Here is a 144,179-nt window from a genome sequence, read left to right as displayed (position 1 = left end):
AAATATTTCATAAAATGACATTATTTTATTTTATTTTTTTAAATTTCTTACTGTATCTAGCAAGGCAGCATCCAAAGTGTCGAACTCTTGAGAAAAATATCACAAATGGGATTATCAACTGTTCAACACAGTGATAAAAATTACATGGAACTTTATTAAGTTAGATGTCGGAACATTGACTGGTATTGAGAAAATAGCCTGTTTTTGATCAGTCTTTAAAGGATTAATGGATTAAACTATTCTAAACTTTTAGGAGCAACAATGATATGGAGTCAACAAGAACCCCTGTCATTATGAAACATTATAATCAAATCATGATACAAAATCAGAAGGAACGATATTTGTTTGGTGTGGGTTTTAGAAATATATAAAAAAATGTAAACAAAACACAATAGTTAAATATAAAACAAAAGACCGGGAGATGTGAGAGAGTTCAAACCACTAGGTATAGCGTTGAGATATCAATACTTCACCCCTAACTCACAACAACAGAAGAAATCAATAACCTTAACATCCCTTATAAAACTTATTAATGTACTTGTTGATGTTTCAGTAAAAAAGATATTTCGATATGTTATATCTGCTCTCTTTTTTAGCTTCGACTTTTAATGATTCACAGTTCAATTTATTCTTCGTTTATACAGGAGTGAGTTTTATAAAGTTATATCTGTGTTAACATGTTATTTTCACACAGCATGCACAGTATTCCGCGGAAAAATACGTTTACATTCACTGTGAATGTGTGAAATCAGAGATAAATGCAAACGAGTGACATTTAATAAACTAGATATCTTTACTTAAATAACAATTCTTAAAGTGTTCGTTCGTAAAAGTATAGCATGAGTAAGTCATGCTTACTCATTTCACAAAATGTAAAATGCTGTTTCACGTTGAAAACTACTGTAATAAAGCAGACAGGTAGAAAAACCGGCAAGCTTGCAAATAACTAGATTTACAGATTATAAACATACAATAGTATATTCTCATCACTTTGATACATTAACATTCCGTTGACAAATAATAAAAAAAAACTAGCATCAGATATATTTTCTGTTGTTATGGGCCAAGTAGAAGGACAAACCACTGTTGAAATAATAAAAAGACAATATATGATTTTTTACAGATATGTTTTATTTCATAATTTCTGTAGCAACTGCATCTACGAAAGAAAAACACAAACGAATCTTATTTTTGGTTTTTCTTGTTACTGTACTGAAAAGAATAGAAAACGTGCAGTTCTTGTTTGAATATTACTATGTATCAAAGTGCCTAAAATGGCATCAGGTCCCACTTTATTATTTAACTTGTACGATAAATGTGCTTTTTTCTAACTCTAACTGCATTTAACAAAACAATCTAATACTAAACTAGGTTTAATTTTGTTTTTCAAAGGATATTTTGTGCCATAACGTTACTTGGGAATTAATTACATTACTTACATACTTACTATTAAAGCCAAATGCAACATGTTTTTCTATATAAGAGTCTGTTTTGCACGCCATGCTCCTATAAAAAAAAACTAGCATAAGCAAACAGCCTCACCGTTAAATTCAGCTGATAAAACATCACAGAACCTTTCTTGTTTCTTACCATGTATAACAAACAGCTCTTAAAAACTTTTACTTTTGTGTAAGAGAACAAAATTCATACATGAGAACATACTTACATATTTACTCATATATTATCCACACTTGGTCAGTGATATTGTGATACTTTCAGATATATCCTTTTATAACACATACCACAGAATGCACTTTTCAGTTTTACTTGTTTCTTAAATTGAATAGGTTCCAAAGATGCCCCTTATTTCCCACACGTAAAAGTAAACTTAGGTATGTTACATCTCCAATTAATGATGGTGTTGGCTGCTCTTGTCTTGTATTTTGTATATGTGGGTCTTGGTGACCATTAAGTCGGCCTTACTTACCAGCTGACCTGACTAGAAAAATAGATATGCCGTTATGAATTCACCTGTCATTCAACTGATTGGCAGCATGCTAGCTTTAAACCTTAGAGAATTTAACCATACGGTAGGGCTCTCTGTAAACATGTTGTACTGATATGGTGAATAGGGTTGTTGTATCTAACCTGTATTTAGACAAAACCAAAAATTTGAGCTGTATGTGTATAACTGTGTTGGATATTATTATGTGTGTAAATGTGTTTTTATCTGTTATTTAATTTCTGTTTTATTAAAATTTAGTCTTCATAAAGATTTAATTTGAGTACCTTTGTGATTGTGTGTCTGTGTAGCATCTAATTTGTGTTCAACAACTTAATAGCTCACTAACCAATTATAGCGGATATCCTGTTATTATGGAACCTATCTTGAAAATATGTTGGTCTAATACTGTACCGTTACGTCTATCAAAACATAATGGATGTTACTAGCAAGATAAGTTATCTCTACCAGCTATATGCTATATAGAGAGAGAATGTACTTACATAGTGTGTATCATAACGACTACTGATATACAGTAAGACACACAAGTAATATCACTCATTCGTAGTAAATAATATATCATTGCTATGCATACACAGCACGTGCTATTTGCAGTGCAAAAATACTGAAATGCTTGATCGAGGTCCAGGAAAATGATTTAAAAATTGTCTGTGTAAACGAATACGGATAATTTACTGTATTAAAAACATTTCAGATTATCTAACTAAAACAATGCACAACTGTATCTGTATATATGTATCTTTCTTTAGAAATATTATCTGTTTCTAACATAATATATCTAACCAAATATTTAGCATAGTTACATACATTTTTATTATATTACAATGAAGACAAATTTTACTAAAATTCATAAAGAATCCCTAAATTCAACACATGAATTAACATCCACCAGAGGCACATTGAGAATCGGAAGATATATTTAAGATATTTTGTACAGAGGGTCACAAAAGACACTGGATATGCTCTCTTCTCAGCATGTCGAGTTTATCCTTAAACGATGCAACTTCAAGAACACATTCTGTACAGTGTTCTATAAAATACACAAGTGTTTGCATGTTGACATTTAAAGACATCGTAATTTGTAAAGAGAGAGAAAGAAGGGAAATAAAAACCATGCTATATGTGTTTTAATATAAGTTGGGAACACTTTGAGCCAAGTCGAAACTTTCCTCAGTAAAGCTTATGATCCTCAGTGGGCCTCTCTACAGTTTTAACGATACAATCGTTTTAAATATGAGGATTTATTTATAATCGCTCTGTACTAGCAAAGCAGTTATGCTACAAAAATCTTAATATTCCTTAACTTTCTAGGATATAATCTCATTCGTATTCACAGTGTGTTACTGACAGATTACCAAAGTAACAGCACCAGTACGTGTAGTCTGACAAAGATTCTAGCTGTAAGTTACTCTATACTACATCGTATAATGCAAACAAATACAAGATGTCGCAGATTTTCAAAAGCAGCTGCAGTAATCCACCAAGACCTCTACTCATGAAGCTGTATCAAGACCTTTATTCCAAACATAATTTATTTGTGAGCCGTAAACCGATATTAACTTTGAAACACACCAGACCAATGATGAAGGTCTGGTACGTGACACTTATTACAACTAATATCGTCTAATTAATCTTTCTCTAGAAGCCTACTGTTTCCACTTAGCGAAAGCTGAAATTCTCTCCTGATTCTGATAATTAATGATTTTCTCAGGTCCCACTAACTATTCTCTTCCACTCTAATATATTTTTCTTCCACCACGAACGCTTTATTACAGTAGCTCATGCACACATATTGAAACGGAAAATAACATCAGCACGTCTATTGACGAAATGAAACGTAATAAAATGTAATTGTGTCCTGTCTCATGCGTCGCACCTTCACCATTTTAATTTGATTAACTTTAAATCACTCTTCAACCTATGTGCACTGTACGAATCATTAAATAGACTGCTTCAGATGTTAAAAGGAAGAACATGATATACATGAATATATATGTATAGTAAATATTTAAAGTAATTTGGTGCTGTTGTTAGATTCTATTAACCAACCAGTAAAAACCATCCCTGATGAGACCCTGCTATTATTCTTCAGGATAAGGAAAACATTAACTAGATTTATTTTACTCTTTTTAGTCGCGTCTACAGATTGTGCTAAGAACTTGATTAATTATATAGATATGTTATTTATACATATATATCTTTTAAGCATCTTTCATGATTATTTGCAGATAATATATTCATATGCTTACTACTATTAACTCGCTACCAAGCTAGGCACAGCATGGGCAGGTGGGTTAAGGCGTTCGACTCGTAATCTGAGGGTCGCGAGTTCGAATTCCCGTCACACCAAACATGCTCGCCATTTCAGCCGTGGAGGCGTTATAATGTTATGGTCAATCTCATTATTCGTTGGTAAAAGAGTAGCCTAAAAGTTGGTGGTGATGACTAGCTGCCTTCCTTCTAATCTTACATTGCAAAATTAGTTACGGCTGGCGCAGATAGCCCTCGTGTGGCTTTGGGCGAAATTCAAAGCAAACAAAACGCTACCAAGCTAATTTAAATACGTCTCCCGTCTTGTCTGTATTGCAGCTTGTTTTTAGTTATCACTTTTCAATAAAATATTCTGAACTTTTTACTTGTCTCATAATGAAAAAGATGTTCCTTATTGTACGTTAATAAAAAATGTAATGGGGAAAAAATAACTGATAAATTATGAATCGTTATAGAATGGTTACAACAAATCTGTATGGATAAAATGTTCATTTTATGTTACATACAGTACAACTCAAAACGTATGGGTAAGTTAACTAATGATATGCGTATTTCTTTATCATATTACAGTCCACAGCGTATCAGAATGTTTAAACTGAACCTGAAGTGTTTCACGTATCTCACGACTTTTTACACCTCATTGAGATTAAACATTGGATAATATCGCCTTCATGTCTTTTTTTTAGAAAGAAAAAATTCCACTTCCTATTTACTGTTACTTCTATGATAAAAAATACAGCCAGTTTTTTACTGACAAATACACTTCTAGGTCATCAGAGATAGAAAATAACAACACTTTAGCAGCAATGTGTACGTGTTCTAGCAAATCTTCTTCGTATCTCGAGTTTTTCTACGTTTATATACGTCACCATTTTAACAGTTTTATTCACAACTTATCGTAAAATACGATGGACATTTTTTATATTCTTAGAGTAAATTGACATTAGGATAATGTTGGGATATTCAGTAAAATAGGTTTATAATAGAATTTGTACTACATTGAGTTTCAATAAAGTATAATTAAACCTATTACACGTACGTCCAACTTAGTATTCGAAAACCGGTATTGGTTCAGTAACGTATAAAAGATCTAAACCATTATAAATTTTACACACACTTTAAACACATCAATAATTCTATTTTAACAAACATACCACGTTAAACCTGATATTATAAACCAAGCAGCAATGAATAATGTTATCCATTTTATGTAATATATATATACATGTAATATGCATTTTATGTATATACACTCTTAAGTATATACCTTGTTACTTGATACGAGATCGCACAACAGATTAAATTTGGCCTCTGAAGTATGTACCTTTTTACTTGTTTTGAAATCGAACAATTGTAGAGGAACCTGGTTTCTAGGCTCCCTAGTAGCACAGCGGTATGTTCGCGAACTCACACCGGTATAAACCGGGTTTCGACACCCGTGGTGAGCAGAGCGCAGATGGCCCATTGTGTAGTTTTGTAATTAATTCCAAACAAGCAGTTCCCCCGCTGGTACAGCAGTAAGTCTAAGGATTTACAACGCTAAAATCAGGGGTTCGATTCCCGTCGGTAGACTCTCCAGACAGTCTGATGTGGATTTGCTGTAAGAAAACACACACAACCAGTCAACCTAGTTTATGCAGTTGACTTCGAGGAGTGCACGCACGTAAAAACCTTGTTTGTACCGTATTAATATAGATGTCACTACCATGTTTCATGTTTATTAATACGATTTACCTTAAAATGCATCTGTTTTTATCTGATGATATATTGATGCTCAAATTGATATATACAAATACATCGATAAATCACTAAGAGCTGTCATTTTATTTATATGTTACACTACTGTTTCATCGCATTCTGCTCAGACTATTCTAAAATAACGTTACACAGTAAAACCTTTGACAGGCTGCTTTCTTCGAGACTTGCCTGACAGTTAAATATTATTTCAACAAAGGAGGAACCCGATTACAATCACCCCTAACTCTGTGTTATATGACGACAGGTTAAGATTCAAGCCATGATAGATTTGCTCCATAAATTCAAACCGTATTCTACAGATCCATCTGTCACGTCAGAGAACGCACACCCTTTCATAATCTGAAATCATAACAAATGGGAATTGGCTAGTTTCAAATAAAAAGCACGAAGACTTAAGTAATCTAGCTATCACAAACATAGATATAACAAATATCAACTGTCTGAATAGACAATGAAGGATGGAAAACTTTCCAACTCTTTTTGTTGTTTTTTTCTTTACAAGTGAGCTTAAGCCTGACCAATGTTTGGATTTCCCATACTGGCCATTATAATTGCACCAGCTTTTAAATTGTGATGTTAGAGTTAGTCGCTTTCCTATAAACAATGTGGAATTTTGGCAACCTATATTTATATTACAATGACGTCTTAATGCTTAAATCAATACAGATTTTAAACAAACAGATCAACTTATATTAATTTGAATTACGTTGTTACATTTATTTGTAAGATTTGAAACAATAAGATTCCTGATTACGATTAGCGTTAAAGTTAGATCTTGTAGATTCTTATAAACATAAAAATATAAACACTTTCTAAATCCCAAAACTTTAGACATTCGCAGATCAAAACGTAAAACAAATTTTAAGATATTCCAAATGTGTTATGTGATATAAGAGGAATATTTACATTTTCACACAGCAAAGTATAAGCAACGATTACGACTTGTATTAAGATATTATTCTTAAAACTGTGTGAGACCATGCAAATTGCTTTTTAAATCCGAAAAGATAAAATTTACATGAGCTTTGCGCAAAATCTCCAAAGTGTATATCCATTTGTTTTTCTCTACATAAGGGCCCTGCATGGTCAAGTGTGTTTTGACTCGTAATCCGAGGGTCACGGGTTGGAATCTCGGTTGCACCAAACATGCTCGCCCTTTCAGCCGTGGGGACGTTATAAATGTTACGCTCAATCCCACTTTTCGTTGGTAAAAGAGTATCCCAAGAGTTGGCGGTTGACGGTGATTACTAGCTGCCTTCCCTCTAGTCTTACACTGCTAAATTAGGGAAGGCTAGCGTAGATAGCCCTCGAGTAGCTTTGCGTGAAATTCAACAAAACAAACAATCAATCCTTCACGTAAATGCATGTCATTGTTTCGCTGCAGAGAATAAAATCTCTTTGCTACGAATATGGTATTTGTTTCGTGTTCTTTCGGAAAATACAAAATTTGCAGAGGGCGTTTTTGTTTAATTCATCCAATAATATTATAAGACTTTTAATACGGTCTATTCGTTGTTGTGATTGTGTTTATCCTAAAGGTACTCAATAATATACCTGCAATCAATCCACCACGAGGAATCGAATTCTGATTTTGATGTTCTAAGTTCTAGGTTACTGGTAACCCGACTAGAAAAAAATCTGAGGTCATTAACAAGTTGCTGGTTTTCGTTGTTATTGTTGCTTTTGAAGTTGTCGGTACTAGAACACTCTATGTGAAATTATTTTGCATCAAATCTCATTTGATATTAATTTAAAAGCAATTTCATTTAAATTGCTCAAGTCATGCCTAAAAATTAAAAACATTAGCTAGGACAATTTTACACAGGATCCTCACAGACGAAATTACCTTTTTCTTCAAGTTCTGCGTATTTTTCTTCAGTTATTTTCTTTCTTTCGCACCATGTTAAAAAGAATTTCTTTTGTATCCTACGGGAAAATACGAACATCAATATCTTCACCTCTTGTCTCAAGAAGAAAATTCTGCACAACTTGAGTGGCGTCTGTGGATGCACAGCTTTGAGCTGCTCGTTCTTCAACCATTTTTTAAATAATTTTGAATCACCATAGCCACGACTCTATCGTATAATGAAGATAATTCTTGTGTCTCGGTAGATATTCACAAAATATGTTACCACTTTTTATCTAATTGTGTACAAGAACTGGAAAAAAAGTGGAAGCGTGGTGGTTTTCATCACTTGAGCATGCAGTGTCTGGAAGCTAATAAAAGTTTCACTCAAGCACGATCGACTACTAGAGAAGTCCGTGAGGTTCGTTTCAAGAGCGATGTTCATTACTTCAAATGGAAAGTATGGTACTTTTAAAGTTTCTGGGTTTTTTTAACACGCCATGCAGACAAACTGAATTTTCTTCGGGATAAGACATTAATACAACACACCATACTGAATTTTCTTCGGGATAAGACATTAATAAAACACACCATACTGAATTTTCTTCGGGATAAGACATTAATAAAACACACCATACTGAATTTTCTTCGGGATAAGACATTAATAAAACACACCATACTGAATTTTCTTCGGGATAAGACATTAATAAAACACACCATACTGAATTTTCTTCGGGATAAGACATTAATACAACACACCATACTGAATTTTCTTCGGAATAAGACATTAATAAAACACACCATACTGAATTTTCTTCGGGATAAGACATTAATAAAACACACCATACTGAATTTTCTTCGGGATAAGACATTAATAAAACACACCATACTGAATTTTCTTCGGGATAAGACATTAATACAACACACCATACTGAATTTTCTTCGGAATAAGACATTAATAAAACACACCATACTGAATTTTCTTCGGAATAAGACATTAATAAAACACACCATACTGAATTTTCTTCGGGATAAGACATTAATAAAACACACCATACTGAATTTTCTTCGGAATAAGACATTAATAAAACACACCATACTGAATTTTCTTCGGGATAAGACATTAATAAAACACACCATGCTGAATTTTCTTCGGGATAAGACATTAATAAAACACACCATACTGAATTTTCTTCGGGATAAGACATTAATAAAACACACCATACTGAATTTTCTTCGGGATAAGACATTAATAAAACACACCATACTGAATTTTCTTCGGGATAAGACATTAATAAAACACACCATACTGAATTTTCTTCGGGATAAGACATTAATAAAACACACCATACTGAATTTTCTTCGGGATAAGACATTAATAAAACACACCATACTGAATTTTCTTCAGGATAAGACATTAATAAAACACACCATACTGAATTTTCTTCGGGAAAAGACATTAATAAAACACACCATACTGAATTTTCTTCGGGAAAAGACATTAATAAAACACACCTCATAATATTGTGCTTCTTATTCGGGTTTTTCTGTATTATTACCAGTAAATATATACTCCATTAAATAAAATAAAAAAAACTGCAATAATCATAATAGCCACATATATTTTTGTTGCTAAGCGCAAAGCTACAAAATGGACTTTCTGTACGAGGTTATCACTAATCGAATCTCTGATTCTAGCGTTCGAAGCCATGGAGCTTACCTGTAAGTCAATTAATATTAAGTAAAGTAGGGCATGATAAGTGTGTGAAAATATTTCATATCATTGTTTACAAGAATTGTGGTTATTTAATCATATTCTTAAATTGAAGAAATAAAAATTTATAGGTATATAACATTGCTATTAAATGTGAGATATTTTAACAAGTTTAAACAACAATGGAAGAAGTGTTTGTTTTGTTTTTGAATTTCGTGCAAAGCTACTCGAGGGCTATCTGCACTAGCGGTCCCTAATTTAGCAGTGTAAGACTGAGGAAAGGCAGCTAGTCATCACCACCCACCGCCAACTCTTGGGCTACTCTTTTACCAACAAATTGTGGGATTGACCATCACATTATACACATTATAATGCTCCCACGGCTGAAAGGGCGAGCATGTTTGGTGTGACGGGGATTCAAACCCGCGACCCTCAGATTACGAGTCGAACGCTTTAACCCACCTGGCCATGCTGTGCCTAGAAGAAGCGATACTCTTGTTTTTCCTATTTGAAAATACAGTAATCGTTCTTAGAACCAGTATGAAACAAAAAAAATATATGAAAATGCTATAAATTGTTGATCGAAATAACTTAAAAACTACATCAGTAGTAAAACTTTGGCTATTCGCGAAATTTCTCCCTTGAAAAATAAAAAAGTTACTAAATCAGTCTAGGGAGAATTCAAAATCCAGTTTAACACAAGACAATAAACTGTGTCGAGATAAAAGCTGCATGAAATAGTATCATTAGAGTGGTTATTTGAAAAAAAAAATGTCTTCATTCAAGAGCAGACGTTAAATTTATGATAATTTTACAGCCCAAAGTAACGCTTGTGTTAAACAAAAATACCTATAATCATAATTATTAAACAGCTTCATAATACTAAAATGAATAATAAATATTTGCTTGTTATCAATGGTTTTAAAACTATTATAGACAAAGATAGGCTCGTGGATGGGTAACCTCCTATCTACATTTAAAATACTGCTCTCGTTCGTGAGACCTGAGACCTATTCACTAGAGATTCCATTACCTAAGGAGAGAAAGTCCTGATGAAAGCATTCATTAATGACTAGGCTTTGGAGTTACTAGCATGTATAGGAACGTCATCTATATTTACACATTCCAGTGTTATCAGGGCGACTTAAACCATGCGCAGAGAAACTGGTTCGGTTTACAGCTAGGATGTGACAGTCGACTTAATTAAGAGTCAGTGAATAGGAGCCAGGTTTGCCACCACTATCGTCCAAATTCATTTTCTAGTCGTGTAAACGCAAAATATCTCTCATTAGACACGTTGAACGCACAGCAGATGCTTTCAACTGAAGAGACGAGCACATTAATTTTCATATCCTTTTGTTGATTTCCATACTTAGCGGGTAATTATTGCAGTAGTAATTTTGACGCCTTTAGTCAACCAACTAGCTTTTGTTCAACACATCTTTAGCCTGGTTGAGTCAGACTCATGAAACGAAACTAAACGTTCGTCTATGTAAAACAGGCTTGATTGAAATTGACGTGAATAGATCTAATGAACGGGTGCTCCTAAACTCAGTTCCTACACGAAAAGTAATGCCGTGAGATTTCTTTTCATTTTTTATAGAAGACTATATAGATTTTTTTATGAATTGAAACACCAGCAATTAAGTTTTAAACAAAATGGCTCCATTTATTAGAATTGTGTGTAATGCCAAATATTGCTTTTTTTGTAGCACATACATTTTGTGCTATCTGTTTAAAACAACAATGACAACGCTAAGTTGTTCAGTTTCACAAGAGAAAATTTAGACTGTTTAACTATCCCAACCTTTACTAATATGTTTATAGACTATTGATCAGTTTCAATCTCAAATAACATGCTTTAAGTTTTAGACTATCTACCAATCTCAATCTCTAATAACGTGCTTATAATTTTAAATCCGTATAACTACGATATAGAAGATTAGTAAATTACGTTTCAAAAATTCAAGTTTAATATTCAGAAAATATTTTTTTATTCTGTTTTGATTAAACTTTATTTCAACTTTACACTGAGTTATTATAATAGATGATATACAATCAATTTACATATCAATTAGTATGACGCTTATTCTCAGTTGACACCTGAGGCGTAATTTTAATGAAATATGTTATATGTTTCGAAATAACTCCGAGGCAAACAAACGCAGAAATTGCGTGATGATGAAGACAAAAGTTATACACACAGCAAAGTGTTTAATTAACTTTTTAATCTAGAGCACAAGATGTTTATATGAACTCTATCCAGCAGAAGTTTAATATTTTTGTGTACAACTCGTTGTACACGAAGTGGAAAAATAACCAAATTTTAATAATGGCAGATTTTGATAACACAGGAATTTTTTTCTATGTAATATATAAATATATATATAATTTCTTGATGGTGCAAGTTTATTTTATTCACTGTTAATGTTTGAAATTCAAGGAGCATTCCTAGAGGGTAGAGAATTATATAAACACTTTAAAAAAACAACCTTCTTAAATATATTTTAATTAGATTAGATAACTAAATATTAAACTACTTGAGTTTCGACTAAGAATTAGATGCTTAAAACTTAAAACTGTTTTGGTTATTCTGTTACATATTATATACATATATACAAAACTTCGCAGTGTCTCAAAAATCACAAAACGAGGTACAGCAGCCACTGAAAATATGCAAATGTCAAAACATCAAATGTTATCTATTAATACAGCTGCAATATATCCACCAGCATCTTCAGTCATTAAAAATTATATTTGATGTTTTAATCTCGTTCTAATCGTGAGACGATTATATTCATAGACACTGACACCCAGCTAATCATACAATGAACCTTCTCGTTTAATAATGACTCTTATGATTTAGCTAAATTATGGATGCCTTGGTGCTAAAACGTGATAGAGTGTTAAATAAGCCACTCTCTATAGAAGACTGTTTGCTTAGATTGAGCCAATTCATCGTTGTCTTTGAATATAACATCAACCATTATAACAAAACACAAAATTACTCAGGAATCTTTGCTACAGTTATTTACAATTTAGAAATGTTATTCAGAATTAAAACTTCTACATCGCTTTCAGTTTTAATACCATACAAAGTTATGTTATTTGAAACTTAGCTTGGCCGTAAATCAAACCTAGGGATTAAGTTTACCTCTAAATGTCTTGGTTATTCTTCTTTTGACAATGATTTAATTTACACCTCAAAATTTTAGTTATTCTTCTTTCCTCGGCGACTCAGTTTACCTCATATCTTTAATGATTTTTTTTACATTTTTGTTAGAGACTCAAACTACGAAAGTAAGCCTTTTCAAAACTCATTGAATCCCTATTTCAAAATAAAAATTCACAAATTAACAATTTCAATAGCATGCAAAAACTATGACTTATTGGTGGCACAAACTTTCTTCAGGTTCTTACACTAAACTAGCTGACGAGATAACCACTTACAAGTACACGTGTTAAATATATATAACAAAAATATTTAAGTACAATTATTCAACTAAACATAAATGAAATAAATTAAATACATATATTTTACGTATAAACACATAATACACTACTTGAAAATTGAATGCATTGATAATGTTTAAAAATAAGTTAATTTGGTCAGAGTTCATCCGATGTACTTTATTTTTTATAGTAAAATCTTAATTTAATTGTACTTTTTCTTATTATTATAGAAATATAATTAGGTATTAAAAATTATATATCAATACGCATATTTGTACTGAGAATCACTAAAATAATGTATAATATTCTATTTATGTCACTAATCTTTCTGTTCAAATGTTTTTTTTTTATTTAAAAAGTTATCTTAGAAATGTAAAAACCTCCTAACAAAATATTTTCGGATAGTTTCTTTCGGTTTCTAATACAGAAACGAGTGTTAATAGATTATTAGAATTAGAAAAATTCCTAGTTCGGTGTCACAAAATATACATTTGTTGTACAAATATAGATATTAGTATTTCATTTGTTAATACCCTACTGTATTTCTATAATAATAATAAAAAGAGAAAATATAATTAAAATAACATTTTAATTCAAAAAAGAAAGGAAATCGGATAAACTTTGAATAATTTCATTTATTTTTTAACATATTTACCGGACACAGAATGTATTATATGATTGTAAAGTTGGAAAATATATGTATTTAATTTAGGTTATTTTATGTTTCGTTGAATATTTTGAATATTATAGTTATTTAATCTCAGTAAAAGTTATGTCTTGAAGTCACGACACCTGGTGAAGATATTAATAAAGAGAAAATAGACTGATATTCCACTGTTTTGTTATTTTCATAAACAGATCAATCCTACTGGTGTTTAGGATACACATAGAAATATGTATATAGGAAAAAAATGTAACAGAAAAAGCATAGGTCATCATAGAAACTTTAACAGAAGCTGTCTTGGAAACATGCCGAACCATCGTTGAAAACTTTGTTGCGTGAATGAAGTTCTTTATACTAACCTATGCCAAATCAGAGTATATCAAACTGTTTTGTTCTTTTCATGTTTAAAATGATATATATATATATATATACTTATCGTCGGTTATGTTTTGGTTAGTTCTGTATAATAGAATAATGCTCGAGATCCGAAATTTGTGTTACTAATGAATGATTGTTTTTGCTGTTTTGTTGAGAATGTGGATATCTGAGTCTTGATTTTGAAATAGGGGAAGACACTACGTTATTTGAATTGTACTATCAGATCAGGAATCTCCTTCGCTATTTATGATACGAGCATTTAATGTCACGTATTCCCTGAAGAACTTGAAATATCAGCGTGGAGTTAGTTCATGAGATGACCATTAAGAGTTGTTTTGAAGCTCAGAGTTATCTGTAGGTCTTGACACTTATATATAAATATACACATATATACCATATAAATATTAAAGTATGCATAGCTGCGTAAAAATCAACCATCACATGCATTGATACATCGTTTTTCGTTCTATTATAGTTCAGCATGTAGTTTTGTATGTATGTATAAGTAACGTCTCCTGCAATTTTGATTCGGGGTTATCCGGTGGATGTTCTTATCTATATGGCATTCTTAGCGAACCTCAATTCCATACAGGTGTATGAGTGATTGACACGCAGATAAAAGGAGACCCAAACAGGAATTTTGAATTTCTAAATGAAACAATCTGACGAAGTTTCCTTCTTAAATATGGAATGAAAAAGCCTATAGACTTTGCTGATTTTGTTTTGAATTTCGCGCAAAGCTTCACAAGGGCTATCTGCGCTAGCCGTCCCTAATTTAGCAGTGAAAGACTAGAGGGAAGGCAGCTTGTCACCATCACCTATCGCCCACTCTTGGGATACTCTTTTACCAACGAATAGTGGGATTTATCATCATGTTATAACGCCCCCACAGCTGAAAGAGCGAGTATGTTTGGTGTAACAAAAATTCGAACCCGCAATTCTCAAATTGCGAGTCGAGCGCCTTTATTACCTGACCATACCGAGCCAGCCTTTGTGAAAATATACAAAATATTTATTACACAAAGGATAAGAAAACTCAGGGCGCGTACCGCTATGAATAGTACACTATTATATCTTCATAGTGAATAATAGACTACTGTTTCTCCCCTAAATTACGTTTAGTCTTGACGTCTTCTTTCCAGAAACGGTTAAAGCCGAGCTAAAACAGGTCAGACAGGTATATCTTCTCCTCAGATGATCAAGAAGTTAAACTCTCTTTATCTGGTGATCTCTTTACCCTGACCGCATTGGTCAGCTGTGACTTTCAGTCAACGTCAAAGTCGGCTAGCAAGAGCACTCCAGTGCTAACACGTTCATCCTGGATATTTCATTCAGTACTAAGTTATACTTGTTGGCAGTGAAGACGCCACCATCTAAAATGAACAAAGAAACAGGTACTACACCATGATAGACTGAAAAGTAAGTAATAAAAAATATTGAATATTTAAATATACTATAGAAGGTAAATAACGCATAAAATGTTTACATCTCACGGTAGCACCAACCACGCAGCCAACAACCAAGGCGAAGCAAAACATCCGGAATTACACCCAGGCATGATGAGCTCCTAATAGTATTTTTTTTAACATAGCTGAACCCAAATCTGGCATAGCAATTTGTTTCCAAATCCTCCTGAGGATCTCGAGGTCGCCATGTTTGAAACTAAATACCTTCTACTGCTCACAACTTATCAGAACCAAACTTTGTCGTGTGTTCAGGTATCAGGGATGAGTATCCTAATGGTTTTTGGTTTTTCCGGATACAGGCACCCCTTGGGATAGTAATAGCAGTAATTGGGGGCAGTAGAGGAACTTGATCGGCCCACCGGTATTTTGTACTTCTTATGCTAAAAACTCTTCAAATGTTTATATTTGTAATGAGTTTGATCGTACTGTTGGCGTGTTAAACTGTTTTCAAACCTACACGAGGGCTATCTGCGCTAGTCGTTCCTAACTTAACAGTGCAACAATAGAGGAAAAGTTGCTAGTCATCACAATCCACCGCCAACTCTTGGGCTACTTTTTTACTAACGAATAGTGGGGTTGACCGTCACATTACAACGCCACTCGGCAGAAAGAGCGAGCATGTTTTGTGTGACGGGGATTCGAACCCGTGATCCTCGTATTACGAGTCGAGTGTTTTAACCATCTGGCCATGCTGGGCCTCAAAGGAAAGAGAGAGAAGAAAAAAGTTAAAAATTATTTTCAGGGGCCCTAAGAAGTGTTACCCCCCGCTAGCACAGTGATAAGTCTACGGATTTAAGGCTAAAATCGGGGGTTCAGTTCCCCTCGGTGGGCTCGGCAGAGAGCCCGATGTGGCTTTGTTATAAAAAAACACACATACTCCTTATTAAAACTCTAAGAAGTGTTTTGAAAGACAACATAAAGCAATTAAATCACTGAACTATTGACAAAAAAAACACTCACTGAGCTCACGACTAGAAAACCGAAGAAATTCGTAGTAGCTTAACCTTGGAATAAGAGGCACAAAACATTTAAAAGAAAAAAATCACATCGAAATGACAAAAGAACTTCTTAAAACTATGTGATGCTGATGTTTCTCGAGATATAGATGTTGCATCAACCTTTTTTGTTGGAAATCATTTTGTTCTCAAAAATATAAATGTGTCTTAGAATACAGTTCTTTTCCATTTTCTTCTCATATTTATTCGAGACGTGAAAGAGGGGGGGGTTAAATTGACTTAAATTATGTTACTATTATTAACTTAAATTAATCATCTTTACATAAAAGAATATCAACCTTTTGTTTTTATCCTTTAACAAATAAATGTGAATAAAGGCACCTTTTAAAAAAAAAACAATAGGTTTGAAACTAATTTATTTTCAATAGTAAAACGATTTTGATAATTATAAGAGACTAGAAAAATTTGATGTCGGCTTTCTTAACACAATGCGATTACAAAGAAAACTCCACATTTAAAATTATTATATCCTAAAACTATCTGTCTGAGAATAACTGAATTTCAACAAATTCACGCTACGAACTACAAGTTTTATTCAAAAACGTTATATCTAGTCTGAATATTTTCTTCACACGTTTGTTTATTTGAATTAGGGCACGGCTATTTGCTGAGGATATAAACCCGTATTTTAACATTTTAAGCCTTTAGATTAACCGCAGTCTCACCGGAGGATTTTTTTTATCTGTGATTAATAAATGTTCTATTAAACTTCTCATAAAATAATAGGTACATAAGTCTTTCCCACTTATGCTAATGCAGTCTTGGCCAAAGTGTTTACATATATTTGTAACACATAAAATTTTTATTAAAATGGAATACAGATACACTTAACGCCGTCAAATTGAGAAATTAATGTTATATTAAACATCTAACACATGTAAACTGTAAAACGGGACAGTTTCTATAGATATCGCGAATTATTTATTAGAATAACAAACAATTTTATCAGAACCTGTAGAAAGATATGTAATTCATCATTTCATCTATCACAACAAAGCGTACATTATGACATCAAATTATCACAAATAGTGTCTGTAACTTTACATAAGTTCATATTAAACATTCAGTACTTGCTCAGTCCTACCTCACTTTAATAACCTTCGCAAGATGATGTGGCATGCTGTTGGTTAGGTTATTGATGTTGTCGATCATTGTTTAATCACAAATTGTCACTAAAAGGCGCTGAAATCCAGCTACAGCAGCTTGTATAGGATCTTGGTTATCAATTTTCTGTCTCAGTTTTATCCAGCAGCTATAGATGATATTACAATTTTGAACCTTTACTGTCCATGGTAATCTTGTAACATTCTCCTGGTTATGATAATGGAGGGCCCGGCATGGCCAAGCGCGTTAAGGCGTGTGACTCGTAATCTGAGGGTCGCGGGTTCGCATTCCAGTCGCGCCAAACATGCTCGCCCTTTCAGCCGTGGGGGCGTTATAATGTGACGGTCAATCCCATTATTCGTTGGTAAAAGAGTAGCCCGAGAGTTGGCGGTGGGTGGTGATGTAATTTTTCAGCGTCTACCATTAGACTTTCCTGGAACTATGTTTCAGTATTCTGGATACAGTATACTCGTAGTACCCTAGAGTTCTGGCAATATCTATTTGGTTCATGCCACTTCTGGACAGTCGAACAATTTAACGCCCTATGACTTCTGGCACGTACGTAGGCATGATTTTATAACAAATACAGATAAACTTTCTGAACAAAGCTTTGATCTGTTTCTAAAAGGATTATACCAGAAACACATCCTTTTTTTTTTGTAAAACAGGTGTGTGCATGTTTATTAGAATAAATTGTAAAACAACTTATACAGATCGGAACAACAACTCGTGCATGTTTGTCAGATCATACGTAACTTTTCCTATTATTGTTTGAGAATTTACTCAATAGCTACTCCAAGCATGTAGACAATAAGATGCACATACAACATTATCCAAAACTCATGATGACGAGAAACCCACTTGAAGTAAAAATGTATTCTAAATACGGCTGGTATGGGTATTAAAACTTTATTTTAACTGAAGTTTTAACACCCACACTTGCCGTCTTTAGAATACATTATGGGAAAAACTCTTGGCCAAGAATACATATATAACAGTTTTCTTCTCTTATGACAACTGCATAAAAAGTAACAATGAAAACGGAGTATGAAAGTGAACAAACTTTATTATTCTGGTTCTCCACCAATAGAAACACTCGTTATTTGAAAGAAACACAATATTCTCTATTATTTTATTGTAATGTCTCTGTCTACAATTACGTTACTTCTGATGTGTGCATGGCCGCACTGTTCAGCGGATAAAGAGTATTCAACCGTGGTGATAATGTAGTTTCTGTCTCATTAGCCTCCATTAGAATCATTTTTACCTCTACTGTCTTTTCTGAATCGTGAACACTTATAGATTCTACTTATTTTTAACAGATTATGTATTTCCGTTGAAAAACAAAATATTGATCTGATGCATTAACACATTAACCACACATTACGTAGATGAGTAGTTTAAGTCTGCATTCTCATAATTCAAATATTAATAGATTGCATTGTTAACAGTCCGAAGATTCATGTAGTAAGTTAACACCGTTTTAAACTACAGAAATGCTTAAATAAACAGTACCGTTCCGTATTATTAATATAGACCCTGTGTTCATACACTTGACTGAACGTTTATTAAACTAAACGAATCGCAGATTGAAATCCACTCAGGCCTCTATTTTCACATCTTCAGTTTGTTTTCTATATTAAAGAATGTTTTCATTGTTTGGGACGGAATTCAATGTCGTAGTTAAATGGTAACCGTAAAAACTCTCTGTCTTAAACTACAAATTAGATAACTTCATTTAGTCAGAAATAACCATTATGGAACTCTTAGGCTTACTTTTTTATTTGATAAGTTTAAATCGTGAATTAACATCTTAAAATTCTTAATGAGTTTCAAACTACACCTGGATTATAAGTTAATATTCTACATCATTGGGCCGAAACATCCTTGTAATCAACTGCTAACATTCAATACTTCAGTGAATCAAGTTAACAATATATTAAGACATCAAAGCGAAAACATTATAGACATTTGTGGTTGAACTAAACAGTGTACGCGGCTGTGTCTTAAATAAGTATTCTAGAAACTTGTAACTGAAGTTAACAGTTTAGACATCTAGGTTTTATATCGTTATTCCAGACATCTGTCTGAAAGTTAACAATGTAGCCATCCAGGTTTAAATTAAGTACAATTAAGTGTTTCAAAATATCTATCTAAATTTATCTTTATGATCTGAGTGTACAAATATCTTACGTTATTTTAAACCTAGTTCAGATACATGCCGCTCCACCGCAAATTCATATTCACTGTGGCTGTTTTATATCTTGTATATTCTAAACAGTTGTAATAGAACATAACTAGCCTCATGCATTAGACCAGTAGTTCTTGCGGTTATGTTCTGGGATGTGGATTTCACTTTCACAGAGCTGAACACTCTAACGTCTTTCAACTTTCAGCTTACGAGTTAACTGGTAGTCATTGTTGATCAACTCTAATTAATACTACATGTTCTTGCACTCAACTTTACAAACATATTTCGCTAATACATACCCTTCTCTTTTATTTGATATTAAGATTTAAAAAGACTTCTTAATTTCTACGTGAAAAAAATAGTTGCTTTCTAACTACTAACCACAGGGAAAGTAAACAGACACATAAATATTACAATATTTTACAATGCTATTACAAGATATTTTAAACAACAAATCGTAAAAATTATATCAATAAAAACAAGAACATCGTTCACCAAGATTGGACAACAGGTTTGCTAAAACTATGTGTAAATATATTAGAATCTGAGCAGTTCGATACACTAACTGATTGGTTTAAAATTACGTTAAACTGCATAGGCTCTCGCTATAATCTGATATAACTGTATATAACATGCACAAACGATTTTCATTTTAGATATAACTATAGACAAAACAGCAGATTTTGAACATTAAGATAACTTGCTTCTTTATTTTTTCTTTGCAAATGAATGTTTTTCTTTAGTTATATGCAACTTTCATTTTCATATCCAAATACAACTTGTTTTTTTTTTCTGATATGTTAATAGTAAACTTAAACATGTTATATTATTTTGGCACATGTTATGATTTCTAGTATTAAACAGAAACGAAATAAGGAAAGACTAAACCAGCGAGTATGCAACATTTGACACAACGGAAGTTACAACGTTAAAATCAGGGGTTCGATTCCCCTCGGTGGGCTGAGCAGATAGCCCGATGTGGCTTTGCTCTAAGAAAAACACAAAAACACACACACACAACGGAAGAATTTTGTCGTACAGCATCTCATGCCAGGCCTAGCAAAAAAGAAAGAAAACAAGTGGAGGAAAATTAAAACACATTCACTAGCCCTTTAGCCTAAATCTACTGTGTCGAGCAAGGAAGAAACGAGAAAAGAGATGGAGAAAAGTTTGAATACATTCATTAGCCCTGAAGCCTAATTCTACTGTGTCGAGTAAGGAAGAAACGAGAAAAGAGATGGAGAAAAGTTTGAATACATTCATTAGCCCTGAAGCCTAATTCTACTGTGTCGAGTAAGGAAGAAACGAGAAAAGAGATGGAGAAAAGTTTGAATACATTCATTAGCCCTGAAGCCTAATTCTACTGTGTCGAGTAAGGAAGAAACGAGAAAAGAGATGAAGAAAAGTTTGAATACATTCATTAGCCCTGAAGCCTAATTCTACTGTGTCGAGTACGGAAGAAACGAGAAAAGAGATGAAGAAAAGTTTGAATACATTCATTAGCCCTGAAGAAACGAGAAAAGAGATGAAGAAAAGTTTGAATACATTCATTAGCCCTGAAGCCTAATTCTACTCTGTCAAGCATCGAAGAAACGAGAAAAGAGGTGAAGAAAAGTTTAAATACATTCACTAGCCTTTAAGCCTATATCTATTGTGTCAAACAAAGAAGAAACTAGAGAAAAAGTAGAAAGAAGTTTGAATACATTCACCATTCTTCGAGACTAAATGTACTGTGTCAAACAAAGAGAAATCTGAAAAACAGGTGGAGAGAAATTTGAACACTATGTAGTTACTAGGCGCACAACTACTACTACTACCAAGTTATCAGGATTATAAAGTCCTACCATCTAATGACATTAATTGTTAATACTACTCCAAAATATTATGCATCGATAGTGTGAAAAATACATATAAAATTACGCTAAATAATTAAAAAAATAGATGGATAGTCAGCGATTTATATACATTGGTTGAAGAAAACAAGGTATAATCTAGATTTCAAACTTTATTATCGCACTCGGATTAAATACTTTAAGTAGTATCTCTTATTAGAAATGTTTTCTTCATTTAGTAAAACTGTATTAACAACTTTAGGATTAATTAAACAAAGCATCATACATGTTTCTGTTCACCAAAATGGGTTTGTGTTATATTTATCAACTCTTCCACCATATCACAATTTCATAGAAATATAAAGTGAACTATGCCGCGTGCTACCATCTAGCGACAAAATATTTATATAAGCAATTGGTTATTGTAAACAATATAAATCAAATCACTCATTTCGGTATAAAATAAACGACATAGGAAAAATTTAAGTAGTGTGAAAGAGATTTATATGAAGTCTGAACACTAAAAAATTAAGTTATACAAAAATAATTGCATAAATTGAAAAATAAAAATCTGTTAATCGAAGTGTTTTCAGAAAGTAAACGTTCCTTCTTTTAAGAAAAATTCGATCTTATGAAGGTTATTATTTTATGACTTAAGTACAACAGTAGTAATTCGTAACTTTTATTCAAGAATATTATAAGTTGTTAATAGAATTAAAATATTTAAATACTAATAATGGATGAAATTTGTGTAACAGTTTTAAAATTGTAACAATAAATACAGAATAGTTTTTGAAGTAAAAATTTATAAAGATAGTTTTATAACAGATTAATCGGCCAAAATAAACTACCGTAATAGTCTTATCTAAACAATATAAATATTAAAAATATTTAGGATTCAAAGAAAAATGGTAAAAACTAAGTTCAATTTTAATTAATTGGTTTATTTTAATACATCATTGAGAAAACCTCGAACTCTCGTTTATTAAAGATAACTTAATCTTGATAAATTATATTTATATCTTATATCTAAGACGATAGTTTTGGTTTAAGGTTTTTTGCCTCCACTTTTTTTAAAGAAACAATTCGCTAAAAGGATAAAGTTTATGATCAAATCTTTTTTCTGTGCTGTTTGCTGTCAAGCTGACAACAGATGGCAGTAACATGCTCTTTTCAAACATTTTCTGATGCAAAACTTGATGCGTGATTGTGACCAAATATATTTTCAAAATATAGCTAGCTAGACAGCGTATTTGCTTCAGTATATAAGAATCAGATAGACATATAAATACTTAATGAAGTAAACAAGCTACATTTTACTCTAACATTTTCAACAGAGTTCAGCATCATTGAACTTATATTTAATGTACATATATATAACTTTTTCTTGATCAATGGATTTTTACTATATATATACTTATTTACTTAATATATAATTTACTATATATATACTTATTTACTTAATATATAATTCAATTCCGAGTTTCTTTATAAATAATATACTATATCATGCACGACATCAAAACGTAAATCTAAAAATCATGAACACACAATAAAATATAACTTTATTCAATTTTTTATATAACTATCATTGGTTATCTTTGTGTTTTATTTCATTTCGACCAAACAGATCTATAGTGCTCTTCATAAAAAAAAAAAAAAACTGTAATTTAAAAGTCAATAATTATGGAAGGAAACGCTTTTAGTTGTTAGTTTGGTGTTTTACCGTACAAAGCAACCAGGCTATCTGCGTCAAATAGCCGGTAAAAGATTAAAATTAAAGTACAATTATTAAAATTCATAAAAGAAAATTAAGGTAAAACAAAACAAAGTTTAATTTGTAATTAAAACCACAAATAGCATTAAAACCAATGTTTATATTTAGTCTACAGCAGTAAAAGAAAAACTACAGTAATATAGGTTGTAAAGGACTTTTTGTAGCATAATTGTACTTATCATATCTCGCCAGGATGACTAACGGGTAAGTTTAAAAATCAGCGTTAGTCACCTGAAGTTGGCCTTTCCAGCCCTGGTTTTGAGTTATTTGACAGCTGTTTTCTAATTTCAAATCGAACTATATGTACTTTGATTCTTAAAAGAGAATCACATTAAAAAAAAAGGTCTAATTTATAAATTAAAAAACTTAAAATGGCATTAAAAAGATTAATGACCTTTACAAAACTAAAAACATTACCAAGGTGGACAGTGTTACCATTACTAATAACACTGTCTAACGTTATGGACAAACCTTGGGACAGAACATGTTTAAAATGGTGCCGTCATTGAGAGTCATAACGACGGCAAGACAGTAAAATGTGGCTTATTGTGACCTGAGTGTTACACAGACTACACACTGGTGCATCAGTTCTAGATAAAAGAAAACGATGAGATAAAAAACTGTGACCAATGCGTAGTCTAGTTAGAACAACTTCCTTTTCCGATTCTTATGAAAGCAAGACTGCCAAAGTCCAATAGAGGGTTTTATTTGGAAACAATTTGTTTTTACGTTGCTCACATCAGGGTTTAGTTGTTTGTTGGTTTTATATATACTTTCATCAACTGTGTAACTGTTTAAAACTGATAAAAAATTGTATCTTTCCAAAAACGTTTGTGATGAACATTATAACAAACACGAATCGTTAACGATTTCATTTCGCCAAAGGACCGATACCATGAGTTAGAGATGAAAGTTTATGGTGTATTTCAAGAACTCAGGACAAGTTGTTTTACGTTGGTCACAATATGTATAATGTACTTCATGGTTTACAGATATAAATATGTATGACATATCTCATGGTTTACAGATGTGGATATGTATGACATACTTCATAGTTTAGAGATATTGATATGTGTGACGTACTTCATGGTTTACAGATATGGATATTATTAAGTACTTCATGGTTTACAGATGTAGATTTATATGACGTACCTCATGATTTATAGATATGAATATGTATGACGTACTTCATGGTTTACAGATACGAATATGCATGATGTACTTCATAGTTTACAGATATGGGTATGTATATATGACGTGCTTCAGGGTTTACAGATATGAATATGTATGACGTACCTCATGGTTTATAGATATGGATATGTATGACGTACTTAATGGTTTACAGATATAGATATGTATGACGTACTTCATGGTTTACAAATATTGATATGTGTGATGTACTTTTTCTCATGTTAATATAAAGCATTCAAAACTACTTTTCCTGAAAGGCAACCGAAGACTACTTAGAGGGGTCACCTGTTTAATCACTTGCATCACTTTACAGTAGTATGTTGTCTGCCATCCAGTCAGTTGACACTGAAATAACGTCACATGAGGGACACTTAACATTGCAATTTGTACTATCGTGATGTTTGTATAACATGCGCATATCATGAATCACAAGAAGAATTACGCATTCTGTATACTACAACACAACACGAAATATGAACTTCAAAAGCAATAAATATAAATTTTGTTACTCTTAATTTCGGTTTTATTTATTCTTGAAATAGAACTCTAGTGAACCCTGCTCAAGTGCATCTAGTTATATATCATATTACGAGATAAAAACTACTATATCATTCTATGTGATTCTTAATATGGTTTTATTTTCTGCATTATCGTTAGGGTCAAATTGCAACAAAACATTTGAGTGGTTAAAGTTATGGATTATAATTTTGATTATTGATACATTCAGTGCATCCTGCGACGTGTATATGTTCCAACTTGACATCAGTCTCCAGCACATGCCTAAAGTTCAAAGGTCAGTTCAAATGATGGTCAAGTATAACCTTTTAAGGTAAGCTTGGGAAACGGGGAAACGAAAAACATTGCCAAAGACAAAATAGATGGACAGTCTTATAATCAATTACTTTGGAACACAGATGAATAACGATGATTCTGTAAGACGTTAAGTCAAACAAGTTTTCTAACCCAAAGTTGAAAACAGCAACTGTACTATAGACTCAGGTGATCTTCCTATGGGATTTACAATTTAATCTGACTGTACAAGGAAATATATCTCAATAATTCAGCGTGCATCTTAGGTTATACAATAATATACATTAACGTGGATTATCAGAAAGCGAACTTAGTAGGGAACAAGGACAAGAAACTCTTAGATATCAAAGTGCCGTTAATTGAGAATAGAAATTTAACGTAATAGAAATAATTAATGTTGATTTACAGTATTTCATGTCAGGGTGCAATGTAATTCCTCGTCTTGATGTCAGTAATGGTTTCTAAGGTTATGCTGACAGATTCCTATACGATATATATATATGTGTGTGTGTGTGTGTGTGTTGGTCAAGTATAATATTTTAAGGTAAGGAAAAATTCATTAATTAAATACCCTGACTTCACATCACACTATCCTTGAACTAATAAGTAGTGCGAATACCCATCTGTTCATCCTATTATAATGACAACTAATGTTTCTTACTTAAATGTTTATTTAGAATTTGTGAAATGGAAAGTATTACCCCACCCCATCAAAGGAAACACTAGCTTTACTTATATAAAAATATAACGTTGACTAGGATAAGATGATTAAGAACAACTTTCATATTACACGTACATTATGATGAAAATAAATTAAAATGAAGCACGTGAGAATATTGTTCCGAAAATGTGTTATATGATTTATCACATGTTTTTAGTTTTTACATTATATACAGTTTATTATATTTTCTACAATTAATCCACTTCTTCAATTGTTGGACCAGATCGTGAACTTCTAGAAGTATTTCGAGAATTCCTTAGAGATTTCATGAAAAATTAATTTTTTGTCTCTGAAAAACCTGGGCTGAACAAGCGTCATCACTCTATCTGTAGTCGGATGAAAAACAAGGTTTTATTGAAACCAGGATGACAAAAGAAGTCAAGAAAACTCTTGAATGTGGATATCATACATTCAATATTTACAAAGTGGATCACTTCCCTTGTAAGCCTACTAATGTTTTCATTTGATACACTGATAGATATCTTTATAAACCTTAAACAAGAAAATTCAGAATGGTTTTCAAAATACGACACAACAGAGTCACAACAAAAACTTACGCCCAGCAGTATAACAAAGCCACATTCAGCTGTATAACAAACGTACGTTCAGCTGTATATAAAACTAAATGGCGTTCGTTTGAGTCCAGAGCATGTCCACCGAGCTCTAGATGAAGATCTGTTTCCAAACTTATGCCTATGTTCAATTGAGGGACGTTGAGGTACGTCTGAATACATAAGTGAACTGGTTACATATCATCTATAAAAGTGCATTATAAATCAATGTCTACTGCTTCTAAACTTGTTACAAACGTTACTTACCATACGACAAAGTCAGTGTTCTCTTCTGGAATCTCCATTATGATTTTTTTTTTTTTTTGATGAAACTAGAAGAACATCTTTTTGGCTATTTTTACCAACTTTCCCGCCCGCCCGAATGCGATTAGTTTTAATTCGATTATTTTGGGAGTTTTATAAAGCACCAGTCAGATTTAGAAATATTAAACAAAACAAAGCAAATCCTACGTATAGATTTTAGAGTTATTATCTATTTGTTGGACTCTCGTATGTAAACAGTTTCTTGAGTTATGAGAATGAATGAACATAACTGACAACAGAAGATAGAAAAGAAAACGACGATTCAGTTCACATTTCATACTTTCGATTTTCTCGATTATTCTTGCAATAAATATAACTAGGTCAACATTAGGCCTAATAATACAAAGATATGATTCCACATTTCATAACTAAGCTTTCCTATACAAACGTTACTTTAATAATGGATTTACTATGTCAATGTATAGGAAAAATCTTATTAGTTATTATAATATGTAAAGGATTTAATATTATGTATTTATTTTACTATCTGTGTTTGTTTCACTTCAATATATATTTAGAAATGCATATGTGTGTTGCGACAGTCCCATTTGTTACCTAAACCTGTAGGAGATTCTCCATTATAAAAGTCAACAAAGTATATATCTACGTAAATAACAGTATTGTGTTGAAATTTACACGAAACCTCCACTCAAGCTTATAAAAGATAACCAATGAAGCACACGGGGAGACAATTTCATATTGTCGGTTCGCTACATTCAGTGTACTATAAACCTTAGAAACTATAATTAATCAGAAAACTATAGATATTTGACCAGGAACGTTTATGGATTTCGAACACTACAAACCGTTCAACTTGGAGAATTAACTTCAGAGTTCTATTTCTACGAAGACATTATATAACTAGAGATGTGAAAAACTCATGTGGAATAGTCAGGAATAGAACTAATTAGCATCCCCGTTAAGTGTATGAATTCTGTGTATCAACATAGAATTAATTCGCTTGTCGTGAACCATTAATAAAATACTTAGTTCCAAATAGAAGAATCAATATATGTTTTTAAGTTTGTAAAACGTTTGTATGTAAATCATTTTTTGTAATAACTGTTATTATAAACTGTATTGTTGTTTCTACGTTAAAATATATTTGTGTTAAGAAAGCAAGGCGTGTGTATCACTCTTGTTGGCAAATATCATCAGTCTGATACATACTGACATTCAATTAACTTCTAAATTAAAATTTCCGAATATTTGAACTTGTAATACGTAACATTGTAGACGTGACATTATAAATCGGAGATTAGTCCGGAATAAATTATATTACATAACAGTTCTTATGATAGCAAATGAATTAGAAAGATAGATGTTTAGGCTTTGTCTTTTAAAATCCAACAATCAGATAATACTAAAATAAATTGATTGGATATTATTAATGGAAGAAGTTTGAGAAGATTATCAGAGTGAGAAACATCTGTGCCAAGGCCGTTTCAAAATCCTCAAAAAAAAGTAGTACTTATTAGCAGAAATCACAGTATTAAAGACATATTATGTATATATGTGTAGTACATGGGATTAACTAATGCATAATATATAAGAACAAGTATCACATAATAATAAAGTTAAAGCTGCTTCATCCCTGTGAACATTGGCTCAGAATAAGAGATGGCGCCACACTACCTTGTCAGCGCACTGACAAATGAATTACAAGACTGCATTATTCGAGAGAGGTAATTCTGTACTTTATGTGAATCAATGAGGCTAATTCAGATATATATATTTTAAAATGACCTAAAAGCTGTTGTAAGGAAGTTTATTTAGCTCCATTACTGAGTGCCTATTTATCATTTCAGTAGATATACATTTGTTCCCTTGTGAATAATTTTACGAATTTAAAACCCTAAATTAGCAGATTCGGTTCCCCGTGGTAGACATAAGGCTTATAACTCATTGTTTAGCTTTGCGCAAGAATAACAAAAAAAATATAGAGATAATTATACGGTTGCTAAATGCCAAGTTAAGGTGAAGTACAATGTGTCACTTGTTTAACCATATTGCAATTATCTACTGTTTGTTTTAATAGAGTATATTGTTTTTAGTTCCAAGAACACAATTGGTTTGTGTGCTACTGTAATACATAAAATGTCATCTTATATTAGCTTTAGACATAGTGGTGTGTTAATAGTACTGGTTATATCTCTAGTGTTGAGTTTTCGTTCCATTAAAGTTGCAATGAGTTGAATGTCAAGTATAATTATAGAATTGTCACCAGTGTTAGAGTTAGTTTAGTCTAAGGCAGACAATAATCTGTAAGATCAGTTCCAGTGTTCAATCACCTGGAGCCTTTTTGTGTGCAGCGTCAAAGCGGCCGAATCTCTGAAATATACAATTATCGGCAACTCGAAATATAAAAGCTGTACCAGGTATTGCCGCATATACAGGATTAATTGACATTTCCCCTCAATCTGTTATAAGGGGTTAAAAAACTCAGATATTTTATTTTGTTTGTTTGTTGTTAGATATAAAGCTACCTAATAGTAGTTAGCCTAACACTTCGATCTCCAGAAGTTGCCATCTCAATGAGGGTCACCAGACAATAGAGAAGGGGTAATAATGCCATCAAAAACGATAGTGTCATATTCTTCGATAGATTGTTTAGGCAGAGTATTCATGATGAAACTTTGTAGAATGGACGGCAACTGCCTGTTGTGGAGACACAAGTGTAGAGGACGACGTTTCGACTTGAAGACGACAGACGGAAGACTTTCGAAACGACATCCTCTACACTTGTGTCTCCAATACAGGCAGTTGCCGTCCATTCTACAAAGTTTCATCGATTGTGTCATAGTTAAATATATTGTCACTAGAGGGCGCGTTCTTAGGGGCGCGTTTGATAGGCCGTCATGGTGTCGTAGTTCCTCGAAGTGAAACCAGCATAAAATGTCTCAACTTAAGAATAATTAATACAGTCGGTATAAAACATTAAATCATTAGTTAATTATATTTCATATTCATTTATATTGTCCTAAAAGGATCCTTATCATTAAATTATTAATTTTAGTTTTTGAACACTTGAATCACCTTAAAAGGACAATGCCATGAAATAATTAAAACTTACTGTTTGATGTTTCAACGTGACTATATTTAACACAATCAGCTTCAAAAGCTAAAGTATTAATTAATTTCATTTTCTTATAGCCCTCCAGTGGCACATTGGTATGTTTGTGGACTAATAATGCTATAAACCTGGTTTCGATACTCGTGGTGTGCAGACCATAGATAGCTTATTGTGTAGCTTTGTGCTTAACTACAAACGAACGAATTCCTTACTATCTATATGTAACAAAGACTAGGATACCATTAAATGTTACGCATTAATTACACTTTCGCGAGTTTCATTTTATGCTTTCAATATAATTAAATGCTTCACACCAAAAACATGACCATAATAAATAAATGATTCTGGTTCAAATCTTCGTAACCAATACATAAAAAAAATGCATGCAAGAACAAAAAATTACCATATATCATCTATACATTCCATATTATTATTTTTACCAATTACCGCGTTATGTCTCTCCAATTAAAACTAAAAAAAAATCCAATTTTATCATACGATCAAGATAAAAATTTAAGAAAGAAGTAAACATGCAAGCCAAACAATGATTAATAGCTTACATTCAGTAATGTAGAATGTGTATTTTCTTATAGTAAAGCCACACCGGTATATCTGCTGAGTCCACCGAGGAGAATCAAACCCTAATTTTAGCGTTGTAAATCCGTAGACTTACCGCTGTACCAGCGGAGGACCACTAACGAAGCCAAAATACCTTGAGTAAATTGTTTTTCAATGTGTCTCAACACACGTCATTAATAAAACGTTTATTAACTATTATACAATAATCAAACTTATATTTTTACTAATTTGACTTAATGCTATAACTTGATAAGATATTTTTTTTTCTTTTACACATGATACTTAGACAAGTTTTACAGAGGCGGGCACTATACTTCCGCATATGATGAAATGTCAGTGTTAAAATCATTATTTTGATGACTATTCATAAAATTTTGTCCGGCATGGCCAGGAAGCTAAGGTACTCGACTTTTAGTTTGAGGGTTGTGAGTTCGAATCCTCGTCACAACAAACATGCTCGTCCTTTCAGCCACGGGTGACCGTTACAATGTAATTACATTCTTGGATGTGACGTCACTCAAGGTATATAAAGTTTGATCTGAAATATTACGGTATCACGAATAAAACAATTTGACAAGCAATACGAACAATGATGAGAAACGGGGTTTTCCTCAGTTGTTTTAAAATAGCAAAAAAAAATACATATAACAATTTTTTTATATATAAATATGGTTTTGGTTAGCTATAGAGATTTTTCTTGGAGAGCTGGAATGGTCTATAATATATATGTTTGAACTCCGGTAGTAATTTGTTGAGTTGCTTTTATGTGCCCCCGCTAGTACAGCGGTATGCCTACGGATCTGTAGCGCTAAAATCATGGGTTCGATTCCCTTTCGATGGGCTCAGCAGATAGCTCGATATGGCTTTACTATAAGAAAAACACAAATACACACACACGCTTTTATGTAATTCAGCAGTATAATTTCTGTATTTTAGTGTAATCCAGATCTATCAAATGTTCCTGTTTTTATAGCCTAATCTTTTCATTACAACAGTCTTATTTTCTTCATCTGTTGGGTCAGTCACGAACTAAATGAAAACAAATGGCTTCTTTCACTTCAGTTGTAAAATTATTCATCAGTTTCTGGTTGTGATTTCTTATGCATCCATGAGCTAATGGCACAGTTGGTTATCACTGTAGTAATATAGTTTATTGGTTACTATTCATGTAGAAGCAATGATTTCTAGAACAGCAATCTTATCTGGAGATGGGCTAAAGTTTCAGCCTAATGACAAAATAAGTTATTCGCACCTTGACGATTTGTTAAAGGTTTATCGCTTATGTTGACAACATTAATTGGTTTTTAATGTGATTATTGCTAATTACAAATATTTCATTCATTAAGCATATAGCTCAGTTAATGTTTTATATTAACTCGTTTTTGTGTGATTCAAATTCTATACATGCATTTATATTTTATATTTTGGTAACAACCAGAAATAGTGACTTTTTTTTATTTCAGGGCTCGAATCATACATAATTTGCACTCAATTCGTAATCCGAGGTTCGCGGGTTCGAATCCTCGTCACAGCAAATATGCTCGCCCTTTCAGCCGTGGGGGTGTTAATATGTCACGGTCAATCCCATTCTTCGTTGGTAAAAGAGTAGCCCAACAGTTGACAGTGGGTGGTGGTGACTAGCTACCTTCCCTGTAATCTTATAGTATTAAATCAGGAATGGCTAGCGCAGATAGCCCTCGTGTAGCCTTGCGCGAAATTCAAAAACAAAACAACTCTCTTGTCTTACACTGATAAATTAGAGACAGCTAGACAGATAGACACCCTCGTGTTGCTTTGCACGGAATTTTAAAAAAAAACAACAACAAAGAAACAGTCTTGAGACTTGCTTTTCAGAAAAGATATAAATGTCTGTAATGTTTCACTTTTATGTACTGATTGTTTCGTTAACTGTCCTTTTCTTTCTTCACTCTTTCTAAACATTTCGATTACATCGATATCAAAAAAATGAAATAATTAACAGAATGCCTCGTTTTGAAAAAAATTTTGTATCTGTACGTAAAATTAAATGTATTTTTTTCATATATATGTATATATATGTGTGTACTGCGTGTAAGATTTGTTTACTGAAAAGTTCTTGCTAGAGAGGTAAGACGAAAAGCACAGACCATTAACTTATGTTAGCTTATGAAATATTCTAAAGACACATTTTTATAAACTGCTTTTTTCTTTAGACTAAGAGTAAACTCGTTAAATAAGTTTGTAGTTATTACATTTCCTTTCAGAATAGCTACAAACAGATTCATTACTTTTCTACTATGAAATCTGTGACGCATTTCACCATTTATAAACAACAATTTGTTTTTTAGTTTTCTCTTCAGTTTTTTATTTACACCAACAACAACAACTAGGGAATACATAATCGTATGCTTACATTTTTTTTTATTCAGAAAAAAACAATCAAGCAGTTAAATACAACAAATATGGCTTCCACATGTTTGGTTTATGTCCCTCCTAGTGTCGCAAATACTTAAAAATTAATATCAGAACTGTATAAAGAAGAATAAAAGTTATTTTTACAGAAAGATAATAATTACGTTATAACAAATGTTTTATTATAAGTTGATTTAATTAATGTTACTGTTGATGTTTCTTAGCTGAAAACTGCACTTCAAACAGTATGTTAGACTAGTATTTAATATAGCATCCTGGCTTCGGTTTCCTATTATGTCAGATTTCGTTATGAGGTATCTGTTCTTCAGGTTTTCAATGTATTATAAAGATTAATGAACCTTTTTTCAAATTGCAAATAGATATTTTTATCTTATGTTTTATTTTATCTACTTATAAAATGAAACGTTTAATAAATCATATCTTCAGAAGGTTTTAAGAGGAGAATGAACCACTTCTACAAAACAACCGCAGCAAGGCTATACAGCAGATAGTTGATGTATTGACTTAGCTAAATTCAGTTTAAAGCATGGCACCTTTACGTGTTGTATCCATGTCTACGCTAATTTAGCTCATATATATACACAATGATGTGTTATTTGTTGAGAACACGTAATAATTTCTTAACACTTGAAAAATCAGAGTTTCGTCCACAAATATTACAGTATTTAAACCTTTCAATAAAAATGTTAAATAACATGTTAAATCTGTTTAACATTTCTACCGAAAAGGAACAAAAAATCCATAAATAATATTTATTTATTTCTCCAGTCCGTCTTTTCTCTGCACTCTTCTAGCTTACTTACTCTTAAGTTTCAAGATCAAGTATAATAGGGAATCTACAACATTCGAAACACGTGCAAACCAATGAATTTGTTTTACTGTAACTTGTTCGTAGCGTGCTAATTAATGTATGTCTTGATAACTTAGTAATTGATACAGACAAAAGACTTTTCGTGAGTACTTGGAATTTGGGAACATTTCAATAACATCACAGTTGGATGACGCGTGCTCGGGTGTTAACTTTGCATGGTTGTTTTAACACGAGTTTCTTTAAGTGTTGTATATGATTTCCTGCCACGCATGGTTAGCTTCGACAATTCCTCTTCAGAGTTTCTTTCTTTTGGTCCTGAGTGTACATTCTCAAAAAATGCAGCAACATTGTGATGGAAACAATAGTGTTTTAACTATAACTATTGGATAATTAAGAACACTACTAAAACCTTCAATATTGTTTTTCTTTAGGAATTATCACGAAAAATTTGCGATTCATAAATTTTCACACGAATGCTCTTTGACAAGTGAACACAAGTTACAGAAGTATAAAGCCATCGGTATTTATTACGCAGAAAGCTGTTACTAAGAAGATGAACGGTAAAAATATCATTTCTGTTGTATTGTTAAATAATATTGTACTATCTTGTTCAAGACCCATTAAATGCACCACACTGACATATTCTAAGAATTCACAATTTTCTACGATTGGTCAAATCGCTATACAAAAAAGAATGAAATTCTGATCTGCATGCAAGGTGTATCACATCTCGTCTTTATCAGGTAATATACTTAACAGAACCTATGACGTATGCCCTATGACGTATGCCCTATGACGTATGCCCTAACGCTAACTCTATACGCTTATCTTTCCTTCATATTTTGAGAACTGGTAAACTCAACCTATCGTTACGAGTTTCAGGTTATGAGACTTATGTTGACAGATACTCCTTTGCCCCAAAGTCCTTCTTGCGGTGTGGATGGACTAGTATTGTAGACTAGGGCACTTTAAAAGTCCTACATCAGGTGCATCTAGCCTTTCAGTTTAGTTGGTGTTCCTCAGAAGAATATCTTTCTTGGAACCCTACTCGTCCATAATCAAAACAGTGTTGCTTCTCTTGTAGCATAAATTCCTTTTCTGATTATGTATACATATTGTATTTACTGAAAAAAATGAAATATTCACACACAGCACCACTAATGGCAGAAAATAATTACAAAAGAAATTTTTAATTGCTCCTTGTTTTCAACAGTATGTGCTACGTTTATGAAGAGATTGCCTCCGTGCGTCTTCCACGGATCCCATGTCCACCTGAAGACGATTAACCACCTTTTCTCCATCCAAAACCGCCATGACTACGTTGTCTGGAGGAGATCGGAGAAGATCTGGAAGAACTGGTGACCAGTCCTCTGGATCAATATCTGTGGTCAACTGATGTTGGTTTCCATATGGTTCTATACAAAACTCCTGGTTCAGTTTTGGTGAAGCTGTGTTAAACATGTGAACACTTGGAATCCTATCACAGTTCGAGCTTCTTTGGGAAATACCGGGTATCTTGTCCACATTTGACTGCCGTGACAACTCAGGAGTAGAAGCTAATGAATAATTATCATGAGTAAGATTAAATCCGTACGCTAATTGGTTGGATGTTGTTGGATGAGGTTTATCTGATGTTGATGTTACCAGTAGAGGTCGCTGGTCATATCCACTTGATGAGGAATGCTGGCTGAGATCAGAATGGTCACCGTAATAATTTTCTGCTGGAGGAGACTGATTGGTCAAGGACTGCCGACGGCCGTACTCATTGTTGGTACAACGTCCTCTCACGTCATCTTCAATAGATTCGTAAATATGATCAGCAAAAACACTGTATACACCTGACGAATCAGAGTAAGGACCGTAGGCAGGACTTCTGCTACAAGGAGCAACTTGAAATAGCTGATGACCATTACCACTTTGATGGTGGTTAGTTTCAAACCCATAATGACCAGGGGAGCTAGCTCTTGACACGCTTGATAAAATTCCAGTATGAGATGCTCTACTATTGTCTCTATGTCCTTTCCTCCTCAAGGACCCTATAACTGGTACAGGAGCCTGGAGGGTGTCATCTTGGTTGGCCACTGTTGATGTAGATAGGTGATCTGTTCGAAGAGCAAGAAATGTCACATTAACATTAACAAACGTTTAACCCTTAATTTTGTGACAATGTGATTTTTAATGGCTTCTTTTCTATTATTCAAATAATATTTTTCAACTGAAACGCTTCATACGTTATATATTTTATACGACTATGTTTTTATATATGCCGACAATATATGTAACTAGAGATACTACAAATTTCATTTAAAGCAAATTTATCACAACGTTAAAACCTAGCGCCATCTAATAAGTATTTAAAACAATTTAATTTTGATATTTGGATATTTAACTATAATTTTCTTTTTACCTTGTGTGGTGAATTTTTGGGAAATAAAACAGTTCTGTACTTGAGTATTCCTGAGATGTTGTGGGACCTGCAAATAACAATTTTATTTTTATATTCTGTACAATTTGTTTTAAATAAGTTTGCAATTATGACAACACGTGTTTTAGCTCAGAGAGTCTTTGTTATGGTAACTTTTATTGACACTAATTTCTGAAAACCAATAACCTAGTTCGGTAGCTTTAAAAGAACATTTGAATACATTACCTTTATCTACCTTGTTACAATAAATAATATCCAAATAATGATTGCTGGTCTGCTTATATGGACATTAAAGTTTGGTAAAATGGTTCAAAATAATTTAATTCGCTTCACCTTCAAATATGATTTTTAATCTAGTAATTTTAATGTTACCTTCGAAACGTATCATTATGAAAAAAAAAAAAGTTTTAACTTGTAAAGAATACAATTATGTTTGCATTGCAAGAAACGATGCCGGTCTTTTACACCCAGTTATCTCTTTAAGTCTTTACATGGTTAATATAACCTTATTTAGCGACAAAACGAATTTGAAGATAAAACAAACATATTTCACTGATTATGCATAAATGCAACAAACGATTGTTGCCTGAAATCACAAATCCATAATTACCTTATTTTGCCCTATTCCTCACCCGCTTCTGTTTTGAGCTTTACTACACTCTAATTAATTAACGCTGTTATATAGTATCTTTAACCAACATCCTCGGGCCTACATTTAAGACAAAGTTTAACATTTTATTGAAAATGTTGATCTCATTTTAAGAACCGATATCAAATCAAAAACATTTTAAAGTTCTTTAATTTTCAAAACACATGAGCAACTTATGATGTGATAAACAAACGTATATAGTAGGCATCTGTTTAATTTCAATACAATTACGTGTAGAATACTAACAAAACTTCTGACGTTTTTTGTGCTGTAAACCAAATGTCGTCTGTTAAGTTTTGCTGTCTAAACAACTCCACAGCTCTTTATTTCTAAATAAATGAAGTCTTACGCAAGAAATATGTCCATGTTCATTTTACAAATTTCAACAAATTCTTTACATTAAAGCCTAAATAGATCAGAATTTGCTCACTGTGATGCAGAAACTATCGTATGCAAAATCCAGCTCCGTCGTCACAGATACGTAAGTGTTGGCTGGTGCTCAAGGCAACAGTGAATTGTGTTTTATGCCATGTGACTCGTGCTCGGCCACTTACGGCAAGTAATTTATGCCAGTGGGTAGAATATCAGCATTTGTGATAGACTACTCTTAAGTAACTAAAATAAACCAACTTAACTTTCACAACGCTGAAAACGTTTGAGTAAAGCCACTGTTATGATTTTTAAAGCAACCTTTTGCACCCTTAGGAATGACAGAAAGTGGTATAGGTGTTTCGGAAGGATCATTTAAGCGAAAGAAAAAGAAGAAAACTGTAACATCTGTTTAAATGGTTAAGCCAGAAGAAATATCAAATGTCATGCAGAAGAATGCCAGGGTGGTTAACTTGTGGATTAGTAAAACAAAGCAAGTGCAGCAGTGTAAAAAACAAAATGTGATTCTATTGTTCGTGCAGTCAGATAGAACATTGCATGAGTGAAAAGAAATCGTTTCATGCGAAATGTATAACAATACATACTTGGGATATGAACAAGCTGAGAGCTACATAAGAAAAGACTGGAAGTTTCTTAAAACATAAAAAGGCACGGAAAACATGCTGTTAAAGTGTAGGCGTTGTCTTAAGGGGGGAAGAATCACAATCGAGAACAGGCAAATAAATGGGTGCAAAAGAGCAGGTGCAATACCTGATGATAAAGAACAAACAGAAGGGGTAGTCAGAGGTACAGAGGTACCCACACTGTGTTGGTTTGGTGGTAAGTTGGTTGCCATGCTAACTCTCCCTGGAACTTCGTTCCTCGACTGTTCATTTGGAGCTGAGGGAAGAAAGCATTTGGGTAGCCAATCATATCGCTCCATGAATTTCGACAGATCTTCTTTCACCTGAAATATTATTTAAGAAAATGTATATGGCATAGTGGTATTATTGTTCAGAAGTATCAAATAAATGTTGTTGTTTTTAATACACTGATTTAATATCATAAGCTCAGTTAGGTAGAAACGTAAAAGCAAAATTTTCTCTTGCTTGGTTTGTTTTTAATTTCGCGCAAAGCTACTCGAGGGCTATTTGCGCTAGCCGCCCCTAATTTAGCAGTGTAAGACAAGAGGAAATGCAGCTAGTCATCACTACCCACCGCCAACTCTTGGGCTACTCTTTTACCAAGGAATAGTGGGATTGACCGTCACATTATAGCGCCCCCACAGCTGAAAGGGCAAGTATTTTTGGTGTGACGGGGATTCGAACCCGCGACCCTCAGATTCTGAGTCGAACGCCTTAACTCGACTGGCCATGCCGGGCCATTTTTCTTGCTGGAACTTCAGTTGTATTATTTATTAATTTACTTTTATGGATTTCCTAATCAAAAATAATTTTACTGTAATATGACTTCATTGATTGTTTTTGCCAAATAAATTATATTCTAACAACCCTACCTAAAAAGCCACTACTTATATTATGTTGATAAGCTTTATTTCATAAATATTTAATATTTACCTTCAACACTAGTTGTATTTCTATGATTATATTATTTTAATCTAATTTTAGTTGTTTTTATTTTTGATAAATATAATGGGGTAAGAAAGTTTACTTACATGTTCATTCTGCAGACAGTAAAATACAAAAACAAACAGGCCTAGGATGCAATTTAAGACTGTGAAAATATAAGCCAGAAAATCTGTTCCTTGATTGACGTAGAGAAGACCCGCCGTCCATGTTAAGCCTAACAAACATAGCATAACAATAGCCCATCGTATCCACACCCTGAAAATTAAAATATATAAATATTATGGAGAATATATTATCTTATTAATTCAAATAAACGAAAGAGCTGAAAGATTTTGATATATTTTATAAATGTTTGTCATTTATTCATACGTGCTTAGTAAAAATGAAACGAGATTCCTTATTCCTAACTCTTGTAGAGGATCTATATATTTTACAATTTTAAATAAACAAACATTGTGGGATAATATCAGCTATTCAATTTTATCTTATATGCGGAACTGTTCCAAAATACTTAATGGTTCAGTTCGTTTGTGCGTGTTTATTAAATCCTCTGTATACTTAATAGATTTACGTAAATTGCTCAAGCTGTAAGAAAGAGTTTATTGATTGAGCTGTAACAAAATCCAATAATATGCTTGCCTATTGTGAAATTAAATAACAAATGTTTGTCATAATTGAGAAATATTTTATTGGATATTATCAACACACTTGTCTTTTTAAAATAGAGTGAAAGATAAAAAATGTGGGTCGGATGTTGTGTTAACGTTACTTGTAGGTAACCATTAGCACGAAATTCTAAAACCAATACTTACTTTATATTGGTCAACTTTGATTCTTCTTTGCCTTTGACGACCGTAGAAATGGTGGTTTGATGACACATAATGCAAGTTGCTATACACAGGAACACAGTTGAACCCTAGCAAAATAGCCCAATGTACATGTACTTAACGTGCTGAGAACAGATAAACAGTTTATGTAGATATTTCTGTAATTACATACATTATTAACGCTACCTCGTATAGACAGTAAAATGAATTCACAGTGGAACTTAACGCATTATCCATTCTCTTTCAAAAATCAACCATTACATTTATTTAGGGCACTTGTTCAGAATAAAATCAGTTTTGTTATTCACTATTAATTACTGACTTACCTATTCTCCGTCATTCAGAAGAACAAAATTAATAGCCGAACATATAACCAGTGTTAGGTGTTAAGTCATATAGAATGAAAAAAGAGCAAACTTAATTCAACAGTACAATTTTATTTATGTACTTCCGTAATATTAACATTTATGATTATGGCTTCGAAAAAAATATTGGCTATAGCATAAACAAAACAGTTAAGGAAGAACTGGCTTTTCATTGCATTTTCGTGACATAAGATGCTTATTATTATTATTATTATATATGGATAAATACTACAATATCAGCAACTCTACAGAAACACACAGAACTGTTCTGGTTAAATGTTTATTAAGTATTCATTTAAATAACACTGTGTTTCTATTCAATTTAATTCAATAATTATATTATAATATCCATACGGCTCTTATGAAGAAACAAATATAAAATAAATATGGAATCTATACTTTTTTCTATTTAACTATATATATTTATCTGTATTTTAAACTGTATTATTCAAAATCTTTTTCCTTAAAGAAGTGAAAAACAAAGCTTTTGATGTCCACTATATCTCTGTTTTTTAATGTAATTATTTCCTTTCCCAAGGTATTTTAACAGTAAGCTGATGGTTTGTTTATAACGATGAAATTAGTTCGATCCCTGCGGTGGGCACTGCACTTATAGCAATTGTACAACTTTGCTCTTAACAACAAACCACAGTATTTTTCTAAAGCAAAATTTCAAACGCATTTGTTTGCTGTTAAGCTCAAACCTACACAAATGGCCATCCGCGTTCTGCTCACCACAGGTATCGAAACCCAGTTTCTAGCATTGTAAGTCCATAGACATACAGCTGTGCCACTGGGGAGACGTAAAATCAAGTCCTGTAGTTCATTTCTGATTGTGGAAACTCTAATCAATGACAGAACTATTCCAAAGAATTAGATACTCATTACTTACAAAAAGAATGCCTACTGCTGGCCCAACAAAGCTGAAGATGAAGTAATTATCAGATCGTAACCAACAATACTCGCTGGTCCCGTAGCTCTGAGGATCAATTATTGCCGAGACAGCAACAATAACTATTGGTACACTATAGGCCATAGCGTAATACCAGCGAGCCCGGGTTTTTTTTCGGAGTCATAAACTTCCACTAATAAAACGTACAGGTGAAATCCGTCTAAAAACATCCAAACAAATACGACCAAAAAGAAATAATGAAGCAACCCGGCAACCAGGCCACATAAAGTGTGAAGATGGGTCTGATTAATGCCTGCTGCAAAGACTAGCTCCGCCACCAGGAGGCACAAGCAAAGGTTTTTGTGGATGGTAGTTCGGTCAGTTTGGGGTCCCCTGAAAATTAAAATAAATAAATATTTTCTAAAGAAATAAAATAAAGAGGAGATTATCTTTCAGAGAAAAACTCAGGCGCAAAAAAGTTTTGTCACACTTACACATTGGCTGAAAACTGTGAGCAATTTACTTAGAAGTATGAAAAATACGGACAGCTTTATTCAACATAACACCAACAACTGTGAAATTAGGCTGAAAACTACGTTCAGGTAATACGATTCATACAGATATGATAGTGAAAAGCTTATTTTAGTTACATTAAAACATGTACAGGTCAACTCTACTGACCCTACCACACACAAGAGTAACTAATATTAACAGATAAAAGCGGCGATGAATTCAAGTAAAATCATCTCATATACTCAGCTTTATTTTGTATTTGTTTGTAACATTATTAGCTGAATATACTTACCGTAACACATACAAGGACACGGCCGTTAACAGAAGAAATATTACGCATATAGCACAGCCTAATGACGTTACCAGTTGAAGAGTCAATGTTTTGGCTGCTGGAGACTAGATAATATAAAAATCAAACAGTATAATATTTGTTTATTGACTTTTATTAACGTAAATTGAAGTAAGCTTAAAAGCATTTTTGAACTTGTATATGAATAATATTTTCTAATAATAATTCTAATTTTAATACATTTCCAAATCAGGTACGAACAGTTTTTTTTACCGAATTAATTTTTGGATTTTTCTTTGCTGAGATAAAGCGGTGCTACAACACAACAAAAGCCTTTCATTTTATCTTTATCTGCGATTTAAAGGGTTTTTAATAATCTGAACACGTGTTAAGAATTTTGTCTAAGCCTTACTAATAAAGTATGAAGATTGGTTTACCTGTATATGCTTTACTTCCATTATTAAAGCAAAGTTCGTGAAGTGGTTACATGCACATGTTGTGTGAGAACTATTCGACGCAACTGTCCAGCACCCTTCTGGAGACCATTCTCTATGCAGATTGATTTATAAATGTGAGATGTAATACGAATCACATTATTACACTTCAACCGACCAGACTTATGAACACTAGTTACAACAACCTATAGAAATCAATCACTCTACTACTTACAAAGTTGAGTTGTATGTTAGAAAATTGTGCATCAGTGTATTCTAAACAAAAAAATAATATTTATTTACTGAAAAAGACACAATCCCAGTATTGGATTATTATAAAATAATGCTGTAAATATTATTTTAGATTTTAAACTATTTTGCAATACCCATAGTTTCTAGGTTATTATAAAGCAATCGTGATCGTAAATTATTATAAAAGCAATACTGGTTTCTAGATTATTACAAAAACGGGCTGATTTCTAGATTATTGTCAAAACAACCTGGTTTACAGCTTATTATAAAAACAAACCTAGTTTCTGAATCGTATATCGATTTCCAAACTAAAATAAAATAAGATTTATCATAAAGCTTGGCTGCTGCCTCCTGTACGAAAGATTCTCGTAAAAACAAGAGTAACCTATTTACGTTACTTTTCATGGAAAATATTTTGTTATTGGTTTTGTATTAAATTATTGTATCATTTTTTGGAAATGTTCCCAGAATCGTCAAACCTATTTCAGAAAGTATAAAGTAGTATCTCACAGAAATGGTTCTTCTAATGTTTTATTATACTTTTATTTAAAATAATGATGGTTGGATAACATCACGGGCTGTAAAATTGAATGTTATATATTACGTTATTATGATGACATAAAAGTTTTTTTTACAGAAAAGAAAATCAATCGATGTTTTCCACTTACCTTAATGTAATGTCCCAAAACACACAATGTGGGTTAGTAACATTTTCCTCCTACAGGGCAAAGAAGTTCTGATTAGAACAAATTTTGTATATGTTTTTTTATTAAATTAACAGGCTAGAGATAAGGCAGCTAGTTAATTATACTTACCGTCGACTCTCGAGCTACTTTTGACTGACGTACGAGTAGAATTTACCATTACTCTTAAAGTTTACAGTACATGACAAAAATGTGCACTCTTAAAACATACTAAGTACATTTTGAACATGGAACATGTCCCCAAGTTATAAGCTATGAAGCTAAACCGAGTATATTTAACATATGATAATATAATCCATAGGAGCCCACTAATCTCTGTATTAAAGAGAATTACGAAGTAAAAGTACAGATCCTTAGACTTCCATTTTAAACATATACAAATATGTATTTGAAGAATGAAGTGTACGTTATCATCAATAATTTGTTTTTCACCTGAACACAATGAGGTTATCGGTCATCCCTAACTGTACATACAGTGGACTAAAATGCCAGACCCAATACTCTTATAATATTATGCATAGTCAACCCTTATTTTGAACTGCATACCAGAAGGAAAGTAACCAACTGGTAGCACTTGCCACCTGATACAAAACAACTGATTCTCACTTATAGTGCGTCCAAGGTTTGAATCCCCATTCTACACTAGCCTATCATGAACAGAAAGATGCCCATGAAGATTGCAGCATGATGCATTACTCACCACTTCCGTGGACTAATAAAGAATGGAGGAACATATGACATGAATTAAATTTCTAGAAAGTTAATGTACTGTATCAGGTTATGAATATTCAAGTAACCACGTCGTAGCTCTACACAAGTTAACGTATGTTAAGTTTTCATAGCATTCTGAGGTGATGACTTAATTGAAAAAAAAACCTAATATTTGTTTGAACAAATTTCACGTTATACAATTTTAATTAGAAGTGGAAAAGGAAAACTCTTCTACATTAATTTATTTATCCATTGACAGGCAAGACAAACATTATTGTTTCACACAACAAGGTGTTTTGTTTTTTTCAATACGTATAACTTTAATATTACACTGAGATAGAAAATAAATTTCACGCCACCTGGAGATGTTTGAAGGTGATCTGCACTGGTTCCAACAAACGCACCATCCTTCTTCTTCCCACGGACGCGGCAACAACTCGAGAATTGATGACCCATGTACCATTAGTAATATCCTGCCCTCGAGTCACGTGAGAATGGAAATTGGCATGAGGCCTTAGTAGTTCATCAACTTTATTGTAAAGACGAAGGACTACACGGGCTAGTCCTGCAAACAATAAAGCACGTCGCCACTCGGTTATTAAGGCGAAAGGTTGCATAAGCTAGTCTTACAAAAAAAATGAATCCTCACTTTATTGTAATGCTGAAGAAATACACGGATTTTATAATACATTCTCATTTTACACATAATTACTCGCAAATAGAGGACTCGTACTCTTACATGGATACTCTTATATTTTTCTCACTTAATGCATATAAATTCTTACCGTGGTTAGAATACTCCAACAGAGACTGAGTTGGAAGAAGCAGAGAATCCGCGACCCTAACCCAGCTCGAACCCGGAACTTGGGTTGGTAAAGGAAACACTAGGTTTTGTGTTTTCCTGACATCTACAGCTTCGACTAGCATTACTAGAAACATAAACATGTCACATTTATTCAATAAAAACACGTTTAATATATTTATAATCCTGATTATTGACACTATTAGTAAGAAACATTTGTGAATATTTCAGTATTATGAAGAAATTTTGCTTGTGTTTAATTATATTGAAACAAAAACCAGACTGATATAGAAAATTATAGCAAAAGTAATGCACATGTTTCAGGGTTCTGTTTAAAAATAAATACAAAACTACACAATGGGCTATCTATGTTCTACCCACTAAGGGTATCGAAACCCGGTTTCTATCCTTACAAGCCCGCAAACATACCACTGAACTACAAGGGGGCTGTTTCCGGTCTACCTCCTTGCAGTTTTCTGGTAACCCCCCAGTGGCACAGCGGAATTTCTGCGGGCCTATAACGCTAGAAACCTTGTTTCGATAGCTGTAATTGGCACATCACAGGCAGCCCATTGTGTAGCTTTGCGCCTAGCAACAAAGAAATGATTCTTGTAAAACAAAGAATGAATGTTCTTATCGTTCTTCTGTTTCTCAGGTACAATAAACAGAAACAGAATATGATCTTTTTCTTTGTAAGCACATTTTATAACAATACAAACATGTATTCTTATTTATTTTCAATATTCTAGTTTTACTTTTTGCAGGAACGAATCATCAAGTGTATTTGAATTTGCAAATCATATCTATAACAATAATCAATGTTTGTGCACGTGTCTTGTAACTCCTCTTACACTCATGGATACGCCGAGTTCTAAATAGTAGCAAACTGAATCACCTCGGTCTCGAGGTGTGCACAAAGGTAAAAAAATTATCTCAGCCCCTTAAGGAACCTGAGTATTTTGCGGTAACAACACTTTTACAGAGTTTCCCCCAAAGCGGACCCCAAATGTAGGATTGATTTACATTAGAGCACGTGAATAAGTGAGCCTACTAATTATAGTTCGTAACTTGTTAAAGAAATTAAATTTGCATTATAGCGGTATTGTAAACGTGGCCACAGGTCTACAGGTTCGCTAGTGGCGTTATAATTTTCGTAATTAAGACGCTTCCTCTTATTTATCTAGCAGATTGTTAACATTTTGAAGCTTATTTTAATAGACATAGACAAAACTTAACAGTATGTAATCTTACAAGTATGATGCACATATACTGTATATAAATACAAAAACAGTATGTATGAAAACAATGACTCAGCAGAAACCCCTTGTGGCTTTGCTATACGAAAACACAAACACACAAAAACAATGCACTCGTTTTGAATTATATTTTTATCGATACAGTTTTCACGGTTAATAAGACTGTTAATAGTCGATGAAATAAGATAAAATTAACAAAACGAATTCATTCTTTTCAGTAAGTGTTCACTTTAGGTGCTATAAAGACGGCGTGTTCCAAATATTTCGTTTTTTACAGCAATGAAAACAGTCTTGCTCAGGTATTCAGCGATATCTGTCAATTTCTTTATTAATTCACAGAGTTTGGTAGAGAACACGTACATATAACAATACAAGGAAGTTTGTGACGTTAGTACAGCCGAAACTATTCAAGTTTCCTTGAAAATCGCAACATTCATTGCAAAGCACATAATCAATAACCCGAGACAAAAAATATAGGAGTTAAAATTGCTATCGATACCAATGATTCTTTTACGTAACGTTTGAAATACGTACTACGTTGGTAAACTTACGGACATTTGTCTTGGCCATTATGAAGCTACTTTCTTGTGTTAACGACTCTGACAACAATAGAGCTCCCTCTTCTAATCCTTGAAGTAGGTCTGACGTCACTTGTCTACATTCTGATGATGTCAAATCCTTCCATGCCTCGTTCTGTTTGTCACCCAGAAGATTACTGACCGTTTCTACAATTGACTGTAAGGGAAAAAAATATGAGTTACAATATTTAAAAAACAACAACTCCATTCCTAAATAATACAATATAAAATTTTCAAACTCACATTTTAATAATACAGATGATTAAAAGACAATTGTATTAATGTGGTTTTAAATTAAGTGTACTTGTAACATACAGAGAAGACTGATAAACATAAATACAGGATTTACACGTAATTTCTGTATCGAGATAGATCTGTGAATATGAATAAAAATAGATTAAATGAAGCCAAACATATTTTTTTCATAAGTGCAAAATGAATTTATATGTCCAATTTCATAAAATAGCAGTATCTGTAATTCTAATGCAGCAGTTATTTTTTATTTGCTTTATCTTAAAAAATAAAAAAAAACATTTTCTATATTTACCTAGATATATATGAAAAACCAGAGAATATTAAAATAAGATGTATAGATATTAGTTTACTCTGTCTAACGATCACGAATCGAAATGTAGTAAGAAGTGGTCCTATCTGGTTAGCTACTCTATTTCAGTTTAAATCATGGAAATGGATAAATACATCACATTCTTTTATATTATACATCAGAAAAAGTAAAATGGGCACTTAATTACCTCTAAAAGTTCTTTAAACACCTGGCGTCGATGCCACATGTCCAGAAAATTTTCCATACTGTCCACCGCACGCGACAATGTCTGTTTTATGATGGTCACCACATGGGATACGTCTTTACTGAATAAAACCTTAGACAACGTCATAAGGGCCATTTCAGATGAAATGCTTGTTATGGAGTCTCCTTCTTGCATCTGTTTCAGAAACAACTAGCATATGAAATAGTTTTAAAAAAAGTAAAATAATTCCTGTACAGTGCAATGAGCTCCGTATGTGGGATACACCATATAATAAATAACCTTTGTTTAAGCCTTGAAATGTATAGTATTAAGTACACCAGTTTCAAATTCTGTACGTCCGTGATGAAAGGAGATTCTATTCAATCTTTCGAAATTTTACCAGTTTCATGTTTTAAATAAATAATAAAAAATTGTAACACCTGTCTCTTTGTTCTTGATGTGTATCTGATGGCAAATTAAATATCAATAATAAAACAAGAAAGAAATTAGTTTATTCAAAGCGTTTCAGAAACAGTTTTCACTGGTTTGATAACGTTTATGAACTGTATGTGCCTGGTTTGTTGAGGACGACATTTCAAATCGCTGGCGTAGGTCTTCACTAAGTCAAACATAACGAGTTGTGGGTGTGGCAGAAAGAGAAAGTTGACGAACATGGAACCTTGAGAAAGGGTAGAATGAAAATTGAAACAAAGACAGATTCAAACGGTGAAGAAGAAGTCGCGAATGTCTTCTATGTTACAACTCATCAGCTCAGACATGATGAGCACCTATGTTAGCAGCTTGGAACGTCGTCGTCAACTTAGCAGACACATGCAGATCATGAAAGTTTCCAATCCAGTGTAGCTTCATCTGCCTAGACTTTATATTAAACAAAAACAATTAAAATGTTGCGTAGAATTATTTTACCAGAATTCAACAAAAAACACTAATCTCATACCGCGGTCCTAAAGTGATGTAGCTAAATGTACGTCCAGTCATTATAGTAGAGCTTCCATCATATATCTCACGTCACCACATAATAAACAAGCTATGCGTGATCGACGATTGAGGGACTCATCCCAGAAATATTTCATTTCATGACCTACGCCGTTTTAACGCTAATGCAGTAGTAAGCTATGATTACATGTAGGCAATCTTGATGTTAAAGATAAAAACATTCTTTTAATATATAAAGAAAGAAAGAAATGCACTATAGCAAATGTATTATCTCATACTCCACCTACAGCTGCATGAAAGGAAGATAGAATACATAACTCATTTCGACTGTATTTGCTAACATTCTTTGTTTGTTTGGTCTTTAAATTAGAACTGACCGACCAAAGGTGATCACAATGGTATTCACGGTTTTCCGTGTTTCTTGAAAAACATTTTGTGTATTTGTTCTGTGTGAAACAAGTTGACTTGTTTTGTACTCGTGTTTCTTGAAAGACATTTTGGAAATTTGTTCGATGTGAAAAAATTTGACTTGTTTCAAACTCTGCAGGGAACGACAATCAATGTAATCATCTTTAATTTTATAAAATATATCCAGACAAAGAACAAACAATGCCAACATTGTTTTGTTATTTACTTCAGAAGTGTTTTTTAAACAAATGAAAACATTACATTTTTTTCATCAGAAAAAGAGCCTTATATATTTCAGAAAGTATATGAAATGAACGTACTGTTTTATTCCATAAATGGTATTATCACATTTAACAAACTAAATAAAATACTATTAGTTTATAAAACGTCAGCCAATGATATTAACCGTTTGAATATAGAAAACACAAGCTTACTCGTTCTCGCAAGTTGTCTACCCAAATTGATTTACATTCATTCAGATTTGGTGACTCCGGAGTCCAGCTGACTGTTTCCTCGTCACATTTCCATCTTACTAGCCCTTTTTTGCAAAGAAAAATAATTGTAATTTCCCTATAATTACCGAAAGCAAACATAAACCATTAAAAAGTACGGTAACATGCCTAGTACAATATTATTCATGTTTTAGAAATCTTCTTATAATACACTTGAGGAATTAAGGTGACAAAGTTTTCAAAGTCTTACAGAATTATCTGTAATGTGTAACGTTGACACACACGCCATAATGTAATTAATAAGCATAGAAATTTGTTCCTAATATGGAATCCAAAATTAGTAAATGAAGATGTAAGTTCTGGAAGATATCTTGAAAGATGGGGAAAGCATGTGTTTTAAACAAAAGATAAGATTAATCATTACATGTAGAAAACCGAAAAGCTATAATGAACAAATTAAATAATAGGTTTTCGTTTTGTATTTCAGACTAAAACAACTCATCTTAGGGTGGATTAAACATTATACTATGTAACAAAATTTATATTTTTTCTTTTATCTTGGCAGAAAGTTTTACTTTCCAATTGCTTATGACTAAAGTAAGTGGAAAAGACCTATTTTTCTCTTCAAACTTTGCATTTTTTTAACATGGGTAACGAAATTTTCAAATTTGCCCATTTTTCAGAACACCCTAGGTAGATTCAGTGCAGAGTAGCTGATAGATAATTTTCTTGAACTTACAAGAATTTTCAAGAACTTTCTAGAATATTGTAGAACTTACGAGTATTTTCAAGAACCTTTTAAAATTTTCTAAAACTTTCCATAGTAATATAAATACAGGGGTTCACCACTCACCACTTCAATTTAGTTGTAGCTGCTAAGTGAACATATAGACCTATCTGATTTTATCACAGATGGCTTCAAGAAACTGCAAGCATTCTCCAGACGCATTCTGCTATGTATGTGGCCAATTTATCAAGACTAGAGCGAAAAAGTGGCCTGTGACTGCATCTGCTAAAATATGTGAAGCCTACAAGGTATATTTCGGCATGCCTGTCGGAGATCAAGACAAACCCTGAATATCTCAATTTATCTGCGAGCACTGCAAAAAACTCTAGAAGGTAAGACCGACAATTTTGTCTTGCTTGAATAATAAGATTTTATATTATACAAATTTTAGACCTTTTAATATTTAAATATATTTTAATTTAGTTTTTTTTTTTAATTTCCAATAATATAGAAAATATCACATATAAAATATTTTTCATGAACTAATACACATTAGTTGTGGATGAAATAAATTTATTCTTGATATTCTTCATAATAACAATTTTATTTTGCTCTTTTGCAGGATGTTACAGAGGGGAAAAGAGAGCCATAAAGTTCACTATTCCAAGAATTTGTCGTGAACCCATTGACCACTCAAGCAATTGCTACTTCTGCATGGTGGACCCTTCCAAACGTCGGACTTGCAAGAATGTATCTGCTATCATGTATCCGGACCTTCCATCATACATCGCCCCAGTCCCACACTGCCCTGAGTTCCCTGTACCCACTCCGCCAGAGAGAAAGCAGCCGTCCTCAGAAGAGAACAGCAAATCAGAAGAGGAGGTAGACGTTGAAGACCCAGATTACAATTTCAGAGGTGAAGCTGGTGAGAGAAACCCATACTACCCCAACCAAAGAGACCTCAATGACTTGATCAGAGATCTTGGTCTAACAAAGCTTTTGACATCTGGGCTGAAGGAGTGTGGTTTGTTAGATGAAAGTGTGCAAGTCGCTAGTCAGAGAAAGCATCACCGACATTTTACAAGCTTCTTCACTCGTCAAGAGAAGCTCTGCTTTTGCCACAATGCATCCGGTCTGTGCGAGGCGATTGGAATTGCCTGTAACCCAAACGAGTGGCGCCTCTTCATTGATAGCTCATCCAGAAACCTCAAAGTTTTTCTGCTCCATAACAGGAATAGGTATCCGTCTCTTTCCCTGCCTCATTCAGTGCCCCTCAAAAGGAATACAACAGCGTCAAGACCTTGCTAGAAGCCTTGAAGTATGATGCGTATGGCTGAGAGGTTATTGGAGACCTCAAAATGGTGGCATTCCTGATGGGTCTCCAAGGAGGCTTTACCACGTTTCCCTATTATCTTTGCCTTTCGGACAGCAGAGACACCACAGCGCACTACAACAGGAAGCAGTGGTCACAACAGACCGAGTTCCCCGTAGTGGACCTTTAGAAGGTATTGTTCCCACCCTTGCACATAAAATTGGGTCTTATAAAACAATTTGTCACAGCTCTTGGTAAGGAGTCTGCAGCTTCAAGTACCTTCGAGACTTCTTCCCTAAGCTGTCTGAGACAAAGGTCAAAGCTGGTGTCTTCGTTGGACCACAAATAAAGAAGATCCTGAAGTGCACAGAATTCCCCAAAAGGCTCAGTAGGAAGGGAGAAAAGCTTAGGGCAACTTTATTGCAGCCGTTTGGGGCTTCTTGGGCAATCACAAGACCGAAAATTATGTGGAACTGGTTTAGGCTCTGGTGAAGAATTACGGCAAAATGGGCTGCAAAATGTCCCTGAAAGTCCATATTTTTGAACGCTCATCTTGATAAATTCAAGAAGAACATGGGAGCAAACTCAGAGGAGCAAGACGAGTATATCTTGATAGATATACTGGACTTTGAACGCACTACCAAAGAGCGTTTAACGAAAACATGATGGTAAACTATATTTGGGGGCTGATACGTGAAAGTGATTTTCATTTCAGTCGCAAATCTCGAAAAACTACTTACTTCTCAACAGTTTTGCTCATTTTTGTATAACTTTAATATAAACACATGTAAATCTTGATTCATACGTTGTTTTATTCAGACCTTATGTAAATTTGTTTGTTTTGTTTTCTTATTTTCGTGCAAAGCTACATGAGAGCTATTTGTTCTGGCCGTCCCTAATTTAGCAGTGTAAGACTAGAGCGAAGGCAACTAATCATCACCACCCACCGCCAACTCTTGGGCTACTCATTTGTTAACGGATATTTGGATTGACCGTCAAATTATAACGCCTCCATAGCTGAAAGGGCGAACATGTTTGGTGCGACGGGGACTCGAATCCGCGATCCTTAGATTACAAGTCAATGCCTTAACCCACCTGGCCATGCCGAGCCATCCTTATGTAAATGAAAATGTGCAAATTTGCCCGTTTTTACATAGAAAATAGGATAATTTGTAACTTTCGTTATCCAGGTCACAAAAGCAAAGTTTGAAAGGAATAGTGACGATTTTCTGTACCTTTACAACATAAGCAATTAAGAAATAACACATACTATCCAGGAACAAAATTTGTGTTACATAGTGTTATTGAATGACCCTATAATTTAAAAATAAAATTCAAATTTCTTAGTCTTAACCTGATGTGTATTATCTTTAATTGTATTTTAAAATGGTGTTAATATTTTCAAATTTTGCTGGGGTAGTGTGAGCGAAACGGAAAAAAAAATGTATATTTAAAAATGAGTTATAAATTACGTTAAATAACATGTAATTTATTTTATTTTATCTGCTTTAAAATTATAAAATATGGTAACTAGTAATATTTGTAAAATTTCATATTATAATTTTTTGTTTTATTTATAATATTTTTACATTTGAGACCACTCGCCGCGTTCTTCTCATGATAAACATATGACGATTCCTTCAATTACTAAACAAGTAACGCTACTGTTAAGGGTAAGTTTTATTAATATCTAGATAGGTCTGCGAAACACATTTTGTAAAAATTCAAGCACAATAAAAAGAATGACACAATCGTTCTATTTATCTCATTTAAGCGTAAAACGTTCAAACATTCTTACCAGTGGCTCCACCAGGACACTTCTGGACGGCTATTTCTCCAGCGTGGGTCCAGTTCCATCTTAGATCTCTGGAGTAAATGGGCGGACACATTGTATGTGGAGTGAATGGTATTGGAGAAGAAATCACTGATGTTGGCTCTGTAAATAAGAAAGAAAGAAATATAATTTTAAAATGATTGTTTTTGTAGATGCAAAGAATATATTCAGGAATATATACATTTATAGTAACTCAGTGGTATATAATTTTATATAACTGTAGCCAAAGTCTAGGCTTCATTTATCCATTTTATACTTTGTGACCTCTTTTGATAAAGACGTAATTTGTGAATCGGGTGGTTCAGTCCGACAATTCTTATCGAATTACATACTCTTTTGAGCTAAATAAACCAATTATGTCTTGCAGCTGATTTTCTCACATGGTTAGCAGTGCTCAAGATTACATCTGGAAATCAGCAAAAGTAAAAATCAAACAAACAAGGTAATCAATAACATAATAACAAAAGCTATTGTAAGACGGTATAAAATATGCTAGAGGTTTGATGAACTTCACATGGTAGAAAGACCCATGAAAATTATTTTTTTATTAAAATAATATTGAACATGAGTTACGTGAATGAAACAGATTCGTTTATTCTTGCTGAATACTGAAGAAATTTCTCAAACTAATTTTTTCAGTATTCAAAAAGTAATATTTCTCGACATCCTCAGGAATTGTACAGTTCTTTTAAACCAGACCATTTTTTTTTTTAAATAAATGAAAATAGAACCAGCATCTAAGCAGATATTAAACGTTCCTCGGAGCTTTGTGCCTTTAGTACAAAGTTTCATAAAGACGAGATAATAGAATCTTTTATGAATATATAAACATGAAAAAATCATCTTCTTAGTAGCCTCCATATATGTAGACAGTAAAAGAAGGGACATTGAAAGAAATGTGTTCTTTGTGTGCATTTAATCCTCAGGGGTATTAATCACTACAAAACCCCTTTCACAACGAAAGATGTTACAATAATTTCCTCGATGGATAAGCTTATTTCTTGTACTTTATTTTACAAACCAAATGTTTATTATTATTCAAAACTATTCTGTATTGTTACGAGAACAAAAGGGTTACATATAGAATTAAGGTTTTTTGAAAAATGCCAAAATATATATTATGTGAACGTAAGAAAATGTTTTACCTATATGTAATTTTGTATCTTCTTCGAGAAAAATATTATTAAACCTATAATTATGTACAGTTTAAAATGAGCAATTTACTTTTCAAATCACTCTCGTCATTGTAGTCTTCAAAAATATTACTTTTGAAGTAAGGAGGTACAAATAGAATGCTTGTAATCGTGGTTGTACTTGTTGATAACGTTGTGCTGGTGGAAGTTGTAGACGCTGGTGTCCTTACACTGGCTAACGTCCGACTAAAACTTGGAGATGTCGGGCTAGGGGGTGGAGAAGGCTCATGATCCCGCCCAGCGATGTTGACCTTATTTGTCGTGTTATTTTTTTCTGACCTGATATTTACGTCTCCTGATTTGAAATGAGTATCGTTGGATTGCGGAAGTATCGACGTCGTAATAACAGGTACAACTGATTCTTCTGCTGCGATTGAACCACTATGGGAGTTACCTGTTACAGGAAAGAATGCGTCGAATTAAGAAAATAGCAATAACACATGAAACAAAGTAGGTGTCAAGAAATAGTTATATTTTGTCAAGAAAAAACTCATTATAATATTTATGTGCAAACTACTCTAATCGTACAGCCTAACCCTAACTTTAGACACGTACACAGTTTCGGCTTTAAGGAACCATAATAATTTAATATCTCTGCTTTGTGATAGAAATTATAGCTGAAAGGCCGTTGGCGATAAAGACTTGCGTCACTTGGATATAATATTAAATCTGGAAAAAAAATTGCAATGCAATGAAAGGCATTTAGAGCAAAAATTTCATTCTGCAACATAAAACGCTATTACCAATGATGACTCTGCTTTCCTGTTGTTAACTTGTTGCGTTTTACAGTAACTCAGCCCGGCATGGCCAGGTGGTTAAGGCACTCGACTCGTAATCCGAAGGTAGCGGATTTGAATCCAAGTCACACTAAACATGCTCACCCTTTCAGCCGTGGGAGAGTTATAATGTGACGGTCAATCTCACTATTCGTTGATAAAAGAGTCGCCCAAGAGTTAGCGGTGGGTGGTGATGACTAGCTGTCCTCCCTCTAGTCTTACATTGCCAAATTATGGACGGCTAGCACAGATAGCCCTCGTGTAGCTTTGCGCGAAATTCAAAAACAAACAAATACAGTAGCCTTCCTCCCCCCAAGAGAGTTGTAAAGGCCATTGACTATCAAAACCGTATTTCCATACCCATGGTGGACAGATAACTCATTATTTAGCTTTTTGCTTAACAATAAACAGTAATAAAGTCACTTAACTTTTGATAATCTTCAAAATAAAATTTCGTAAAACGGATTTTTACAATCTTCTAGTCAGTTTTGTCAGCTTTTCATTCAACAAAAGTAACTTTCAGCAAACGAAAAGTTACATTTTGGACCGTGATAAAAGAAATGGTGTCGTGAAAGAAGCTCTTATATAAAATATATAAATTATTTCTGTACCAGTAATAGTTTCCTGCTCTGCATACTGTTAGACTAAAGGAAAAGAACTGCCCCAAGAAGCTAACTTACGAGATATACAATGATATTGAACCTCCAAATACTTGACAGTCCCTGGACATGGGTCGTCTTCAAAGGTTTCACTAGAAACATGGATACTGCAACTGGACTTTTGGCTACACCTGAAACACACGGAAAGAGAAAATGAACAAGGAACTTCCATGAAATATTTACGTGTGCAACTTAGTAATCGTTTGCAGCAAAATAACTAAAGTCATTTCTAACTTTCAGTACTTAAAATACACTCCGATATTTAGTTTGCAAATGCGTAACAAAAAGGTGTCTTACTTAAATGCAGTAAATGTAGTAGCTCACAGCCATCAGCAAATTGAATAAATTAGGCTTACAATAAACACACACACATGTATATATTGATAATAGACGGATAAACAAATAGGTATAATTCAAGCAGAAAAAAATTTTATTGTACTAATAATTCATAATAAAATAGTGAATGTTTCTCTAGTATTTAATTCTCTTTTAAATTATCTATTTAAGATTTATCCAGCGATAATTATTAATCGTATGTTTACCTGTCCTTCATGATGGGGAACGACCAATACGACATGCAACTGACGCTCCAATCAACAACACCTTTGTCGTTACATATACTCATACTGAATCTTCCGTAATTCGCCCTAACCAATCGAATTTGTTTTCCATCAGTACACGATATTCTTAAATGTCTACCTTCACAGGCGTAGGTGGTTTCATATTCGTCTCTCTCTAAAAAAAAAACAAATAGGGTTATTTTAAACAATCACAGGTCTTGTATTTTAGGGTCACACTCGCAATAGATAAAAAAAAGCAGAGCTCCTTCTGAAACCACATCTTAAGTAGATATTTAATTCTTTTTTGACAGTTTAGAAATGAGTAACGTATAACAACAAATAAATTAATATCTAAGCTCGTATTCGTTGGAGTGAAAAGTCTGAAATTTTATTTTAACAATTAAAATAGTTTATATATATATATATATATATATATACCGAACAAAAACAACATTATGATGACGTCAAAGCTGAAAATTATTCACTCATTTCCGGTGCTCGTTGTCATCCTCAGATCATAATGGAAAATGTTTGTGGTTATAACACTCAAGCGAATTAAGGATATTCTATCTATCGGATAAGATCCGTACGCCTATATAAAACTCGCCAGCAACTGAGAAGAATCGGTGAAGGGTTAGGAGTTAAGCCCTTGAAGCCACAATGTCTCATCTTTTACTGCCTTTCACTGTCTGCAACCAGATCAGTTGTGCGAAGGCAGTTAGTTTCCTTAAATATACAGATATAACCATAAAGTAGAATCAAACCACCAAAAAATTCTACAACGTAGAACTCCAAACTTTCATATTGCTTAGATATAAATATTAATTCTCCAGAAGGCAGATCGTAGTTGGCTATTTTTATAAATAAAAGAAATTTTCCCTCTCTTTGTTTACCAATCCCTCACAGTGTTGTTACCATTAAAAAAAAATTATTATTTCCCAAATTAAAAATATTATTAACAATGTGTAATAAACTAATAGTTTTATGGATAATGTTAGATTAATCATAAATACATTGATAAACACTTGACGGGTATTAACAAGCAATTTCACACTTGTTATAACAAATTTGAAGCTACATTAAAAATTAAATTCTCGTTCACGGTAACTACCTGTTGATGAAACTAGAGAAGCGTTAATTATTCAAGGTTATCCTCCGTTTAAGTAACTAATTTTAACGTATTTTGATTTTGTTTAGAACACGCTTACAGATAGACTAACTTAAGAAAGCTGGGTTTGTCTCAGTTCACCCTATTTATATTTGAACAAAGTTTTCAAGATAAAAGGAGGAGAATGGTGGCTTAAGAATGATGTAGGTAATGATTGTTCATTCTTTTAAATAAAACTAATTAATAAATAAAAGGTTAAAGATTGAAAGTTTTACATTGTAAAACTTTAGGGCGGTTTAATTCTACTCTAAGTGTATATCTAAATATTAATGGTAACTGCCTTCCCACAACCGGACTGGTTGCAGAAAGTGAAAGGTAGTAAGAGTCGAGACGTTGTGGATTCAAGCACTCAACTCCAAACCTTTAACTGATTTTCTTTGGCTGCTGGCGAGTTTTTTCATCAGCGTAGGGATCTTGTCTGATAGGTGGAATATCTCCAACGCGTCTGAGTGCTATGATCACAGTCATTATACATTATGACCTACGAATAACAACGAGAACTGGTAATGGAAAAAATTTTTGAATTTTGGTTTCACCATGTTTTTTTTTTTTTACTAAATCCATTATTGCCTTATATTGCTGATTTTAATGTGTTTCATTGCATTAGGTATATTTATTTATATAATTGTGTAATATCACAATAAATATTAGAAATCTTCATGCCTTACATGAAGCACCTAGATAGGAATTTCAAATTTGTTTTGTTTGTTTTTTTATATTTCGCACAAAGCTACACGAGGGCTATCTGCGCTAGCCGTCCATAATTTAGCAGTCTAAGACTAGAAAAAAGGAAACTAGTCATCATCACCCACCACCAACTCTTGGGCTACTCTTTTACCAACAAATAGGGGGATTGGCCGTTACATTATAACGCCTCCACGACTGAAAATGCGAACCTGTTTGGTGTGGTGGGGATTCGAGCACCCTAACTACTTGTCCATGCCGGTACTTCAAATTTAGAACGTAGAGAAACTAACTAAAGCAGCGTTATAGTATCTTTGATAACTTATTTTATCGAGAAAACAGCGTTTAAATTGACTCACTTTATTAATAAAATAATGAATGATATTATTTTACTCTACTTAGGAAGTGTTGAAAAAATTTGTTTGCTTTCTTTTGTTTAGAACATTATACTGTTTATATTTTTGTCGAAAAAAGAAGAAAATTATACAAAAAATAAATAAACAAGTAAAAGTTTACTGTTGTACTAACTTAAGAAATCCTTGTACAAGATTATTGATTTCTTAATTACAATACTGTTTATATATAAAAAGGTATAAGTTGAAAAATATAGGCGCATAATAAAAAATGTTCGGAAAAAGCATCCGTTATAAGTGAGTGAGTTTTAGGAAAATCAAACAAAAACTAGTAAATCAAAAGTCATTAATAAATAGGTTACCTAAAAGTGGGGGCCGTAAGGAAAAATTCGGAATGGAAACTGAAATAAATAAAAATAAGAAAAATAAATGGATGTATAAATAAATTTATAAACAAAGTACAATAAACAGGAACAAACATGTTAACCGAGACTACATATATAAGTTTACACAACAGACAGATGAGAATGGTCCAAACATATATTTCGTGAGAATATGAAATACAATTAGACTAATAAATTAAGAAAGGGGACACGTATATTCTTTACTATTTAGTCTTCAAAGATATTGTTCTTTTGTTACTTTAACTTATAAAAAACAAGAAACTCCAACGACTTACTCTTATATATATATGTATATAACTGTGTGTGTGTCTATGCTTTCTATAATATCAGAGTAAAAAAACTTCCAGAAAGTAAACTCTTTATGAACATGATAAGGAAAGCTTTATCTTAAGCATTATTTTGGATGTTTCACTGTCACTAAATATCATTTTCCATCAATAAGATTATTTGAGAGAAGATAATGTCAAAAGACTTCTCTGTGTCAGATTGTCAGATATAGACTTCGAGTGTCCACCGTGTTAATTTCAATAGTCTTATCAAACCTCTTCGAAACGTTTTGAAAGTAGAAGTCCATAAATTGAGTTTTGTTATCGATTCTACTGTTTTCTGGGATTTCTTCGCGAGCCAAAGAACTTACATTAAAAGCAATAAAAGGAAAAAAGAATGTAAAGAGAGAGAAGAACACGCGAGATAACCAACAGGGAATAAAAGTCCAATGGTCTCTTGATGACGATCTCTTTTAGTCAGACATCGACTTGTCCATTAGTACTGCATCTACGAAGGAACAGTGGTACGTTAAAAGCTCCAACCAACTGGTGAATCTATTGTCTTTCCTAGTGATGAGCCACGAAACAGGTCTTTTCCATAAGCCCACCTGAGACACACTCAGGTCTATTTCAGATGAAATGTCAGAAATAACATAAAATCGACCGTTACCCGTTTGAGTTTTTTTTTTAAACTCTTATTCGTTCCAAAAAAAAATATGGATTAAAAGCTGAAACCGTGTTTACTTATCCTAACTTAATGTTAAAATAACGTGTTGCTTTACATGATTTAAAACAAAACTAAGTAAATCTAAAATGTATATTTTCTCTTATTTTCTCAGAATTTGGCGTAATAATAAAAAACAACGTTAGATTATACTATAATACAAAAAATACACAAAATAACCAAAATTAATTCACAAAGAAAAAAACAGAGAAATGCTTTTAAAGCAGTCAAGTCAATTACTTGTTACTAGAAGTAAACAATTGAATTGCAAGCAAGCGTTTTAGACGAAGATTTGATAGACGAATTTTATTTCCATTTGAAAATATAATAAACATTTGACTATTTACTTATAATTACATCCTCTATTGACAGTACCTGACTGAAACACATACAGAATATAAAATGCATCATTTTCAGACTTAAACTCAATCCAACAAGATTGAAATTCGAATTGCAAAAATTTCACAGCCGATAGCAGAAGTTTGGTGATCCAGTAATCTCGTTTTTAATTCGTTCGAGGGATTCTGAAGGAACTGGCTGAATGGTTGGATTGGTTTTATTATTTTTAGGATTCGCGTGTGCACAAGTATATTAAAAATATTCTTCTTGAAATACACTAGAGCACAAAAATCCGCGTTTTTGTTTTTTTTTTGTTCCAGTATGAAGACCTTGGGGTTCATCGGCGCTGAGAGAAATAGAAGAATGCCGGTTACAGTTGTAGTGAATGGCGCGTGTCTGTTATCGCTTTCTTGGGCAAATGAAACTGCCTTTTTATAAGAATAATACTTTGCTATACCTTTCTTGGTAGAAAGGTTTTTTTTCCGGGTAAAAGTAAACAAGCTGTACACTATACACTGTTTTTGGGGTGATCTGTGAAGTTCACACTATGCACTGTTTTTGGGGTGATCTGTGAAGTTCAAAAAGTAAAACTTCTTAAGCACTACTTTTGAAACTTCAATAAAGAAACTATATTCACTGCACCTATAGTTCAGGACAAGATATACCGTTAAGGTTTTTGAAATCTATAAATCTTGTTTTTAAAGTAATTGCTTATAAAACTATGAAAAAAAACTTATTAGTTAATTAAATTTATTCTTTAATCAATTTTCAATTTTGATTTAAACAAATTTGTTAACTGTGATCTAATATTCTAGTTATGAAAAACTGAGTTCAATCAATCGCCAAATTCGAGTACTCACCGAGAAAAGCAAGACCAGAAAACTAACAAGTGAGGTTTCGATTATTCTAGACACACTAACAGATAATGATTTGTTTTTATTTTCTTTATTGATGCAATATTCCAATTTCTTCGTAGCAATATTTTGTACGTGCTGCAAGATACCTGCGTGTGTGTGCTTTCTTATAGCAAAGAGACTTTGGGCTATCTGCTGAGTCAACCGAGGGGAATCGAACCCCTGATTTTAACGTTGTACCACCAAAGGGCCCAAGATAACTGCATCTTGCATAACAGAAAGATGTATACATACTAATACGTAGTGAAAGAAGTTACGTCTTATTAATATAAGCACAATCAACCCTATTCATGCCATTTATTACAAAATTTTCATTTGCTGTTATAATCAAAGCTAACTTTTTATAAATCAAATTATTTCAATTCGTTGACTTGCTTAATTGTCCATGATTGCTCTTTTTTAAAGGTCGTTTATAACATATAATGCAGCTGTTTTCTGGATGACTGAAGAAAGATTATTTTAAAAGCACGTAAGAGTTGTTTCGAAATAAGAAGACATTGTGGAGAAAATCGACATGATCTTGTCTCAAGGTGAGTTCGTCTACGTAATTCCAACCTGTCCATCAAGTAGATGGGGAGACAAAGAGAATTCTGTTCGAACATTCGAGGCCATCCATAGCTCAAGACACCGCCAGCGAGGAGTCCATGGCGTGCAGTTTGACCCACCCCTTTTGGTATGGCCCGGAGGAGTGCAGTCTGCCATAGTGTATGTAGCTTGTCGCAACCTGTACACTGAGACACCAGAAAAACTGTGAAATGGCCAAGGCTGGGTTAGTGTGAGAAGTACTGGAACAGTGTTATGTAAGGCCATCTATACTTAAAAGGGAAAAGATAAGCCAAGTGGATCTGTTAAACTAATTGTATAATTTACAACAGTTGCTATTTCTTGTATCATCTGCAACAATCCGAACACAGGCTTAGAATACCACAGTGTATATATTTTCATATACTGCACAAGAGAATAAAATTATTCCAAGATACACATAGAAAATACATTTATATTTTGTCTTTTGTAGTCTGTACATTTACTTATTTTATGTGCTTATAACAAGAAATATTCATCGTTTCAAAAGCAAACAGAATCTTATTTGTAATAGAATGGCCGTTAAGTTATTCAATTTTAAATATTCAGACTTGAGTATTAAAACACATGAAATTAATTACCGTTCTACATATTTCTTCTTAATCAATCTGTAACAGTTTTATTTAAACGACTAATTGGAATAATGTATAAACTTCATAATATTTGTTCGCACATTATTTGATAACGTACGTTATAAAGTTATTAAGCTGCTAAGAAATAAACAAAAAACAAAAATGCACAAGTTATTCAACGAGTATTAAAATATCTCTTTTTCGTGGTGGTCAAAAAGTAACAATGGTTAAATTAAAAAATATGTGATAATTGTATATCTTAAAAGACACTGTAGAAAACTGAATTATTTCTTGATTAAGTTAGAAACTAAAATTGATTAAAAACGATATGATTTATAATAAATAAAACATTGTACTCGTTACACACTACTCTCTATTACTGGTGAATACAACAGTTTATTCATTACAAACAAATATTATTGATTGCTAAATAAAACGGTTTACTAGTTACAAGCAAGTCCTGTTTATTAATGAACAGAGCAGTTTACTTGTCGCAAACAAGAATCCTTCTCAATAGATGAGTTTCCTCCTTACAAACAATCTTTTATTCAAGAACAGAACTATTTACTCGTTACAAACGACTCTTCTTAATTAACGCGGTAACAAGCTTTCACCAATTATTTCTCGTTTCGTTTAACACATGATTTTTATATATTTTTTGCTTTTGAAATATTTTGAATGAAAATTTTCTACACTTTAAACATACATATTTTTGAATTAATGTAAACTCTAATAATTCACTAGAAAAGAAACAAAGAGACAAGCTATAAGCTAACACAACACAGCCCTCAACATTTAGTTTTACTTTGGAGTAATTCTGGCTCCAGTGATATCCAATACTAACTGCACCTGCAAAAATGCTACCAGAGCCATTTGTTTCCTAATTTACTTTCAATAATACCGAGGTCAAAGTTCGTGCAAAGTTGTAATTCTTATTTGGTTAGACTGTTAACTTTAATGATCACATGAAAAGTACAGTCTCAGAAAGCAACTCTTGCTGTTCATGAAATAAACAGTTTGACGACAATATCAACATTAGCTAATAAAACTGTTTATCATAAGCAGCCTTTAAAGGTACTTTGAGAAATTTAATGTGCTTTTCGTACCGAATTCGTAAAAAGGTTTTGTTATCATTAGTTGAACTATTCTTAATTTTATAAACTCAAATTTATTCCATCTTAATTTTATATTGTAACATAATACGAGAAGAAATATTCAATAAATCCACCTAGTCTGTGTATGCCACTTCAAAATTACCCATCCTGATGTATTTATTGTTTGTTTGTTTGAATTTCGCGAAAAGCTACACGATGGCTATCTGCGCTAGCCGTCCCTAATTTAATAGTATAAGACTAGAGAGAAAGCAGCTAGTCATCACCACCCACCGCCAACTCTTGAGCTACTCTTTTATCAACGACTAGTGGAATTGACCGTCACATTATAACACCCCACGGCTGAAAGGTCGAGCATATTTAATATAACGAGGATTCGAATCCGCGATCCTAGGATTACGAGTCGAGTAGCTTAGCCATCAGATAGCCCTCAGGTAGCTTTGCGCGAAATTCAAAACAAACCAAACAAAAGATAAATATATTATGTTCTTCGCGAGAGATCAGCTAGAGAATGAAAATAAAAATTCCGTCTTTTAGCAGTAAGTAACGAACAAAAACCGAAAGTACGAAAATGCAATTACAGTCCAGACACCTTAATGTAATACAGTTTAATGTTAACTTCTTTCTTTCGAACTTCGTATATATAGTTTCCATTTTCACTGATTTTTAGAAGTATGCTTACAATATCCCTCATAAACGCATTTGTGAAATCAAGTGAGAGAAATAATATTAATGGCCCTCGTCACTTTCAGAAAGTGACTAACTCACGCTACCTATACAAATTTCTAGGAATATGTGTCAGCTCAAGTAATAGAGACGTCAATTAAACGTTCCAAAACAGCAAAACAGCAGACTTATAGAGTAGACTTCAGAATGCTTCTTCCCAGCACTCGTCTGGTATTATGACAAAGGGTGAGAATAGACGTCCTGCTGATATAGGCGACATATTAATAATATTTATGCTTCAACACGATATTAATCAGGTTAATTTTGAGCGACAAAAGCCGATGTGATAGTTTTTGTTGTTGTTGTCGTTGTTTTTTGGCATAAGTCGACTCAAAAGGAGACACACGGTGCGCATGATATTACTGTGACAGCTATGAATGATGAATTACTATAACTTACACATGGTACTTCTCATAATTATTTTCTGCAAGTCCATACATATAAGCTCTAGCGTATATAGCAAACATCTGTTTCTCTCTCTCGAGTGTTTTAGAATAACAGGCACACGAACCTAAAAGGATTCCAGTTTAATTAGATGTTTATCAAATCCGTCTTTATTAAGATGTCATGTAAAAGACAGGGTTTTGGTAAAGAGAAAGCTTATTTGCATCTCTTGTGTGTTCATATATATATCTTAAATATTGATCATTATGAACGAGACACTGATATTTGCTTGCAAGATAAGCTGTTGAGATAACAAATCAATTGCCAACATCACGACTGGGGTAACTCCTGAAGCTCTGTAATCACCAGGAACAGCAAGAGAGCTCCTGATGAAAGCCACGTTTTGTCGATCATTAGGAGGATGCGGCCAACAGGATCGCGGTGATCCCAAGTCTCGACGGTTACCACCTGGCATCTAAATCTCACGAAAGCAAGTGATTTTTTTTAACCAAAACTACTTACATTATAAAATATGGAAAGTGATTTATAGTCGTCGTGCCTAATAGATAAGTGTAAATGTTTTATCTTATATGTCTTTATACTTGAAGTTCGCCACCTAAACACTAAACACATAAAGCTAGGTAACGTAATCAGACAAATAAACAACATAAAGGTAGAACTGAGAAATAACTAGTGACGCTTTTTACCAACAGTCAGAGATGTTCTGTTGGTCTTTAAGACAGCACACGTTAAGTACCCTCCTCTAGTACAGCGGTAAGTCTAGGGATTTACAACGCTAAAATCAGGGGTTCGATTCCCTTCGGTGGGCTCAGCAGATGGTCCGATGTGGCTTTGCTATAAGACAAACGCGCACACACACGTTAAGTGTATCGGCAGGGAAGAGAGGTCTGAATCTAATTTTGAACTGAAAAAAGCAAAAAAATATTAATTGCATTAGCTGTTAAATCTTCTTTCAAGCTAACGGCAAGTGTCCTGGGGGTCAGCAGTTAGTTCACGGATTTCCAACAATAAAATTCGGAATTCATTTGGCTGTGATGGACAAAGTGCAGATAACCCCTCTTGTAGCTTTGTGCTAACAGAAACAACAGAAGAGCAAAACCATAATGCGTCGAAATAACCACTTACTTCTCTGCTTCAAGAAGGTATAAAACGAGATCCCAATGTCGTCCTCGTGTCTAAGCAATGGCTTTTATAGCACGAAAGAAAAGGAAAAAAATGAAACTTTCAATTCATTTGACGTAATCATGTTTGTGTTTGTTTTTTTTAAGTAATAAACTAAAGAGCCTTGCGGAGCCGAAGTATATGCACGACTATATACGAGTCTACGTTTTATGGATATTTGTTTAAGTAGGCTTAAAACAGCTTTCCTGTCACAGATATATTTCTGCGTGAGTTTACCGGATGTTGCATTAAATTACTGCATGCCTAGCGTCTTACAGTAATGAATAATGATTTTATGTTAGCTCTAGTCTTTACGACGGAAAGAATGCGACCACTAATCTTTGAAGATTAATATGAACAATAAGCTCTTTCTCAACCCAAAGTGCCACTCTCGCTTGAAATCAACGAAATAGTAGCTGTTTTCTGCTTTCTAGTGGTTAAAGAAAATCGCTTACAGCACTTAGAGATAACGATGAAACACAGGACTCAAGTTCGTGTAAAGCACAGTTTTTCTTTGTAGGACTAACTCGACTTATATATAATATGGTTAGTATATTCTGCAACACACTCTTCCGTTTCCTTAAAAAGACTCGAGACATTAGAGCTACAGGGAAAATGTAGTGTTTCATTAAGATTATGGTAAAGGCACGAATCCAGTTGGAGATCCAACAAACTAGTTAGTCAATAAATCACATTTCAATCACCCTATTTCAGAACTTTTGAAACAGGGATAAGGGCAAAGTTGTTATTATTTGGCTAAGATTGCCAAAGCCAGACATCACACTCTTCAAACAACCGGGCATAATAATTTTTGTATTCTGAGAAAATACTTAAATAGACACATGATAAGTTTACAAGCGTGAGAACATCAGATCAGCTTTCGTAGGAGTGAACTTTAAAACGGAAACTTTTATTATCTAACATAATTAATATTCAGTTAAAAACTTCATATAGTAAGATGATGCTTATTTCAATGAAATAGCGTTATGAAAACGTGTGTTAAGACATGTATGATTTAAAATTACTTAAAACGTCTTCTGAGTTTCCAGGGTAAGTCGTGGAGAAAGATACCTGTCCGTGAAAAGTTAATATGTCAAAATATAGACGAACCGATCAGTCTAAGCAGATACACTGAAATAGAGCTGATGGTTTATTCTGGATTCATACAACAGACTGAAAACCCACCACGCCGCAAAAATGTCGTTTTCTTCTTTATACCTTCCATATGTACTTCTACGGCATTCTATTCACGTGTGTTTCTATTGTATACGATTCATTATGTCTTTTTTACAATATACGATCCGTGTATTTTATGACTGTATATTTAGAATTATCAGCAAGAACTGAGAAGTTACACTTACTAAACTTTGCAATGTGAAATAAATATACAAATAATCATGGTTTACACAAGTCAAATATAATTTGATATAACAAACAAATTAACATACTGCCAAATATACAAGTGACTGCGTTGGCAAAAAAATACGTGACACAAACGTAATAATTACAAAATAAGAAGATATTCAGGAAATGATGACTTATTTCATTAGTAAATTCACCAGCTTATCAATTTAACATAACCTTTCCATAATGTTTTGAACCTTCAGTTTGCTGCCAGTTTTCCACGTGTTCTTTGTTCTATTTTTGTGCAAGTTTCGTGTTTTCATATTTATCAACACGAGAGCCTTGAGTAAATACACATAACACCAATGAGAACGAACAATCTACAAATGAAGTGCGTTTATTTGTTGAGTCGTTTACTTTCAGCCACGAGCTGTGCATCAAGCAATCCGGTCACAGATAGCACACTCAACCCCCTCCGAAGCTCATCGGGGGAGATCATGAAAAAACAGCCTAGTTGGTCACCAGGATATAAGTCACACTTCAGACCCTCATGTTATTCTACCGATAACTTTCTAATGTATGGACAGAAATTACAAGTTATTTGACAGTACTTTATACAGAGGAACGTAGGTGAAGAAACCCCCATCTTACCAGTTACGTATTAGTATAATATGAAAGTTTAAAGGCCGTGTATGCAAGATATAGTGTTGGTAAAAATGGAAGAAAAGTAATGTAATAAGTATGATAACAAATCAATAATTAGCAAGTAATATATATAATGCAATACATGTATTAATACAAAATATGATTAGCCAAAAACTGACCACAACTGCACTTCGCTTTTTCTCTGGCAGTTTATCTTCTTGCATTTAATCGTAAATAACTAAAATAACCAAGACCGTCAAAAATTTCTAAAAAGGAATTGGAACAAGGAAAGTCCACAAAAGATATTAAATCGAATATCTAAGTGTTCCTTGAGGCGATTTTTTATGTTTTGTGGCATGAATTGGTCTCCGTTTCAAATTATAGTGATCAACCCTAACCTAACTTAATATAACGTTTTATAAATTAAAATGAAACACGGAACCGTGGTTTCAAAGAAGAAATAATATTATGAAATGCTAGGTTATGTGGCATCTGTGCTGCTTACAAAAGGAAGAAAAGAGAACTATAATGTCCGCCAGGTGACAGTAGGAACTACCAAAATTAGTGTACATACGTGGTTGTTAAACTATTCATGCTTATATAAGCAGACAGAGAGCTAAATACAGATGAATGAAAACATACATATTAAAAAAAAATACAAAGGAACTGAGAAATATGCAGATAATTATAGATAAACAAGTAGCCGGGTGGAAACAGATAGTGAGACATACAAACCAACAAATAGACATCAAGTTCGAGTTTGCGGAAAGACAGAAGTAAGGAGTAAGAAAATTCACGATCGCATGTAGAAACCTAACGTCTTCAGAACCAAATGCATTACGGATATACAACGCTAAAATCAGGGGTTCGATTCCCTTCGGTGAGCCCGATGTGGCTTTGCTATAAGAAAAACACACGCACACCAAATGCATATACACGTTGCTTTGAAACTGTGCTCAGATCTTTTCTAGTTTACATTTGACTTTTCTTTCTTAATAAGATGAATGGTTTTAGGCCGCTGCACCGAAAACAAGCACAATCATGCCTTTATTACACAATAAACGTGTTCTTTCCATGTAGTTCTGCAAATACTCTAGCTTTGAGAACTTTACCACAATTACTTCGTTTACTAGACTGTAGCGAATGCTTCAGAAAACGTATGCGCGCACACAGAAAATGAAGATATATAGTATCTTTGTTAATTTCAGTAGTCACGAAATGCTTTCACCGAAACTTGACTGAGATCTGCGCTCAAAAAAATTCTTTTGTGTTATTTTTTACAGCAATTTCAAAAATGTAATATCCTTTCAGTTTATAAAGTGTCACTTATTAATCTAATTCAAAAATCACTAGAAAAATTAGACTGTCCTACTGAATGAAAGTCCTTCTTCGCTTGTTTTCGCTAGTAATCCCTAACGTAGCATTGAAAGACAGCTAATAATCACCACCTACCTCCAACTCTTGGGCTACTCCTTTATTAACGAATAATGGGATTGACCGTCAAATTATAAAGCCCGACAGCTGAAAAGGCGTGCGTAGTTGGTGGGACTGGAATTCGAACCCACAGCACTCAGATTGCAAGTTGAGCTCCATAACCACCTACCTATACTGAGCTACCTCAAGTCCTTATATTGTCTTTGACAATTCTTTCCAACACGGGTATTAACTAAAATTCCTTTTAAAGGAGATAAAGAAACATCTAAATTAAATTTGTTGTGCTTCTTTTTTCTGTTACCTCACGTTTCTAAAATATCAACCTTCTAGCTAGATAACCAACTGTAGATGTCGCTGTTTACGTTATCTTTATATTCGTAGAACCCAATTATCTTTCCTGTGTTTCTGTTCACATTATCATGGATACATAAAAGATTTCTGCGTGTGTCTTTTTGATTATTTATAACCACTAGTTTATATATCGAAGCAGCTTTGAAAACGGTGGTTTCGTGGTGTTCTTAATAATCTTCCAAGTCAAACAAACTGACTGGGGAAAATTCAAACTAATGATGATAACGAGGGTTCCCTACGATATGTCTGGCACTGAAAAACCCGAAACATTCACGATTATATCCACCAAGGAACGTCAAAGGTCATAAATCACTAACCAAAAGAAGCCAGTTGCACTACAATCACCAACAACAGCATCGCTTGTTTATAGCTAGAATATTGTTGAAGCGTGACTTTAAGAAAACCCAAAGAAGGGTTCAGTGGACTTGAAATTCGGATCAGAAATGTTGTAATGAAAAAAAAAAAAAGGAAGCAACAAAGTTTTTCTCACATTTAAATTTAACCAAGATTTCATTTCACACGCCTTTATGTTTCATGTGCAGTAGAAAACAAATAAGCCGTGTGTAAATACGCTGTTATAAGAGAACATTTGATATGTTCAAGCAACTAAATCAGATTTCTTTGCATGCGTATCAAAATAGGTTTATTTCTTCTTTGGCTACTATTAGTTAATATTCTGTGACCTAGTTAGCAGCTACGACATTCTCATCACCTTATACGAAGTGTAAAATAATATGTTTCTCAGTTTATTTCTCTACAATAGCCTGACATGGTCTGGTGGCGAGGATATTCAACTCACGGGTCCGAATCTCTATCACACCGAACGTACTCGACTTTTCAGCTATGAAGAGCGTTATAAGTCACGGTCAAACCCACTATTTTGTCGGTAAAAAACTAACACAAGGGTTGAAGGTGGGTAGTATTCATTGGCTATCTTCTCTATAGTCTGTAATTAGGTATGGCTAGCGCAAATAACCCTCGTGTTTGTTGTTGTTGATTTTCTTGCGCAAAATTATGCATATTGAAGACCTTTATTTCAAACAATAAAATAACATTTTTTACAATATTTTACGCAATAATCCTCCATTCGTCCATCAAAGGAAGACCAGACTTTGAATAGCAGTCGATCAAAGATTCAGTTTATTTATATTATGTTTCACAGTGTTTACGCAAAGCTATATATAAGAGATAACTGAACGAAGTTATCCCTAATTCTGAACTTATGTATATTTTAAAAAGAAGATAATTAGCCAACAACTACTAAAGTACTCTTATCTGAGCGAATAAACGATATTTGTCCGTTACTCTTATAGAATAATTGAAATACTTATGAATTTCTTCTTTTCTTAATCTTGTATCTATTTTCATATAGATAAATAATAGTCTTTCACGTACAGCATGTTTGAAATATAAAAAAAGTAGATGAAACAAAATACTTGACAAAATGAACATTTAGAAATATTTAATCACTTTAGGCCTCTTTTCGCGGTGGACTCAGCAGATAGCTTGATGTGGCTTTGCAATAAGAAAACACACACGCGCAGGCTTTTCGTGTTGAAATCTCATAACAAGATTAATTTTTCTCCACTTTTTCTCTAGTTAAAACAGCCACTCCTTTATATTATAATAACAAAATGTTAATCCACAGTTTTCGTAAATTTAAAAAAATAAAAAAATTAATAACATAATAAACAACATAGTCTGCATTCTAGTTTATACAGTTAGCTTCATAAAGCTTTACATATCAGTAGCATAATTTCTTAAAACCAGCGTTATGAAAAAAAATGAAATAAACATGAGCAAATATTTGTGTCAACTATGTTTATAACAGTGATAAATAAAAAATAAAATTAATTTGATTTATCTAGTAAAAAGCCGATAAATACTGCAACGTACTTTAATGTGTTGTCTCGCTTTAGCTCGCGTTCTAATTTCCTCTCATGAATTGTCATGAAACTGAGCTTGACTGTATATCTTACGTATGTACTTTAATCATTTAACAGCTTGCTATTGTCATAAATAATAAATATCAAAGCACAATAGGCCTACCAATTCCCCCCACGTGAATATAAAAGTAAAAGTAGATGGAGCCACTGACATACCAAAAAAAAATTAATTACATCTTGGGAAGTCTGTAAAATGCTGATAATATTAACCATATATCTGCGGTGATATTTCTACTACGTGGAATTCCACCACGGCCTTTAACCAAACATGAAACAATGACATCTTTATCCTGTTTATATATATCAAATAACCTGTTTATTTATTTTTTGGCGTCCCTATTCTAGTAGTGCATTACTAGAGGGAAGGAAGCTAGTCATCACCACTTATCTCTAACACTTGGACTACTCTTTTACCAACAAATAGTGGGATTGGTTTGTATCATTATAACGCCTCCACGTTTGGAAAGCCGAGAATGTTTGGTGTGACGGGGGATTCTAACTCGCGACCCTCAGACACGAGTCGAACGCCTTAACCGTCTGGCCATACCAGGCCGTACAAAGACCCTACTCTGAAAAATTTTAAGAGAAAAATTGTCTTGACATGTTATTTGTTTCGATATATTCGTTGATTTCTTTGTGATGATTGGTTTTTTGAAACATTTAATACTTAAGAATTTTAGGATCAAGTTTTTAGACTAAACTGCTGATAGTCATTTTTAATTTTTTAGAATAAAGTGATAATATGTAAGAACATTTTTCTCTCGGTTTAAAACATGTAGTAAAAAATATTTTTTTCGGTTTTCTCTGGTGCGCCTTGTAAGAGAAATGGGTGGGAGATTAATTTTTTAGAGCATACCCAATTATCAAGCGCGAAACGAGAGAAAATAGCAAAGATAAAATGCACCTTAATCCACAAATGACATTCTATTTTTATGATAGCACTTTATTTAAGAAGGTGGCTATCATCCAGTTCACAAGCGGCTCTCCCAGCAGGAAAAACGCGAGCCCCAATAAAAAATTGGCTGGCCTGAGGTGGATTCGAGACACTACAAAAAACAAAAACACACATACGCAAAGAGACATAAAAGAGTCAACTTGCTTTTCTGATGCAAATCCTTTTTCAAGAAAACTCTAAAAAGGTAACAAAACAGGCTGAAGTGTCCTCCTTGTGATTGAAATGGAAAATCGAAAGAAATAATTTATGAAAATAGAAAGATATATATATTTTATTTTTCGGGGTTTTGTACTCTATAATTGTATTGAAGAAACGACATATGCTCAGATTAAAATAGAAAAAAGCATTAGAATAACAAAACAATGAACTCAACCGCTTAAGTCTCACAAGAGGAGGTAGTTATTTGCATTAAATCTCCAGCATGGTCAGATGGTTAAGGCACTCGACTCGTAATCTGAGGATCGCGGGCTTAGATCCCCGTCACATCAAGTATGCCTGCCCTTTCAAGCGTGGGGCCGTTATATGTTACAGTCAATCCCCTTTTCATTGGTAAGAGTGCCAAGTGTGTGGTGATGACTAGCTAGCTGCCTTCCCTATAATCTTACACTGCTAAATCAGAGACAGCTAGTGCAGATAGCTTTGCGTGAAATTCAAAACAAACCAATCATTGCATCAGTGATGTCCGGTTCGCATAGATGATCACTCAAAAAAAAAAGTATGAAGGAAATTGTCAAAACCTAATATAAAATTAAATAAATAGGTCATGAATCTTCATTAAATAAACATTAATCACAGACTAGTATTTTTGTTTTACAGTTTTCATCAACTGTTGATAACGAATGTTTAAATTCAAACATAACGATTTTTAAACTTAAAATCAATACACCTATATAAGACCAATGAAAGAACTGTTGTTGTTTTTTTCAAAATTACCTCTTCAGTTTCAGTATTTATAATTTCATAAATCACCCCAAAGCGCGCACGTATAAAGTTCTCAGTAACTTATATAGGTTTCCTTTCCTCATGGAATGAATTTATGTAGTGTATCTTTTAATATTATAATAGCTGTGCAAAAGGTATTTTTATTAATACATGATGACCATTTGACAAAAAGGTTAATAGCCAATGTTACGCCTTATGTTTATAAAATATGGCAATTTCTCACGAGACCTAATATATATTTATATTAAATTGATTTTTATACTCTTAGCTATTTCCTATAGGTTTTATTTTGCTTAATATGAAATGTTAAACTTCTTTACAGTCAAAAATTAAACACAAATGTGAGTATCTCACTCGTCCTCATATCCGTAATTACCAGGTAAGAGCAACGGGCTTCCTGACCCGCCACGAAGCGGAAAAGCAGTGCCGCTTGAATCGATTATAATTCACGTAGTACGAATAGGGTTAAATCTCTTTCTAGAAAATCGATTTTATGGAGATTACACCTAATGTTAGGGCACTTTTTGTCACCAGCAATGTGAATGATGTCGCAATTTCTTGAAACCTTCACCATTTTTGACAAACACGCAAGTATACGAACATTCATAGATATCTATACGAATATAAAAAATCCATTAGCATAGATTATTTTCAGAACGACTATAGATTACAGTTCTGTTACAAAAGTAATGCTTTACTTCAGTCATCGATAACATTACCTTTGGAAAAGTAACACTTCACTTAGAGTGTAGGTAACAATGTTATTTCAGACTTGATGCTTTGCTCATGTTGCAGGTTACAGTGCTTTTAAAACAGTACCACTTTACTTGGGCCATCAGAACAATAATAATAATATACTTGGGTTGTATATGACAACCTTTAGAACAGTCATATTTTACTTGAGTTATATAAAAACGGTGGCGTTAGAACAGAAATGTTTTACTTGGTTGCGGACACTAGTGTTGTTACAACAGTAATGGTTTACTTAATACGTATACTAGTGTTGTTACAACAGTAATGGTTTACTTAATACATGTATTAGTGCCTTTACAATAGTAATGGTTTACTTGTTATTGGTAAGAGTGCTGTTATGATAGTAATGCTTCACTTGAGAGTTAGAAAAAGTGCTATCAGAACAACAATGATTTACTTTAGAAAAACACTGTTTTACCTGAGTTGTAGATAACAATGAAATTAGTACAGCTTATTGTGTTCGGTACTTATTTTAAAATGCAATCTTAGTGTAATAAAATGTCTTTCACCTATAAACATCAGTAATTTTTTCATTTACCCATAAATATAAAATCTGTGGAATAGAATATATTTCAAAAAGTTATTTAGTCAGATAATTCGCATGTATTTCATTAAAAGTTGCATCTGAATTTAAATTTGAAGTACAACTTCAATAACATACATGTGGTCCCTAGTCTTTATTTTAAAGAATGTTTGGTTTGTTTTGAATTTCTTGTAAAGCTATCTATACAAGGGCGAAATGCGCTAGCTGTCCCTAATTTAGCAGTGTAAGAGTAGAGGAAAGGCAGCTAGTCATCACCTACCCATCACCGTCAACTCTTGAGCTACTCTTTTACCAACAAATAGTGGGATTGACCGTCACATTGTAATGCCCCCACGGTTGAAAGGGCGAGAGTGATTGGTGTGATGAGGATTCGAACCCGCGATTCTCGAATTACGAGTCGAATGCCTGACTCGTTTAAGGAATGTAAAGAGCTGGTCCTTTTCTATGAATTTGAAATTATTACAACTAACTGTAGAGGAACTGAATAACAAATGAAGCGCTTACACGGATCATTAGCGATATGAGAAGTTAAAATGTATTCCGAATCTATTTCTACGTTGTCACGTATGTGCTAAGTCTTTTTTTTTTTTATTCACTGAAGAAATATAATTACATGTATACCTGTATGTTATTATATTTTACCCATCTGTTTTTAAGTAAATGACATGATATTAGCACATTACAGTTTTCTCGAAAGGTCAGTCAAAGGTTAAAGCGCTTCATAACATACAAGTATATTGATTAAGTCAATTATGAAGGAATGATGGCGGTTTTTCTCAGAGTTGAAGCACCTACTTGACTCATGAAACAACAGTCGGGTCACACAAGTGCAGGTGCGCAACGGTGGGAGAAGCTGGGAGGAAGACAGCATTTATGTACAACCCCGCCTCTAATACTAATTTGGCGACGTAATAGTCATTTTTTTACTCACCCGCAATTCTTAAAGTCGTATCTTTCCGACATGTCAAAAAAAGCTACATGACCTGACATAAATAGGCAGTAAAAGCCTGATTACTGCACGGTGGAAATTCAAAAGAATAAAAAAATGGGGATTATTGATTGATATTTGGAACCCACAGATCTTTGGTATATCTTGAAAACGTCTGTAGAGTAGAATTAATTTGTGGTGGGCATACACTGCCAATGGTTAACACAATTTAAGTGGCCACCATCGAATAACGTAAAGGTGGGAGGTTATTGAAGCCTATAAACTTAATATTTGAGACCAGATACGTTATAGATTGTCCTATTTATGTTAATTTAGCGTCACAACTGTTTATCATCACATAGCTAGTTTTGACATGTGACTGACACTAAGATAAAGCATAACGTTTTTCTTGGCAGTTTTTACTTATTCCATAGTTTTGCAAACATTATAGGTTTCATGAAAAAAGGAGTGGTTGAAAATTATTAGTAATAATGATGAATGCACAGGAGTGCAAGATATAACGTCATCTTGACCTATTTAAGAATACTTTCTACCGTAGGGGAGGGAGAGCGAACGATAGAAGAACACTATCTGTGATCGCCCTGAACACCGTGTAGCCACTGAAATAACAGCTGTACTTAGAGAAGCAAAATGATTTCCTTCTTTCTTTCTCTCAACGTATTTTAAACCGTACCAGATGCATTCATCCTTTGTGAGGTTTAATAAACTAGTTAAATGTCTCATTGTCTCAATTACACTCAGTAAATAATCAAAGAAAATACGAAGAATGAGGCAGAGATTCGAGCTAACAACCATCTAGAAGTTTCTACAAGTACAAACTTCTGTGTTATTATTGTGGGTCAACAACGACATTCGCAGATCTTTTCCCTGTACCAGCCGGGACCATTTATCACAAGTCACGCCTCCTGCTTCCCACTCCATTGCAAGAAGCCTCGCCTTCATTAAAGAATAATGAAGTTCGCACATACATACACATATATATACATGTGCATATACATTCTATAATACAACACCAAAACAGATATAACGACAGAAAGCCATGGCTCATGCAACACAGCCAATATTATACTACCATGATACGATGGGTTAGTCAGGAAGAAAAAAGGTGTGATTCGGGAATATATGTATGTGTGTATATACATATAAAGGTGATTGGAATGGGCGTACTTGTAATGGAAACATACAAGAGGAGAAACATCAAGTCCGGGTTAGAAACTTGTATGATCCGCCTCTAGCTAGGGCGAAAGTAGCCATTCTCTACCTCTACACCTGTAGTTGATATTTGTTGTAATGTTACATGTTACCAAGAGCTTGAAACTTTAATTTCGACCGATAGATAACCTAAACTCACAATGGCAAGGTAGTTTTATCAGCTAAGTCTAAACCCACTATCTACCTCTACCTGAAGTTTTTTTTAACAGATTATGTGAAACTTGGAGTTTTTGTTTTTTTATTCGTGTATAGATACACTATAAGTTAGGTTGCACGCTAAGCCTAAATCCTTTTTTAAAGTTAGTTACAAGACAAATTCTCTCTGAAACATTTCACCGACCTTGAAAATATGTTACATTATTATCCATATTACCAATAAAAAATTTGCGGAAATCACAGATTCTTAGATCTTTTTAATATACAACTAGTAATTAATTTCTAAGTTTCACTGATCTTTAACAATATAAAACTTTAACCGACACACTCAGAAGCTAGATAGTTATTTTCTTTACGTTTAACAACATGATTCGTTACTTCTATATAAATATCAATACATATTCTGTACGTGGAACGACTGCTCCTCTATAGATCTTATGAGAGAAGACAGTACAATGATAGACAGATAAACACGAATAGATAGGTAGGTAGGCCAATCGATAGGTAGGCCAGAACTTCTTCTACATCAATGTGTTTTATTTTTCGATATTTTGTATTATACTTTGAGAGAATAGATGGAGAAAACTCTAATAATTGTATGAAAACTACGTTAAAATACCTGCAAAATGCTTGAATCTTTGATGATTTTCAAGTGGAGATTTGCGATCTATTTAAACAGCTTCATTGTTTACTTTCGTATTTTCAAGATAAACATGGCCGGTTGACTTGCTACGTGACTTCTCAAGCGTCGTTCGTCACGCTAGTACACTTTCCAATATCTCAAGCCGGGGACTTTGGAAACAGCACGCTTGTGTAGCACAAGTTACGCATTTGGATTAGTAGTTTAAAAACGGAAAACAGAAAGAGAACAAAACAGGATTTACTTAAAATAAAATTTAAATGTTTAGCAAGACCAGAAGAATATTAATGAAGCCTACATATGTCAGTCAGAAATCTATCAAAACGTATGTCAAGAACTGTGCTGTAATCAGAATATTAAAGGCTGTGATTGTTACATCAACTATGCTTTAAGTCGTATACTAGAACCTATTTTAGTTACATGATTCATGGCTTTAATTAGTAAAAACGACGCTAATTATAACAACTGTGATTTAATCAGTATTTTAAAACTATAGAACAACTATGATTTAATCTGTATTTTCAAAACTAACACTTGCTACAAGAACTTTATTTAATCCGTATTCTGAAAAATGCATTTGTTCATTTTTTTTACTGTTATTAGTTTACAAAACCCGATGAGCGATTAACCCTACAACTAATATCTAGCAATATGACAGTACTGGGATCCTAAAAGTTTATCTGATTAATTTTATGAATACTAAAGTCAATTATTTTTAATTTTTAGCCTTCACTATTTCAGTTTTCGATCTAGGTATAACATTGTGTTGTTTTTTATGCCTCTCACTATTGGTTAAACATATTTAGATTAAAACATTATCGTCGTAATAAAAATTATTGTCCCATAGACTGCCATAACATCATTATGATAAAACTACTCAAACTTCTCGAACGATATTGAAAAGTAGTTTTATTCTTCATTAAGAGTAAAACTAGATGCCTTTCTTATATTTATAATTGACTTCCATTGTTCCATGATAGTTGTCAGATCTTATGCTGCTGGTAGTTGAAGTATCTCCAGGTGGTTTTTCTTATAATAAATTAGTGATTACAAGAAAGAATGATTGATAAACGTCATCTATAAACAATCTGATAAGATGTTTAACTAATATTAAATCATGTTGCATTAAATTAAAAGTGTCACACAACGAATACTCACCCCAGTGGTTCATCGGTAAGTCTGGGTGTTTATACTTTTAAAATTGGGTTTCAGCATACCAATTGTATAGCTTTGTGTTACTAGGCTTATTAGCAAACAGATATAACATAATAAACACCGTTATCAAAATGTTTTCAAGTTTCGCACATTGTATACAATATGTGAAAATTAAACTTCTTTCACTTGAATGTATGAATGTCCAAGTGTTGAGCATGCTTGATTTTATGTAACAGCTATTTTAGAAGAATACAAAACTTTTGTAAATCAAATTTAGAGAATCGAATTTTTTGGGGCTTCTACTTATGTATTCAAAATAATTCAACTGTCTTTTGACGATGTATTAAATACAATACTACTTGTTAATGTAATGCAAAGCATTAGAAGTAATAACACGTTTTAACAGCAGTATTCAGTAGAGGTTTTTATGCAGAGAGATACCAAATATTTTGAAAAGTAATTATTATGTTTAACGTAATTTATTTGTTCCGTTTTAAGTAAAGCTTTTACTTGGATATTTTTTTTAATGAGACCCTAGTGATAAAAACTATTAAATTGTAAATAAATTATTATACTATAATAATTTGTGCATGCTTTTAACTATAAATAATGGATGAAACCAACACTATAATATTCTTAACAACTGTAAAACTTGAGTATCGATAGCAATTGCCAAAGAAACGTCTAATCTTAAGAAATGACACTATGAAACCTACGTGGCAAAACATTATTGTCAAACACATCTGAAGCTTATGGAACAATATGACTCTCTCTATGTATACATAAAACAATAACCTCTGTTACAAAAGTATTGTCAAAGACAGAAACTTTTGAAGCTTATGGGCAGATACGAGATTGTCAAAGAAACCTATCAAAGCTACATTGCAAAAAAAAAAGGGCTGTCAGAGACACTTTTTAAGGTATATAAAAAACCATCAGAAGTAATAGGGCAATACTAGCCATAGGAACTTTGGAGAGTAAGCGTCAATATGATACTGTCAAAGTTGCCTTTTTTAATTTATGAATTCATAAATTGTTGTTAAGGAGATTTTAGAAACATAATATACAATATAATACTTTAAAAGATATATTTGAAATAACAATATACAACAATGTTATTTCAAACGTTAAAGTTTCTATTTGATTTGAATAGTCCCTGATTTGTATGATTTTTGAAAACCTAAGTTACAACATTCTATTGCACGGATAACTTAGTGAAATTGTCACTTTCATAATCTGGACCATTCTTTTTAACTCCTCAAACATTACCTAAAAGTAACAAGTATAAGTGAAATAAGACAAACAAATCTTTTTTCAAAAAACATTTGGTGACTCAACATTTGCCAGGTCATTCAGAAACAAAACTTTAACATGTATTAGCGTAGAAGTTATTTAAGATTGAAGAAACTTTTTGAGCATTAATTTTATCTCTACAAATAATAAACTACGAAACGATGAACTTAGTGTTTTTAGACGCTACTGCTGAGTTTGTTGAATGTTTAAAATGTACCTTTCAACATTCTTAGAACTTAACAGAGACTACAGCTGGGGACCTGGGTGGTAGAGCCTCAAGAGTGGTATTCGGAAACGTTGACGCTACTCGTAAATTCCCATAATAGTCCTTCCTCTGAGAGATGGATCGCTTACTATCTGTTGGGTTCTTCGCGCCTAATTCTGATTAATGTGTCTTTTGACTATCTCCTTCAGAAGGAAACTTCCCAAAATTCGTAGCTAGAAACCATCTGCTAAATTATATTGAATGTATTAAGAAGAGAGGAGGGTCAGTTATTGTTAAGCTGCCTATCTGCTTAGGGGGGAAACAAATTCCTTGTTTGAAGCAAATCGTTCAACATATGTATGTATATATATAAACACTGCTCATACACTCGCCACTGGTATCTTGTTGACCTCAAATTCAAACATACAACAACACTTTTCCCCGCTGGCCACACAACAATGCGGGAATGTGGGGGGGAAGGTTGGAAACTGGGGGAAAAAATGAAACCGGCTTCGCTTTCAGAAGCGTCCACAAGAAGCTACCTATTGGAAGATAATAGTGAGGAAGAAAATAGGTGGGCTGGCTAGCTTCGCATGGGAAGATTGGCTACCGATTGTACACCTGTGTAATGGCCATCTACAAGATGATGAACTTTTCTTTAAGGAGCGGGAGGGGGATATTTAGTCCATTAGTGGCTAGAATAGGAGGTCTAATTAGGAACGAGGTCAGAGAGTTCAGAGCTATATGATTCTCACGGAAATAATACATGGGTCATTTGTAAACCACATGACCACAGGGTAAAGTGAAGGAAAGAACAAGAAAATGCTGGTGGATACAGAGTGCTAGTTGTTAGAAATATGGGAAAGTCACCTGGTGAGCTTACAGCTCAAAACGTGCATGCCAATAGTTATTCTAATCTTGTGACTCCTATGAGAAGATCCTAAGTAGACAGGCCACACAGGTGATGTTGCTTTCATCCGCTCATAAAGGTAATTCTCTCGTTTCCCGCAGAGACAGCCTGTTCTGCAAGTTTACCATACTTAGTACATGCACAGTGATCTATGAACCTAATAAACTTCTTGTTTACACGGTAATACAATGACGTTTCGCTGTATTCTTATTTTTACGCCATAGTCCGACTCAAGTAATAGATAAAAAGAACAATATTCATATTCACCTCTCCTGACGGTGTAGTGACGAGACGTCTTTTCATGAAGTATCAAATTAAGATAAGGATGACACTTGTATCAGTGTTCACACAGATGTGTTAAAGAAACAAAGTCATAGTTGAACAAAACATAATAAATATTGTAAAATGTCATTGTTACCAGTCTCAAAATTCAATAAAATTGTGGAACTTGAAACAGTTTTGATGTCTCACTGTGTCATCGTCAGGGGTGAAATGAAACAGTTTTGATGTCTTACTGTGTCATCGTCAGGGGTGAAATGAAACAGTTTTGATGTCTTACTGTGTCATCGTCAGGGGTGAAATATCTTGTACGAGTTAAAACCTTAATGGAACTTTAAAAATCACAGGATGAAATTAACATTCGTTTTAACGAAAAAAAGCTCTAAAAATCACAGGATGAAATTAACATTCGTTTTAACGAAAAAAAGCTCCTATATTAACACAACATGTAAACACAAATGATAACAATATCCGTGAAACTACTGAGATAATCAAATGTAATAAAAATAATTTTGAAGTGTTAATAAAGATGTAAAAATAATGATAAATGTTGCTGATAAAAGGTGTGAAATTCTACAAGTTAAAATATATGTAAATTTGATCATGTGTTTTTTAAAATTTCATATGTGTCTTAACCCATATAAAATATTCCACTCCTGAAGATGATGCAAAAAGATGTCAAAACATATATAGAATGCGAGACTGTTCCCAGTCTCACAGTATTTTATCTTTATATGGTAAAATTATGTCAAACAATTTGTATTGTATTTTGAGACTGGAAACTGCCTCGTTTTAAAATACTTATCGTGTACTATTAAACTCTGGCTTTATTTCTTTAGTACATCAACCCAATCAAGTACAATAATTAATTTCAGATTTTGAAATAAGTTAGGAATAAAAATAAATTAAACTGGTTTCTCACTGAGATCAGCCTACCACTGGTTGTTTTTGTGTAATTAGGGCGTACTGACAAGAAATGTTTGAAACTAAACTTTGTCAGTGACTTATAAATTATTCATTATTTTCTGAGTAGCACAAATATAATCATTCCTGGAATGATAACACCAAGAGCAGAAACAGTTCACTTTATATTAGCTCCTAAACAAAACATAACATCTGTAGTACAAATATAATAGAAAACGATGCACTGTTTGAACTACCTAATCTCAGTAGAATTAATACATTATCTCGAATGTTGTGTACACAGGCCAGTAGAAACATTTGCAAATGAAAGTGGTCGATGAAGCTAAATTTTTACAACATTCATGTTTCAATCAGACGACATTACATCTTCTGTTTAGAAAGTTAATTTTCAAAGGAATTATGTCGTGTTCTAATTGTTTATGTATTTTAAGAAGCTTTTGTTATGTATTAAAGTAAATAAAATGCTATAAACTCTTTAATATTGCATTACAGCTACACAAGGACCAGTCTATTTCTCTGTGGACGTGTACTTTCATAAATCACGTATATTACAATGAGAAGTACATACATGCATATATATATTGACTTATCAATTCTATTAAACTTTAAAAATAAATACAATGCTTCAAGATTTTCTATTAAGCATTCATGATTAGAATACCAATCCCATATCAAAGAATCGTAGCGAAAAACCATTTGTTACTAAGTTATTGACCAAATAAAATCCCTAGGCCAACAATACAACCTGCTTAGGGCTACGTTCAAGCTTACTGGGGCAAGTTGTGTGGAGAGGACTTGGAAAGTTTGATCAGAGCTAGTGCCAATGCAAAAACCCAAGTTTTTCATACAGATTAAACGTATAGAATTCTATGGAGGTCTGTTGAGCTAAATACAAAGTTTACACAGAAACGACCACCACCGAAAAGGTGCATAATAATAATTTAAGCTAATACTCTCGTCCGTGCAAACCTATATACCTTCACATTTTCACCTAATGTCTGTTCCATTCAGAGAACATATAAAACGGCTTTCTATGAAATCTCGTTCATTGCATATGCATGTAGACATGGCAGTTGATAATCCTTGCTGTCGTACGCTAGCGTCCTGCAGAGCTTATAAAAGGAAACTTAAAAGAGATTGAGTCGAGCATTCGTATGCTAATTTTGCCGTCTATCTACTTCCTCGGGTTTCATGTCTTCTGATGTTTACTGCAAAGCCTACTTTAGGGCTTTGCAAACTCGTCACACACTATTGTGCTACAGTGTGGACGAATTGGTTCAACTTAATTTAAGCGCGAGATTTAGCACTCTTGACATATTTATGACTATAATTATTTCGGTTGCTGAAACGGAAGTACATAAAGAAAAGCCCGTAAGTTTTCGTGTGGATAAAGTAACGATCCCTGCTGATAGATGCTGACTTCTTCCTATCTGTCTTTACTTAAATAAGAAGACTTTGGATGGATCTAAGCAGACGATAAGTCTATCTAACACATTAAAGTGATTGTGTCGGAATACTTTGTTCCAACTTTGTTATAAATCCTTTGACATTACTAGACAGTCCCTGAATTTTTACGCATACACAGAAGATAACTAAGTACAATATGTATATATTAGTTGATTAATCACTGATCACTCAATTAATAATTGATGTAATTCTGAGTTTATCACTTCTAATCTTGTTACTACATTTTTAAGAAACACATACGTACACAACAGAAGGCACCGGTTAGTAAATGATACGGCATATAAGTAACTGTGTTAGGAACTTGCTTTTCCATTTGTTCTTAAGCCTAAAACAGAATGTCACTAGAAGCTGCCCATTGCACAACTTCAAAGCTGCATTTAAGTTACAAATGTTATCTTAGAATACTATCTTAACCATAACTGAAACATTCAGTAACATTTTATTGTAGTCGGTGGCTTAATTGGACCTATAAAATCACAAAGCGAAGATTAAATGTATTAATTTATGTAATTATTTTCTAAAAGAACCTTTTTTATCAAAGCCTATTCTGTAAATTTGACCTGACACTGAATTTATAGTCTAAATTTAGGGAATCCTGAAAAATAAAATAATTCGACTGCAGGAGATCACGAATATTCCATTTCAATGGACTGATTGAATGATAGGTCAACGAAGCTTTATCAACTAGACAGCACTCTAATCATGAGATTGACAAAAAATATACAATAATGCTTACCTCCTTTGCGACTAGCCACTAGAACTGGTGAAACAAGAGAAAACAAAATTATGCCTTGCCAAACTGAAAAACTCCACATTTTTGGTATTTTCTTGTTTGTTTCTTGCCAAGTCAATGATTCAAACCTATGGAGAATAGATATAAAAGGTATATATTTGTCTTTTTCACAAAAATTAACTATTACATATTTTTTTTAAATCTATTATTTCTCTCACGAGTGAAAAAACACAGCATGTGTCTGTCATATAAGGTTTCCACAAATTTTATCCGATTGAGTTCCTAGTATACAATAAAAGTAAAACCTGGTGACGAAACCATAAGCATGTTCTTTTTTCTTTTTTTATCGAGCCTGTAACTTATAGCAGCAATTGTTATCCTGAATGATAATCCATACAATAAAACGACTTTTAAACCTGTTATAGAAGTTGTTTAAAAACATATTTTGAGACTGTTGAATAACAAAAAGAACACAAAATTCTATTAAACATTTACTTAGAATCTAGCCATATTTTACACACTAATTCCTTACAGTAAAATAAGGCTCAGACAAAAACTTCTACTAAGTAAACACTCTCCAAAAACTGCTGCATATATGATATGGATTCCGTAATTCCCATCAAGATGCACATATGAAAACTGCTACACATGCTATTTGATCCCATAACTCTCAATATGTTAACACTCTATATAGAGTATCAGCCTAACTTCTCTGTGACGACTTTAATCCTAAATAATTTGGGGGTCAGCCAATATCTCTGTAAGCCAAGAATTTTTATACCATAGTGAACAGTATTACATAAACTATAGGTGAGTAACTTCCTCGAAATAATATATAAACACTGTTACATAGCTAGCTTCCAACAAGTAAACTCAAGAACGGTACATAGGATACAAGTCCGTTAAAATAGTCATCAGATAAACATTACATAAACGCTGTTACACGTCCATTAAAAACATCATTTAAACAAAATAAAATTACTAAAAATGTTATAGGATTGTTTAACTCCAAACCAGTCTATGCTACGTAGACACTGCTACATGTTCATTAACTACAGCAAGTAAACAACACAAAAACGGTTAAATACGTTAAAAGATTGGCCAATTTCCATTAAGTCTACATAAATACTGCTTTAGGTTCATTAACCACAACTAAAAAGCAATATAAAACTGCTAAATACGTTATAGGACTGACCAACTCCCAGCAATTTTACTCTAGGTAAACACTTACATTTCACTAAGTACAGCAAGTGAACAATATGAAATTGCTAAATACGTGATTGGAATACCTAATTTCCAACAATACTACTCTACGTAAAAACTGCTACATGTTTACTAAGTACAGCAAGTAAACAACACAAAATGGCTAAATAAGTTATTGGACTGACTAATTCTCAACAATATTACTCTACACACACAGCTACATGTTCACTTATGTATGTTATGTTTTCATCCGTATGCGTTTGTTTGTATATGTCTCTGCAAGATTTCTCAAAAACAACTGAATGGATTTAGACGAAACTTGGTATGCAATTGGACTGTAACCCAAACTAAAACTAATTAGTTTTTAGAGGATCAGGATCACAGCAATATCATGAAAATAAGAAACCTATCTGTTAACATGAAGAAATATTTTTCATAATATTATTGCTCTGTAAGTCAGTCACAAGTTATTGGATTGTAATGAAATTTGTTAGATATGCGTAGAATATTATTTTACATTGTCCATATGTGTGGTACTTCAGGTCAAATCTATACCAAATAACTCCAGTTAATTAGGTTTGGTAACCAAAATAGGTTAGTGTATTTTATCAGTTTGACACTATTGTAAATGTATATTTTCAGGTTTAATACTAAGTACTTAGTATAATATATATATATATATTCTGTACCAATATTGAAATCTTACGCAGTTAAACAACTCATAGGCTATATGTTTGGTAAATCTAAATAAATAGTATATAAAATTCTTAGGCTTATTGTAAATTCGGTAAGTTCCACTAGCTATACAATATAACAACATTGCTACATAGGGTATAGACTCGATAACTCCAACGAAATAAACAATATGCAAAATTGTTAGGCTTACTGTAAATTTGGTAAGTTCCACCAGCTATATAATATAGTAACACTGCTACATAGGGTATAGCAAATAACTCAAACGAAATAAACAGTATATAAAATTGTTACGTTTACTTTAGATTTAATAGCTTCCACGAAATATCCCCTGTATTAGCATTGTTACGTGGGCTTTAGGTTCTGTAAACATTATTCGAAAGGTTACTCTCTAGGAAAATATTAGCAGCTTATTTACATGTACTTATTTATATAATGTCTGTTCAGATCAACTTACTGATAATACGCAAGCATGCACGTGACAGTTTGTGATATTCAATAACAAAGCTACTTGATGCAGGAGAAAGAAACAATTCAATATTTGCCACGTAGAATTAACTTAAGCATATATATATATATGTACGATAAAGACACAAAACTAAAACGTACTAAAGGAAATCAATGACGATAGGTCTTACCTATAGGATATGTTTCTGTTCTTTGAACAGAAAAATAACACCTAGTACCAGTGTCGTACCTCACGAATCATTATTATATGCAATGAAACTTTGGGATATATTTCATTGTACGTATTTAGTTAACTAGTTTCTTTTCTCATCTTCTGTATAAAGGATTATTAAACAATTTCTGAGCAAATAAATTAATATAGTAGTGTTTGACTTCTAAGTTAATTTGTTCTGCTAGTTTCATTAACACGTTTTGGGAAGGAACACAATTCATAATCAGCAGTTTGTTTGTTCACACTTAGTCACAAAGCTATACAAAGGGTTCACTGCGCCTTGCTTACCACGGGTATTGAAATTCGGATTTTAGCGTCACAAGCCCGCGACTTACTACTGAGCCATTGGAGGAGCCGGCATTTTCTTGGAATGTAAAATAAAAAAAAATGTATAACTAAATCATTATAACAAGTATTATTTCTTAAAAAGAGGCGCAGTTTTGAAGTTGTTTGACGCGTCAGACGTAATACAGCAATTATCAGTTCTTCTGGGAATTACAGGTGCAAAATACAGCTCTGAGTGATTTACATAAACGTTTCTTGATTGCAGTAAAGAATAGGGCTAAAGCCCGACAACACTTCTATATAAATAACAGATCAACTAGTTGGGCGTAACCATAGAATAATTTTGTTTTACATAGATGACGTCGAGAGATTGTGCCTGGAAGGAGACACTGCTTATCCAGGAGGTTTGGGGTTAATGAAAGTGAGAAATGTCTTTTATCCTACTGAATGACGTATAATATAGCAGGAGCTTTCGAAAATCAAAGTCAAAAATTCACGATGGGCCCCTGTTTCACAAAGCCTAATCGGTAATGGTGCGTGCACGGAGGTAATAGCTTAGGATATAGAGAAATAAGTTTAGGTGACAATGAAGAGAAAGAAATATACAATTTTCATTGGCTAAATTTTTTAGTCACGTGTGTGGACAGTTCTTTACACTCTACCCTCCTCAGAGCAAATAACAGAACATTTAAACCTATGAAGTCATGAAAAATGTAAAAGAGTTTATCTAACCTGTAAACAAATCTTGCTTTTTTTGCACCAACAGATGGTATATAGAACACTACTCATGCTATTACTCATATTATATGTGCATAGAATGACCTTTCAACGAAACTAAACTATCCTCTTAGTTATTATTTGTTCTCAGGCGTGGTTATTAGACTGTAACCACTAACGTTAGTTGAAATGCAGTTGAAAAGTTTAGAGGCAGTTAAATGAGTCTTTATCTAATAATGAATTTTATTTTCAAATTTTTATCAAATTTTAAAGTTGTATATCGGCTTATAAATACTAAAGCGGCAAATAACGTTAACCAGTTGAGTAAATGTTTTGTAGAAACATTTCCACTCAGTTTCCATGTGACGCAGATATCAACTAAGACCTGTAGAAGTTAGTCTATAGACCAACTTTCATGAACGTATTACCTCCCACACATAGTATATTCTTCCAATAAGGATTACATATTATGCCCTTAACTTCAAACACAAATTTATTATATCTTACATTTTTTTTTATAAAAAAAGGTCATTGTAAGTTCTGCGCATGCGAAGTTCCATCCACCAGTCAAAATTTAAGAATTATTGTTTCAAGCACAGATTGTTGTCTAGAAAGAAAAAAAAATTCAGTAGGAGTGTGTTATGTGAAGTTACGCCTCGAGGGGCTGGGACCTGCACCAAAAGAGGGCGTGTTACGCACGATATATATAGTCTGCAAGTCTGTTCTTTACTAAGTAGCAAAAACATATTATAACTTAATACAGTACCCACACTCATTCGTAATCGAAAATTTTCAAACTAAAGTTAACTCTTCACCGTTGAACTTCAAGTAAACATTCTAATCACATACACTTAGAAACTTCAGTTCTCACTCGCTATGTACAAGTTGTCTTTAATGTATGTTTTATGAGGCACCAGAGTAGAAACCACGAATAACTATAAATACGTCTTATAGATGACATATCACACTCACAATACTTTATTTTATTAAAACTTCGTTGCCACATATGAGATTAATCTTTGATTTGAACCTCAGACTAGTCGGTCATTACGGCTTCATTTATCGATTGCTAGTTTCAATCATCTATAAAACAATTCTTAGTACATCTATACTTGTCCTGTTGTAATTAAAACATTCATTCTTCCATTACTTTCTCTCTTTATCCCACTACTTATCTCTTTTGTTTTCGTATCCATCCATCTATTTATCCTTCCATCATTTATCTAGATATTTTCCAGAAACCAGTATCATCAAATAGAGTGGTGCATCAAGTTAAAACACTTATTATATTTTTATGAGTGTTTCTATAATGTCAGTTGATATCAACAACGTCATGATGCCAAAACAACTCCCTATCCTGCGGCTTTGCCCCGAGGTAATGTGATGGAGGCAGGGGGATGTCAAGTGGAACGCCTCGACTGTTGGTTTTGTGTCTGTATCCATTACACGTAGCCGTTAATACAGCCCGAGTTGGGAGAGAGTCATCACTCACTAGTACGTGTTTCCTGTGACAAAGTGACACGTGACTCGGGGATCTGGTTGCAACATATCAATTGAACTGGGCAAAATACGATATGTCGTCCAAGTGGTCACCTCGTGTTTTCAATTTCTTTAATACATGTTGAGATGATTAACGTTATTGTAAACGCAGATGTGATGTGTGGTATTTATAAAACATGTTCATGGTTTAATGAGGCAAACTATAACATTTGATACCACTGTTAGCACTTTTAATGATAAAAAGGAATTCTCAATAAGCTGCACAAAAAACGAAACGGTGACACTTCGACAAAATTTTCACATGTTTTGAAATACTTACTTTGAATTTATTTTTGAGTGTAAGATTTAACATGGAATATTCTTTTTTATTTCCTGCTTAATACATAGATGATTTAAACTATGTTTTCCGAAGTGTCTACTGATTTTTGGACTCAAGTGAAAAATAATTCGTACCTTTAAAGTCAATAGAAATATAACTCTAAAATGACTGCATCAGTTTTTTTGGTTTATTAAAAAAGATCCAAACCACATTGTTTTCTGAAACAATGAGGTTAACTTAAGTTCCAACTATATATGTATTATACAATCAGAGTGTGTTCAGAGCATAGATACCACCATTTCCAATTATCAACGTAGACTAACATAATAAAATATTTGAAGGTCATATTATAGTATGACAGAAGGGAATTTAAATAAGCCTGAAAAACTGTATTTAGAAAAGAAAGATTCGCTCAACTTTCCGTTTTTATCAGGAAGAAGTTTATGATGATAAATGGATTTTTAAATAAATCAACCACTACCGATAAAGTTAATAATTTAAACAACTGTCAAAGTCCATTTGTGTTGATTGATACACAGCCCATTTCTAACAATTTAATATTTCAATCTTCAAATTGCTTACTTGATAAACAAACACTCATTGTTAAAATATACTTGGTAAGTCAAGTTATTCTCTGAAAGGAAAAGGAATTTTGAATCTTCTGGTTGTGACTCAAGTTTTCACATGCAAGAAAAATCAATTTTCTACTTTCTAGTTATAAATTAACCTCTTCCATATAGGGAAAATGCACTTTGTGTATACTGAGTGTATTGTTTTAATTTAAAATGAGGAAATGTTTTTTTTTAATCTATATTATCCTGCAATGAAGAGTTTTTAAATGAGCTTTACAAAATAACTAAACGTTGGTTCAACCAGCTGGAACTTCTTGCTGTCGAAGTGCGGAACAAAACCCTGACAGTTAGTGAAGATATGTTTACTGTTAATGGTAGGTATCCTTTGTTGAGCAGAAACAGTCGTCATTAGGTGTCACATCCTTCAGTAACGTAGCCTTTGTCATTAGACACTTGAGAGGACAACGAATTAAGTTATCACTCATCTCGATCGTTCTGTTTAATGATTTGATCTGCCCAAATCTATTCATACTACAAAAGAAACCGAACAGTAGGGGGCAAGTTTCGAGGTGTGGCTTAGCGACTTTCAGCTATTTTCTTGTGACGCCTTCTATTTCATTTGCGCCCACACAACTACCTCCTACATAGCCCACTTCAACGGTACGTCGTCAAATTGCAAGGACGTCACCAAAGTAAAATGTAAAGAGTATTTGATGGCGATGCATTTAAAGTAGTGGGACGTATGAGTGGACATCACGAGCTACGGTGCTTCTTAAGCACGTCAAAAGCAAAGACAGCAAGTGATCGCCAGTTTTTAGGAAGTTACCTAAAGAAAACATAACTGTACAAAACATTATTGTCACTGAAGTTGAGCGAACAGAGAAATGGGAGAGTTTAAAGGGTACCATGTTAAAGAAAACTTTTAGCAATGTGTACTTTCGTAGGTCAAAAAATGTTGTATAAATATATTACATACACACACAAGGAAATCACAGTTTGTAGCTCTCGACCTTTTGCTACAAACTTTGATTGTCCATGTTTCAAGCAGGATGCTTTGTTTGTTTATTAACATCTCTGTAGCCTGAGGAACAAACTTAGAATAACTATACTTACTGATATTCATTATGTAAACCTAAAAAGCATCTTTAAAATCTAACTTTAGTACTAACTTAAAGAAGTTTCCAGGTTTCTACGTAAGTACAGCCATCAAAAATAAATAAAATAGAATGGAATAGTAAACTAGGTCATGTGATTATAACAAAATAATCTCGTTTGTTATGTTGAGAAGTTATTCGTTTAACCGACTCGTTTTGATGGATTTGTAAACTTATAAAAGAGGTGATCAGAAAAGTAGATAGTTCCCTAATTTAGTATTCTGAACTTATATTCCATATCAAATGTACTTTCACACATGGAAAAGTATTTGCCAATCTTTCAGAGGCATGAACCCACATTGTGAGTCCTTGTTATGTATATCACAAAGAAGGAAAGATATAAAACATTATGAATTGTTAAATGTATAACAAATATTTGTTATCTCTCAGAAAAACTGGGAATCGATTGGCTTCTTTCTTTAGAAAAGAACGTGTTTGTAGAATGACAAAAATAGCAACATTGGTTTGTCACAAACGCATACTCTGAATATCGCTATTCATACACGTGGGCTAAGCTATTAGGTAAACATTGAGGCCTAACTTGTGTTTCTTTCTTTCCGTTTAGAGTTTGCTTTAAACGTGGTATAAATTATTCCTTTGATAATAACTCACACTCAACGTTAACGCATATGAAATGTAGCATCATCTTCTGTCTACTAGTTTTCTAGGCTTGGATGGACAATCAACAATAAAAAACCTAAGGAACACTAACGTGAGTTATTCATTTATTACACATGTTCATCCTCCCCCACCCCTCCTGTTTCCAGCACTCATAGTTTCTTTCTGTTCACGAACGAGTTTTCCCTAGTGACAGAACGCTCAATACTTGTCAGCCATCAGAACAGGGTAATTTATCTGGTCTGATTGCTGTCTGGCTTTTTTAATAAATCATGCAATTTCTCTGTACACACATAAATTTTATGTACAGGGTGGTTTAAGAAAACAATATAATTCAGGCCTCTACAAGAGATACACATTCCCAAAAGTTCCTATTATCTTTTTCTTCTTAATCTGAGAAGAACTAACCACAATGTTTTGAATTTTATGTGACCAGAAAGAACAAATAATGTTAATCTCAGAATGATCTGGCGCTAGGATGAACAGTAGACTTTGTACTGACGGACTTAATATAACTAAAACGATGCAACTCTATTCTTCAAAAACAGCTCGATATAAAACTTAAGAACAGCACAAAGACGAACGTTGTATTCTGGTGTTGGTTCTAGAGTTAACTTTATAATAATAGACGTGATATATTCAACGCGGTGCCAACATCAATGGATTTCATAGTATGAACTTTATACATTTATAATGGAGCCAAAGTTTGCTACGGTTGGTTTTGTTTGAAGAAAGTAGACTCTTAACGACAGGCACGAACTATTCCATTTAATGTTCACTAAACACCAACTCCAAACTACTCTTATTATAAAGCATGTATCTTCAAGCTCAAAGTTAATCTGTAAAGTGAGGTTAAAACATTTTTAACTAATACATTCGATACGAACATTCTATTTACCAAAATACAACTACATACTGCGAGAGTTCTTTTTTAATTTTGGTAATGTCACACGAGCTGCCACATGTTCACGTGTTATGCTATAATATTACAATACTTAAATGAGACCTTCAGTATAAGACTTTCTATCAAAGTAAACAGAAATAAATGGTGAAATTAACAAAAACCAAAACGAATTTATTTCTGAGTAAACGTTTAAAATAATAATGCTTTTCTTAACGCTTCTGGTTTGAATAAGCGATAATAAACTGTTAATGATTAATCCTATTTTCAGAAATTTATCAGTGATTGTTTTCATCTTTTATTGTAACCACATTTTCTCTTTAATTCTCTCTAAATTACTTTGTAAATTTTTTCACCAATCAATTAATTTATTTAAGTTATCTAATTACAAATGGAATTAATTATGCCTCTCAACAAATATGTTCTGAAACATACATACAAAATGTATAACTTAGAAGTGTATTTATATAGCTGCAGACTGTAACAGTGAAAAAAATATTGATAATTTTACACATAAATAGCTTAAAAGAGGTCCCCCGATGGGACAGCCGTCAGTCTTCGGATTTATAACGCTAAACTCAGGGGTTCGATTCCCTTCGGTGGACACAGCAAATAGCCTGATGTGGCTTTGCTATAAGAAAAACGCAGAAACACGCTTAGAACAGTAAATATATATTGGTCTGTAAGCATTTTTTTTTAATATAATAAGATGGCTTCTTGCAAATATATATGTAGCTTTATGTTAAATAGTTACATGTTAATGTCTTTGGATGCCATGCTAGACTTGCGCCAGAAGTCTCAAACCTTAGATTCTATAATAATTATTCAGGCTTTCGAGTGAAAAAGAGAGGCAACTTCCATTTTTGTTTTCAGAAAAAATATTTGCTTTCATATCTTAAGTATAAATATAGTAGTTACACACAAAAGTTGCTATTTACAACATTACTCAGTCATTTTTAGTTTTCTCTCTGCAGTGTTATTATTATTAGAGAGGAATGTAATGTCTAACTAAATCAAAATCGTGTTTTTCTGTTGTTGGTGGTGTTAAAATAAACAAAGATTTAATTACAATTAGTCTAAAAAATGTTGTTCTCGTCGAGCACTTTCTTTCCTTGCTAGCGCACATAACAATCACAACAGATGATATTCACGAAAGCCATTTGAAATAAATGGAACTTGTTCCTTACATTCGTTTTATTCCTTGCAGTGGCTAAACAATACAAGTTAGTTCTTAGATGACAGCTGTGGAAGTTCTGCTCAATGGCAAATAAATATCGTTGACTGCAAACACTAAATTACGTTTCATTTCTCTAACATAGAAGGAAGTCATAAAAGTGAGCTAAGTGGGTCCCCTCCTTTTTCTAGTCCGTTTCGATCGTGTTATCGATTCTATCAGATGATGACTCTGTGCTTTGTTTTAATGAGCTGGAAGATCCCTATTCGTTGCGCTGGTTTGCCAGGGCGTTCGTGATGGGTATTAGAAACATCAACAGAAGCAAATGAATCCTAAACATGTGGATAAGCCATCGCTTAGATTCTTCTACGAGCATAAGAAAATTATTTCTATGTCACGGTACATTAAATTCGTAATAACGTTGGTTTTATAGAACTATTAACAATTATATTGTGTATATGTAATAAACTGTATCAATGAATATAAGTGTGTTAATAATTGAATTTATTGAACCATTTTAAGGCTCAAATCATGTAGCACATAAAATGTTTAATGTTTATATAGAAGTCGTAGTTACAAACCCAAAGCCACATCGATTGAAGAAGAAAAATGTTTAACTCAATAATATATGACTGTTTTATGGTTATTGTTAAGTATAAGCTCGTATTTTAAAACGTTGCTTTGCATTCTCTGTAATAATTGTACACCATTCCCTCGATCGAAAACCTGCTACTGATTGAATAAGTGTTTAGAATTATGCACAAAGCTACGCAATGGGCTACTTGTGTTCTGCCCATCTTAAGTATCAAAACCCAGTTTTTAGCGGTGTGAGTCCGCAGACATGAATCTAAAAACTAAGTATTATGGTCTTTCTTTTATGTATTGCATCTGGAGCATCTCGTTTCAATAACCAGCAGTAACTAGTAATTATGCTGGTGTTTCATCTTCCATTTTCCTGATGTTTTGATGAATATCTATCTATGTCTCTATCATCATTTCTATTGACATCAGATTCACAATAAGATGAAATTGTATTAAGAGTTTCTGGCAAAATAGGTACAGGTAAATCAGGTCCATGGGCAACAGATATTACAGCAGGTTGAAGGTTCGGATAAGAAATTTCCTTTTTGTTTCGAGTGTTTTAGCCTTACACGTTACATGAGCAAAAACAACAGTCATTTTTGTTGTTCCTCGGCTCATACCGGATCATCGGAATTTCAAAAGGCAAAGACTTTTTCTTACCTTTAGTCAATTTAGTCTCAACTCATCAACGCAAATGGTGCAACCTTTATGCGAAGCCCATGATTTGTCGCTGTCCCCAAGCTTTACTCCAAAATACGGGCAATACGCTTTTTTGACGAATTTTGTAATGTTTAGCCTTCGTTTCTTTACAACAAATTTACCACAAATATAATAACAAAATATCTTATGGTCATTCAAATAACCTCTTGTTGCCATAACTATGAATAAATAATACTGAAAGAAAAAAATACGTCAAAGTGCACGCATAAACAAATACTATCCAGAAATGGCAAATCATGCGGCCTTTTGACCGTTTATATACTATCGGTGTGTCTTTCGTGGGTTCTAGAACAATCGATAAGCTCTCACGCTGCGATTGCTCTTGATAAATCTATAGCTTGTGGTCGTTAACAGTTTTAGCATAAGAAAATGTGACCCGTCTATGAAAATTATTCACGTATGTAAAAATACATATGACGGTTTGTGAAAAAATCTATAATGATGGGTAAAAATAAATATACTGTCAAGGTTCAGCGTGCAGGAATTACTGTAGAACATGTAAAAATTTCAAGACAATAAAATTTTTCAGGCCCGTGTATTTGACAGATAGAAATAAAAGCAAACAATAGACAAATCTCCTGAAATAGAACATTCTGTATGTTTTACGGTCCATGTATACGTTTATTTTGATAATGCATTGTTGTTCTGCACTTCGAAACGACAATTGTTAAAGAACTACAACATTCATTCTTTCATAGATGATTTAGGAGAGCCTTCATAGTAAAAAGAGATGAAATGGGAAGCAATTGTATAGTTCAGAGTGACGCTCGCAGAGAAAGCTTTCATAATAGTAGTTAGAAATATTAATGTATTGTTTAATCAGGAGGGCCCCTCAATGTTAGCGATATTTTCGGTCTTAAACCAAGTTTAAAATAACTCACGAATTTCAGTCAGCTTAGGATATATAGATTGGTTCTAAACTTCTGTACTAATTTAAAGTGCGAAATAATGCCACAATAAGGATATAATAATAAACAAGTAAAAGTAGTAAAACAGATACATTAAACATTCTAACCAATACTGTTAAAATAATATTATAGTTTGTTTGTTTTTTAATTTCGCACAAAGCTACTCGAGGGCTATCTGTGCTAGCCGTCCCTAATTTAGTAGTGTAAGACTAGAGGGAAGGCAGCTAGTCATCACCACCCACCGCCAACTCTTGGGCTGCTCTTTCACCAACGAATAGTGGGATTGACCGTCACATTATAATGCCCCACGGCTGAAAGGGCGAGAGTGTTTGGCGCGACGGGGATGCGAACCCGCGACCTTCAGATTACGAGTCGCACGCCTTAACACGCTTGGCCATGCCAAGCCTAATATTATAGTAAAATCAGAATATATCTTATTTATAGAAAAGAAACAAAGAGGGCAACTCCCACCCCACGATGTTTTTTTGCTTTTGCACGACCCTACTCAAAGAATTCCTCACTCTCAAATATGTATCTCTAGGTGCCAAGATGTTTCATCTCAGTTTGTTTGCGAGTTTTGATCGTTTTTTCAAAATTACAATTTGCTACTGATTTAACGAACGTGTGTTTTTCTTATAGCAAAGCCACATCGGGCTATCTGCTCAGCCCACCGAGGGGAATCGAACCGCTGATTTTAGCGTTGTAAATCCGGAGACATACCGCTGTACTAGCGGGGGGCTGATTTAACGAAAGTGGTTCTGATCTTCAGTGTGATCTTTATACAAAATTTAATCAAAATCAGATGAATAATTTTCGAGTTGTGTTTCACCTTCAACGCACCTTGACCTAAGTTCACCAAATGTTAAACCTAATCGGGTTGCACTGTTCAAGCACACGAGACACCTGTATATGATCATAAACGAGAAATGTTTTCAACAGGTATAAACTGTAATGAAATAATATTACTTCGCACCAGAGTATAGCGAACCTGTTATAACAATTCACATAAACCAATTAAAACCTTCTATGAATCTGTTAACACCTTATTTTATTTATTGTTATTCATCGAGAAAAACTATAGCCTGACAAACAATAGTAAACAGAAAAATGTTGCATGAAAACTCGGGACGATCAGAGTTAAAAGCGCAAGAGTTTGTTACTTTGATAGTTGTGACTTAAAGCTTTTCTGAAGAAATAAACCATTAAATGCAGAGCGACAGACAAGCACGGGTGACATACAGTAAGACCTCATAGAGTTTTATTTCGAATTGAAAAACCTGAAATACCAACAACATTTCACTTCACAGTGCTGTTGCAAGTAAGACTGCTTTATTAAATTTATTGCCCCCCGCTAGTACAGCGGTATGTCTCCGGATTTACAACGCTAAAATCAGGGGTTCGATTCCCCTCGGTGGGCTGAGCAGATAACCTTTGTGGCTTTGCTAAAAGAAAACACACAAACACACATTAAATTTATTCCGAAGTAAACACGTTCCTTCTGATGGAAAACATCTGATGCACAGCTCTAGCTTTGGTAAGTTTTTAGATACTTTGAGTGGAAAACAGGAAAATATTCGAAGTTTTAGCAAACTATATATCATACTGAATTTCACCGACGTTTTTCTCTTTATTGTTTTTTCCGTTGAATTTATGTAAAGCTATACTAGAGGGACATATATCTGCGTTAGCTGTCCCCGGTTTTGAAGAGATAAACTAAGAGGGAAGATGCTTATGAGCTATTCTTTACCAAAAATTGTGGATTGACTGATGCGTTTAATGCCCAAAGCTGAACTTGTTTGGCAATGGGTTTCGATTTTACGATTTTTAGATTTCTGGTCGAGGGTCCTAACCATCAAATCATACTAGACATTCAGTGTATGTTTTAACGTGTGTTAAATGGGTAGTTTTTAACACGTTAGTACTATGAAACGAATTAAAAAAATACTTGCTGATCACAGCCGAATGTTCCAGAGTTAGGAGGTCATGTGTGATATGAAATGTTTATAAAACTGATTAAAAAAACATGAACAGTTCAAATTAAAATCTAACATGTCATTACTATTTCACAGTTATAGAGCAACTTCTATTTGTAAACCAGTAAAGTTTTTTTTAAAAAAAGTATTTTACCCTAACTGAAGACAACGGAAGTTCTACAAATTTATTTTCAATAATTAAAACTCCAAAAAAATAATACTTCCATATAAACAATTTCGTCTGTTACGGTTTTGTTTTACTTATACGAGTCGAATTCCACGTTTCATTTAAAAAGGATTAGAACACATGTAATTCAAGTGTTTTTTAAAACTTTTGAGTTAAGTTAATGTTTTCAGTCTTCATGTTAGTTCACGTTCCTTTTAAAACGGTTTAGAATAAAAGATTAATTAAATTTTGGAAATCATTTCAATGTTATAAAATATGAAAGACTATATTCCTTGCTAGAACATTTAATCATATAATACTGTGTTTTTTTCGTCGTTATCCAATTTTGAAATTACCGAACAAAATGTGAACCAGTTTTCCATCATGTTAGGAGGCTACATTCACAAAATTGAAATACGGAATCCTAAATTTGCGAAATATTAAAGTTGATTGATTATTAAATGACTTTTGCTCTGCATAAATTACAGATGAAAAACAACAACAAACAAGATTATCTTTAGCTGCAAACAATGTTAGAAATGTATTATTTTATAATTCGGAATGTCATTTCCCTCTCAACGAATTTCTAGCTTCGACATGCAAACATTATAAAAGGAGCTAAGAATATTATACCTCGACATGTTTTAAATTTTGTAATAGAACGTTTCACCAACAGTCTAGAAGTCTCACAAAGGAAACTGAGCGGACGCAAGATCATAGAGGACGCGTTTTAGGGTGTAACTAATTGTTCCATTCAGCGCTCTGGTTGGCCTCTTTGCCTAAGGGTCTCCTTGCCTTTGTGACGGATCATAGGTTCCATCAGTGTCTCCCCGTGAAGGAATGGTGAAAGCGTTGTCACTGATATAACATATTTTTAGTCTGACGCTAGTACTTTATATCTTTAGTTTACCGCTAATATCACATATCTCAAGTTTGCCACGAATATAATGTATTCTTAGTTTCACTATATACTAAAGACACAAAAACATTTTTTCACACACACACAGAAAATAAAAAAACGATAGATATGGCCATGATGTAACATATAAAACTGTTTAATTTAAGAAATAATTCATAACATTTCTCAATAAGATAAAGATATACTATATAAAATTTCTGCACGTGCACACTTTATATTTTACTTATGTAGATATGCACAAACAGTCGTCACCTTTATACCTATATGCAGTAATGTGTATCTACACACACATAAAAACAAATAAATGTATGGCACAACAAAACACCTTCATAACAGTCAATGCACAACATACGTAAATATACTGTTTGAATCCTTCACGAAAGTATAAGACCAGCATTTGATATGCAGAGCTCCGCTGAACGATAGGCTACTGTCAAAGTTACTTTATACCATTATACTAACAGTTCAATTTATAGCAAATAACATTCAAAGTAGTTTTGTTTTTTAGAAATGGTATGTGAAAATATTCAATATTACAAACGTGTTATATATTTTTTACTTAGTTGTTTAGAGAACATATGCACGTACAAAGAAAGAGTTATTACTAAGCTTACCTTAATTTTTGTGAATTTATCTTTCGCTTTTAACATGCAATTATACAGATGTAACAAAGAACCTGGTATACAAGAAACTACATAAACTTAAGAGTATCCATTTATGTATCTACGTAGCGTGCTTTTATGGAAAGCGTTTAATATGACATGTTTCATTTCCCTTCTCTGTACGTTTCGGACTTACAACGCTAAAATCCGAGGCTCGATTCCATTTGATGCACAAAATATAAATAGCTCGTTCTGTAGTTTTATGCTGAAACAACAACTACTAGTTAATATAAAAACAACAACAGAATGTACAGGTATGCTGTTTCATTGAATGATAAAAAGTAAATAAACAATATCATTCGTCCTTTGTTCTTCAGCGCAGTTTGTTGAAAACAATGCACATTTATTACTGCGTAATACAACAAACATACTATTATTACACTTCAGTTTTCTCACCCTTACGACTTTTTTTCTTCCAAATTTTGGATTTTGAAAGTTACCTTTATTATGGTCTTTTCTCGCAAAACGTTGAAAACAAACACTATATACATACATACATACTTTATTAAGACTGTTAAGTACACTTATACCTTTTGGATTGATCTGATGAACATGTATATATATATATATATATGTGTGTGTTTGTCTTATAAGGTGTGGATGTGTATAATGTCTTATCAGGGTACAGAGATACACAGCGGGAGTTTGTACGATGCTCAAAACATTTACACCCTTGCTTCTTATCGTTCTATAATAGCCGCCATATACCGCACCTAACATTGTTAACATATAATTCTGGAAATGCCTGTTTTCTTGTGCTACAATTTCGATCTTTTGTGAACACCGTCGTGTCGGTGCATTAAAATTAACATAAACTGTCATCAACAAATGTTCTCTTTTCATGTATACGTTTAACCAGACTTGTCTACTTTCTCTTATTAAACATGCAGCGGTCTATGCAAAGCTCTTTTTAAACATTCAACGAAACAAAAAGGTTTATCCTAGACAAACGTGCCTGGTATGATAAATAATCTACTGTGTTGTATGTGTAAATTGACCAAAACAGCTGCAAGTACCTACTTTCTTTGCTCTTGAGTAATGTTTGTTGAAAACACTATACATTTCTTGCCGAATAATACAACACACTGTTCTCTCGACCCTGTTTACCCATCTTTTTTAAAATACGACTTTTTTTTTAATTTTCGACATGCAAAGTTACCTTGGTTATGGTCTTGTCTCGCAGAGCACTGAAAACAAACACTGTATGCATACATACATACTTTATTAACACTGTGAAGTACATTCCATTTGTTCTTTCGCTCTTTCCTTATATATGGGTGTATGTATTTATGTTGTCTTAAGTCTTTACATAGAATTAGCAGAATAGAGAGTAATATTGGGTATCGACCATGTTAATCACAACTGATAAAAACATAGGTGCATTCTCTAATGTTTCAATTAATGCTTATACTTTGTGTAACGATCTGATAAAATTTGTTTGTTTCATTTTTTTTTTTTTTAAATAGCGCAAAACTACACGAAGGCTTTCTGAACCGGCCTTCTCTACTTTAGCAGTGTGAGACTAGAGAGAAGGCAGTTAGTCATCATCACCTACCGCCAAATTTTGGGCTACTCTTTTAACAACGAATAGAAAGATTGACCGTACCATTATAACGACGCCATGGTTGAAAGGACGAGCATATTTGGTGTAACAGGGGAATCGAACCCGACCCTCAGATTACAACTCAAGTGCTCTAACCACCTGGCCATACCAAGCCGTACAAAGAACCTACTCTAAAGAACTTTAAAATAAAAATAATAAAAATTTGTCTTAACGTTTAATTTTACGAATTTGTTTCAATAAATTAGTTGATCTCTTTGTGAAAATCGGTTTTATGAAACATTTAATGCATTTGAATTTTAGGATCAAGTTTTTAAACTAAACTATTGATAGTCGTTTTTAATTATTTATAGTAAAGTGATAATATATAAGAACTTACGCTCAGATTACGAGTCGAGCGCTCTAACCACCTGGTCATGTCGGGCTGATCCGATAAAGATATATAGATAGATAGAGAAGAAATAACAGGTGAAGATATAACATTTCATATCTTAAGCTATATATATAAATATATTATTATGATGAGTTCGTAACACTGGCGCTTCTTTGGTTTCTTGAATAGTTCACGTATTTCAGACCCCTAGCATCAAAGTAACTACTCCGGTTCAGAAAAGTTGCACTGATACAGATATTAGACAACTCCGCCTAGTGACGGAAATTACAATAAGTAATATTAAAAAAACAAAGCAGTAAATATACACTGTACCTGAAGCGCAATTTTCTCCTAAAACTGTAATGAAACATTTAACGATAATTTACAGCAGTAAAACTGACGATTGTTTATTTCAGAACTTTCGCGCAAAGTTACACAAAGAGATGATCTTATAGATAAATAAATAATAAATAATAGACGAAGACATACCTTAATTATATAAAATGAGTTCAGCTTTATTCTTTACTGCGGCGAGAAATAAGTTTCATAGCATTCATTGATTTTGAACCGACAGACTGGAGGGAAGGTTGCTAATCAACAGTACCCACCGCCAACCCTTGTAGAACAGAATAATAAAATTTCACCGGCATTCTCGAGCCCAAAATGAGAATGACATTTTTGCAGCAACGGGCTGGGAACCGTAAATTCATATTGATAATCTAGTGAAGCTGACCGCTACCTAGCCCGATCAACATAAAATCATTGAAACACGTAATTTAGGTTTTCGAATTCCCTTGATAATTATCTTTAGTTTAAATTACAGTGAATAAACAAAAACACATCTGCGATCAAATGAACTTCATTTCTGATCAAATGACTTCATGTGTTGATGACACTGGAATTTCACTATTCTCCCCGTGTAGTCTTGAATAATGATTTTTGTTAACTGTCAGTAATTTTTATAGGTACATAATTATAACAGAAATGTCTAGAAAATTTCAGAAAGCACTTAGTGCATTCACTTTTTCATTAGAAACTATTGAAAATAGGCTTGCCTGTCTACTTACTGTATGCTGAAGCAACTTTGAAGATACCAACTTGGAGAGTAAAACTGTAAAACCACCTTTTTGTTTTTCATCTATCTTCCAAGTTTTGAAAATATATTTTCTTCTGCTGTATTTTTCATGATTCACATTTTAAGTTTTTAATCCTCTATCAAAATCGTCATCAGAACAGGGTTTGCTACCTAATATTATATACCACAATTATGTGAATATTAGGTTCTATTCCGAAATTGGTGTTTCATTAAAGCAAACGTTTGTGACACTTGTTCTACTCAGTAGATATATCTTTGGCTAGCAGTACAAATTCTTGAAGAATTTTAGAAAGGAAGACAACATTTTCCCACTTTAATCTGCCGTAATGCACTTCACGGAATACGGTAATTAACTATTCTTGACAGGCCCTGTCTCGCCGAGGTCCCGCTAAAGGATGTGGAGAGGAGCGGCAACTCACGATGATGACGGCCGCCCCAGTCACGGAAAACAGAGGTTGTCTGGGCCAGTTCGGGTTATTGCTACCCCTAGCCTGGAGCACAAACCGATACAAGTACGAAGTAAGAGCTTGAGAACATGTTGGAGAAAATTAAAACTGGCCGTTAAGGTCTTCACCTTCGCTATTCAAACAATTAAGTTGTTTCGTTGGCATCTACGAGAGAACTCTTTAAGAGAGACGGACACATTACGTACACAGATTTCTCTCCAATCACGTTTATCATTGAAAGTTAATAACTTGGCAGTGTAGAAGAAGAGTTATGGTATAAGAGGATATGTACAAATAAAGCCGTAACATTGGTTTCTCTCCAACTTCATCTGCCTTATAAACAGATGTTGTTGAAACATTTCGCCGAAATTTATTATTTTAGCAAGTAACCTGAGGAGAAACAGCTCATGTTCTCCCAAACACAGTTAGTAATGATGTAATTTATCTATCTTAGTATATTTTATAGTGAGTTTATCAGCACCCCTTCTTGTTTAAACAACAGAGAACCTCATAGTTACAACAGAGAGTCCACAGATTATCTTATTCCTAACAAATAATAATCAAAATTTCTGCACTTATGATAATAAAAGCTCCCTTGTATTAATTATTTAGGAGTTTCCTAGAACACATGAACAGTGACTTAAAAAGGCACAAAAACCTTACTGTATATCTAAGTTTCGTAAAATAATTCTACATACGAGTTTTAAAGCTTATCCGAATGTGAAAAATGAAACATCGATTATTAGATACTAAAGTATTAAGGTATACTATTACTCTTACACTGAAAAAATCAGAAACATTTAACACAATAAAATAGACACAACGTATCAATAGAATAGAACTCGGAATACTTACTTTGAAGGACTTCGAGAAACATAAACCAGAGTTGTATAAATATCTGTACATAGTCACAGAGACTGATACAATCAAGATAAGATTTTAACGGAAAATTTTCGTTTATAAACGCTTTCCCTTGTATGTTTTCAATACAGTCATTGAGGCCCGCAATAAAGCTTCAGTTAAAAAAACTCCAAAGCAAACTACTGTAATGTGTACTGCTTAAAATAGTTTATAGTTTTTTCCCCTAGTACGTTATCTTTACGCACAAAGCAAGCCGTCCAAGTCTTACGACAGTAAACTGCAGCTATTACGTCCAACAGTTACAGTCCCAGGCCGCAGGTGTATATAAACTTACGGAAGCTTTAAGCTCTACGCAGAAAAATCTCTTTAACGATAACTAGGTAATATAGTCAATTTTCCCCTCTATTTCCGTGGTCCGAATATCAGATAAGATTAATTGTAGGCTAAAGACTCGGGAAAAAAACTGTGCAACTCCTCTAAGAGTCTTCTTGCACAAATGAAGCAAGCTTAACTTTGCTGGCACGCTACACTGCAATTCGAAGACAGCGTTGTAAGGATCTGAGAAGGAAACTTTTATCACTATCGGAGATCAGCAAGTCACAAAGTACTCAAATACAGGTTGTTTCCTAGCTCTTCGTAGATGCTATCTATAGTACAGAAGACCTTGCTAGCTTATATCTGAAGTAGCGCTTCGTGCAACCGATGTCTGACCAAACTATAGTTACACGCTTCTGAAGGCAAAATACGACCTTGCTCAACGCTGGATCTATCTATGCGAGCAAAGCTGTCATTGGTGATTTTAGAGCCTATTGTAGAGTAGCGACATCTAGTGTACAAGTGAGCCTGCTACAACCAACAGACGTGACGTGAAGAGACGAGGGAGTCTTAAGTACGTTGGACGATTTTACCACACACCTGAGGGCGTTTTATGATATGCCCGAACACAATGCAGTAAACGACAACAGGTATAGACAGAAAGATCCGGGCGACACTGACGGAAATGTCTTCCTGTTTTGTACCACTTGACCAATCAAGTTTTTTCTGTTCGTCCATAGGGAATCTTAGAAACATCGGTGTACCATATGTTACTTTTGGACAGGGAACTGTCAATTCGTACCAAGCTCAACACGCATAAAACACATCCATTAATATCTAGTTCTATGAGGTAGAAAACCCGCGCCACGCCCGTGTTTCCAGTGTCGTCATTATCATTTTTAGTGTTCACTACCTTCACAGCGTAAAAAAAAAAAATGTGAGATGAACAATAACAATCGACTTTTCTAAAGTTTAGTCACATACAGCGTACTATAGTAATGTAAATGTAATTAAACGTACACACAATTAGGTATTTTTCTGCAATACCAAGACCGTTTGAAAAATGTTGTTGGTACAACACGATAAGATATATAATTCTTAGTATGACCATCTTTCTTTTCAGACATACCTTTAATTCAACCACTTCCTTAAAATATCTTTGAAGTCACTTACGTATCAGCATCAACTGTTGACTCAAAGCTGTTTGTAAGGCGCAATTAGAAGCACATGTCCGATTAAACAGGAAGAAATACGTGAGTGTTTTACAGTAAAGTATATAGTCGAAGAGTTTAAAAGTAGCACAGAATATTTATAAAATTAACTTATAATTAACACATTAAAAGTGTTGAGAATTTCTTCCCAGGTACTTACTGTCATAACTTAAAACTGATCACAGTACAAGAACCACCTTCAACACCCCGGATCAAGAGTTGAATACAACATTTTATTGTTTTCTTGTTTTGGTTGTTTGTCGTTAAGCTATACAATGGGCTAACTGTGCTAACTGTGCTGTGCCTACCATGAATATTGAAATATTGAACGTTATAAATCCTTATTTTTTTGCAGTATTTACAATTCTTTTTATTTTTAAATTTTATTACGCTATGATAAAGGCTATTACAGAGTACAACATTCTTTAAAATGTGAAACAAATATATACAGAACAATAAAAGATACCTTAAGTAACCGTAATATAACTACAATAGACATAAAGATATTTTATATATTATATGAATGACAAAACTAATTACGAATCACTGAACTTCAATTCTTCGACAGCTGGCCAGATATTATTGTTTTTTATTAGAGGTAATCATAAAAAGATTCTTTTAAAATCCTTGTTTCATAGTTTGTTTCTCCAGCAGTTTTAGTTCATCCTGTTACAAAGAAGAAAGCATAAACAGCATCTTTAGAAGGTAAACAACAATAATTCGTGGTGTAACAATCTTTGTAATTAGGTTGGACTTTTTTGGTTCAATTTCCGAAATTACCTTTCCATGTATTCTATCAGTAGATTTGAATTTTTTAAACTAATTTGACAATACTTAATTATTAATCTTTATTCGAGACATTGACGTCGTATAAGATCATTCGCCACGCACCTTCACAACTTAATTCACTGCGTTATGTACATAATATATATATATATATATATCCATTTTCCAGATTCATCTCTGATACTGCCATGTGAAATACAATAATGCCATTCTAACTTCCTTCATTTTTGGGATTACTCATATTGTTCGTTTAAAAACTGTTACTTGCCTAATGAAGAATTGTAGTCGTATCTACGACTTCAAGTACAATAAGTACTGAAAAAAAAAATATGTGCATTGCGCGTAAGTTATCAATCGGAGTTTCTATTAGACGTTCGTTCTGTTGCATCATTTGTTTCAAAAGGGAAAAGTAAATGCATAGTAAATGATGTATTCTTTATGAAAAACAAAACAAAAACAAATTAATACTGTCGTGCTTCATTATCAGATTCATTTCATGCGTCACAGAATGGGACAGCATTAGTTACTCCACGCATTCCAGAACGGAATAACATTACTTACTCAATGCATTACAAAATGGAATAGTGTGTTTGTTTGTAATTAAACAGAAAGCTACACAATGGCTGCCCGCCATGGATATCATTACCCGGTTTTTAGTGGTATGAGTCCGCAGACATTCCGTTGTGCTAATGAAGGCAAATGGAATAGTAGTAATTACTCAGTAGCTATAAAACTCACCAGTTGCTGCTTGGAAGGTCTTTCTTTATTAGTGTGATTTCATTTTGCTTTGCAGATCTATGATTTGTTTGGTTAGAATTCTTTACGATTTATGATAACAGCCCCTATATCCAGTCGCTTTGCCACTTACCACCTCATATAGCCTGTTACCATGCATGTTAAAAGTCATGACCTTCGTCTGCAACAGGTATATTGTACTTGAATTATTGTTGCACACACTTTCATCCTAAAATCTTATTTACAACTGTTATTGTAATTTAGTTGAAGTGTAGGTTTTTGCAAGTGCTGATTCCACCTAGAACTGACCCACCTCTCTACGAAGGTTGCACTGTAACATTTCCGATTCAAAGTTTTCCTTCGCCACAATTTTAAAACCACTCAGGCCACGAGAATTTAGTGCGCGTAGTGTTGAACCGTATCATTGATTCCACCTGAGAAAATCATGGTACTCCACAACAGGCTTCCAGTTGCACCCTGGAGGTATTGAAGAGAGTTAAATAGTCTGTCACTGGAACTAACCGAGAGCTCAGTGGTCTATTGCAGCCAAAGTAAGAACCTCCCTTGGTATTGTAAACAAGATAATTCACGTGGACTTAGGTCTATCAAATGAACTCAAGAACTGTGTTCACAAGTTTCTCCCAAACCACATGGCCGAACGAAAGACCAACTGTCACAAACTGCATGATGAATGAGGGTGCGTATTCAGATTAGATAAAGCATGTGTCTATTTAAACGTAAGCAGCAAAGTGTGAACAAGTTATCACCACCAATCAGGTGACACAATTTTACAAACACGATACAAAGTGTGTCCCTAAACCTTTCTATATTTGATTTTATTGTGGGTGCAACTTACAGTTTTGATGTTAAGTTGAATATTTGAGTGTCGAGAAAAAAACAAGGTGTATTTTACATATTAACAGGTAGTGAAATGTTATTATTTCTTGTTCGAAAGTTAACGTAGATACAATATTGGTAGTTGGAGAGTAAACCATAGGTTGCTGTACTTTCATTCTTCACTTCCGTAATATCATATTTTCGTACCACATTTCTATCCACTTAACACGTTCTGCTTGTTTCATCTTTGTGACTTAAATGTCTGTGAGTGTCATTTTATCCATTCTTTATAAACATATTTCTGTTACTATTAAAGTTTATTCCTTAGGTCAGCTAGACTGGTTCACTCTACACACGTTTCGTAAATCATGTGTTACAATTATTCTTAAGAAATGAAAATTAAGTTCAGGCAGGATTCGAACTCGTATTTTAGTTAATCGATCAGGTGTTTTAGCCAAATACTTCCAGATCGTGAATGATTGTAAAGTTTAGAATCTGTTGATGTGTTTTGTTGTTGCTGAAAGGGTTAATTGAAATTTTCCCTTCTTTAGGAAATTCTTGACCTCACATAACATGAGATGCTTTCTACTAAAATACGCATTTCCAATAATTAAAAAAAAAAACTATAGTAAATGGAAAGTGAGTTTCACAAGACTGGTGGTATAAACTGATGATTTACATGTTTTTAACTATGCATATGACATTAAACTAAATGCTTGTAATATTGATATTCAAAAGCAATCTTAACTAGAATGAAATTATGGCACTCACAGGACTAACTTAAGCTATAGAAACTTATTTAATATTACTGTATCAATTATAGTTCGAGAGGATCTAATTACTGTGGTTCTGGAACGTTTAAACAGTAAGCCTAGATTTATTAAACAACAGTTTGATCTTAAACTACTCGAATCGTCATTACAAAGATTGTAATCAGTGATGACGAGAAACCCACTTGTTGAGAAATTTATATGCAAAAACGGCTCGTTTGGGCTGAGAAAACACTTTACATAGAAGAGCGAACAACGTTTCGACCTTCTTCGGTCATCGTCAGGCTCTGATTAATTCGATACTTGATTTACTAAACAATTACTAGAACTGGTTTTTGATAATCTGAGACATACAGTATATTTTCGTGTTATAATCGTAACTTATGTTGATAGTCCATCTGAGCCATGATTTATGAAAAATATCACGAAGAGTATTTCAGGTAGATAATATTCCGATTTGGTCATCCAATAACAGACCGGTTTCAATTATCCTTAACAATGACTTAGTTGGAACTGATAAGGAATGGGAACTGACTAGAACTCAATTTTATTTTTTTAAATAAAGCAAAATCAAAATCCTCTTTTTCTCGTGAAGATTTAATTTTTTAATAATTTTCTCGTCTTTAGGGTAAGTAAACTGAGTTACTAAAGGTTAAGTCTGTTGAACGTGGCCCATAATATTTAACAAGATATAAAATAACTCATACAGGAACATCAAACAAACACCACCCTTAGTATGCAGGGAATTCAGATATTCTGACAACGGTTTCATGTAATTGGTATGTTGGTGATCGATAAAAGAAACTAATAAATTGATTAACTTTACGCGGCGGATATATACAGATATTTTGTTTTCATTACAACTCGATTATAGTACATATAATACTACTATGTTTATAAACAAGTTTCTTTCGTCAGTGGAAAGGAAAGTGTTAGAAATGACAAGTCATCCCTCGGGACAAGTAGGATCTTTAAGGAATACTTAATGATGATTGTAGACTTTATCGGGTATTGGTAACTGTGGCATTGTTAACAACTCGACTACACAACTAATGATTCAATGCATGTTAATCATTATAGGTTTTAGTTTTCTGGTTCATTGATTTATAGTGTTAAATATATTTAGTCAGTTTGTTATACAGAATTGGCTTTGTTAGTTTATAAGCTCCTTTTTTGTTCTGATCTGTATACGTAATTGAAAGTTCTAAATAAAAAAAATCGGTAAAGACAATAAATGCCAAACGTGATTGTAATTATTTTTAAGGTGTTACAAAGTAAGCAGATTATCAATCAATACCCAAGCAGTAAATTGTGCAGCAATAGTAGTGTTATCGGGATGAGCCTATCGCATTTAAAATGCAAGAAGCTATAATCTGGGCAGACTAGGATGAAAGTCTGAAAATACGCTATTTTTGACTTCAACTCCATCGAACTAAGCATAACAGAGAAGGGTTACATATCTTAAACACAATCTGCTTGAACAAAACTAGTAAACTCAAATGTACAAAAATATGAAAGGTGTAAAATATTGGGTTCTACAAATAATCACAGGAGGACTCTATAAACCATCTAATATGACAATATAAATACTTCAGGATTAATAGACAGATAGATGAAAAGAAGTTCATACAAACACATTGATATCAAATGTAAGCTTGAACAATAAATCATCGTTGTTTATTGGTTATCGTTCTTCAAACTTGGGTTTCGTGTTATGAATCAAACTTTAATCTTTCTTTTGAGCTGACTTCAAAACCATGCATAGAAAGTACTGAAAATTTATTTAATGTAACAGAATATATTCTATATTACGTTTTAAATGCCTATTTACCTGCAGACTACCTTTTCTTTCCAAGTTACAATCGTATGGAAGATCTGTGATTGATATAATGGAGGCCATGTCACAATTGTAGCTTTCTGCTTAATTCCAAACAAACAAATGAAATCACCGTGTTAAAAAAACTGACAATTTTCTACTCTTTCTGTACAAAAACTGCATTATTTCTTTATTTACCCCCTTCTGTAGTATCTTACTATCTTTTTATTCTTTCCTTACTAATAAAATGAATCATCTTTCTCTCCTGTCGCGATTAAAACGTTTCATATAAGGTCGTGGTTATAGACTTATAACGAGCTACACAGTCAGTGATTACGACTTTGTTATTGATTTCTGGACTTTGTACAAAATTTCTATCCTACAAAATTGTATAGTGTAGGAAATCTTCTAAAGCTTTATCTTTCGTAGTTCGTGTCGCCCGAGGTATTTCATTCGATTCAAGTATCTACAAACATAATGTCCGAAATCAGTGAGAATGTTATCCTACCAAGTTCTCTATAACAGTACTTTTCAGTTCAGTCGCAGTAGAGACTGGCATGAATCTATGATATTAATCACACCATCCTTGCAGTCTTTCCAACCAAGATCTCGTTACCAAGTACCGCGGGACGTCTGTCTTCTTCATAGCAACGTCAAGATTTAATCATGTAAGTACAGGGGAAGATTACTGAGGCTAGAAGAAACCCCTGACAACTATCTTAAGTTTAGTTGCCATAGTGATCTCAATTAGCACACGTTAAGATTATTTGTACGCCAAGTAGGATATAATCAGAGTGATTCAAGTACATATAATAACAAGAGAAAAGTCAACACTCGCGCAGATAGCTGTAGAGGATATATATGTATATATACAATAACAGAGATTACTACAACATACGTTTTACTAACATGTTATAAAATATAGTCGTTCATTCAGAAGAAAGTTTGTTATTTTTTTCATTTCTATTAAACTTTTCGGACAAGGCCACACAAAGAGCAATCTGTACACAGCCGTCTGTACCGTTGAGCTGATATATTAGAGGGAAGCATAACTGTGGGGCTGTTCTGGTTTGAGATATGAAAGTGAAAATTATCTCATAACCACAAATCCAAACAGCAGAGAGCATTCACTCGGCAATGAAAACCTCACTCTGCACTCTCAGATTCATATACCACAGGTGATACACACGTGTCATGTGAGTAAATCTTCAAAAGATATATAATGATACTACGATACTCTTCGTTGAATAATTAAATAACTTTCCATGGTATTTCACAATATTATACGAAATCATGACGTGACATATACATCATGTGTAAATTGTTGTATTCTACCTACTTTCATAATGTTAGAGGAAGAACAAATTCTTTTGTCTTCGAATTTAACATCAATGCTGAATATATTCATATAGTCTCACTTCAAGCCGACAGTTATGCTGCATACAGAGGGAAAGCACTTAGGTAATTGTTGTTTCGTGTTTGATTACTAATATTACTCTAACTCGTCGATCGCTTACATAATGAGTTCGTATAACACCTGACATGCAACTCTGGTTATTTCGGGTAATTACACCCCTTCGAGAGTTTTCTACCTAATGTCGTTGTTGTGTTTTTCATATCTGTAAAAATGGTGTACTTATCTCTATCACAATAATGCAAGGTGGCTGTTTTATTAAACATATCTTCGTTTGTTTTGACGCAATAATGGAACTGATGTGGAATTAGCAAAGCACTTGAGGAGCTTTCTTTCAAGGAATTACCTTCGCTTAGACAAAATACGCTAAACAAATCATAACAATTTGATCTCGTGGAAGACCGACGAGATACTGAAGAGTATCTGGACAGGAATATGTAAGACTTGCGAATTTTGCAAATTTACTAAAAACAAAAGGAACAACAAAAATGTTTATAGCAAAGCCACGTTACGTAAAACAAGCGATCACTACTTGACTTCTGAGAAAACTGGTGTCATAGAAGCATGAACTTTAAGCTCATATTTTATCTATTTTTCGTGAAGATTATGTTTTTTTATTTTCAAAGTACTTCTCTTAAATTTTGTCGCTGACGATATCTGATACCTAACTTCTGATCTGAGGCTTACATATTTTGTTTTGCATCGATATCCACATCAAGTTAAATACTTATTACTGGTAAAAATACTTGTAATAAACTTGAAAAAAAAGATAAAATGTAGAGTAAGGCTGTGCTACTCTACAAAAACACAGTGGTATTAAGAACGTATATCACGAACCATATATGACACTTGCTTTGACAGACATTCACCTTCAGGGTCGCAAAGAAAGTGTTCCGAACAAATAAAAGTGAAACTTGTTCTTCTACTTTATCTCCTTCATAACGACAATCTTGATGATGGAAAGTGTCTCACGGTTGATACGTATAATACATGTTAGAATAAAACAGAATATATATAAACTTACATTCACTTTCAACACTGTTAGAATACTAGAATAAAACAACACATTTACAAAAATACATTCACATATGGCATTGTTAGAATACTGGAATTAAACAACAAATTTACAAACATACATTCATATATGGCATTGTTAGAAAACTAGAATAAAACAACACATTTACAAACACACATTCACATACGGCATTGTTAGAACACTAGAATAAAACAACACATTTACAAAAATACATTCACATATGGCATTGTTAGAATACTAGAATAAAACAACACATTTACAAACATACATTCACATATGGCATTGTTAGAATACTAGAATGAAACAACACATTTACAAACATACATTCACATACGGCATTTGTAGAATACTAGAATTAACACATTTACAAACATACATTCACATACGGCATTGTTAGAATACTAGAATAAAACAACATATTTACAAACATACATTCACATACGGCATTGTTAGAATACTAGAATAAAACAACACATTTACAAACATACATTAACACACGGCATTGTTAGAATACTACAATTAAGACATTTACAAACATACATTAACACACGGCATTGTTAGAATACTACAATTAAGACATTTACAAACATACATTAACACCCGGCATTGTTAGAATACTACAATTAAGACATTTACAAACATACATTCACATACGGCATTGTTAGAATACTAGAATTAAGACATTTACAAACATACATTCACATACAGCATTGTTAGAATACTATAATAAAACAACAGATTCATATTCTACATTGCTAGAATGCTGCAAATAAAGAGCACATTTTGATACTTCGTTTTAATTGTAATATCCTGTAGTGTAACAGTTTTCAAAAATTCTAGAAAAGGGGGAAAAAATAGCGGTAAATTGTGAACGAAACCAATTTGACCATTGAAACAGCATCTTCCTGATTGAGATTGTTTACGAATATTCCCCAATGCTTGACCAAGTTTCGAAATGTCTTGACTCTCAGTGCACTAATTTTTAAACGAAAACAATTACATATGCACTTATTGTACTTGAAATTTAGGTTATCGCTTTATTTCTCTAAGATTAAAGAAAGATAATTCAAGAATTACAGATATCAAAATGAAAAACAAAAAACATGTCTTTGTGGAGACATTTTATAACCTCGAAAGAAGTGACGTTGAATGACATAAAAAAAGATTTTATTCGTTACAATTCTTATATTTTTAAAAATTCGACAACACGAAACCAGTTTTGATATAAATGTTTTATATAGTAAGGTTCTAGAGTGAAATCGTGTAAAAAAGCTAAGTCGTGTCAGTCTTTGATATATACAAAAATTTCATTATTATATGAACTTGGTTTTATTGGTTTGTAAGCAAACAAGGCACCCTTTACGGAGATAAAGAGATAACTAAAATCTATAGTTATGTTTAAAGATAAGGAAAAAACATATTTGAAATAATAAGTGCTTACTTTTTGATTTAAACAACGACTGACACTTTGTCTATGGAACAGTTATATTGCATCAAGTGTGCAATCAAAAGGACAAAAACTAGAGAACAATTAGAAGTGGAAAAAAATTGTGGTCCTTCTCAAAAATCACGAAACTATTTTATATTGTGTCAAAGGCTTTTATCAGTTTGGTTTAACAAATAAAACAAGTCAACTAGGAGCCTAATGGTGAGGACTATCACAAACTACATGTCTCTTCAAGAGTTTTACGTTTTCCCCACCACGTTCTGTAGGTTCAATGTGAGAGAAGAACGTAAACTTAACTTTGACAGTCTTTTGTAAATACCTCAACGTATCAAGTTAGAAAACTCCCTTATTCTCTAACCTTTTCGTGTTTCCCCACCACGTTCTGTAGTTTCAATGTGAGAGAAGAACGTAAACATAACTCTGACAGTATTTTGTAAATACCTCAACGTATTAAGTTAGAAAACTCCCTTATTCTCTAACCTTGTTGTAAACTCAATTCCTTCCTTTTTTATGCACTAATGGGTGTAATTTGCTACCTTTTGTTTATAAATGCCAATTGTTTTTAATAAGTCATATTTGAGATAAAAAACCTCAAAGTTAAGACAGCTTTGTTTTCGTCGATATAATTAGTATGTTTCACTATATTCATATCTTAAAAACAACCATGTTATCATGATCAGTCGAATTCTAAAATGGATATATTAAAATATTTTAACGAAAGGGCTCGAAAATGGAAAGACTTCAAATAAATTTATCATCCTATGTACTTAAATAACTCTATCAATAAATGTTAAGCCTTTTTTCTTTCTCCTCTTAAAACATTAAATTTTTAACCTGGATTTGAAACTGTTCAAAGTTCAAAATCTTATCAACTAAAATAACCTCCTTCACGAGTCCGAGTGCAGAGCAGTCTTCAACTCAGTGAGTCAAAAGGCCTGTAAACATAGATAAATCTATGTTATATAATGAAGGTTACCAAGCCTTTGTTTGTTTGATTTGAATCGTGTTTTCCACTTCCTAACTTTGGATGTAGAAGTGATCAACAAGAAAAAACTATATAAGTGAATTCATTGTTTGCTCAGCTTTCGCCAGGACTTATATACCCCTTATTGAACTCATCTTGACAGATTTTTTTTCCGTACTTCGGTCTTATCACAGTGAACAGTCGTTAAACTAGAACGATCGAGCTGGTACACAACAATTTCTCACCATTTCAGGTTTAATGGTTATTTTTCTTTTACTTGACGTCCCTACATGTTCACCTCTCCTTTCACGATAGAAACTAGACATCATAAAACCATTGTAGCATTTAATCGAATATTGGATATTGTCATAAAAGGTCAATGGAGTGATTAATGAGTAACTTTCCTAAAGACATTAAACATTTTATTTGTCATGATAAAAAACAAACTAGAGTAGAGTAATCGAAAATTTTGCTTAAATTTTTATCACAATATATATTTTGTCCCAACGATACAACACGAAAACAGACCTACGTACAATTTATGTCTAAGAATTTCGTTTCTTCTTCGTCGATTTTGGAATCTTATTGAAATGCTCAAATGCACTAGAAAAGTGCAGAAAAGTATTTTTGTAGTCACTTAGAATATGGAAACTTTTACTTAAATATATTTCGTTTGCGCACGACCAGAAACAAGTTTTTTCCAAAGGCATTTCACGTAAAACATTAAAATAGGGACCTCCATGGCCAAGTGGTTAAGGCGCTCGGCTCGTAATCCGAGGATGGCGGATTCGAATCCTCCTCACACCAAACATGCTCGCCCTTTCAGTCGTGGGGTTGTTATCATATGACGGTTAATACCATTATTTGTTGGTAAAAGAGTAACCCAAGAGTAAGCGGTGGGTGATGATGACTAGCTGCCTTCCCTCTAATCTTACACTGTTGAGACGGCTAGCGCAGATAGCTCTCTTAGAGCTTTGCGCGAACTTCAAAAACAAACATTAAAATAGGCAAAAGGGTGAAGGGAAATATAACTGCTTCTCTTCATATATATCAACCACACTAAATCGAAACGAGAAAGCGCCTATTGTGATTAAATACAAGTAGCATGATTTTTAATAATTTTTCGTGATCTGAATTCAGGTTTTACTATATTTCACTTATCCTGTTACCTTGGAAAGTTTTAGCCATTTTTCTATGATTAACTTTCCATATTAAAAACAAACTATTAGCTAAGGTGACGTTGAATATGTTTATTTTAAATAATAAAATATTATAAAAAGTTATACAAATACTATATAAAGTTTCGACTCTTGTCGTAAGTTTTATTGTAGTATGTTGCATGTTTAAACATACTAGTTTTTTTTCGAAATCTCGAGTATACACGAACAGCGACTAGGATTTTGAGGTTTTAAATGCAGTGTTGAAAGGAAAGTATTCCTCCTTCAAGTGTTTCGACATTCAAACTATACAATAAGAAACTTCACATAAAAACATGTATAACGAATACGCAAAAACGAATCTATGTAAATATAGGTGCATAGATAATATACACATTTACATATAATACATAAAATGGACTAAACAGGATACACTTGTAGACAAAAGAACACTACAGAGAAAAGAAAAGCAGAATTATAATGTATCATCAGTTGTGAAAATTCTTACTTTTCACTTTGTAAACTTACAAAGAGCACTTAAACAAAGAAGAAAGAAACGACATAATACAGCTTGTATTAAAAAAAACAGCAGAAGCGGCAATGTTTAGAAATATACATATACCTAAAGTACCGAACAAAACAGGAAAATACAGTAAATGACTAAAACAAAGTAGAAATGAGGCAATAATCACATGGATGATGATACAGAAAGATGGATGGTTTATAAGACATCTAACCCCCAGTGGCACAACGGTACATCTGCTGAATCATATCTTTAGAAATCGGGTTTTGATACCCGTGATGGGCAGAGCACAATTGCCCATTGTGTAACTTTGTGCTTAATTCCAAACAAACAAACAAACAAGTATAAGACACCTAGAGAAAGACATATGGTTCATAAGCAAGACATCTAGAGAAAGATGCTTGGTTCAAAAGTAACAAAGCTCTTATCTTTTACAAGTAAGAGAAGACACAGAAAATGGTGTGAGACATTCTTAATATATTATATTTAACAGTTATACCACCTGACAGAGAAATAATGAGCAACATGCATGTCTTACAGAAGTAAAATGTTTTAGTAGAAAGTTCACTTAGTACAAAATTCATACTGGACTCATATCGTACTTTTAACTTTTTTTTCCCTATATTGTGTTCTTATTATATGTACTATTTACAAACTGCAGTTAAATAAGCAATTATTCGGCATATTTACCAGAGCTGCTTAGAAATAACATCTGATAAATAAATCTTAACTAATTCAGAATGCTACACATTTATCTTGATTTGAAAAGCTGGTCAGTTTTGACTATAGATAATAAAAAACATTGTTGTAGTACTAAAATAAAAATGAAGTTTCAGACATGCGTACCGATACACATTAAGTCAGATACAAGTAATCTGCTTTATGTACTAAATTTATGAAGCGCTTATATGCATTTAAAAGCACGTTCCTCTGTGAAACTGTTTTTTGCTAAGTATGAACTATCTTTAGAACGAGAAATATCTGATGCCCATTCTATATTTTCTCATATTTGTAGGACCTTCAGTCCGTTCAGGCTAATAATACAGATACTTCATCACACGATTTATAAAATATATTTCATTCTTAAGCAAAAAGAGGTTCAGCTTTAAGAAACTTCACAAAGTGTAATGGATATGTTCACCAAACACTTTCCTTCAACAGAAAATGATCAAGTTCGTTACCTTTATGAAACTGACTCTTATCCTATTATATTTTCCAATACGACTTTTAAACAGTGAAAATGGACTTAATTTGAATTTTCTTCACAAATAATACTTTGAATGTATTCCTGTTTTCAAATAAGTCTGTTTTGTTATGCAACGTCTCTCGTTTGTAAATATTAATGGTAAACTTCCCACACCAGGAAGAGATTCAATGTGACGATAGTAACACATATACACATTCCTGACTCTTTTGCTTCGTTTATTATTTAACATTAATAACATATATACATACATTATTGTTTCTTGTGTTAAGAATACCCACCGCCAGTGGTTTAGCAGTAAGTTTCTAGGCTTATAAGGCTAAAAACCAGTGTGGTCAGAGCACAAATAAACGGACCATTGTGTGGCTTCGTCGCTTTAGGTGAACAATATTGCCAATATGTTGTTCTTCTGTTTCACATCTCAGAATTATGGACGTCTATACTTGATTCATAGAGATGTCTCACCTGACCTTAAACTTATTGAATGCATAAAACGTCGTCGAGGTAAACAAAAACATTTAATTGTAATCCGATCTAATACTAGCGTGTTCTAATGCATAATTATCGCATCTTCGCGAAATATGACAAAATAACTGCATGCATTCTATTTGTACATATATTTATAAATTACCCAAGTGCTTGATGAGTACACCCAATTTTCACAATAATATTCAGGTTAGAAAGCACTGACTATTTAAGGAGTATAGAAGAAAGCCCTGGCAAACTTGTATCTTCCACATTAATTATCTATTTATATCACAATTGCGAGGTATGAAAACTGCACGAGTATTTTGAGTGATACAGCCTCCTCTCTCTCGTGAAACTACTTAACACACAATACAAACCATAAGTCATGTTCAAGTTGCGTTCGGTATGCTTACGTACAGAAATAGGTAGAGAAAACGGGTTGCTGTAGTAATTCACTAAAATATTTAAAAGTTAAAAAATGCTGAACACAGGTACTTATGGTGTCATCGCTGCTTCTTGTCTTTTAAACTAAGAAAATTCTCGTTCAGGCAGATAGATGTTTTTCACTAGTATAAATCATTTCGTCTTTAATCTGACTGAAATTGTTGGTTATCTAGCCAATATGTTCTATATAAACAGAACTTTCCTAATTAGAGTGGAAAAGCACCTACCTACACAGTATTGAACTGAACCAAAACCCGAGTTGACGTGGGCGTGGATCTGCATGTGTGTATGTACAGTTAACCGTGTACTTACCGCAACAACTTAAAACCTATTATTTGTTATGAAGAGGCAAAATATAGTTTGTAATACGTAATTGTGCAAGAAGAACAAAACAAAAACAATTTTACTTACTACAGTTCTTGTAAACCACCTATAAGTCATTAAAACCTTACATAAAACATTAAACTGACATTTTACACCTATATACACTTGTCTCATTTTTCACCATTAGCAACTTTCAGAAAAAATGTCTTTTAGTAATTACAACTAGTATATTTATAGTAATTCTATAATTACTTAGTTTTGAATAATTTCAATTTATTATGCGAACACAATTGCTTTTGAGTGAATTGCAGTGCAAAGAAGGTGGTCAAAGATTTATCGGTTTCCTTATCTTTCCTATAAATGTTTATTTCTTTTACATAAAATTACTGGTATTCACTGAATAAATGTCTCCCGTAACACAGCAGTATGTCTTGGGATTTACAACTCAAGAAACCTGGTTTCGATATCCCTGGTGGGCAGAGCACAGATAGCCATTTGAGTCGCTTTGTGCTTAACTTCCAATAATACTTTGAAAGATAAACTGTCTTGTTTGATCAGTTCTTGTACATGCTAACGAATTTTAATGAAATTTCCCATAAATATATTTAAACGTTTACATTTATGAATGAGAATAGGCCCTAAGTTTAGAACAAGTCACATATTTTTGTATCGAATATATATTTATGTGTGTATCTTAATATCGAAGCTCTATTGAAACGAACACCCTGATCAAGACAGTTGGCTTTGTTTTTTTTTATTTCTTTACACATGAACAACTTTCCGAACATGTTACTGTATTGATGAAGTTTCGAAGTTTTCTAGATCTCATAAAAAAAACAGTAAAGACGGCCACTCTTCAACGTAAGTACAGAGATAAAAATCAAACTAACAAATATTTCTCTGCGCATTTCGAACTCGTTGAAACCGGATTTTGATTTTAAAGTGTCGCTCATCTAAACTTATTCAAAGCGTTTCTGTATTGCTTTTTCATCTTCTATGAAGTGGTATCAAACAAGAATTTCCTTACAGTGACAACTTGAGACAGGTTTGAAACTTATGGAAAGCCTTCATCATAACACTAGAGTTATATTCACACAGGTAGTTTTAATAAAGGTTCCATTTTGTTTCATATGCATCTTTCTATTTATCTATCTATCTATCTGTCTGTCTGACCATATCCGTATAAATGTATAAATAACACTAGGATACAAATTACTATATGGAAGTGTGAAATATGCTCTAGTGATAAAAATAGATACTTTTTATATTGGCAAGCATCGCGTGTGAATTGAAATTATAACCAGGGATTAGAACTTTAAAATGTAAAACAGTTACAGGTCTTAAGTTCACAAAGTACCACACTTGAGACTTTTAAAGATGAATCTAATAAACGTGTTTTCTAACCAAGCTGCGGGCCTTTCTTCCACAAACCCGTTTCTTATTATGGCTTATTTACAGATCCCACACTGTTCCCTATACGCTTCTTTGGTTCAACTATTCTACTTGTACGAAACTCTCCCTTTTTAGTCTAGTTGTTTCGAATTTTCTTAAGCATAACTAAAGAGATTGGCTAGGTCCAGAAATCGATCTGTACGGTGAGGTTGAGCTGAGACACTTCCCACTGACAAATTGGTAGCATTCTGTACAAATTGCTGCAATCACTGTAGCTTTTCCTTCGATTTCTTCTCATTTCTCATCTCAACACCGCGGTTCGTAGAAAGAAAGAGTGTAGGGCATGGTAAACAAAACGCTAACCCGAGAAGACCAGGGGGAATACTGTTCACAGCTCACGTTTGTGTTGCAACTCTAAATACAAATGGCGGAATATCGAGCTGTGGTATAGAATCGTCATGGTATTCCATAAAATCTCATTTCTTCCGTATAATCTACAGTCTAGTATCTTCCTCTCTCTTCTAAATGAAACAATTATTTACAATTTTACAATTATTTACAATTTTACAATTATTTACAAGTACTCAAAACACTGATTTAGAGCGAACGTGAACTCTTGCTACTAATGAGAGATAATGATGAGAAAACCAAAGATTCTCATGATTAGTTGAGATGGGATGACATGATCTAAATAACATATGGCCACAACTTATACCATAAATGATTTGTTTTTCGTGTCTTTAATAATGGAAATCTGCTGCTGTGTTATATACTGCAATAAGCTTTGAAATGTTCAGTCGATATGTAGAGGTTCACTTCCGTCCAGTGAAATATGTAAGGCTGTCTGTGGTGAAAGAAATGTCTTATTACTTTTCAACGTTACACGCAGAAATATCTATCAAGTGTTTTATTCTCTTCCTTTAGGCTTGAAATAAATGTTTATAAAAAAAATAAGCTACCGTTTTTGGAGATAAATAAACAAAAACAACATAGTTGTTCTTTACGCGAACTAGGTGCTTATTTTACTTGGTATATACAGACTGAAAAACCAAGATAGATTTTTTGAGCAAAGTAGTAAACCTTATTAACACAGGTTTGAACACTTTTTACAATGTATTTCAGTATCTTTATAGTATTGTCTAAAGTAGACAAATGTACATTATCACAATTTCTGACGAATTAGTGTCTAAAACTGAAAGCAAATATAATGAATGAATCGATTACAGGTCGGATTATTCTTAGGTTTAAAAATAAGTTGGGGGTAATACATATAAAACTACTTATATCTAATGATTTTTATTAAACATTAACATAAATTCAGTAGTTTACTTTAGTATGGAAGCACGTTATAAAAGAATCGATGTTTTCCACAAAATAAATGACTTCATTTTTACTTATAAATCGTTGTTTGCCATCTTATTATTATAATTTAACTTGTCTTTTAACATCGGTAGGTAATAATGTAGCACGTGTCAGTATTTACAAATCTTCTATTATCAACAATAGAAGACAAGCCTTTAAGAATTCAAAGTCCGAACTCTGTGATCGAAAACACGTGCTGTTGTTTTTTATTCTCTTGTAGTAAAATAAAAAAAAATCTTCAAGTTGCTGAAATTCACTAAAGGAAATTGAACTATACCTTACAGTTAAGTTTGAATCTTAAAATATTCGAGCATTCGGTTGTAAATAAAAAAATCTTACAACAAACAAAATCAAAGATAACCATAAAGGGCCAAAACATAACTTACCTTAAAATTATGCTCTAAAGAAGGATAAAATGGAACAGAACTTCTTACCAAATGAAATATGCTTAGAGAAAAGACTTCGATAAATCAATGTCTTGTTTGTTAAATTTGCGTTATACGCACACTGTATGGAATAATTTTATAAACACTCAAACTTTCTCAATACTGAAATGATTAAAACAAACTTTATGAAACAGCCTACAAGTTGTATGAAGTGGAAGTCCCCCAGTCCGATGTGCGAGATATCTGCCAAACAGAAAGAAATAACATACCTCAAGAGAGACCGCACAGCCTTAGAAAACTATACAATTTTATCTAAACACTTCAGAAAAATCACGGAACGAGAGAGCACTGTAACGTACAAGGCTACCAAGTTAATAATTTTTTGTACAAGTTTGTGGCTTAGCTAGGATAAACACTTTCGTCACTGCCGCTGTGTCTCCGCTCGACAGAAGCATTGTACGCGTGTATATTCTAGTAACGTCGAAATGTACAACAGGGGCTTTTTAACTTTGCCCTGTCGATGGATGGACAAGCAGGCAGTCATGCGGGTAGGTTAACGAAAGTACCTCCGCGTAAAGCGTATCAAGGAACAAAGAATCCAAGGAGTACTTGGAATTTTTTTCCTTTAAAAGCAGCTCCGCAAAATGGAAAAAAATTCACCTTCCCTTAGGCATGAAATGAATGTTCAGAAACAAACTAACGCGACCACGTTTTGTAGATAAACAAACAAAAACGGAACTGCTGTTCCTTTGTGAAAGTTTGTCAGTACTTCAAGTACTGACTGTAACAGTAAGACAGTATTAAATATAGAAAAACAAATAAAAAAATATACTATGTATTTGTGCAAGAATGGAAAGTTATGCATGTCTACGATATTGTTTAAAAATATTTTTTATTCATGATGACAGCCTTAACTTGTTCTTTTCTTCGTTCTAAGTAATGACAGGAAAAGAACCTTTTCCCAAACTATCGTTTACAAATTAAGTAGCGGTTAGAACTTTGTTAAATTACATCTTTATATACAGACCTTACTGGAAAATGAGATATTTCTAAAGAGAAAAGAATAGGAACTAAAAACTAATCTCTTGTCTCTCACAATCCAAAAACAATAATATATGCTTGATTGAGTTTACCAAATCATCTATTTATAATTTAACTGGATGTGTATAACAACTTAGTTCAAAACATTCTATGAAAACCTTCACTTTTAAAACCTTATCTGTCGGCAAGAAATACTAAGCCTGATTAATTAGTAGTGAAACAATAATGTTTAGTGCAAAAAAATTTGTGTTCTTAAACACAAATCTACCATTTACTAAAATCTGTTTTGTTTCAGTTTCCAAAAGGTTTCTATCAACGGGACGTATGCTGAGTATAAAACAAGCGTGCACTTCATCTCTTTATTCCTTATTGTTACTTATAAACAACTCATAAATATTTTAAAACAAAGATTCAATTGGCATAAAAATAGTTTTAGGATCCGATCACCTGCCAAGGAAAATGAAAAACATTAAGTAAATTTAGGAAATCATACACTGGTAACTTTGTGTCATTGGAAATATTTAACGTGAAACACTTATCACCAAAAACCATCAGGTTATTTTTTGATGAGAATTAGATGTGATCCTTTATGATGATCTAACTTGTAACGTATCAGGTAAACGTCCATGTAGTCTAAAGTCTCGAAGTTTCATAATTGTTTATTCGAATGAAAATTTTGAGGCAAATATTTGATAATATCACTTTTCACAAAAGTGCACTTTTTATTTGTGTCAGAAGCAATAAATGTTAGCAGTTTTACTTACACTATGCGTGTAAATATCAGCTTTTCTTTTGTCAAAATTACTTCCAATTGTAATGATTTATTCTTGCTTGTACGACCTAGCTTATTTATATTTCATGGTCCAATAATGTTCTCCTATAAAAAATATATAACCTTACATAATAGCTTTCCATTTTGTTAATGAAGTGCTTTAAATAAAAATACCAGCCGATACGTATTATTCAAAAACTTATCAAACATCATGAAAGCTAAAAACAAGAGAAACAAAAACAATTCGAACATATTTAAATGGTAATCAAGGTCACTGTGATAAGAAGACGGCCGAAACCTTGATTTGATGTTTGATTTGGTGCCATGAGACCTTTCATAACCCCAGGCGTTTAGAGTGTTTCGAATATTTTACGGTCAGAAAAAAAATCCACCAGATTAGCCCTCAAGTGTCACTAGATGTTAGCTAAACAATGACAAGAATAATAAGAATCTGAAGGTTTCGAAGACCATTAGAATTTGATGTCAGTAGCTATAGAGATATGTTTGTTGAAGCTCTTTACTGGACGATAAGGTTGTTGACTGGAGTTTAGGTGTCCTTTTCACCTTAAACTCTAAATATACATCAGTGGACGCAGTTGTTTTCCTTACCTTGGTGTGAAAGAGTCCCGCCCACCGCCATCACATTCGGTCAAACCATTTTAAATGAATGGCAGGAACTTTAACAGAAAAAGGCCCTCTAGTTTCGGTGGTGAAGTACTTTATGTCCAAAATGGGGTGGGACAGTATGTCAAAGAGGAGAACCTGGATGGGCAATAAAATGTACCTGCTGCGGTTTTATGCAGGAATCCCACACACCTTCACTCAACTCCAGTACCACATGCTGAGATCAAGAAAAAAAGACGCTGGATATGGAGAAACCTGCACTTCTATGGTGGAGCTTCGTTTTGGGTTCATCTACAGCACGAGACTGTCTTGTAAACCGTGCATTTAATATCAGGGTTAAGGACAGAGAAGGTCAAATTACCTTTTGTTAAATGGTACAAAGGCCTGTATAAGAGCATACAGCATCTTACACGTGCTTGTCACGACAAAAACTCTTAGAGAATATTCTGAAGATTTCTAAGCCTTTTCTATTCTAACATAAAGGTGTGTATATACGTGATTAGACACCACTTCCTGCCAACAGGCCGCTGCTCAACCCTCAGCTCGTCCCAGATGTTCGTCTATCTTGGAACATCTGCTGTCCTTGAGAAGCAGACTCTGTGGAAATTTTAAATAATACGGGTTTGTTGGGAAATAATTTACCATGCTAGTCGCTTTGTGCTACAATGAAGTGGAAAATAGTTCATTTACACAGACTTCACGCATTAAGATTTCACACAGAACTTTAAGTCTCAAGAATAAAAAGCGCTTAAGATTAAACTTAAGAAATTATTTTTTTATCTTCAATCTCGTTCATTTGAGACGGTTGAACTCGCTGTAGAGAAGGAAATGTTAAATGTTTTACTAAAATGAAATTGAGCAAAATAAAACAATTGAATTATCAAAAATAACAGAGAAGCAAGTTTTTAACGCAAAATAATATTTTTTTTAATTTTAAGTTAACTTATCGTTAAAATATTTGCTCGATGTTTTAAATTATTTGTAATGCCTACTATGCACACGGCTTCCATTGTTGTTTGACGCAGTAACACCGAACTCTATTATTGTGATGTATATTTCTAATAAATTTCAAATATGGGTAGATTTTATCAGGAGACATTATCATCTCTAGAGGTTTTACGGGTGTAAAGATATGGCTTGCTACTTCTCTTGTGATACATATTTGTTCTCAAATACCCTGAGGAACTTGCATGACATAAGTCTGTACTTTACTGTCGTGTAGTGTAGTCATGTAACCCATTAGCACAACTGTGGTGTATTGGCCACTCTTAAAACCATCCATTCTATAAACGGGTGACGTTTGTCGTGTTTAAGTTTCTGATTCTTCAATTTGAAACTATTTAGCTCATGAAAAGATAGCAATCAAGCAGCATTATTTACATTCAAAACACCCTACTTCATCCCTTAACAGATAAGTGTCTTTTTCTCCCTAAACTAATTCAGTAAGTCAGTCGTAAAGAGTATCTGTTTTATCTTGATAAACCACATAATACATCGGCCGTGATATGTGTACGCTGTTCCCGAAGTGTCTCTGTTGACAGTTAGTGATATCCACCTATGTTTGTGAATGAACCGCTTTTAGGATCAGATTTCTTGTTTAGAGTGTGAGAAGATGGAAAGCTTAGATATCAGCTATTATGTATAACACCCTTCTTTAACTTATCTAAAAGAAACTAAACTGACCGTAAGTTTGTATTGTAGTAAGAGATAGATAGGGTTTATTTTTATAAATATAACACAATTTTTTAGATTTAAAGAAAAATTACTAATACGTAGGATCAAAATCACAAAGTTACACATGTGTTCTTTGAGCATTCAGTGGAAAAATAAATATAAAAATTAATATACATTTATTAAGTGTTGGACCTGTTGTTTTTATACGTTAAACTAGCTACATAGCTATTAGCATGCTATTGTTTAATAAAGAGAGTCCTCTTTATTTCAATTTTAGCCACACCCATAAATAAGTTCAGAATAATGACAGTACCGAAGTTAAATTATGTAAAAACAAATTTGTCTAGATGCTAGTCGAAAATTTTCAATAAAATTTCTAAGCGCGATTCCTTTAAACTATGCCTGGTTTATCTCTCCATAGCGTACAGACAGCTCCTTCTTAAAGTAACGGTGGACTGTTGTGGTATGCTATTATAGAAAGAAGGAAAGTCGCTTGAGGCCTTCTTTCTGCTATAAAACCATGTTGGGTTCCTAAAACTTTGTATAAATTCGCCTGTTTTCGTCTTCAGTAACCAATTCTTCAAGCTAAAGCTAGGACAACGTTCGACACTAAATCTCCTTCAATGTCAAAATATATTTCCATTAAAGCTGCGTCTACCGACAGTGATGACACGCCCACTGAAGTAATACAACCAATGTTTATAACTTCCCTCTAGCTATGACCATTAGAGTGTAGTGGAATCGCTAACAGAATGAGGCGAGCATATAAAACTAGTAATAATAATAATAAGCCTTAAAACATTCTGAACTAAATCAATATTAATTTTATCAGATAACTATTATCCGCAGTATTAAACTGTGATAAAGATAAAACTGCTTTATAAAGTGTGGCAATTTCAAAGCTGCTGAAGAATGACCAGCGTCAAATAGCGTTATAAAGAAACTGAAATATATGCACAGCAATTTCTGTGACGCTGTACACTTACTATGGTATTGATAATCTGCCTTTAGCTCTTCTTCTTAAGCAGTGTCAGAGAATTAATACCTATAACGCTAAACAGTGTTAAGGGAAGAGTCCCAGTAAATGCATTATTAAAGAGTTATTACCCATGATGTTACTGTATTAAGGGAAAGGTCACAGTAAATATATTCTTAGATAATATTAGTTCTCTAACATGATGTTATTGTGTTAAGGGAAAGGTCATGGTAAATAAATTGTTAGAGTGTTCTTATCCATGAGGCCTGGCATGGCCAGGTCGGTTAAGGCGTTCGACTTGACAACCGAGGGTCGCGGATTCGAATGCCCGTCACACCAAACATGCTCATCTTTTAGCCGTGGGGTCGTTATAATGTTACGGTTAATCCCACTGATCTTTAGTAAAAAAGTAGCCCAAGAGTTGGGGGTGGGTGGTGATGACTAGGTGCCTTCCCTCTAGTCTGACACTGCAAAATTAGGGACGGCTAACGCAGATAGCCCTCGAGTAGCTTTGCGAGAAATTCAAAAAACAATCACTACTTACTCATAATGTTACTGTGTTAAGGGAAAGGTCATGGTAAATACATTGTTAGAGCGTTCTTACCCATGATGTTACTGTGTTATGAGAAGGCATGGCATTTTCGCTTCCATAAAAATCACTCTTACTCTTTCGAATTCAAAAATAAAAACATTTTCATTTTGCTGCACTTTAACCGTACGAACACATACATAAATTTAACCTGGTGCATTTTATTTCTAAATTATCGCTGTAGCTTGAACTATTTTTGTCTAAAAATCACCCTAACAAAAATGAAACTGAAATCATTTTATGCAGTAATACAAACAAGTAAAGGCGTATTATGTGGAAACCCCAAGTGGCACAGCGGCATATCTGCAAATTTACAAAGCTAAAAACCGGGTTTCGATACTCGTGATGTGCAGAGCACAGAGAGTCTAAAGTGTAGCTTTGTGCTTAACTTCAAACAAACGAAATTGCTTGGTAATACTTACATACATACAGTGTCAACTTGCATTATGTAAATGATAGTTACAAGTATATAATAACTTCCAAACCTTTATGAATTATGCTGATTAGGAATTTCTTTATTACTGTCTGTCGGTAGTTTCCTCCGAATGTTTCTCATTATTATTTCTTGCCCTAAAATGCATTTCCAATTGTTTACAGCTTCACAACATTACTATTTCCTAAATAACTAACTATGTAAGACATGTTACTTATCTATCTACCAAGTAGCTTCCTGCTTCGTCTGATGAAAAAAAATATATAAATTAAACACATCAGTTAGTTAATATGGCAATTACACAAGTTAACCGGATCGTTAAAATCGCCAGCATGACAGTGATTGGATGTAAACATCATCAAAAATGACGTTTGAATCATGGCTAAATATAAGCAGCAATATTACTTATTCTCTCCTCGTATCGTTTTTAGAGACATAGACTGTCGGTCGTTTCAGGCAATTCAGTGGAAAGCAACGAAAGAGAGAATCAAGCCTGTATAAACTGACATGTTGCCACAGCCTCAAGCAACAACTGAACGGCCTTCGAAATAACACCACCAAAAAAACACAATCTGGAAAGTAGCTAGTGCTCGACTGGGTGTCATCGAATTTTTTACTAGTGATCTGGTTTTCATAGCGTTGTATTTGGCACGTTTTATTCATATTTCATAACAGAAAAAAAAAACCAGGTCGATCTTCTTTGAAAAAAATATGTTGATCTGGTTTAGGGCTTTTTATCATTGATATCAGAAAACATCCTTTCCGAAAACAGAATAATATTACAGTACGAAAGAGAATTTGTGACATGTAATAAAACTGTTAGAAGTTACTTAATGGAGTTGTTTATTTTAATTACACGGTCAGTTATAGAACACTGTAATTAATATGTATGTTTTGTTTATGTTGATTTCAGTTTTATTCTAAACAAAAAAAAATATTTCATTATAACGAGTTGCTTCTTTTCCAGTTTTATAAATTACGATATGACGAACCTAATTTTATAAAAAACTAAGTAAAATACTGACTAATATATTTCTCATTGCAATAATCTGAAAAAAATTAAAGTTACACTTTTGAACTTTCAAATAAACACATGGAACTTTTCATTTGTTTTCATATTTTTACAGTAATAATGATGGAAACTGCATTTAGTGTTAACGAAAATGTTATTTTTTCTGCTCCTCCTTTCCTGAGATGAATTTTGCATATGTTGTTTTGAACAAGACTAAAGACATATCAAAATTATGAAATCTGCATAATGTGCTTCACAGTTATGTTTCGGATGTTACAATAAGCTAAAAGGTGCTTGCTTTATCTGATCTTAGCTGTCCTCCGATGAGGAAGTCGTATGCTTAAAGACTTACAACACTAAAATCCGGGGTTCGATTCATCGCGGTGAGCACAGCAGATAGCTTAATGAGACTTTGCGTTAACACAAACAATTTACGGTAGCTGAATGGGAATCAACTCCTATAGGAAATATTCTATTTTTTTGTTATACAAAATTTTCATCAACTTAGCTTTTAAGCTCTCATAGCAGCACATAAAAAACAAAAATTCGAACTCCTAACTTAAGACTGTGTGTGTTTTCTTACAGCAAAGCCACATCGGGCTATCTGTTGAGCGCACCGAGGGGAATCGAACGTCCTAATTTTAGCGTTGTAAATCCGTAGTTTTACCGTTATACTAGCAGGAGATTTGCTTAAACGTAAACTGCAATTTCTCAATTTCTTTTTGAAGATGTTTTTCTCTCTGGATTCTAAGATTGAGAGTTCTTTTAATATGACATTAACTGGAAAACCAAGTTTAATCATTAAATTTAATATGCAATATCTTCCAAATCTCCAGAAGTCAATGGTTATTTGTATAATGTAGTGTTTTAGAATCGGTATTAATTTTTTAAGTAATTTTGTGATGCTGAAAACACAATTCATTTAAACAGTCTTTGTTATTCAGTTACTGAACAAACAATATTTTTAGACAACCTAAAATATAATTCATAGTTCTCTAGTTACTGAACAAAGAACATTTTAGACTATCTAAATTAGAATTCATAGTTCTCGAGTTACTAAACAAACAATATTTTTAAACTACCTAAATCACAACTCAGAGCTCTCTGGATACTAATCGAACAACGTTTTTAGACTATCTAAAGCACAATTCACAGTCCTCTAGTTACTGAACAAACTGTATTTTTAGACGACCTAAAGTACAATTCATAGTTCTCTCATACTAACCATTTGACTAGATATATATATATAACATATATAAACTCAGACATCATATTTTTATTCTATTTAACTAAAGTATTTTTTACAACCAAAAAGATATTCCCAGTTCTCTTCACAGGTCACCATAATACGTATTCGTAAAGAAAAGAGAGAAAGAAACCAGTTCACATCAGGAAAAAAATCAATAAGGTTTGTTCATGATGAGTTTCCAAATCAGGAGTTCGTGATCACAAACACGATTCATTAATGGTTGTTTCCGGTGTCTCATATCCTTACCTAGAAGTAAACCCGTTCATGAAAGATATTGTTTTGGAGATCTCTTAAACTTAAGCAAGTAAATAAAAGATAACGTAGCGACTTCGTTCCATTTTTCCCTTCTAACAGTACTATTGAAAAGTTTGTTTGAAATAAAACCCGTCACGTGCTGTTCAATGAACAAAAACAACAAGTACAGCAGGCTAGAACTGAGAATTTACTGTCTTTATTTCACCATGACTAGACATGGCAAAAATAAAGAAAATCCAAACTGTTGTGGGAAAACCAACCAATATAAGTGAACGTGTCAGTGGCAGGTGGATGTATGTTATATTGATGATGGTCAGTTATGTGTCCTCTGAGAACTAAAGACTTATACTCGTGCGTGTGTTCTAATGTCTAATATTTTGGACAAGCGTGCTTGAGAGATTGATATAAGAAACGTTTGTTTTGTTCTAGCACCGAGCGAGCTGTCTAAATAGTGAATCAAGAACCTTTTCAAGTTTAAAGTGTAGCTTGTTGAGAATAAATATTTATATCTGGTGAGTCAGAACAATGGGTAGAAAAAAACATAAGTTTCTTTGTGTTCACTGACATAAAAATATATATGTATAAATTAGCTTTTTTATCTCATTATATTAGACGTTAACTCTGACATTTCTCTCAACATAAAATTTACAATCAAATATTTTCAATTTTAACTATGGAAAATGAAGGTTGCTTTGCTTCAAATTGTTAAAATACATGTACAGTTATCACCAAAATATACATGTACAGTTATCACCAAAATATACATGTACAGTTATCACCAAAATATTCAAAAAACAACATTTTTTTTCTCAAATATCGCAATTTCAACTTTATAAATAACTTTTCATCGTAATTTTATGTGTATTGCCTAAAACAAATATTAACTATTAATTATTTAGAGATTGTCTATTTATCTGAAGAAATAAAATGAATATAGCTCTAGTAACTTTCGCACTTGCATTACTATTGTTTGGTTAATGACAGTTTTGAAACGAAACCCAAAACTCGAGTGCTTTCGAATAGTTCACTATCCTTCTTAAGGAAATCAAGATTTGGTTAATAACGTTAGCATTGTATGTGATAGGTGGATTCGAGCTTAAACTTAAATTTAGTCAAAAACTAAAATTTTGGAAGTGGATGTTCCTGTTGTTCTAAAAGTTGGATAAATTACCAGTGTTTAAACCCTAAATTGTTCTTATTCACAGTTAGGAGTTCCAATATGTTTGATAATTAATTATGACATAACATCCCTTCATATTAGAAGTTAGATTTCTATTAGAAACTGTCAGAAATTATTGCCAAACAAATTCCCTGAACTAGAAATAAAACATAGAAAATAATGGATTTGTAGCTACTAAATAGAAGTTGTTTTAGTCTAATAATGGAACCTATAGTGGCAAAAGGAATAATAATTACTCATTACTATTAAAAGTTAAAATCCCAAAAATTAGTAAAGTAACTAAATAACATTTATTTTGACTAGAATTTAAGATTTCAGAAGAACAATTAACTGAATACTGCATAAAGTATATTTAAAATAAAAACTAAGACCCCATTAGGTTTCACAAGTATTCAACAGTATTTTTAATATAATTTAAAATTTCAATAGAATCGCTCACACGTGACTGATCAAAATGTTTTAACTAAAGTCATTTTACGATTATTTTGTAAAGCTTAGTTTAGAAAAAACAATGTTCGAATTTGAGTTAAGTCAATTGTCATTTCGCTCACACGTGACTGATCAAGATGTCTTAACTAAAGTCATTTTACGATTATTTTGTAAAGCTTATTTCAGAAAATGTTCGAATTTGAGTTAATTCAACAGTTTATGTTCTCCTGATACTATTCTACGATATACTTTTCTTAAAGACTATGTTGACTCTTACATACGTTCTGGGTGTATTATGACATTGGAGTTTAGTAACAAAGAAAAAATCAAAATAATATAGATTTGACCAGACACAATGTTACGGGGCTAATTCCATGCTGAAAGCAAGTGAAACGCTGTGGTTTTGTGCAACACAGTAAGAGCATGATCTGGGCCGGTATGAAGGCAGTGCAACAGGGATTTTACCTATCAGGCTGTTATACTATGAATCTTTATATATCGCATACGCAGTCCTTTATATAAGCGAAGAAAGGATAAGCCTTCGTTTTTCACTTCTATCACTACATGTAGTAATTCTGCTGTATACAAGTAAAGCTCTATTGAATTTTCTTGTTTTGTATAGTTAGAGATGTTCCCTCAGCGGCATACAAGCTGTTTCGGTTCCAGTAGCTCGATGTGCTGTGCTTTGAATTATAAGTGTAGACCCACGGATCGGAGCAGGAAAATGGATACGTGAAAAGAGAAAGCGTGAAATTAAACACATAAATATTATTGCTTTAGAAAAGAAGAGTAAGGCTTGAGTATTCAAACTGGAAAATAAACAGGTTAGAGTTAGAGATCAAATTGACAGCGTAAACAAAATCGAATGAAGTTCCTAAAATTAGTTTGTTTTTGAATTTCGCGCAAAGCTACACGAGAGCTATCTGCGCTAGCCGTCCCTAATTTAGCAGTGTAAGACTAGAAAGAAGGCAGCTAGTTATCATCACCCACCGCCAAGTCGTGGGCTACTCTTCCATTAACGAATAGTGGGATTGATCGTCCAATTATAACGCCCCCACAGCTGAAAAGGCGAGCATGTTTGGGGTGACGGGGATTCGAACCCGCATGCCTCAGATTACGAGTCGAACGCTTTAACACACTTGGCTATTTCGGGTCCATAGAATAAATAGACTTTAAAATATTGATTACTAAAAACGTTCGTTTATCAATACAAATAAAATGTGTAGTAACTGTGTGATTATTTTTGAACCAACTGTTAACCTATAAAATATAATTCGACAAACCAAAGCACATTATTTTATTAACTAGAACTCATGCATAGAAGTGATAAGAAACCAAAGCTATTAAAAGGTAACTACTACTATCATGCAAGCTTTACATAGTAATACGCATACGTTTTTCCATAAATTAAATTTATTTTCGAAAATCAAAAAACATACTTGATATTAATAATCCATTGTCAATTCTGTTGTTACCATATTTGTTTTAACATTAAATGACCCGGCATGGCCAGGTAAGTTAAGGCGTTCGACTCATAATCCGAGGTTCGCGAGTTCGAATTCCCGTCGCACCAAACATCCTCGCCCCTTCAACCGTGAGGGCGTTATAATGTGACGAGCAATTCCACTGTTCGTTGGTAAAAGAGTAGCCCGAGAGTTGGCAGTGGGTAGTGATGACTAGCTGCCTTCCCTCTAGTCTTACACTGCTAAACTAGGGACAGCTAGCACAGATAGCCCTCGTGTAGCTTTGCGGGAAATTCAAAAACCAATTTAACATTATATATGTCTTATTTGTTTGTTTGTTTGTTTTGGAATTTCACACAAAGCTACTCGAGGGCTATCTGTGTTAGCCGTCCCTAATTTAGCAGTGTAAGACTAGAGGGAAGGCAGCTAGTCATCACCACCCACCGCCAACTCTTGGGCTACTCTTTTACCAACGAATAGTGGGATTGACCGTTACATTATAACACCCTCACTGCTGGGAGGGCGAGCATGTTTGGCGCGACTCGGGCGCGAAACCGCGACCCTCATATTACGAAGTGCACGCCTTAATGCGCTAGGCCATGCCAGGCCCTAATATGTCTTATAAAATTATTTTTTAAAATTTCAATTCACTCGAAGTAAACTATAAAGGTGAGTAAGAAGACAGTACTAATTAGTATGATTGTCACAGTTTATGTAAAATTAAACTAACACTGATTAATGTATGAATTTCTGTAGTTAAAACTACAGTTTTAATTCAAGTTTTAAGCCTAAAATTTAAAGTTCTTGTATAGATGCCATATGTAATTGGAAATATATTGTAACATTGTAAATGAATATTTGAAATAAAGAATAACTATTTTCTGGTATTTAATTGCAAATTTGAATGCAATTTTGTTAAGTACGTTTCATTTTAATCAGAATTGAATACAGAACTAGTGAGAAGGTCCCTTTTTCAATACACAACAGAGAGCACTTTCAAGGTTGAATTCAAAACTTTTTGTTGACTTTTAAATTTAAACTTTTTTCTTTGTATAGTAAAATGTCGGTGGTATGTGATTTTTAACAGTCAGCTATTGTACTGCAATGTATGGACTTAAGTTTGTAAAACCTTGCTTCAGGGTACAAATATTTAGAGAAATAACAATAATATTTTATTTAAATTGGTTCAATATGTTAAAAAGATAATAACAATTATTGTTATAGGTTTCGATATAAAACTGGGTAAAAAGTAAATAGTTTTGAACACTTGTTTGTTTCAAACATCAGATAACCTGAAAATGAAATTTACTTGAACTTGTTCTTTCTTAAAATTACTCTTACACTTATCAATGGATTAATTAATTTATTAATGAGTTAAAATACGGATGATAAAAGTAGTACTATATAACCTGCAATGTATCTTTCAAAAATAACATTTTAATAACGTGAACAATGTTAATTTACATCCATAGGATAATATTTAATACAAAAATCATTTGTTTAAAAAATCAAGATGATCCTAACATAACATTAACTGATGTAAATAAAATTATATTGTAGGTGACATAACACTTAATTGGTATTAGCAATGTTAATTAAAAAGAATTGTGTTGTTGAATTACAATCATTTCATTGTAACTACATATATCTTAAGCAGTATGGGCAATGTAAATCTGTAATAGTTGCAATTATAATATCATATTATTCAATGTTAATTAATATACATTGTATAGCATGACAACCTTTTAGACGAATGTAATATTTCTAAATGGGGCATCGTTCGTTATAAATCTTGAAGAGCACGATCGAAATTAATATATTTTATACTAACTAGAATGACAGCATTATCGAAAAACAGTCGTATTTCTAAATGGGACATTGAATAATTGTTTCAATACTGTTATAACAAAAAAAAAAGGTTTTAAATGTATACGTGTATAATATTAGTTAACTAGTCAATCCACTTTAGCAGTGGTAATAAAATGACTTGGCAATCTGTTATAAGATATTTTTTTTTCCTTTTTCACTACCGCTCCATTCTACTTTGTTTGAACGTGAACTGAGTTTTAACTAACTCACTGTGACTTGCGGATCTTAGTTAAACCATTATGATGTTCCATTAACTGATAAATGGGACACAGAAGAAATAAAACGAAAAAAAAATTAGAACACGAGAAAAGGCAGTAAAATTAAAGTTCTATCAAGCATGTATTTCAAGTTTGTTTTGGTTTTCCACACAAAGCTATTCAAGGCCTCTCTATTCCTTATATATTAGATCCTTGATATCCAAATACAATATTTGTTTACGATAGACATAAATAGATTAGGTACGTTTTCAGAACATACCAGATATATAAACCATAACATAAAACAATATCAACTAAATAGTCGTGTTATGTATTATAAGTATTTATTGAGTAATTATGCCTGGTAACAAAATCATGTTGGTAACCAAGTACTGGAGCTAATCACGATTACGTGGTGGTTTTTAAACCTACTTTATCTATGGAATTAGTTAATTTAAAATCCCAGGACTTTCAACGGATAGCTGTCTGATAAATGTTCTTCTTTCTTTGATGAACACTGTTTTGAAAAAATAAGGTGATACCAGCCATGATTCGAAAAACATACCCGATAGTTTTCATGCCCTTTTTCTGAATTTTCCTTATTTTACCATTTTCACGCATGCCATTTAAGCTACGTTTCTTATAGGTATCGGGTTGGCATGGTCAGATGGTTAAAGCACTCGACTCGTAATCCGAGGGTCGCGGGTTCGAATTTCTGTCACACCAAACATCTTTGCCCTTTCAGTCGTGGGGTCGTTATAATATTACGATCAATCCCACTATTCTTTGGTAAAAGAGTAACCCAAGAGTAAGCGGTGGGTGATGATGACTAGTTGCCTTCCCTCTAATTTTACCTGCTAAATTAGGGACAGCTGTCGCAGATAGCACTCGTGTAGCTTTGCGCGAAATTCAAAGCTAACAAACTTGCAGTCATCATGTGGAAGATAGATAAATACTGGTCTTTGGAAAAAACAACTTCTCAGACAAACAAACTCACGTAGGTATAACTTTACTTAATAAAACTACAAATAAAGCAAACATTAAATTAATGATGTTCATAATAGTGTACGGAGTAAGAAAGAACTCTTAGAGTACTTTCAGTTTTACTAGTTGAAAAAAGAAACTCACAAAAACGAAGATTAAAACCCGTAGTAAGGAAAAAGTAACTAAAAGGTGTTTAAAGCAGTCTATATGAAATGATCTGACACTATACTATTGCAAAGTAAAATAAATTTATCAATTTGCCTTCATGGCAAACTTAGCCGGATATGCAGAAATATCTGAGAGTGTGTTTACAAATGATTAATAATTGTTAAACGAACTAAGCAAGCGTATTTTAGGCCTAAATAAGTCTAAAACATCCATAAATATTGTATTTAGTGTAATTCTCAATTAGTGTAGGAAATTGCACGAGGGTTAAATGATTTTTTTTTTTGCGTGGAATACTTTGCAAATAAAAAAAACAACTAAAGTTGAAATCAAAGCCAGTTTTTACTTGATGAAAACGACATTGTGGCATCGTTTAGAATATTGTTGCATTTAAAGGTATAGTGGTTATGAATGGGAAAGCCACTATGCAATTCGTACCTCTCAGACAAAGGTCTTTATAACTACTGTATATGAGATGTGCAGCTTTTGATCGATAAATTTGCGAGAAAAGCTCCGGACAGACACACATAGAAACGTAAGCGTGTCATTTGTGTAAATATATGACGAGAAGTATGTACCTCTTAGATACTCCCACTTAGTTATATGAATTTTTAAGTATATAATATAAAATCGTGGGACGAATAATCTGAATCCGCATTTTGTAGGACGGACAGGTCGTAACCTTCTGGTTAGCGTGTTGGGCAGTGGATCTAAGTGTCGAAGGTTCGAAAATATGTCGTTGAACACACCAGCCATGCACTTTCAGATGTGAGGGCGTTATAACTATGACAATGAATTTAATATTCAGTTAAGAATATTGATAAGACGGCGGAAGCTGCTGACTGGTTACCACCTCGTAAGTAGTCCTGAAATAGGAAAGGCCATCCTGAACATTTAGATCTATGGTCTAACTATCCATTTCATAAAGTGCTGTTCAGGTGGAAGGGCACGGCATGGCTAGATGGATTAAGGCGTTCGATCCGTAGTCTGAGGGTCGCGAGTTCGAATCCCAGTCGCACCAAACATCCTTGCCCTTTCAGCCGTGAGAGCGTTACAATGTTGTAGTCAATCCCACTATTCGTTGGTAAAAGAGTAGCTTAAGAATTGGCGGTGGGTGGTGATGAGTAGCTGCCTTCCCTTTAGTCTTACATTGCTAAATTAGGAACGGCTAGCGCAGATAGCCCTCGAGTAGCTTTGCGCGAAATTCAAAAACAAATAAACAATCAAGTGGAAGGTACCACGATGTTGTATGACACTCACAATTTGTTTTAAACACAACACCGTTTGAAATTTAGGTTCGGAAGTGAAGAGGGGAGGGGGAAGAAATTCTTGCGCTGAACAAGATCTGGAAGCTCTGGAATTTTTCTAAAATTAAAATGCAATTATGTATGGAATTGGTTTGTACTTTAGCTTTATAGCACATACTGTTAAAAAGTGTAAAATTAATTATTTATACTTTTTTTTCTAATATTCGGTGAAATGCGAAGTCAACTGTCTCAAGAAAAATAAATTCCTGTAAGTACATTTTCTTAAAACAGTTAAATGTTGTGTTGGTTAAATTTCATTCAAACAGTTTCTAAATACATTTTTTTCTTGAATTACAAAAATGTATCATTTTGTTTATTCTTATTTGTTCAATAAATATACATAATCTATTCTAAAATAAAAGGTGAACTGGAAATACTTTACACGGTTTTACTTAGAGTTACCAAAGTTTTCTAGTGAGGATGAATACCATTTCCACAGAAGACTTTTCAGTTCTAGCTCTAGATGTAACAATCACGAATGAAAATCTAAGCTTCAATAGAAATTCAAGTGTATATGTGTATATATATGTGTGTGTGTATTCTTCATTTTACTAGGAAGTTTAACATGTAATTTTTTTACAAAGAAAATAACTCCACTGAGTAGTTCACAAATATGTTTCAAATTAATTCTAACACTTCTTATTTCTTTTGTTGGAATATAAAGTCATATTGAGTTACCAAAATGTTTAACATTGGTAACTTAAGTCAGTGTGTCTCTTTAACACTGTATTTAAAAATGAAATACAATTAAGGTGTTGAAATCCTACTGGGAACTAAAGTATTTTTCGTTTTCACACCTGGTCTTCACTCAATTCCACGTTTCCTGATTGGTCGTTGTCAGTGCCTATGGTTAAAAAAAAGGAACAACAGGCACCCACCGTTTATACCTGGCTTTTGTTGAACTTCACAGAGTCACCGAAGTGAATAACAAACTACAAATATATGCAAAAGACAGCTATTATCCGGTACTTGTGAAAACAATCAGTGGCCTTTTCTTACGTCAAGTTCTTACTTTAATTATTTTGGGAGCCTGCCCCGACAAAACCATTAAAGTGAATTGTGTGTCCGGTAGGATCAGCTGCAGGGTTTCGTTTGAGCTAGAGTTTAATTCTTCACTAAGAAGGTCATAAATAGCCTGTCCTTCAGCAAGAAAGTTACCTTTTTAAATACTTTGGAACTACAATGACACATTGAAATTAACGGTGACACGAAACGAGAAAACAATTCTATCGCAAAAACCGTTTATGTGAAAAATGATGTTTGAATTTGTATGCTTATCTTTATCATTTTTATTTTAAAACATGTTCGTAACAGTAAGATTGATTATTTGTACATCAGATGTTTCATGATTTATATATAATACGGCGAAAATAAAGAGTTACTTGTTTGTGGTTTCTCCATATATTTTATCTAATATATTGGAATTACTTATGCAATCTTAGGATTAATTATTTACTTTATAAAAGTTATATTTCATATCTAGTGTTCTCCCTAAAACTACTTTCTATATCATCTGCAGTGCTTAACCCAGTGGTCATCTTTAAGCATTGTTACTTAATACAGTAGAGTGTCTTCTGCGAAGGACAGCGAAGACAGCCCTAGATTATATTACACATCTTTACAACACTGTTAATTGGAAAAGTAGGTGTCTTCTGCGAAGGACAGCAAAGACAGTTTTAGACTCTACTACACGTATTTACAACATCGTTACTTGAGACGCTAGGTGTCTTCTGCGAAGGACAGCGAAGACAGTTTTATACTCTACCACACGTATTTACAACATCATTACTTGAGACGCTAGGTGTCTTCTGCGAAGGTTTTATACTCTACTACACGCAGCGAAGACAGTTTTATACTCTACTACACGTATTTACAACATCATTACTTGAGACGCTAGGTGTCTTCTGCGAAGGACAGCGAAGACAGTTTTATACTCTACTACACGTATTTACAACATCATTACTTGAGACGCTAGGTGTCTTCTGCGAAGGACAGCGAAGACCGTTTTATACTCTACTACACGTATTTACAACATCATTACTTGAGACGCTAGATGTCTTCTGCAAAGGACAGCGAAGACAGTTTTATACTCTACTACACGTATTTACAACATCATTACTTGAGACGCTAGGTGTCTTCTACGAAGGGCAGCGAAGACAGTCTTAGGCTCTACTACACGTATTTACAACATCATTACTTGAGACGCTAGGTGTCTTCTGCGAAGGACAGCGAAGACAGTTTTATACTCTACTACACGTATTTACAACATCATTACTTGAGACGCTAGGTGTCTTCTGCGAAGGACAGCGAAGACAGTTTTATACTCTACTACACGTATTTACAACATCATTACTTGAGACGCTAGATGTCTTCTGCGAAGGACAGCGAAGACAGTTTTAGGCTCTACTACACGTATTTACAACATCATTACTTGAGACGCTAGATGTCTTCTGCGAAGGACAGCGAAGACAGTTTTATACTCTACTACACGTATTTACAACATCATTACTTGAGACGCTAGGTGTCTTCTGCGAAGGACAGCGAAGACAGTTTTATACTCTACTACACGTATTTACAACATCATTACTTGAGACGCTAGGATTTTATACTCTACTACACGTCTTCTGCGAAGGACAGCGAAGAGACAGTTTTCAGGCTCTACTACACGTATTTACATCATTACTTGAGACTCTAGATGTCTTCTGCGAAGGACAGCGAAGACAGTTTTATACTCTACTACACGTATTTACAACATCATTACTTGAGACGCTAGGTGTCTTCTGCGAAGGGCAGCGAAGACAGTTTTATACTCTACTACACGTATTTACATCATCATTTTGAGACGCTAGGTGTCTTCTGCGAAGGACAGCGAAGACAGTCTTAGGCTATAACACACTTCTTTACAAACTTCACACAGACCTTCTACCGTAGATGAGAGTTGACTTATCACACTGTGAGGTTTTAAATAAATCACATGCAAAAAAGACAAAAATACATTGCAACTATGATGAAGAACATAACTGCTATGTAGTCACATTCTGTTAGTGTGATACCAGTTTCTTCAGCCATTATTTTGATGAACAGCCGTTGCTTATTGGATTTGGCTGGAAGCTTGTGAACTTATTTATTATCCTATTAAAAGTACAAGGAGATACATATGCTCAGTTTCTTTTGGGTGGCCGGAGTGGTTTCTTTACTTATCTTTGCGAATAATGCCGTTGCTTCGAATTGACTTGAGGTGTGTTTTCAGTGCGTGTTCTTATTATAAACAGCTTACTTCCATACTTTTCTCCTCTTTCATTTAGAAAATCAAGTCTTGCATCCTTTGGCTGTACAAATACCATTCCGGGAAGGGATGTGACGTAGTACTCAATCTTAATAGTGTGGATATGGTGACATTGCACGTCAACAGTTTCGAAGTATATAGGTGTTAAATATGTCGCAGTGACACGCTACTGCGTTAAAAATGCAAATCTTTCTTTATATGGTGATATTAATTCTTTGAAAAGGGTAAGGACAAATAATATAAAATACATAAACCACGAATACACCAATGTTTTGTTGTGTGAAAATGAAATGCAACAGAGTACAGTCACATGTTAATAGTGTATATTGTGAATGGTTGTCATCGAACTAAGCATAAATCTTCACATTCGTACAAACCATGTAAAAATACATTAAATTATACTATGCCCAGTAGGAGCAGTATGATTCATTTATACTTTCCAAAACTGAAATACCGCATGGCAAAAGTGTAGACATCCAAATATTTCACTGGAGAGTGATGTTCTATATTTAAGTAGAGGTTAAAACTGACACGATTAATAATAGAAGTAGTCAACGCAAAAAACAAAAATTCTCTTAAACTGATGTTAAGCGTCTCAAGGTGTGTTCTTTACGAGGTAAACGATGACCGAGTACAGATCTTGCAAACAACCCTACTGTAAATAAAGGTATAGGTGTTACCTCGATAACAGCTTGAAACTCATTAACAGGAAAAAAGTCTTAACAGACATGAAAATGCTCGAAAATGTTGCTGAGAAGAGATATTCAAACAAAGAGAAGGAAACCAACATCAGAGCTCAAACAATAAAATTAGTAAAACTGAAACAGTGTGTTCTTTACAAACTAATCTAAGTTCGAGTTATTCGGTGACAAACAACGAAGTTTATCTGCAGATGAAAACTATGTCATAGTCCGTTTAAAATATTTACAGGGGAGTATGATAGAGAATTAGTATAAGTTTATTGTTTCACCTCATCCAGCAGTGCCAACGATTTATATAAAACTGATGTTACCCTGACGACTAAGTCTAATCCTTATTCATCATGTCATTCCCTCATCAGGCTGAAATACATCTTCCAGCAGCCAGTGATGCCATGCAAACAATAAATGTGGTTAAACGATATCTCAATGGTAAAGATATTGATGCTAAACTCACAACCATGGCTTTGCCTGCACAGAGTTGCAATATGAACACTCTTGACGTAGTATAAGTTTGTATAAACACTATAAATGTTAAAAAGTAGCCAAACAACGTGACTGGATTATGGACAAAAATTCCACTATCATATAAATAAACTCTGTGTCTGCGTGAAAACAAATAGTATATGCAAGGCAAATACTTCATATATATAAAATGCCACTGCGATGTGTCTAGAATAATCTACACAAAATATCTTAAAATTCTTCTAAACAGCTTTACTGACAGATTAACCTCGACAAGCGAAAAGATTCCTCAGAGTTATGGAAGTTACAGGATATGACAGAGGATCGCTATTGTTGTTTTGGTCTTTGTTTACATTCTTCTTACAAAAAATGTTAAGAAATGAGTCGAGTTCTTGTGGCTAACA

At 33.3% G+C, this 144,179-nt stretch overlaps 1 pseudogene across 1 annotated transcript; it reads right to left on the bottom strand.

Annotated features, from left to right (window-relative positions):
• Window positions 1-32,997: 32,997 nt before the first annotated feature.
• On the bottom strand, window positions 32,998-104,068 carry LOC143249615 (latrophilin Cirl-like; annotated as a pseudogene). The gene is made up of 21 exons (XR_013027865.1): window positions 103,181-104,068; window positions 84,438-84,562; window positions 58,755-58,793; window positions 56,170-56,362; window positions 55,649-55,758; window positions 54,224-54,586; window positions 52,964-53,101; window positions 49,109-49,212; window positions 47,313-47,504; window positions 46,534-46,717; window positions 44,710-44,853; window positions 44,284-44,489; window positions 43,178-43,227; window positions 42,261-42,372; window positions 41,827-41,930; window positions 41,022-41,414; window positions 39,750-39,853; window positions 39,024-39,192; window positions 38,172-38,315; window positions 36,313-36,379; window positions 32,998-36,007 (listed from the first exon to the last, which is right to left on the bottom strand). The product of XR_013027865.1 is annotated as a latrophilin Cirl-like (transcript).
• Between the last annotated feature and the right edge of the window lie 40,111 nt (window positions 104,069-144,179).

This window comes from Tachypleus tridentatus, chromosome 4 (assembly GCF_004210375.1).
Source record: "Tachypleus tridentatus isolate NWPU-2018 chromosome 4, ASM421037v1, whole genome shotgun sequence".
Taxonomy (NCBI): Eukaryota; Metazoa; Arthropoda; class Merostomata; order Xiphosura; family Limulidae; genus Tachypleus; species Tachypleus tridentatus.
This window is presented reverse-complemented; position numbering and strand designations above follow the sequence as displayed.